Genomic DNA, 144,179 nt, shown 5'->3' with positions numbered 1-144,179 from the left:
AGCTGATAGTAAGTGGGTAACTCCGGTACATTGTCTCCCAAGAAAGGAGGTACGACTTTGCTTCCTAATGATAAGAATGAACTAATACCTCAAAGAATTATTATTGGATATAGAATGTGTATTGATTACAGGAAGCTGAACAAGGCAACTAGGAAGGACCACTACCCGCTGTCGTTCATCGACCAAATGCTTGAAAGGTTATCCAAAAACACTCACTTTTGCTATATTGATGGGTATTCTGGCTTCTCTCAAATTCATGTTAACACTGCCGATCAAGAGAAGACAACTTTTACTTGTCCCTTTTCTACTTATGCTTATAAACGTATGCCTTTTGGTTTATGTAATGCTCCTGCTACGTTTCAAAGGTGTATGTCTGCTATCTTTCATGGTTTTTGTGAGGAAATTGTGGAGGTCTTCATGGACGATTTCTCCGTCTATGGAACCTCTTTTGACCATTGTCTCCACAACCTTAATAAAGTTTTGCAGAGATGTGAGGAGACGAAGTTGGTACTCAAGTGGGAGAAGTGCCACTTCATGGTCAATGAGGGAATTGTTCTTGGCCACAAGATTTCTGAAAAGGGAATCGAGGTGGACAGGGCAAAGGTCGAAGAAATCGAGAGGATGCCTTATCCAAAGGACATCAGAGGTATTCGTAGTTTCCTCGGTCATGTCGGTTTCTATAGAAGATTTATTAAAGACTTTTCTAAGACTTCGAAACCCCTCACTAATCTTCTCCAGAAGGATATTCCTTTTGTGTTCGATGAAGATTGTAAGGAAGCCTTCGAAGTTCTTAAGAAAGCCTTGATAACCGCCCCTATAGTCCAACCACGTGATTGGAATTTTCCTTTTGAAATCATGTGTGATGCTACTGATTTTTCTATTGGAGCTGTGTTAGGACAAAGGGTTGATAAGAAATTGAATGTTATACATTATGCTAGCAAAACCCTTGATAGTGCTCAAAATAATTACGCTACTACTGAGAAAGAATTTTTAGCGGTAGTGTTTGCTTGTGATAAGTTTAAGCCTTACATTGTTGATTCTAAATTCATCATTCATACTGATCATGTTGCCATTAAGTATCTTATGGAAAAGAAGGATGCCAAACCAAGGCTTATCAAATGGGTCCTTCTTCTTCAAGAATTTGATTTGCAGATTGTTGATAGGAAGGGAGCAGACAACCGTGTAGCAAACAACCTTTCTAGGATGGAGGACATACCACGTGATCCTATTCCGGTCAACGATAGTTTTCCTGATGAACAGTTAGCTGTTTTGAAAGTACAATCTAATTCCGATCCATGGTATGCAGATTATGCTAACTTTATTGTTGGAAAGTTTTTGCCTCCAGGTTTAACATTCCAGCAGAGGAAGAAGTTCTTCCACGACTTGGGGTATTACTTTTGGGATGACCCACATCTTTTTAGAGAAGGTGCGGATGGGATCGTGAGGAGATGCATACCGGAGCATGAGCAGAAGGATATCTTGAGACAATGTCATAACAGTCCTTATGGAGGACATCATGCCAGCGAGAGGACCGCACACAAGGTTCTCCAGTCGGGTTTTTATTGGCATACTCTCTTTAAAGACGCTAGAAATTATGTTTTATCTTGCAATAAGTGTCAAAGAATTGGTAATATTAGTAGGAGAAATGAGATGCCTATGAATTATTCTCTAGTCATTGAGCCTTTTGATCGCTGGGGCTTTGATTTTATGGGTCCTTTTCCTCCTTCACACAAGTACACTCACATCTTACTGGTTGTTGATTATGTGGCCAAGTGGGTTGAAGCAATCCCCACTGGAAGTGTTGATCACAAGACATCTTTGAAAATGCTCAAGGATGTAATCTTCCCTAGGTTTGGTGTACCTAGGTACCTCATGACCGACGGAGGATCACATTTTACACATGATGCTTTTAGAAAAGCTCTAGCCAAATATGATTTCAATCATAGAATTGATTCACCTTACCACCCTCAAACAAGTTGGCAAGTTGAGCTCACAAATAGAGAGATCAAGTTGATCTTGCAAAAGACGGTGAAAAGTTCTAGAAATGACTAGTCCGAAAAGTTAGGAGATGCCTTGTGGGCGTATAGAACTGCTTACAAAAATCCCATGGGGATGTCTCCGTATAGGATGGTCTATGGCAAGGCATGCCATCTACCTTTAGAGTTAGAGCACAAAGCTTTCTGGTCTACTAGAGAGCTTAATGCTGATCCAAAGCTTGTTGGTGAAAAGCGTCTCATGAACTTGACTTCTCTAGATGAGTGGAGAAGTGAAGCTTACGAGAGTGCAAAAATGTTCAAAGTAAAGGTAAAGAAGTGGAATGACAAGAGAATTTTGAAATGTGAATTTAATGTTGGTGATAAAGTTTTGTTGTATAGATCTCGTGTCAGGTTTTCTCCAGGTAAATTACTTTCCAAGTGGGAAGGATCGTACCATATCGAAGAAGTCTACCGCTCCGGTGCAATCAAGATTAATAATTTTGAAGGCACAATACCACATGTTGTGAATGGGCAATGACTCAAGCATTACATGGCTGGAGACCCCATGTGACAGCCCGATGCCGACGTTCCAGAAGATACCCTTTCCTTTCCGTTTTCGTCGTGTGTCTGTTTTATTTTGTCGCATCATCATCGCATCATGCGCATCATCAGCATTGCATGGGCATCCCGTTGCCGCCCGTTTTCAAAACTTGCATCCGTTAGTAGTTGCCGGTTCTCGTCGTTGTTCGTTCCGAGCCTGACCGCACACGCACGCGCCCGCGGCACCGTCGAAACCCTATTTTTAAGGCGTGGATAATACTTTCTCCGATTGAGCTGGAATTTGTCGTACGGTATTATTTGTATATAGCCAGGCCGCCTGTCGAGTTTCGTCGTGATCGCAAACCGTCTGCTACCCGAACGGTCGTCCGTAGCGGCACCATATTCGGTCTACCGTCGGACGTTTGTCAGTGTTTTAGAAAGCGTTGCCGCGCCGCCCGTTCTCCCTCTCGTCTCCGGATATCCCCTCTACGCGGCCGCGTATCCATACCCGCGTTCGGAATCGTCCGAATCCGACCCCGCGGTTGGATCCGGAACGCGATTCTGGTTAACCGAGCCCCTCATTTCCCTATATATAGACCTCCTCCTTAATTTTAGGCAACCAACCCCTCTCCACCTCGGGATCCGTGCCATCCCGAAACCCTAGCCGCCCCACCTGCTCTCTCCTCCTACCTCCAGCCGTCGGGCCTGCCCGGGCCCGAACCAAGCCCGTCAAAGCCCATCTGGGCCTGACCCTGAGCTCCCTGGCATTCCTCTCATGGCAGCCTCGAGCTCCTCCCGAGCCCGTGCCCGAGCAGAGCCTCTTCCTGCCGAGGCAGCAGCCCCGCGCCTAACCCGCACCTCGTCCTGTTCCCCGACGCCGGCAGCAGCTCGCCGGAGCACCTCTACCAGCCGGAGTCGTCGCCCTTGGCCTCCCTATCTAGTTCAGCCCCGCCGCTTCCCCTTGGCCTCCCGAGCTCCCGTCGGTGCCCGACACGTGCGCCACGCGAGGCTTCGCCGCCAACCGCCGTCAAGTGCCCGTCGCCATGCCGCTGCGTCTCCCGCCGGCGTTCTGCTTCCCGATCCAGGCGGGATCGGGGACGAGGAGCTTCTTCCCTGGGCCGCATCGGGGGCAAGGCTGGTGCCTGGGCCGGCCTCCTCCTGCAGCGTGCCAGCACCCGAGGCCCATCGCCCAGCGCCGCCCAGGTGCGCCACGACCAACCCACCTCTCGCGCTGCCACCTCGTCGTCCTGGGCCACGACCCAGCTAGGTGAGCCCGCCGCCCTCTCTACTATATTCCGCCTGAGGCGTTGCTTAGTTGTGAAGCGCTTGCTCTGATCGGCCTGTTAGTAGTAGTTTAGGCCCGTAGCTTTTTTTTTTTAGGATTTCGGATCGTATTTAATTTCAAAAATATGACGATAGTAAAATGCCCGTAGATTTTATTTCGTAAGTCGGATCGAGGCGCATTTTATATGGTTTTGGCGTAGAATTTCGCGTAGAATAAGAATTTCCAACTTGCATAAGTGTTTGACATCGTTTAGCATGCCGTATGCCTAGAAACACGTGTTGTTCTATTATGTTTCCACCCCCGTATTTAATTTCCGTGCAAGTCCGGATTGCTAGAGTGCCGTGTTAGAAATGCCTATGTTTTAGGGACCATTTTTTCCATGCATTTTAGAGCGGTCATTTGTATTTTTGCGTGTAGGGAATTGTCTCTAGTTTATTTTCCCGTATATAGGTTATTTTCCCGCATTAATGTGTTGCAAACCCCACATATTCTATATGTTTCCGGGGTAGAAAAATCCATGTGATTTTTCTGTGCAATTAGTTTTAGCTTTTGAATAAGTTAGTTTGCGCGATATTTTGCCGTGGTGCCCTTTTGTTTATTTCGTAGGATTTATTCCGTGCTTCGTTTGACGGAGTGATCAACTAGGAAGTTGTTCTTGGATGTTTTGTCTAGCTCCTGGTATTTTTGGTTGCAATAGAAATGCATGTTTAGGTGTGTTTTGCTTGCTCTCAAGTTGCTAGAAATAGTGCTGTTTTGGACGAGCTGAAATATTTCTAAGTCTGGATTCTGTTTTATTTTGTTGTTGTCTTGTCTTGCTTGCATCTTGTGATCTGTAGCTCTTTTGAGGTTGGTCCAATGGAGTAAGTTGTAGCCCTTGTGTTTCTCTAGCTTGCTGTGAAGTTTCATGCCATTTGGAGTCCTGTAGCTGTAGGTTTTGCTTCTGTCAATATTGCTTCAGATCGAAAACTGCACTTTCATGAGGTGTAATTTTCACCAAGTCTGAAATAGTGTCTGGGAAGCCGTTTTGTGACTTCTTTCCCTAGTGTTCCTTGCTTCCATGCTAGTTGTTGTTAGTTGTTTGTAGTAGAGCGTCTTGCCCTCTTTCGTGCCATGCCTTGCTTGAGCATATCGGAGTTGTGTATCCGTAGTTGTGGGGCGTATAAAATGCTATGTGGCTGATTTTGGCAGATTGTAGTGATTTCTTGTTTTGCTCGTAGTTTTTGAACCGTAGCTCCGATTTGATCGTGTCCTACATGAAACTTGCTTAGAATCTCGTGTAGTTTCATTTTATCTTGCTGTTTTAAATGTTTTGAAGTGCTCGTGGCCGTCGTTGCACACATATTGCATTCATGCCATCATATCTTGCGGTGCTTGTATCTTTTGAACCGTAGCTCCGTTGGAGATGTTCTTTATGTATAGATTGCTTGTCTTGACGCGTAGAATCACGTGAACCTATTTGTTTTGATGTTTAACAACTAATTAAATGCATTAGTTCAGATCTGGACAGAATTGTAAATTAACACGTGAGGTCGTCTCGGAGGTGCTATATGTCATTTCCGACTTCATTTAAAATGCTTAGATAGGTAGATTAATTACGCTTCACCTCTTGCCATGTTTAGTCACATTTAATATTGCCGTGTATTTAATCGGGATATAACTAAATAAATTAACATGGAGTTTCGTCATTATGCAACTCGTTGCATATTGAACTTCACTTAATGTGTAGTGTTTGATTGTGTGGATTGTCATGCCGTGACTTGCCTGTTTTCAGCTGCATTTGTGTTGTGCATCGTGTGGTGAATATCGTGTGTTGATTTGTGTTTCTGGTCTGCTTCGTCTCGATATAGTTCCACAAACATGTCGGATGTGAGGACCCGTTCGACTACGTCGGTTCGTCTGCTTCACGGAGTCATTGTTCTTCCAAGCGGGATCTCAGGCAAGATGATCATTTCCCCAAATTCCATTACTATCATTGCCATGATAGTTTTATCGCTTCTATCGATTATGTCTCGTTGCCTACCACCTGTTAAATATCAGCCTCTCAACAATGCCATGAAAACCTTCAACCTGTTCAACCTAGCAAACCACTGATTGGCTATGTTACCGCTTGCTTAACCCTGTGTTAGCGTTGCTAGTTGCAGGTGTAGATGCTTCCATGCGAAAGCATGGGTTCCTTGTTAAATCACCATATTATATGTTATTTAATTTAATGCACCTATATACTTGGTAAAAGGTGGAAGGCTCGGCCTTTCTAGCCTGGTGTTTTGTTCCACCCTTGCCCCCTTAGTTTCGGCTATCGGTGTTATGTTCCATAAATGAGCGCTCCTAACACGATCGGGGTTGTTATGGGGACCCCCTTGATAATTCGTTTTAGATTAAAGCTGGTCTGGCAAGGCCCAACTTTGGTACTACATTTGCCTAATAACCTAATAATAATGCATAGGGACCCGCCGGCACCCGCGGACTATTTTAATCAACCCCCGGGCCAGTGCTCCTCATGAGTGTTGGCCCCACCTGAGCGATGTCCGACGCCCCTCTGGTCACCCGGAGGTTTAGCGATCCCGACGTCTAGCTCATCCGCCGTGTCCTGAGAACGAGGTACGCGACTCCTATCAGGATCATCGACACGTTGGTCGGCCTTGCTGGATTAGTTTTACCTTTGACGAGATATCTTGTGCATCGGGATTCCGGTGATGCTTTGGGTAATCTGAGAGTTGAGGTTTTCCACTAGGGAATCCGACGAGATCGCGAGCTTCGTGATCGAGGATTTCTATGCGGCTTGTGGTAATTTGTGATGGACTAGTTGGAGCACCCCTGCAGGGTTAAATCTTTCGGAAAGCCGTGTCCGCGGTTATGTGGCAGTGTGGAAGCTTTGTTTAACACTGGTTCTAGATAACTTGAAGTTAACTTAATTAAAACATGCCAACTGTGTGCGTAACCGTGACTGTCTCTTTCATGAGTTCTTTCTCCGATCGAGGACACGGTGGGGTTATGCCTGACGTAGGTAGGTGTTCAGGATCATTCATTTGATCATCAGTATTTCACGTCCGTTATGCGTAGATCTTCCCCCTCTTATTCTTGTACTCGTAAGTTTAGCCACCAAATATATGCTTAGCCGATGCTGCAACCTCGCCACTTAACCATATCTCACCCATTAAGCTTTGCTAGTCTTGATACCTTTGGAAATGAGATTGCTGAGTCCCCTGTGGCTCACAGATTACTACAACACCAGTTGCAGGTACAGGTAAAGGTTACTTGACGCGAGCGCGTTGATTGTTCATTTGGAGTTGCTTCTTCTTCTTCATCATCGATCTAGGATGGGTTCCAGGCCGGCAGCCTGGGATAGCAAGGATGGACGTCGTTCTTATTTTTCTCGTTTGTTTTCGTCCGTAGTCGGACCCTACTCTTACTCTTGATGATTATGTAATATACTGATGTGACTCTGATGTAGCTTGTGGCGAGTGTAAGCCAACTCTATATATATCTCTTCTCTTCAGTACATGTACTTGTGACGATATCCATTCTTGCGACACGACGAGATGCGCTTCTATCCCTGACGAGGCCCTCGTGCCAATTGAGGATAGGGTCGCATCTTGGGCGTGACAAGTTGGTATCAGAGCTGTACCGACCTAGGAGCCCCCTTGATTGATCAAACTTGGCCGACTCGAGTCTAGTAAAAATACTTTGAGTCTAGTTATATATCGGAGAGTAGGCTTCTTTTTTCTCCTCTTCTATGCTCTGGTGAGGAATCTTGATGTAATATATTACTCTACTCCTCTTCCCACTCAAAAATTTTTTAGGATCACGCGGATATTTTTCGAATCTATATGATGCCGATGTGATGGAGTTCTGTCTTGGTGCCTCCTGTCTGACTTGATTTTCTTCCGGGGAGTTGAGCTCCAGGGGATTCTCGAGCACATCGTCATCATTCAGATTTCTTAGTATCTCAGTACGAAGGATGTTCGTAATTGCTTCAATACTAGTAGTGGCGAGATAATCCCGATTTCCCCAGTACTGGTGCAGATTGTTCGGGAGTACTGCCATACTTTGTATCGTTGTGATCACGAGGGTCTGTTGTAGATGAAGGTCCGAGATTTTGGTTGTGTGTCGACGGATGTGATACAGGTGACAGGTTAGTATAGGAGTTGCGTGATTATTACTCCTTGTATCCGTGTACCAGATTGCATGACCAGATATTTCGGGAATTCATAGGTGGGAATTCAAGTAGTTGCTTATAGGACAATCTTCCAACAAATGCATGATGTTAGGTTGGGGTTCGACATCTAGTGGACTCGTTTCTTCACGGTCGACTTACAGCGGTACACGTTGTGTCTTAAAGAGTCCTTGTAGCTTGCTATGACTCGGGGACGCTTCGTATGTCGGGTGCACTAGCTTGCACTTGATGGCTACTGTAAAATCGAGCCCGTGCGATCCTGTCCACGAAAATATCGGACGAAATCTTTCTCATGAGTTTGTTCTGGCTTACTTCATAAGCCTCACCCTTTGTTTTGTTGGAATGTGGTATTTTGAGTTGCTTCGATGTCAAGTGGTGATTTCAGATCTTTCCTAAGAGGTGTTCTCATATTTTTATGTGAGAATGCAAATTCTTTTGTTCGTTCAATTATCATGTCAATTCTTGTCAACCGGATTCGTCATGTTAATTCTTTTCCAACCGGTGTGTTTCTCTTCAAGTGAATTCCATCCTCTCCTATTTTGCAAGATTGTTCTCTCATTTCATCCGGAGTTCGTCTCTTCTGTCCCAAGTCGTCTTTGTTTTTCCCCGCCCTCCCGCCCTTTTTATTTGGTGATTGGATTTCATCCAAGCGCATTCATTTCATTGTGCTTCCGCTATCTCTTCTTCCTTTCGTAGCCGGTGATTCATTGTGAAGATTCTCAGGAGATTCGTGTCATATTTGTTCGTTCTTGTCATCTTTTCCGGTGAATTTAATTTAATTATCCGTGTTCATTGTATCCTATTCATCCTTATAATTTTTCCCATGTGGGAAATTCTCATCAATCTTCTTATTGTCATTTCTCTCTATTCCATCCGGAGTGCTGAAGTTTTCTCAGAGGTTCTTATTTCCAATTCTTTTAATTATTTTGAGGTGCTATCCTCATCTAGTTTTCTTCATACCGGTGCAATATCTTCCGTTCTAGTAATCCTTTCAACGGTGGTTTCTTCGAGTGGGCCATAACCCACTGGTTCTTTCCCATGATCTTATCTGGCTCTTGTTATTTTCTGGAGATCTCTAAATCTTTTCAACTATGACGTAAGTATGAATTTCATCGGTCATATTCTTTCTCCAAGTTCAATTTGAATTTATTTTCGTCTTTGGATCAACCTTTCATTCCTCATTATTCCAGGGTGTCTCAGTTAATTCTTGGTGTTGTTTCTCGTCATCATTCTCAGCTTGCAAATTCGAAGGAGTGTTTCTCTCGAATCTTGGTCCATTCTCTTGCAGATTCATCATTTCATCTTCGTGGCATTATCTTATTTGCTCCAATCATGAGTAATCCCTTTCATGCTATCCGGTGCTTCTCTGAGTTGTTTTTATTTCTCGTCCTCCGAAGGCCATCATTTTAGAAGATTTTTCGTTCTTAGCTTTCAGCTTCCATCCTCAACTCTTCTCAATTGTTGTCTCTTCGTTCGTCTCTCGATTATCCGGTGCCTTGTTCAATTTCTCTCTCAGGTGGATCATGATCTCTTCATTCTCACGTGTCTCCATGCTTTCTTGGTATTCCCATTCAATTGTGAATTCTCACCGGTGTCTCCTTCAAGACTTCTTCTAGTGGTGCATATATATCTCTCTCCTCAAGTTTCTATCAAGAAGAATAAGGGGTATGCTAAATCCGTTGCTTGTCATCAATTAAACTTGATGAAGGACTAGTATCACATAATTCTTATTCTTGTTCATAGTAATCTGAATTCTTCTTCAGGAGTAGCTCTTGATATCAATCTCTTTTCTCAAGTGTTCTTATCTTTTCTTTTCCGGAGTTCCAAGTTCTTTTAAGTATCTCTTTGTGAGGCTTCATCTAAATCTTGGTCAGGTCATAATCTTATTCTTTTCTTCCTTGATATCTTTGCATCATTCTTTTGTATACGGTGGTCCGTCATGGTGGTTTTTCAAGGATGTGATTCATTCTCAAGTGTTCTTCAAGAATCTTATTGGAGAACCTCAAGTTTTCTTCTCTTGCATTTCTATGTGCAATTGTTCTTCCTGTGTTCTTTGAGGTGGTATTATAGCATTCTTGTTAGTGTAGGAGCCTCGAAGAGTTTTCCTTTCAAGAATGAGATAATTAAACCCACCAATTCAATGATCATGAGATATTTGTACCGATGATTTATTCATTGAGCTATCTTGGTTTGGATTTCACCTAAAGCTTTTCCTATGGATTGTTGCTATCATGGAGCTTGTCATTAATCCAAGTTCTCATTGTATCCTCTTGGTGTAAGAAGTTTTGATATCTTTGCTTTCAACAATCCTTGTTCTGTTAGTGGCTGGTTGTCACTTCATTAGTTTGAAAGGTTTCCATAAGCCCACTACTATCTTGTTCTTTTCGTTGTTTTTTTTCCAACAACTCGGTTCAATTCTTCTCGCAAGGGTGCTTGTCAAGTTCATTTGAGTTAGTAGTTGTCATTTTTCTCTTCATTCTCTCCTTCCGTATGAGCTAGTTCGTATTCTCTTGTTCCGGAGGCATTGTGATGTTGCTCTTTGGGTCAATCATGTTATCCTATCAAAATCCTGGTGTTTCCTTGCTCTATTTAGTTGTTTGTTATGAATATTGTCTATTTCTTTCATCTTATCGAATTTTTTGTCCCATTTTCCTACCGAAGTGTTGCCGAAATTTTCCGTGAATTCTTGCTTCTTTCTCATATCATTCCTCATCTCCTTACAACCTTCAAAGGTCGTTGGTTTCACTCGTTGGTCAAAGAAGCGACTAAGTTTTACCTCTTGTTCTTTCTCATCCTCTCCCCCTTTCATTCTTGGATCTCGGGGCGAGATCCTCTTGTAGTGTAGGAGAGTTGTGACAGCCCGATGCCGACGTTCCAGAAGATTCCCTTTCCTTTCCGTTTTCGTCGTGTGTCTGTTTTATTTTGTCGCATCATCATCGCATCATGCGCATCATCAACATTGCATTGGCATCCCGTTGCCGCCCGTTTTCAAAACTTGCATCTGTTAGTAGTTGTCGGTTCTCGTCGTTGTTCGTTCCGAGCCTGACCACACACGCACGCGCCCGCGGCACCGTCGTAACCCTATTTTTAAGGCGTGGATAATACTTTCTCCGATTGAGCTGGAATTTGTCGTGCAGTATTATTTGTATATAGCCAGGCCGTCTGTCGAGTTTCGTCGTGATCGCAGAGCGTCTGCTACCCGAACTGTCGTCCGTAGCGGCACCGTATTCGGTCTACCGTCGAACGTCTGTCAGTGTTTTAGAAAGCGTTGCCGCGCCGCCCGTTCTCCCTCTCGTCTCCGGATATCCCCTCTACGCGGCCGTGTACCCATACCGGCGTTCGGAATCGTCCGAATCCGACCCCACGGTTGGATCCGGAACGCGATTCTGGTTAACCGAGCCCCTCATTTCCCTATATATAGACCTCCTCCTTAATTTTAGGCAACCGACCCCTCTCCACCTCGGGATCCGCGCCATCCCGAAACCCTAGCCGCCCCCACCTACTCTCTCCTCCCACCTCCAGCCGTCGGGCCCGCCCGGACCCGAACCAAGCCCATCAAAGCCCATCTGGGCCCGACCCTGAGCTCCCTGGCATTCCTCCCATGGCAGCCTCGAGCTCCTCCCGAGCCCGTGCCCGAGCAGAGCCTCTTCCTGCCGAGGCAGCAGCCCCGCGCCTAACCCGCACCTCGTCATGTTCCCCGACGCCGGCAGCAGCTCGCCGGAGCACCTCTGCCGGCCGGAGTCGTCGCCCTCGGCCTCCCTATCCAGTTCAGCCGCCGCCCTCGAACCGTGGCCAGATCCGCCGCTTCCCCTTGGCCTCCCGAGCTCCCGCCGGTGCCCGACGCGTGCGCCACACGAGGCTTCGCTGCCAGCCGCCGTCAAGTGCCCGTCGCCATGCCGCTGCGTCTCCCGCCGGCGTTCTGCTTCCCGATCCAGGCGGGATCGAGGACGAGGACCTTCTTCCCTGGGCCGCATCGGGGGCAAGGCTGGTGCCTAGGCCGGCCTCCTCCTGCAGCGTGCCAGCACCCGAGGCCCATCGCCCAGCGCCGCCCAGGTGCGCCACGACCAGCCCACCTCTCGCGCTGCCACCTCGTCGTCCTGGGCCACGGCCCAGCTAGGTGAGCCCGCCGCCCTCTCTACTATATTCCGCCTGAGGCGTTGCTTAGTTGTGAAGCGCTTGCTCTGATCGGCCTGTTAGTAGTAGTTTAGGCCCGTAGCTATTTTTTTTTAGGATTTCGGATCGTATTCAATTTCAGAAATATGACGATAGTAAAATGCCCGTAGATTTTATTTCGCAAGTCGGATCGAGGCACATTTTATATGGTTTTGGCGTAGAATTTCGCATAGAATAAGATTTTCCAACTTGCATAAGTGTTTGACATCGTTTAGCATGCCGTATGCCTAGAAACACATGTTGTTCTATTATGTTTCCGCCCCGTATTTAATTTCCGTGCAAGTCCGGATTGCTAGAGTGCTGTGTTAGAAATGCCTATGTTTTAGGCACCATTTTTTCCATGCATTTTAGAGCGGTCATTTGTATTTTTGCGTGTAGGGAATTGCCTCTGTATATAGGTTATTTTCCCGCATTAATGTGTGGCTTTATATCGTGTTGCAAACCCCACATATTCTATATGTTTCCGGGGTAGAAAAATCCATGTGATTTTTCTGTGCAATTATTTTTAGCTTTTGAGTAAGTTAGTTTGCGCGATATTTTGCCGTGGTGCCCTTTTGTTTATTTCGTAGGATTTATTCCGTGCTTCGTTTGACGGAGTGGTCAACTAGGAAGTTGTTCTTGGATGTTTTGTCTAGCTCCTGGTATTTTTGGTTGCAATAGAAATGCATGTTTAGGTGCGTTTTGCTTGCTCTCAAGTTGCTAGAAATAGTGTTGTTTTGGACGAACTGAATTATTTCTAAGTCTGAATTCTGTTTTATTTTGTTGCTGTCTTGTCTTGCTTGCATCTTGTGATCTGTAGCTCTTTTGAGGTTGGTCCAATGGAGTAAGTTGTAGCCCTTGTGTTTTTCTAGCTTGCTGTGAAGTTTCATGCCATTTGGAGTCCTGTAGCTGTAGGTTTTCTTTCTGTCAATATTGCTTCAGATCGAAAACTGCACTTTCATGAGGTGTAATTTTCACTAAGTCTGCAATAGTGTGTGGGAAGCCGTTTTGTGACATCCTTCCCTAGTGTTCCTTGCTGCCATGCTAGTTGTTGTTAGTTGTTTGTAGTGGAGAGTATTGTCCTCTTTCGTGCCATGCCTTGCTTGAGCATATCGGAGTTGTGTATCCGTAGTTGTGGGGCGTAGAAAATGCTAGGCTGATTTTGGCACATTGTAGTGATTTCTTGTTTTGCTCGTAGTTTTTGAACCGTCGCTCCGATTTGATCGTGTCCTACATGAAACTTGCTTAGAATCTCGTGTAGTTTCATTTTCTCTTGCTGTTTTAAATGTTTTGAAGTGCTCGTGACCGTCGTTGCACACATATTGCATTCATGCCATCATATCTTGCGGTGCTTGTATCTTTTGAACCGTAGCTCCGTTGGAGATGTTCTTTATGTCTAGATTGCTTGTCTTGACGCGTAGAATCACGTGACCCTATTTGTTTGGCTGTTTAACAACTAATTAAATGCATTAGTTCAGATCTGGACAGAATTGTAAATTAACATGTGAGGTCGTCTCGGAGGTGCTATATGTCATTTCCGACCTCATTTAAAATGCTTAGATAGGTAGATTAATTACGCTTCACCTCTTGCCATGTTTAGTCACATTTAATATTGTCGTGTATTTAATCGGGATATAACTAAATAAATTAACGTGGAGTTTCGTCATTATGCAACTCGTTGCATATTGAACTTCACTTAATGTGTAGTGTTTGATTGTGTGGATTGTCATGCCGTGACTTGCCTGTTTTCAGCTGCTCATGCATCATTTGTGTTGTGCATCGTGTGGTGAATATCGTGTGTTCATTTGTGTTTCCGGTCTGCTTCGTCTCGATAGAGTTCCGCAAACGTGTCGGATGTGAGGACCCGTTCGACTACGTCGGTTCGTCTGCTTCACGGAGTCATTGTTCTTCCAAGCGGGATCTCAGGCAAGATGATCATTTCCCCAGATACCATTACTATCATTGCCATGCTAGTTTTATCGCTTCTATCGATTATGTCTCGTTGCCTACCACCTGTTAAATATCAGCCTCTCAAGAATGCCATGAAAACCTTCAACCTGTTCAACCTAGCAAACCACTGATTGGCTATGTTACCGCTTGCTTAACCCTGTGTTAGCGTTGCTAGTTGCAGGTGTAGATGCTTCCATGCGAAAGCATGGGTTCCTTGTTAAATCACCATATTATATGTTATTTAATTTAATGCACCTATATACTTGGTAAAAGGTGGAAGGCTCGGCCTTTCTAGCCTGGTGTTTTGTTCCACCCTTGCCGCCTTAGTTTCGGCTACCGGTGTTATGTTCCATAAATGAGCGCTCCTAACACGATCGGGGTTGTTATGGGGACCCCCTTGATAATTCGTTTTAGATTAAAGCTGGTCTGGCAAGGCCCAACTTTGGTACTACATTTTCCTAATAACCTAATAATAATGCATAGGGACCCGCCGGCACCCGCGGACTATTTTAATCAACCCCCGGGCCAGTGCTCCTCATGAGTGTTGGCCCCACCTGAGCGATGTCCGGCGCCCCTCTGGTCACCCGGAGGTTTAGCGATCCCGACGTCTAGCTCATCCGCCGTGTCCTGAGAACGAGGTACGCGACTCCTATCAGGATCGTCGACACGTCGGGCGGCCTTGCTGGATTAGTTTTACCTTTGACGAGATATCTTATGCATCGGGATTCCGGTGATGCTTTGGGTAATCTGAGAGTTGAGGTTTTCCACTAGGGAATCCGACGAGATCGCGAGCTTCGTGATCGAGGATTTCTATGCGGCTTGTGGTAATTTGTGATGGACTAGTTGGAGCACCCCTGCAGGGTTAAATCTTTCGGAAAGCCGTGTCCGCGGTTATGTGGCAGTGTGGAAGCTTTGTTTAACACTGGTTCTAGATAACTTGAAGTTAACTTAATTAAAACATGCCAACTGTGTGCGTAACCGTGACTGTCTCTTTCATGAGTTCTTTCTCCGATCAAGGACACGGTGGGGTTATGCCTGATGTAGGTAGGTGCCCAGGATCATTCATTTGATCGTCAGTAGTTCACGTCCGTTATGCGTAGATCTTCCCCCTCTTATTCTTGTACTCGTAAGTTTAGCCACCAAATATATGCTTAGCCGCTGCTGCAACCTCGCCACTTAACCATACCTCACCCATTAAGCTTTGCTATTCTTGATACCTTTGGAAATGAGATTGCTGAGTCCCCTTTGGCTCACAGATTACTACAACACCAGTTGCAGGTACAGGTAAAGGTTACTTGACGCGAGCGCGTTGATTGTTCATTTGGAGTTGCTTCTTCTTCTTCTTCATCGATCTAGGATGGGTTCCAGGCCGGCAGCCTGGGATAGCAAGGATGGACGTCGTTCTTATTTTTCTCGTTTGTTTTCGTCCGTAGTCGGACCCTACTCTTACTCTTGATGATTATGTAATGTACTGATGTGACTCTGATGTAGCTTGTGGTGAGTGTAAGCCAACTCTATATATATCTCTTCTCTTCAGTACATGTACTTGTGACGATATCCATTCTTGCGACACGACGAGATGCGCTTCTATCCCTGATGAGGCCCTCGTGCCAAATTGAGGATAGGGTCGCATCTTGGGCGTGACACCCCATCAATGTAGAGGTGGATGCGATACAGGTAGCCACTCATGAAGAACATATTGCAACACTGTGTCAAACACCGACAGAAGCAGAATAAGAATAGGTACGAAATACGGTAAGGAAACTTTGCGAACATCAATAAAAGTTCTATATTATGTGTTTTTGCCAAATTAGGAAAATTTCGAGCCGGAGAGGAGCTCCAGGTGCTCCAGGCGACCTGGTGGCGCGGGCTACCTCCTGGCCGCGCCAGCAGGCCGTCTGGACCACCCGGAGTCCGTCTCCGGCCCCACTTTAGCTTGTTACCTTCCTTTTGATGCAGAAATTTTTGCTATATATTTTCTGGATCGTCCCGGCTTTGTATCTTGCGATTCCGTGCGTTTTCTTTTCCATCTGTTTGTGCCAGGAGAACTTTCAGCAAACCTAGGTGCCATGGCTTCCCCAAAATCCCCCAAGGACAAGTTCTTCGTCAACGTCATCAACCCTTGCCTCGCAGAGGTAAAGAGACACCCTCAAACACTTTGGGTGGAGGATGGTGTCCTCCACAAAGAAGATCTGAAGGGACCTGTCAAGGAGGGGAGCACCGAGGCCAGGATGGGAGAGGTGGAGCAAGAAGTCTTCAGGTACAAGTTGATGATCGAGTGTGGTGTCGAGGCCAACTTCGATACCATCGCCGAGTTGAAGAAGCAACATGAAAAGGATATGAAGGAAGTGCGATCAATCATATCTGAATTGGAAACCAAAGTGTTCGAGCTTCAAGGGCACATTTATGACCTTCAAAACCAGAACTGTGAGTATGGCCTAAAGTTTTTGCGCATAGGCTTATCTGCTGAAAGCAGGATCCTAGAGACTGAAGAATCCTGTCTGGAGGGAGGACCTTTGCCATGGAAGCTTTTCGCTAAAGATTACCGATGGAACAAGAACAAGGATGAAGAGTGAAATCTTCATGGGTAATGGCATTCCCTTAGCTTGTTCCAAGCTTGGGGGAGTGCCCGGTATCTTTATTTTTATTTTTATCTTTATCTTTTATCTTTTATGGTCAAGTTTAGTGTCGTATCATGTCTAGGGAAGTTATCTTATGAAATAGGTGTTTGCATTGAGGTCTATCACTCCTTTGTGGAGAGTCTTGTATCCATGAGTGTGCAGTTGTCTATGATGGAATATTAATGAGAAGTCTATTGGTTTCTTTGCTGCACCTGGTATTCTCTTTATGCAATCAACCTTATATGTTGATTCTTATGGGAGTATTGATCTTATATATCAGTTATGGCTTCGAAAACTTTATTTAATCTTGGAAAAATAGCATTGGTCATAACAACAAGCATGCATTTTTCTAGTAGCGACATAGCCAAAACCTTTATGTTCTTATGCTTGAAGTGTTATGCTCACAAGGAAGACAACTTGATGTTTCATGCCAATTCTTTATGTTAAACCTTATATTGTTTTGCATCCAAGTCAACATCATTTGTCTGCTCTCAAAATCCTTCGCTAGCGAACCCTTGTACTAAGCGGGAATACTGCTTGTGCAACCATACCTTGAAACCTCAACTTTCCCAAGAGTCCACCATACCTTCCCTTTATGTGGTATTTCACCGCCACTACTAAAGTATATTACTCATGTGCTATCTTTAAACCTTCAAATATTACTCCATGTTTTGTGCCTCTGTTTTAGCTCATGAGGAAGTAGTAGATAATTCATGATCTTCTCATACTGGACAAGTTTTATCCTGGGTTTGCATGTTTAATCTGTGAACCCCTAATACAAAGAGGGATTGGCATGAGTGCGCCCAGCTCGTAAAAGATAATAACAACAAACAAAACCTCCTTCACGCTTTGTTAATGAGAAATCAGAAAATTTTGGTAGTGATAAACAAAGGAGACTAAGGGGATGTGATCGTCCCCACTTTGGGAGTCGCTCCTCAAAACTTGTCCAGCATGAGAAGTATTGGGCTATCTGCTAGCATTCGTTGACAAATTATGCACCTCTCAAAATCTTTTTTTACAATCATGTTGATTTCAAAATCTCTAAAAGCTCTAGCACATGAGTTTTCCCTACTTCCCTCCGCGAAGGGCTAATCTTTTACTTTTATGTTGAGTCAGTAAACCTACTTCTTTCTATCCTTTAAAAGAGCAGACACTTTATGTTGACAAAGATGCAAGCATTTATATTGTTTCATTGAGAATTGCCCTATCGCAACTTTGTTGACATTATCCTTAAGATGAGTAAGTTGTTTGTTAAGCCTAGCTAAAGCAAACATCTTCCTTTGTGTTAGCATTTTCACTTCTTGACTAATAACATGTTCTTTCAAAAAGCTTCAATTGATCTCATCAAAATATAAGAGGAAGAGCAAAAGTTAAAATTTATTAGTTGTTCTTTGACCAAGGGCATGTTTGCCATGGTTTGATGAGTCTCATTAGCCCTACTTTTGATTGTAATTGATATTACTCTTTCATATGGGCCTTATGAGTTGAGATTGTTGTTGAGGATGGTTGAGTTTAGTAGCGAAATTATGATGCTTCTTGTTCGTATTCTTATTTATCGACACTTCACTCTCTAAAACTTGTGGACAGGTTTACCGAGCTCAGTATTCGCTTGGGGACAAGCGAGGTCTAAGCTTGGGGGACTTAATACATCCAAAATGCATCACTAGTTTGTATCATAATTTGTCTCTGTTCATTTATATATTTCACAATATAATGATGTACTTAGAATTTTTTGGCTTATTTTACACAGTTTACAACTTTCCGATGCCGAAACAGCACACGCACGATTCAGCGGACAAAATTGATTGAAGAGTTACTATATGAGAACATCTCCAACTGCGCTGTAATTTACGGGGGAGGATTTTTCAAACAGATCACAAAGACAAGCCGAAGAAGGGCCGGATGGGGCCACAGGGCACCCAGGCGACCTGCTGGCACGGGTCACCCCTAGGCCGCGCCCAGAGGCCGCCTGGGTGGTGCGTCCCTCCTCCGGTGCTCTCCTTTGGCCTATATGACCCACGTGACCTAAAAGTTACGGGGACAGAAGTTTTTCCGGAGTTCCGCCGCCGCTCCGGGGAGGAAACCTACAAAGAAGAAAAGACCTTTCCGGCGGGCAGATTCCGCTGGGGAGAACTCCTCCCGGAATGGGAGATCGTCCTCATTGTCATCACCATCGTCACGAGCATCATCGAGATCATCATCACCATCATCATCATCTCTAGCACCATCTCCATCTTCACCCCATCTCACTTTACCATTGCAATCGGAGTTGTACCTTGCACTATTCATCCCCTCTACTCTACCGGTGTTGATTACTCTTTTGTGGTGAATGCTATTGATTTTTGTTGGAGAATTATTGTTATGAATAGATTGTTCATCATATTTTCATCACCTCTGATCATGATCTCTTTTATGTCTTGTGAGTAGTTACTTTAGTTCTTGAGGACATGGGAGAAGTCTAGTTGTTGCTAGTAGTCATGTGATGTTGAAGTAATATGTGTTGATTGATATTTAAGTTATGGTGTTATTCTTCTAGTGGTGTTATGTGAACGTCGACTACATAACACTTTGCCTTTTTAAGGACCTAGGGGAATGCATCATGTATAAAGAATGCTTATGGTGGGTTGCCGGAGTGACAGAAACCTGAACCCTAGTTCGCATACTTTTGCACGAGGAGTATTGGACCCTAAAGCTTATTGTTATGGTTAGGCTTTGCCTTAATTTCTCTCTTGTATTTGCGGATGCTTGCAAGAGGGATAAATTATAAGAGTGTAATTGTCTTAGCCTAGACGATGCACTAGTTAAGATCCACCCACATAACACTTATCAATACAAAACATAAGTACTAGATAGAATATGGCAAAAGCACTTGACTATCTCTCCCGTGTGTCCTCAGGAACGCCTTAGTCTTTATAAGTTTAGTCCCTCGGCTTATCCTTTGTGTTCAAAAGGATTGGGCCACTTGCTGCACCTCGGCACCATTTACTTTCCTTGCATTTATTTCCTTGTTGCTTATACTAGAAAACCCAGGAAAAGTTACCTTTCAGTACTTGCAGTTATTCCTTGCTCAAGATCGCTTGTCAATACCTTCTGCTCCTCGTTGGGTTTGACACTCTTACTTATCAAAAAGGCTACGATAGATCCCCTACACTTGTGGGTCATCAATCGTCATCGAGCTGCACGTGTGTTGAACGCGGAGGTGCCGTCTGTTCGACGCTAGATCGTGATTGGATCGCGGGTCGGCTTGCGATTTGGATCGCGAAGACGTTAGACTACATCAACCGCGTTTCTTAACGCTTACCGCTTAGTGATCTACAAGGGTATGTGGATCCGATCTCTCCTCTAGTATATGATCATCACCATGGATAGATCTTATGTGAACGTAGGAAACTTTTTATTTCCCATGCAACGTTCCTCAATAGGATCGGAGTCTACACGCCCGGCAGATTAGTCAGGCGGATCCGCTCCAGGATATATACCCACAAACTTCCCAAGCAGATTTTCCCACGCATGCGCGCCCTCAGCTACGTGGGATATGCCCGACCGTGCGGCCGCAAGCGGCTCCACGCTCGGCATGCGATAGCCCGCAACTGGCGGCGGTGCAGCCACCGCTCCGCACAACTCTCGTGCGCCTATGTGTCCACCTCCGGCTGGATCCATAGGCGCTCGCTTCTCGGTCCAACCGGTCTGCCACAAGCGGCGCGCCCCGTGCAGGCCGACCAAACGCGGGGCCCACAACTGACGCAAGGGGGTCGATGATCCCCACCAGACAAAATCTTCTACGGCTTCTCGTCACATCGTCGATTCCCCCGCAACCATAAAAGATCCGGCACCAGAAATCGTTGTAGCTGCTCTCGAAACTGATGATGCTTCTGCATCTACCTCGGGATCTTCGCCTGCAGTAACTCATGTTGCTGCCACAGGATCTTCTTTGTCCCGAGTGCAAGCTACATCGTACAAGACTACAACAAGGGGTAATACAACATGTCAATTACAAACATGTAACAAAATATGGGATGATTTGTTCCACAAGTGAACCCGGTGAACCATATACGCTTGAAGAAGCACTTGGTGATGGAAATTGGAAGCAAGTTATGCAAGAAGAATACATGGCTATGAAGAGAAATAAAACATGCCATTTGGTTTCTCCACTGCAAGGGGAAAATCTCATTGGTTGGAAGGGGGTATTCAGGATCAAAAGAAAATCTGATGGAACCATCGATCGCTACAAAGGGAGACTTGTGGCAAAATGTTTTAAACAACGGTATGGTATAGAGTATGAGGACACTTTTAGTCCTATTGTAAAAGCTTCCACCATCCATCTTGTTTTGTTTATTATTGATTTGAGGGGCTAGAGTTTCAGACAGCTAAATGTATAGAACGTGTTTCTTCATGGTGTTCTAGAAGAGGAAATGTACATGAAACAACTGTTGGGGAACGTCGCATGGGAAACAAAAAATTTCCTACGCGCACGAAGACCTATCAAGGTGATGTCCATCTACGAGAGGGGATATGTGATCTACGTACCCTTGTAGACCGTACAGCAGAAGCGTTAGTGAACGCGGTTGCTGTACTGGAACGTCCTCACGTCCCTCGATCCGCCCCGCGAACCGTCCCGCGATCAGTCCCACGATCTAGTGCCGAACGGACGGCACCTCCGCGTTCAGCACACGTACAGCTCGACGATGATCTCGGCCTTCTTGATCCAGCAAGAGAGACCGAGAGGTAGAAGAGTTCTCCGGCAGCGTGACGGCGCTCCGGAGGTTGGTGATGATCTTGTCTCGGCAGGGCTCCGCCCGAGCTCCGCAGAAACGCGATCTAGAGGTAAAACCGTGGAGATATGTGGTCGGGCTGCCGTGGCAAAGTTGTCTCAAATCAGCCCTAAAACCTCCGTATATATAGGGGGAAGAGGGGGAGCCTTGCCATGGGGTCCAAGGACCCCTAAGGGCTTCGGCCGAGCCAAGGGGGGCAGCCCTCCCCTTCCAAACCGAGTCCAACTAGGTTTGGAAGGAGGAGTCCTTCCCCCTTTTCCCACCTCCTTTTTTTTCTTTTCTCTTTGATTTTCTTCCCATGGCGCATAGGGCCTTCTTGGGCTGTCCCACCAGCCCACTAAGGGCTGGTACGCCACCCCTAAGGCCTATGGGTTCCCCGGGGTGGGTTGCCCCCCACCCCCCGGTGAACACCCGGAACCCATTCGTCATTCCCGGTACATTCCCGGTAACTCCGAAAACCTTCCGGTAATCAAATGAGGTCATCCTATATATCAATCTTCGTTTCCGGACCATTCTGGAAACCCTCGTGACGTCCGTGATCTCATCCGGGACTCCGAACAACATTCGGTAACCAACCATATAACTCAAATACGCATAAAACAACGCCGAACCTTAAGTGTGCAGACCATGCGGGTTTGAGAACTATGTAGACATGACCCGAGAGACTCCTCGGTCAATACCCAATAGCGGGACCTGGATGCCCATATTGGATCCTACATATTCTACGAAGATCTTATCGTTTGAACCTCAGTGCCAAGGATTCATATAATCCCGTAGGTCATTCCCTTTGTCCTTTGGTATGTTACTTGCCAGAGATTCGATCGTCAGTATCCGCATACCTATTTCAATCTCGTTTACCAGCAAGTCTCTTTACTCGTTCCGTAATACAAGATCCCGCAACTTACACTAAGTCACATTGCTTGCAAGGCTTGTGTGTGATGTTGTATTACCGAGTGGGCCCCGAGATACCTATCCGTCACACGGAGTGACAAATCCCAGTCTCGATCCATACTAACTCAACGAACACCTTCGGAGATACCTGTAGAGCATCTTTATAGTCACCCAGTTACGTTGCGACGTTTGATACACAGAAAGTATTCCTCCGGTGTCAGTGAGTTATATGATCTCATGGTCATAGGAACAAATACTTGACACGCAGAAAACAGTAGCAACAAAATGACACGATCAACATGCTACGTCTATTAGTTTGGGTCTAGTCCATCACGCGATTCTCCTAATGACGTGATCCAGTTATCAAGCAACAACACCTTGTTCATAATCAGAAGACACTAACTATCTTTGATCAACTGGCTAGCCAACTAGAGGCTTGCTAGGGACAGTGTTTTGTCTATGTATCCACACATGTATATAAGTCTTCATTCAATACAATTATAGCATGGGTAATAAATGATTATCTTGATACAGGAATTATAATAATAACTATATTTATTATTGCCTCTAGGGCATAATTCCAACAGTCTCCCACTTGCACTAGAGTCAATAATCTAGCCCTCACATCATCATGTGAATTACATTGTAATAAATCTAACACCCATACAGTTCTGGTGTTGATCATGCTTTGCCCGTGGAAGAGGTTTAGTCAGCGGGTCTGCTACATTCAGATCCGTGTGCACTTTGCATATATTTACGTCCTCCCCTTCGACGTAGTCGCGGATGAAGTTGAAGCGTCGTTTGATGTGTCTGGACTTCTTGTGAAACCGTGGTTCCTTTGCTAAGGCAATGGCACCCGTGTTGTCACAGAACAAGGTTATTGGATTCAGTGCGCTTGGCACCACTCCAAGATCCGTCATGAATTGTTTCATCCAGGCACCCTCCTTAGCCGCCTCCGAGGCAGCCATGTACTCCGCTTCACATGTAGAATCTGCTACGACGCTTTGCTTGGAACTACACCAGCTTACCGCACCCCCATTAAGAATAAATACGTATCAGGTCTGCGACTTAGAGTCATCCGAATCTGTGTCAAAGCTTGCATCGACGTAACCCTTTACGGCGAGCTCTTCATCACCTCCATACACGAGAAACATCTCCTTAGTCCTTTTCAGGTACTTCAGGATATTCTTGACCGCCGTCCAGTGATCCACTCCTGGATTACTCTGGAACCTACCTGCCATACTTATGGCCAGGCTAACATCCGGTCTAGTGCACAGCATTGCATACATGATAGAACCTATGGCTGAAGCATAGGGGACGGTGCTCATATGCTCTCTATCCTCATCAGTTGTTGGGCACTGAGTCTTACTCAATCTCGTACCTTGTAAAACTGGCAAGAACCCTTTCTTGGACTGTTCCATTTTGAACCTCTTCAAAACTTTATCAAGGTATGTGCTTTGTGAAAGTCCTATCACGCGTTTTGATCTATCCCTGTAGATTTTAATGCCTAGAATGTAAGCAGCTTCTCCTAGGTCCTTCATAGAGAAACTTTTATTCAAGTAATCCTTTATGCTCTCCAAAAACTCTACGTTGTTTCCAATCAGCAATATGTCATCCACATATAATATTAGAAACGCCACAGAGCTCCCACTCACTTTCTTGTAAATACAAGATTCTCCAACCACTTGTATAAACCCAAATGCTTTGATCACCTCATCAAAGCGTTTGTTCCAACTCCGAGATGCTTGCACCAGTCCATAAATGGATCGCTGGAGTTTGCACACCTTCTTAGCATTCTTAGGATCGACAAAACCTTCGGGTTGCATCATATACAACTCTTCCTTAAGGAAACCGTTAAGGAACGCCGTTTTGACATCCATCTGCCAGATTTCATAATCGAAAAATGCAGCTATTGCTAACATGATTCTGACGGACTTAAGCATCGCTACGGGTGCGAATGTCTCATCGTAGTCAACTCCTTGAACTTGTGAAAAACCCTTTGCCACAAGTCGAGCTTTATAAACGGTCACATTGCCGTCAGCGTCCGTCTTCCTCTTAAAGATTCATTTGTTCTGAATAGCCTTGCGGCCCTCAGGTAGTATTTCCAAAGTCCACACTTTGTTCTCATACATGGATCCTATCTCGGACTTCATGGCTTCTAGCCATTTGTTGGAATCTGGGCCCACCATTGCTTCTTCATAATTTGCAGGTTCATTGTTGTCTAACAACATGATTGACAAGACGGGATTACCGTACCACTCTGGAGCAGCACGTGGTCTCGTCGACCTGCGTGGTTCGACAGAAACTTGAACCGGACTTCCATGATCATCATCATTAACTTCCTCCTCAACCGGTGTCACAACGACAGAGGTTTCCCCTTGCCCTGCGCCACCATCCAGAGGGATGAGTGGTTCGACAACCTCATCAAGTTCTATCTTCCTCCCACTCAATTCTCTCGAGAGAAACTCCTTCTCGAGAAAAGCTCCGTTTTTAGCAACAAACACTTTGCCCTCGGATTTGAGATAGAAGGTGTACCCAACTGTCTCTTTTGGGTAACCTATGAAGATGCACTTTTCCGCTTTGGGTTCCAGCTTTTCAGGCTGAAGCTTTTTGACATAAGCATCACATCCCCAAACTTTAAGAAATGACAACTTTGGCCTTTTGCCATACCACAGTTCGTATGGTGTCGTCTCAACGGATTTTGATGGTGCCCTATTTAAAGTGAATGCAGCTGGTTCTAATGCATAACCCCAAAACGATAACGGCAAATCGGTAAGAGACATCATAGATCGCACCATCTCTAATAAAGTACGATTACGACGTTCAGACACACCATTACGCTGTGGTGTTCCAGGCGGTGTCAACTGTGAAACAATTCCACATTGTCTTAAGTGAGCACCAAACTCGAAACTCAGATATTCACCCCCACGATCGGACCGTAGGAACTTGATCTTCTTGTTACGATGATTTTCAACTTCACTCTGAAATAGCTTGAACTTTTCAAATGTTTCAGACTTGTGCTTCATTAAGTAGACATAACCATATCTACTCAAATCGTCAGTGAAGGTGAGAAATAACGATATCCGTCGCATGCCTCCACGCTCATCGGACCACACACATCGGTATGTATGATTTCCAACAAGTCACTTGCATGCTCCATTGTTCCGGAGAATGGAGTTTTAGTCATCTTGCCCATGAGACATGGTTCGCACGTGTCAAGTGAATCAAAGTCAAGTGACTCCAAAAGTCCATCAGCATGGAGTTTCTTCATGCGCTTTACACCAATATGACCTAAGCGGCAGTGCCACAAAATATGGCGCTATCATTGTTAACTCTAACTCTTTTGGTCTCAATGTTATGTATGTGTGTATCACTATCAAGATTCAATATGAACAATCCTCTCACATTGGGTGCATGACCATAAAAGATGTTACTCATAGAAATAGAACAACCATTATTCTCTGACTTAAAAGAGTAACCGTCTCGCAATAAACAAGATCCAGATATAATGTTCATGCTCAACGCACGCACTAAATAACAATGATTCAAGTTCATAACTAATCCTGATGGTAACTGAAGTGAAACTGTGCCGACGGTGATTGCATCAACCTTGGAACCATTTCCTACGCGCATCGTCGCTTCATCTTTCGCCAGCCTTCGTCTATTCCGCAGTTCCTGTTTCGAGTTGCAAATATGAGCAACAGAACCGGTATCGAATACCCAGGCACTACTACGAGAGCCGGTTAAGTACACATCAATAACATGTATATCAAATATACCTGATTTTTCTTTGGCCGCCTTCTTATCAGCCAGATACTTGGGGCAATTGCGCTTCCAGTGACCCATACCCTTGCAATAGTAACACTCTGTTTCAGGCTTAGGTCCAGCTTTAGGTTTCTTCGTCGGATTGGCAACAGGCTTGCCGCTCTTCTTTGAATTACCCTTCTTGCCTTTGTCGTTTCTCTTGAAACCAGTGGTTTTATTCACCATCAACACTTGATGCTCTTTACGGAGTTCAGACTCTGCGACTTTCAGCATCGCAAACAACTCGCCGGGAGACTTGTTCATCCCTTGCATGTTGTAGTTCAACACAAAGCCTTTATAGCTTGGCGGCAGTGATTGAAGGATTCTATCAGTGATAGCTTCTTGCGGGAGTTCAATCCCCAGCTCAGCTAGACGGTTTGAGTATCCAGACATTTTGAGCACATGTTCACTGACAGACGAGTTCTCCTCCATCTTGCAAGCATAGAATTTATCGGAGGTCTCATACCTCTCGATCCGAGCGTTCTTCTGAAAGATAAACTTCAACTCCTCGAACATCTCAAATGCTCCATGACGCTCAAAGCGACGTTGCAGTCCCGGTTCTAAGCCATACAAGACTGCACATTGAACTACTGAGTAGTCCTCCTGACGTGCTAACCAAGCGTTCTTAACATCCTGATCAGCCGTAGCGGGTGGTTCATCTCCTAGCGCAGCATTAAGGACATAATCCTTCTTCCCAGCTTGTAAGATTAGCTTAAGATTACGAGCCCAGTCTACAAAGTTGCTTCCATCATCTTTCAACTTAGCTTTCTCTAGGAACGTATTAAAATTCAGGGTGACTGTCGCGTGAGCCATGATCTACAACACAAATATATTCAAAGTGGACTTAGACTATGTTCAAGATAATTAGAGTTTAACTTAATCAAATTACTCGCTAAACTCCCACTCAAAATGTACATCTCTCTAGTCATTTGAGTGGTTCATGATCCACTTACACTAGCTCAAGTCCGATCATCACGTGAGTTGAGTATAGTTTCAGTGGTAAGCATCCCTATGCTAATCATATGATCTATATGATTCATGATCGACCTTTCGGTCTCATGTGTTCCGAGGCCATGTCTGCACATGCTAGGCTCGTCAAGCTTAACCCGAGTGTTCCGCGTGCGCAACTATTTTGCACCCGTTGTATGTGAACGTTGAGTCTATCACACCCGATCATCACGTGGTGTCTCGAAACGACGAACTGTAGCAATGGTGCACAGTCGGGGAGAACACAATTTCGTCTTGAAATTTTAGTGAGAGATCACCTCATAATGCTACCTTCGTTCTAAGCAAAATAAGGTGCATAAAAGGATTAACATCACATGCAATTCATAAGTGACATGATATGGCCATCATCACGTGCTCCTTGATCTCCATCACCAAAGCACCGGCACGATCTTCTTTGTCACTGGCGCCACACCATGATCTCCATCAATGTGTCGCCATCGGGGTTGTCGTGCTACTCATGCTATTACTACTAAAGCTACATCCTAGCAAAATAGTAAACGCATCTGCAAGCACAAACGTTAGTATAAAGACAACCCTATGGCTCCTGCCGGTTGCCGTACCATCGACGTGCAAGTCGATATTATCTATTACAACATGATCATCTCATACATCCAATATATCACATCACATCGTTGGCCATATCATATCACAACCATACCCTGCAAAAACAAGTTTGACGTCCTCTAATTTTGTTGTTGCATGTTTTACGTGGTGACCATGGGTATCTAGTAGGATCGCATCTTACTTACGCAAACACCACAACGGAGATATATGAGTTGCTATTTAACCTCATCCAAGGACCTCCTTGGTCAAATCCGATTCAACTAAAGTTGGAGAAACTGACACTTGCCAGTCATCTTTGAGCAACGGGGTTACTCGTAGCGATGAAACCAGTCTCTCGTAAGCGTACGAGTAATGTCGGTCCAAGCCGCTTCAATCCAATAATACCGCGGAATCAAGAAAAGACTAAGGAGGGCAGCAAAACGCACATCACCGCCCACAAAAACTTTTGTGTTCTACTCGAGAAGACATCTACGCATGAACCTAGCTCATGATGCCACTGTTGGGGAACGTCGCATGGGAAACAAAAATTTTCCTCATGATGCCAGAGATTCGATCGTCAGTATCCGCATACCTATTTCAATCTCGTTTACCGGCAAGTCTCTTTACTCGTTCCGTAATACAAGATCCCGCAACTTACACTAAGTCACATTGCTTGCAAGGCTTGTGTGTGATGTTGTATTACCGAGTGGGCCCCGAGATACCTCTCCGTCACACGGAGTGACAAATCCCAGTCTCGATCCATACTAACTCAACGAACACCTTCGGAGATACCTGTAGAGCATCTTTATAGTCACCCAGTTACGTTGCGACGTTTGATACACAGAAAGTATTCCTCCGGTGTCAGTGAGTTATATGATCTCATGGTCATAGGAACAAATACTTGACACGCAGAAAACAGTAGCAACAAAATGACACGATCAACATGCTACGTCTATTAGTTTGGGTCTAGTCCATCACATGATTCTCCTAATGACGTGATCCAGTTATCAAGCAACAACACCTTGTTCATAATCAGAAGACACTAACTATCTTTGATCAACTGGCTAGCCAACTAGAGGCTTGCTAGGGACAGTGTTTTATCTATGTATCCACACATGTATATAAGTCTTCATTCAATACAATTATAGCATGGATAATAAATGATTATCTTGATACAGGAATTATAATAATAACTATATTTATTATTACCTCTAGGGCATAATTCCAACAACAACCTCCTGCGTTTGAGAAAAAAAATGCACCCTCTCATGTGTGCAAACTTGATAAAGCATTATATAGGTTGAAGCAAGCACCTAGGGCATCGTACTCATGTCTCAGTCAAAAAATGCAAACAGTTGGTTTTGTTCCTTCTAAGTATGACACCTCATTGTTCATTTAGAACAAATGCAACACCCACATATTTGTTCTCATATATGTTGATGACATAATTGTTACAAGCTCATCTGATGAGGCCATCACATGACTTTTGAAGGATCTCAGTGCAAAGTTTGCTAACAAGGATCTTGGAGAATAACATTATTTCCTAGGTATAGAAGTGAAGAAACATGAGGATGGACTTCATCTCTCTGAGGAAAAATATGCAACAAATGTGCTGAAAAAGGCTGGCTTGCAAGGTTGTAAACCCTCATCCACTCCATTATCTAGTTCTGAAAAATTGTCTCTTACGGAGGGAAACCTTTGAGCCAGGATGACAACACAAAATACAGAAGTATCGTAGGTGCACTTCAATATTTGACACTTACAAGACCTGGTATTTCCTTTGTTGTTAACAAACTCTGTCAGTTTCTTCATGCACCCACCACGGTTCACTGGACTGCTGCAAAATGCACAACCGGATTCTGATTGGGTAGGATGTCACGGTGATAGGCGTTCAACTGATGGTTTTCCAGTGTTTTTTTGGCCCTTACTTAATTTTGTGGTGTCCAAGAAAACAAGCTACTATCTTCGGATCCAGTACAGAGGCAGAATATAAAGCATTAGCAAATGCTAGAGCTGAGATTATATGGGTACAATCCATGTTGAAAGAAGTTGGTGTAAGAAGTATCCAAGCTTCATGTTTATGGTGTGATAACTTGGGTGCTACATATTTTTCTGCTAATCCAGTGTTTCATGCCAGGACAAAACACATTGAAATTGATTTCCACTTTGTCAGAGAACGACGTTCAGAAATAACTTGATATTCGTTCTGTGCATTCCAAGGATCAAATTGCAGATGGATTCACGAAGCTCCTTCCCACAAAATCCCCCCCCCCCCCCCCCCGGGGAAACTACCTACATGAAGCTTTGAAGACTTCAAACATAATCTCAACTTGATGAAGTTATGATTAAAGGAGGGTGTCAAACACATATCTGTTTGTTCGGTTGTGTCACGATGGACAGACCCTGAGGCGCGCACGTACACGAATAGAAGAGCTAGGTTGTTAAATGAATATCTCTTATCTTGCAACCTCTCTTATCTCTTCTCCCTCAAGATATAATTCTCCTGGAAAATCTCCAACAACTATGTATGCACTGTTGACAGGGAGGTACAAAATCTCCAACAACTATGTATGCACTGCTGACAGGGAGGTACGCCCCTGCTACCTATAACATGCAACGCGTCCCCTCACATCGAGGGTAAGACGCTTCCGCCTAGTCGCACAATATTCAACCCAAATGTAGGGTGGATATGAAGAGGCCAGGGCACGGCCACACGCATCCGCCTGACAGGCCCGGCCTACCATCGACCCCATAGCTACCCCCACAAAGAAACCCAATCTGAGCTCCTCGCTCTGAACACTAGCTCATTCTCTCTCGTTCCGTCCTCTCATTTCCCTCTCCGACGACAAATCCCATCCACTCCGATGTCCAGCTTCGGCAGCGGCTCCGGCTCCGACCTCGACTCGGTGAGGAGCTGGCCCTCCGCATTGCGCTGGAGCGGTCAAAGGTGGAGACTGTCGACAACTCCGGAGTTGGAGCATCGCTGCAGCTCCCCCACTGGCGAAGCGCAGACACTCCCAGCCAGCGCACAACTCCGCCATGACAGCGCAGTCCGGGACGCCGCCGCGCTGTCTCCTTCCACCGTCGACCGCTCCTCCACGTGGGCAGTGGTGGGTGTTTGTGCCCGCGCCGTTGGCCCGAACGCGCCTCCGGAGGCGCGTGCAGCGTGCCGTGAGAGGCAGCGGGCATGGGAGAGGGACTCGACTGAGCAGTCTGGCCGCCACCGCGGGATGTAGGTGGAGCCTGGCGAGGAGTAGCGACTCCTCGCATGGGTCTACACCGGTCCCTCGCGATGACGGAGACGGATGCTCATCGCCTCCGACAGAAGAACGTGAAGACACTCCGACTTGCTATTGAGCAGTCGGAGCACGAGGAGAAGGAGGCAAAGAAGGACAAGGCCCGTCTTGCCAAGTTGAAGCGGGAGCAAGACATGACGGTCCATCAGATGAAGGGCCTCATCGTCATCTCTAACTCCGACGACGACAACGACAGTTGCACCTCCACCTCGGAGGACCAAGACCCTCCCCTAGCCGCAGACGCCTAGAGTTGTGCCGGCAACCGGAAGGGCGAAGGTCCGACGAGGAATTGGTGATGCCCCCCCCCCCCCCCCCCTCTATGTTTATATTGTTTTAGTTGTAGTCGTTTTAGAACTTGCCAGTGAAGAATTAAGATGATCTTTTAGATGTTGCAAAGTTCGTTTGAAACCTATCTTGTGTTTGTTTGTGGTCGTTTTTTGTTATCTGATGTTTGATCACGTAAAGTAGCTCAATGATGTTCGATTTTTGTTTGAGGTTCTTTTGTCCGATTTTTGGTTCAGGTTGATGATGAGGTGTGGGCTGTCCCCCAGCCGGCTATATCATTTGCGAGCAGGTTACAGTGCAGCGACAGTACGCACGCACGCACGGCCGGCCAGGTGAGTCCTGTTCCTAAATACAGTATATAAGTCTTCCTATGAATTACAGTATGAATTACATATAAATATATGTAAAAATATTTTAAAATATAGATTCACTCATTATGTTTTGTATGTACTGTACTTTATAATGGAATCTCTAGACAGATTCATATTTTGATTCTCTGGGCGAGAAAGGGAAGACAGCAGGTTGTCCTTTATGTTATTGTGGGAGAAGATATGATAAGATTCTACTAATTCGCATGGATTTGCCTCGTGTGTAGGGGAAAGAGAAATTGGCAAGAGTTGACAATGTTATCCGACATGGCAGCGTTTTAAACGGGGCCCCGGATCATCATCATCACCAAGCTAATTAGGGCTCATCCTCACCAAGCTTATAATTAGGGCACGACAGCCTCAGCCTACTACTAGTGCAGTGCTTGTGCTGCCCAGGGAAGATTCTTGTCTTCCGGCAAACCCACCCCCGACCCCAGCTACCTTCCAGACCCTCTCTCAGCTTTAAGCTTTAGCTGATTCTCCCCCCGTTTCCTGAATATAATTTTTTTTCTAGAGATTTACGGAGCAAAATAAAAAATATATATACTCTGAAAGACGTCTATATACATTCGAATGTAGTCTTCCAAATCTCTAAAAGACTCTTATTTAGAAATGTAGTCTTTCAAATCTCTAAAAGACTCTTATTTAGAAATGTAGTCTTTCAAATCTCTAAAAGACTCTTATTTAGAAACGAAGGGAGTACTATCTAGTACTCTGATCTAAACGCTCTTATATTTATTTACAGAGAGAGTAGATCAGTACAGATATTATGTCAAGGAAACCTTGAAGAAAGACCAGCTGCACAACCAAGGTACATCGAGCACAGCCAAGGCAACTCAGGTACCAGCTGCGCAGAACCGATCGAGGAGTATTATCTATACTATCTTTGCTGCTGCTGTTACCAGTTGGAGACTCCACCAGCTACTAGTACTAGTACTACTACATTAAGGATTCAGTTTCAGGGGCTGCAAGATCTGTCGCTTGACAGCCTACACGCAGCTCGCTCCAACACCACCGATCTGACACACTTGGAAACATGTCGCTAAAGGCTCTCGCTCAGCCATGCTTGCGACGAGAAACTGTTATAGCAGCGGTAATGCTCATCAACGACACACTGTGCTTCTTGAACAAGACATATATTTTCGGAGGATTTCTTAAAGAACCCATGATGACGTCTGTGGTGATCACAACAACACATACTAGCCGAAGCATTTCGCACCGCAGCAAGCCAGCAACAAAATCAGTTTGGGTGCTAAACAAATTAACACTTTCAAACAACACAGGGATGAAATGACATATGGTTGTGCTTTTATTAGCAGAGACTCGCGTCGAGACATGCAACACAATTCCTCAGACGCTTTCAGCATTGAATTCAATGGGAAGGTGATGATGACGACGACGCCTGCATGGAAGAAAAGAGAATGGATTAACCCTTATGTTTCTCCCAAAAACCACACCCAAACAAAACAACACATCAGCATATCCCGGACATAATCAACAGTGTGGTATAAGCAGCGCATAGAGGTCACAGAGAATACCGGGTCTTCATTATGAGGAAGGAAATGGGGAGCATGCCTAAATTATACTCTGATACTCCCTCCGTTCCAAAATATAAGACATTTTAGAGATTTCACTAAAAGACTACATACGGAACAAAATGAGTGAATCTACATTCTAAAATATGTCTATGTGCATCCGTATGTAGTTCATAGTGCAATCTCTAAAAGGTCTTATATTTAGGAACGGAGGGAGTACATGTTACAGTGATCTCATTAGATCAACTGTCTATGAACTACCAAGAGGAAGTATAACCACCAGTACTTCAACTAGCAAGAGAAATGACACCGCACGCTTCTGTCAAAACTGTTGGCAGCTCTAACTGATTTCTGACACACATAAACATAGTATGCCATTGAAATGATTATGCAGCAGGGTTTACAAAAATGATTATGCAACTCAGGACACATGATAAATGTACTTTCCTATGTTGTGACTCCCTATCAAGAAGTGTCTAAACTTGATAAGATTGAAGATGATAAGATATGCAGCAACCAGCATTTCTCTAATCTTGCAATGTTTCTGCTAGTATGGTTCTCACATTATCAATAGTAAAACTGCTCAAAATAACAATAGAAAGCAATTCATAGCAAGGAAAAAAGAAGAGTCAGGCCAAGATGACAAACAGGTTGTTAACAAGAAACTTTATAAAACTTATGCACACAAACAAAGTGGAGATGTGGCCTGAAGCTAATACCTCATGCTCATGTGCATGTCCATGACCATGAGAGTGATCATCATGGCCATCCCAAGGATGACGCATACCCTGAAACATTGATATCATTTAACATGTTTGCAAGGGAATCAAGAGGATGTGTAGAGTGGAAGTAGCAAAACCGAAATATAATAGAGTAATACCAAGAGCACAGCGCCGTCCTGCTTAGCCCTGTAGAAAATCCAAAACCTGTAGAGTGTAACCTTGGGTTATGATCATGACAATACAGCAAAAGCGTGCTATTAGAATAACTTGCTCTAAGTATACATGTACTGATACTCATGCAGTTATGCTTCCATGAGATACAGCCAACCTCGACATTTTAATCTAGTACATCGATGCTATTATGCTAATGCGGTCATCGTAAACTATGCAGGCAGAATATGAACATGGTGGCGAAAGACTTAACTAGAGAGAAAATAATAAAAAAAAGACCCAGCAGGTTGAAGAAGGAAAGCTGAGTGGAACGGAAGACTTGTCATGCTTCACTGTGGCATGTGTTTTTATTTCTGAAGCCATGGCATTCTGATTACCAGATAATATTTACCCCGGTTATGATGCTGATAACAATCGCTGGGTCAGTTAACCATCAATGGTTCCTGTATACTCCCTCCATCCCAAAATAAGTGACTCAACTTTGCACTAACTTTAGTACAAAGTTGAGTCATTTTTGAGTCGCTTATTTTAGGATGGAGGGAGTAGTTGATTGATTGGCATGATGTAGGTTCCAGATGTCTTGGGTAAAGAAGATGCAAAGGTTATAAAGATGTGCTCCTAACAGCAGACGGCCCTTTCCCTTTACATGAGGTGGAAAAGAACTAAAGAAATTAAAGTACCAGCTTACTAGAAGTTAACACTCAGCATTAGATCTTCATACTGACACATTACCCTGAACATGGACACATGATACCCTCTTGTTTGCTAACCAGGTTAGATGGCCAACCTCCCGGTTTGTTAACCTGGGTAGATGATCAACTCACTTGTTTCTAACCTGGGTGGATAATCACCCTCTTGTTGTCAGGTCGGAAACTGAAAAAAATGACACACTCCACAGATACTGCAGCTGAAGGTGAGAGCTTTCTTTTTGGTCTTTCGCCAAGAAAAGCACAGCAAATGCATACCTAGAGTAATAAGATAAAGCCTAAATTTGAATAACCCCCTGTCAAACTCGCTAGTACATTTACTAGAGGTAATCACTACACCGAGGATGCAGCAGCTAGTAAATCGCATGGTTCAAACAGAGCAAGATAAGATAAACAATATGTTTCAACCATCCTAGATCCACAAATCGGGAACTTACTATGGTAGTTGCAACTAGAATCGGTGCCTACGCGAGAGAACAAAAGAATAGCCATTTAACCCCTGCTTGTAACCAGTGAGTAAACAAAGCAAGCAGTCAACACGAACTGTCCCCAGTTCAATTTATCCTGACCTAGAATAATCCCCACGCAGACAACGGACCCCATTTGAGGAAAGCACAGAGAGTAGTCGGCAAGCAACATTAGATCATCATAGTTCATACTGAAGACATAAACCTGGGATGACAACCTCTTGCTTATCCTTCTCTACTTGTCTGGTTTTAAGTAAGGCTGGAAACTGATAAAAGTGACATACTCCACAGTTACTATTTTTTGAAGATGAGAGCTTCTTCTTATTCTGTTATCACGAATAGCAGAGCAAAATCGACTGAAGGTGGTTGCAGCTGCATAACTACATTTTAACAACCCACTATAAATCACTAGTACATTTACTACAATCTTTCCTGGTGGTCAACAAATCACATGGCCAAACAGAACCAGGTCATATAAACAGTATGCCTATATGACCATCTCTCGGCCTAGATCCCCAAATGAGGAGTCATCGCCGTAATAGGAGAAGCCAATTTCTCTTCATATGAGGTGGCAAAGATATGACAGTACCGAAGGCATTACCCTGAAGGTCTGAACCTGGCGACATGATTACCCTATTGTTTGGTAGCTTGGGTTGATGATCACCCTGTTATTCTAAGGTTGGAAATTGATAAAAAGGACACACTCCAAATTTACTACGTTGAAGGTGAGAGCTTTCTTTCAGTCTTGGGTGCGTGGAAGTTAGCTATCCACGTTCCAGAGCCATGACTTGGTTTCGAGATCTTATGGGTTTCAACTCTAGCCTACCCCAACTTGTTTGGGACTGAAAGGCTTGGTTGTTGTTGTTGTTGTTGTTGTTGTTTGTTGTTGAAGGTGAGAGCTTTCTTTCAGTCTTTGTCAAGAATAGTACAGCAAATGCAAGTGGAGGTGGTTACCTTCCTAGTGTAAGAACCTAAAGGCCTAAATTCATACAACTCCCTATGAAACTTCCTAGTACATTTACTACAATCACCACTGCCTGACAACACAGCAGCGAGCAAATCACATGGTCCGAACAAAAACGGATCGGATAATCAGTATGCGTCTAAGTGTCTTCCACTCTAGAGCCCCAAAAAGGGTGTTTGCCACCCCGTGTCAGACTCCATACAATAAGAACCATAAAGCTTAAATGATCAAACCCATATCGAGCACATTATAAAACCTACAACAAGGACTCAGCAGCTGGTAAGTGGCATGATGAAAAGTCCAAACAGAACCAGATCGAATAAGCAACATGGTTCACCCACACTAGACACACAAATAGGGCAGTTGCTAAAGAAATTGCGACTAGAAACGTCGTCAACATGAGAGGTCAAGAGAATCACCATTTACTGCCTACCCATAACCAGCAAGCAAACCAAAAATAGTTAGCAACTTAGCACGAACTGTTCCAAGTCCAATCCAATCCAATCCAATCCAATCTATCCTAACCTAGAATAATTCCAACAGCGAGGACAAATCCCATCCGAGTTAAGACATAACCCTGGGATGATAATCCTCTTTTTTGCTCATTCTTCTCTACTTCCCTGGTTTTAAAGTAAGGCTGGAAACTGATAAGCGTGACTCACTTCACAGTCACTACACCTGAGGATGAGAGCTTCTTCTCATTATGTTACCGATGAATAACAGCATGAAAAAGCAACTGAAGGTGGTTGCGGTTGCATAGATTTGAACATTTGAACAACTCCCTATGAATAAAGCTCTGATGCATTGACTACAATCACCGCCGAGCCGAGCCTACAACGCAGCCTGCGAATCGATGGCGCAAACGAAAAGGACCGAATCGGACAGCCAGCATGTCTCTGAGCGAGTGTTCCCCGCTCCAGATCCCCAAATCGGGCGTTTGCTACGGGCACTGCGTCGCCGGCGTGCGTACCAAGAGGAACGGAGTACATTTCACCCCCTGCGCATGGTCTGCGAGCAGGCAGAAACGGCCGGCACGACGCGTTCCCGATCGAATCTACCACGACCTAACCTAGAGGGATCCCCGGCGCGGAGGGCGGATCCCGCCCGTATCCCCGTTCCAGCCAGATCAACCGGGGAAAGCGGGCGCCGGAGCGGCGGGAGGAGGTCAGACGGACTCGGGGGAGGCGGAAGAGAGGGGAGAGGGGAGGGGAGGGGAGGGGGATCGGGCGGGTGATTACCACATGACGGCGCAGAGGCCCTTGCCGGCGACCGTGTGCCAGCGCTTGTTGTGGGGGATGGTGTAGCCCTTGTAGGTCGTGCCTCCGCCGCCGCCCATCGCCGCCGTCCGCTCAAGTTCTCCCTCTCCTAGGTCCGGTGTCGCGTCGTCTGGGTCCCCTCTGCGCCTCTCTCTGTGTGGGTGCGCGCGTGGTGGCCGGCGGGTGGGGGGTGGGGGGATGGATCTGGCTCACTGCCGCAGTCCGTGTTAGGCCGGAAAGAGAGAGTGAGAAGAAGGAAGGGCCAGATGCTTGGAGGCCCACGCAAACCCCTACAAAAACAGGAAACTAGGCCCAAGCGTTTGCTGCTGGATTTTACGCGCTGGCACAGCGAAAACGTTCGCAATCAGGGACAATATAATAAATAAATATCCACATTCATATGTGTGTGTATTCTTTTAGAACCGTCCTCTTTGCATCTGTACCGTAATATATGTCGCTGAAGTAGCTAAAGTTCAGCTACTCCAGCGACATATATTACGGTACAGAGGGAGTATTCATCTTGGCGGATCACATCTTATTGTAGAATGTCAATCAGAAACTCAGGGATTACAAAGAGAGAAATAAAGTCTGACTCTAAACCTAGATGAGCAGGAACATTTGCTTCTCGTCCCGTCCATCTCAGAACAAAACCCTCAAAATGTTGCAGATAAGTACGCATCTCCGATATAATATGGATGCTGCTACGGATCCGTCGCCTCGCGAGCCGTTCAACCTGGTGTTATGCCTTATCATTGCAACACCGAACATGTTGCAGGAAATTTCTGCAACACGGGTTATGTTACAGAAATTTTTACAATACATATGAAGTTGTATTTTCAAAAAACTTATACATATTGGAGGACGGGCTCTGTGGAGGACTTTATTTCAAAAGATACAAAATGTTATTTTTATGTTTCAAAAAAAACCGAAAACAAATATGTGAAAACTTATAAATATTCACAGTGGACCTGTAAAATTTCGTTCAAAAAAATATTTTTTACAAGCTGCACAAAAATAACAAAATTCCGGCCCAACAAAAAAAAGGGCCTATTACATTTTTGTATTTGTTTTTTACGTATACGACACGTATAAAAGTATATTGTTACAAAACTTTTCTTAAACATGTTATACACGTAATTCTATTTGTATAAATTTTTTCAGATTTTTAAGCTTTGAAAAAATGATGTTTTCAAACATGCTCCATGGATCCCGTCCGCTATTCGGCATTTCCGCATGCGTGTAGCCCTCCCCCATGGCAATTCGGCATTTCCGCATGCGTGTAGCCCTCCCCCATGGCAAGTACCAGCCACATTCGTATGTATGAAAACATTTTATTTTTCTTTTTAGCAATTTTCTTATGGTTTTCATCGATTTTCCTTGGGTTTTATAGGGTTTGTCTGTTCTTCTTTTCTTCTACTGGTTTTCTTTATACCCCATCCGACCCTAAATACTTGTCGCAGAATTAAATTTAATAGGTTTTCATAGGTCTATTTATTTTTTTCCTTTAGTGTGTTTTCTTTATGATTTTCACCGGTCTTCTTTTGCATTTGGTTTTTGTTTTTTTTTTATCTTTTTTGCTAAATTTAACACGTGTCTTTTTTTATAATTTGCATTATTAATTTTTGGTATGTAGCAGGAATTTTTTTTATAGACGGCTCATATTTTCCAAATACATGATTTGTTTTTCAAATATATGTTTTGTTATATAACTTTCTCATACATATTCCTACGTTTCTTATCTACATGTGTGAATATATGCATTTACATTTTTTGAATACATTATAAATTTCTACATTTTTTGTATACATGTGAAAAAAATGTATTTACATTTTCCAAATACATGATTAATTTTTTTCCACACATATTCTACATTTTTCGTATACATGTGAAAGAAGATGCATTTACATTCTTCAGATACATGCTTAAATTTTTAAATATAAGTTCTAATGTCTAGCTTCAAACGGGCCTCAAAAGTCTGGGTTGACCGACACCACTCATATATAGCCCAAATGTGAAGTGGATGTGGGAAGGCCCCGACGCGTCCGTCACGTGAGACTAATGATTGGGTCCCACACGGAGTCGCCCGAAAATCACAATAGTTTGACAGGGGTCTCCTCCGATGGGGTTGTGAACGTCGCACGGCATCGCTCCGGTTTGTCACCCGAGGCAAAAGTCTGGTTATTTAAGTCGAATGTCGTTTCTTGAACCCTAGCCACATCCACCTCCTCCCTCTCCGTGCCGCCAGCCCGAGCCTATCCACTTCTTTTCCCGCTTCGCTGCTCTTCTCACGTCGTTTGGCTTCGCCATGGCCCGACGAAAGAACATGATGTATGTTATGCTCATGTCGGAGCACCCGGTTCCACATTGAGGAGGAGATTTGGACGAGGCGCACCGCCCGCATCATAGTCGGCTTGCCTTCGGACTCGTAGGAGCCAAAGGAGGAGGAGGAGGAGCAATAGACAATTCCGACAGAGGTGGCAGATCCGAAGGAGGACGAGGCGGACTAGCCGGAGGACTAGCTGGCGCCGGTTGCGGGCTTTGGCATGGAGGACGCCGTGATGGAGTTCATGGTTGCCTATGTGACGGAGATGGCAGAGTAGCATGCCATCATATAGTCCATCCAGAATGAGGCCTATGATGAGGCCAACCAACTGTTCATCTAATAGGAACGGGCGGCGACTGATGCGCTTTTCACCAAACTTGAAGTGAAGGCAGAGGACGAGCGGAACAGCCACACATGTCGGAGTTGAAGTCGCCGCCCATGTATCCGAAGCCGGGCATGGAGATAGCGAACATCTCTCACGAGTATTAGCGTAGTATAGGTTGATCTACGTAGGAATTCCTTGTGTATGCTTTGTATGGATTTAAGGTTTCAAAATTCAAATATGAGGCATTCAAATGCAGAGGAGTAACTTTGAGGCGTGACTAATCAATGACTGCGAATTCGCGCAGAAGCGTCCTCGCACGTTTGAGATTCAGGATTTGGTGTCCACGATTGTAGATGCTCTTTTTTGAAACAGAGGCAAATATTGTGCTAAGTTGAATAAGAATGGAGAATGTGAGTCTCCTTTCCGCACCCCTTTGGCACTTTGGAAGTATGGACCCACACTGTTATTCAGTTTGATATTGATCGTACCATTGTGTAAGATCTGCTTAATCCAGCCACACCAGGGTTTATTGAAGCCTCTCAACTTATGGCACTCCAAAAGGAATTCCTAGTTGACCTTGTCATAGGCTTTCTCAAAGTCAAGCTTCAACACTATGTCAACTTTTTTTTAACATGAAGTTAAGTATCTCATGCAAGCCCAGGATCCCATCCATGATGTTTCTACCCTTGATAAAGGTGTTCTGTGTCGGACCGATGAAGGTATCAGAGACAACAGCCGCACTTCGGTCCAATACTTTACTTATAAGTTTGGAAGGGCACCTAAGGATGGGCCTGAACTGTTGAATTTTCTCTGCTACCGAGACTTTGGGCAGCAGTGAAATCACCCCATAGTTGAGGCATTGAACATCAAGATTTCCATTATGGAAGTGGTGGAACAAGGTCATAATGTCATCCTTTATTATCTCCCAACAGTTTTGATAAAATTCAACATGAATATTATCAGGACCAAGGGCTTTATTAGTAGCCATGTCAAATAGGGCCTCTTTCACTTCTAACTCCGTGAACTCTCGACAGAGGATTAGGTTATCAGCCTCACTCAACCTCTCTTCCTCTGACATATTGCCAGGGGAGAAGAATTTAATATAGTACAGTATACTCCCTCCGTTCCTAAATATAAGTCTTTTTAGAGGTTCCACTAGTGGACTACATACGGATGTATATAGACATAGTTTAAAGTGTAGATTCACTCATTTTGTTTCGTATGTAGACTCTTAGTAAAATCTCTTAAAAGACTTATATTTAGGAACGGAGGGAGTAAAAGCCTGGAGCTCAAACATTGCGTTCTACACTTTACTTTTGTTTTGTATCTCTGAAACAGGAGTGAAAAGAAATCAGCTCATCCACCGCTAACTAAACAGGGCGAAACTAGCTCTTCTTTGGTTTCCCTGGGTCCAAGTTGGGGCAAAACCTGTTCTTTTCCCGAAAAAAGTCTATCGTGCTTTCGTGCAACGCCCCCACTGCTGGAATAGGCGGTTGTCATTTTAAAGTAAACGCCCCGCCCTCTTTCTTTGCCCGCCGGCCGCCTAGCTCGTTATTCTTTAAGATCTGGATAGAGTCTCGCTTCGGGGCGGGGGAAGCATGGATTCGATAGATCTATCGAACTTAGCCCAATCTCAATCAGCTCATGCAACCAACCTACTCGCCCCGTCTCTATATATAAGTCATTTTAAATTTCACTATATATATATATTAAAATATATATTCATTTATTTTGCTAATCTCTTAATGGAATTTCTAAAAACATATATTTAGAAATGAAGGGAGTACAATAATGCTCTCCTACTATGCCAAAGAGGAAGAGGACGAGCAGCCAAAACAGTAGCACTGTCATGTGATTCCAAGACCAAAACACAGCCATGTACGTACATGTTCTTCTCTGCATTAGTCCCTTCCCTCCACACGTGAAGCTACGCTCCAACCTCCTCTGTTTAGAGCGGGACATAGCTGTTTTGTCCTAACCGGAGAGCTCGTCGTCGACCATGCGCACACGTGCATGCATGTCGTACGTTGCGATGTACACGTCTCTCCAGAGTGTACGTGCAGCATCGACCGATATTCCGGCGGCCGGCCGGTGCAGATGTGCATGTGCGGCGTCGCCGTTGGCGTGCAGGCCGGCTAGCTCCGATGGACCATCGGCCGCTCGATCATCCGTGGATGCAAGGGAGCGCGTCATCTGAGTTGCTTGTCGTGGTCACCCTCGTCCATGCCGGAGCAGGAGACGCCGCCACAGGTGTTTGCGGCGACGTCGGTGACGCGCAGGCCGGTGTCGTAGACCGCGCCGGGCTGCCACTCAGCGGGGAGCACCGCCCGGTCGGCGCGCAGCCACTTGCCGCCGGAGCCCGCGGTCACCACGAGGCGGAGCCGCAGCGGACCAGCCGGCAGGCGCGACGTGCGCCACACCGACGGCGACACCTCGCGCCGGGTCATGTACTGCCACGACGTCGGCGACGGCGCGGCCTCGTTGCTAGTGCCACTGGCAGTGTCGTTGACCGCCTGCGCGACCTCGACGGCGGCGATGTCGGTCTGGCCGCCCTGGTAGAGGAACCGGAGGGCGAGGTGTCCCCTCTCCCTGCTGCTCGTCTCCTCTACTTTAACCGCCAGGTTCTTGCTCTTGTACACGCAGGGAATCCTCCTAAGTTCGACGTCCACGGAGCTCGCGAGCTGACCACCATCGTCGTGAGCCGTAGTCATGGCGGCGAAGGCGTCCTTGGTGAGCACGAACTGGCCACTGCCACCGGCTGTCCTGTTCGCTTCCGCCACGTCGGAGACAACGACGACTTTGACGCCGTCCTTCGCGCACGCGCTCCGGGTCCGGCCCCTGCACCTCAGCTGGTAGCAGGCGCCGCATGCCCGGCCGCCGCGGAAGAAGCCGGTGCTGACAGCGGCAATGTGGAACCCCCCTTCGGCCGCCGCCGCCGGGTCACCGTACCCGCACGCTGCGTCCGTGAGGACGCCGGCATCGGAAGGGAGGACGGAGGCGGTGGACCGGCGCGGGCACCAGCCGCAGCGGTACGCGGACGCCGAGGAGCCATGAGCGCGCGCGGCCGGCGCCGTGGCCAGCAGCACAAGGATCATGGCTGCCAGGGCAGGGAGGAGGATCGCAAGCAGCTGCGGCGCGGCGGCCATGATCGCAAGCAAGCAGTGCTGTGCTGCTGAGCTTTGAGAGGATAAGTAAGTTTTTAAATGGACGAAGTTTACAGCGCTTGAAAACGGACGAAGTCACCATGAACGGGTCGCCATTGACGGATGGAAGGAGGTAAACCCGAGCTAGAGCTAGAGCTAGCTAGTGCGCGCGCGAGACTTCTTGCACAGGATCGAGACTAATGCGCGCCCATTGTGTGTGTCTGATGAGGACATAATCAGGTACGACGATAGACGGGTCGACGGACGTGTCAGTGCCGGCCTGTCGCTGTACGGGAGCGAGCTGTATCATTGCAAGCCCCTCAAAAAAAAAAACTTTTGTCCCGTGCAACGCGCTTTGCATCTGCCGGCCGTGTTGGTTCCGGCCGTGATCATGGAGTAACTGCGTACGTTGCTCTCGATCGGCATTGTATTTTACTCTCTCCGTTCCTAAATATAGGGTGTATAGTTTTTGGCACGGAAATTAAAGAACGCATATGGAGGGGACCTGACTAACTCACATTAAAAAATGTAGGAGCTTGCGTGATATAAGGAAATGTAATCAAATCCCTAACACAAATATCCTAATGTAATCAAACGCGGTACACCTTATATTTCGTTTAAAAGAAATCTATACACCTTATATCAAGGAACGGAGGGAGTATTTTCTTTCAAAAATGGGCGCTTTGTTAGTTAAAGGATCACACCGGTCTATAAGTAACTAAGATGAACACAATCAAACATTGTCCTTTTACATATATATCTCTCCCTAATGATAGAGCAACTATTGCTTCTGTCGTATGTCGTCGATCATTTTGCATAAAAGCACCTTCAGTTTTAGATAACAAACCCATGATGCAAATCGAACCGGTACGAAGGGGATAACGTAGCCGCAGCTGTGATCTGCCTCGCCCTTGCGGCGCTCCGCCCCACTCCCCGCGAGCCGCCAGCCGTCGGCCACCGCCCGCCTCCCACCTGCTGCTCCGCCTGCCTCCCGCCTGCTGCTCAACCCACCTCTTGCCATGCCCCGCGTGTTGCCGACCGCCTTTGCGGCAAACATTGTGAAAATCAATCCAACAGTTATCTAAAATAAAAATTGCATTTTTTGTAAGATATTAAACTTTTGCGATTGTGGACATTCCAGTGTGGATTGCAGTATACTTCAACTCTGCATCACCATACAACATATTAAGCTTACGAATAAATGAGATTAAACATACTTGATAGTTGATACTCATGCTACTAAATGTATAATCTTGTCTGTACTTCAATCTCCATCACCATCAATTGTAACCGTTGCCTGCTACTTATGCGGCCTAATTCAAAATAGATTAATCAAAAGGGATGTTTGTCCCTGCTTGTGTAGAGGTACTAAATAGATGCAACTTTAGAGTTCATGACACGAAATCAGCCACCTGAGAGCACAAAGCAGCAAATTCTATCTCACTTCTGCCTACAGTTCAAGACAGAAGGCTAACCAGCAGACCATGCTAAATGGTCTCCCAAACGGAAATCTGTTCTAGTATAGAATACACCTTATTCTTCCAAATCATGCCATGGGTCAACCTCTTTCATGGAGTATCCGACAGTTAATCCGTCTAAACAGCAAACATCTGTTTATGCCAATGTACAGAGCTGAAGCTACCGGGAAATATAATAAAGTGAATCAATCAGATCGAAGAACAATGTTAGTACTCTAGGACAGGGCATGTAAGCATGATGAACCAATCAATGGGAAATTAGTTGTCTCTCAATTAAGAATTCCACAATGGCTGGGTGTAGTTCCATTGTTCATATTATGTAATGTGGTTTCACAAAATCGTGTGCAGATTTGAGATCACATCATAAATTTTTGGATGAATTTAAGCTGGTGCTTATCAACTTGATTGTACCCTTGAAATACTTGGCAACCTGTATAGCGAAGCATTGCCTTAGACATTGTTTTTTTATTCTTAATTAACCTAGTCTCTCTAGCTTGTGGATAGACTAAGTAAACACAAAAAATGAATCAATGAATGACAAAATTAATTAAAGATCAAGAAGCAACACATTAAGGTTCAGTTTGTGTTTGCTTCATTAACTTACGTTTCCAGAAAAACAAATAGCATGATTCCGATTCTCCTTGCGGCCTCAGTATGCAATATCTCATAGAGAACCGGCACCCGGAGTTCCGGCGACGTGTGGAGCAACGTCGTATTACAGATCGTCTTCCGATGAAGTGGGTGGAGGCGACATTGGACAGTTGCGGCACAACAATCTTGTTTTACAAACCAAGAATATGGCAACGATGGTGCTGCTCGAGGGTAGCTGGAGAGGAAGACCTCCAGCGCCCACTTAGTGGATGCAGATGGGGGAGGAACACATCAACAAGCAGCAAGAAATTGAAATCGCGTCCCAGCGGCTCACCTTGTACTGCATGCTGGCCTCGTCCTCGTCCTCGTCCTCCGCTGCTGGTGCCTCGTCGTGCTCATCGTCCTCGGGGAACGCGAGTAGGGTCTCCGGGCTGGCGACGCCCACGCTCCTATCGTCATCGGCTGCAATCTTCTCGGGCAACACCGACCCCACGAGGGGATCTCCACCCGCGCCTGCTACAACTTTTGCTGCTGGCGGTGGCGGTGGCGGCGGTTTGCAGACCTCATGATGGACGGCGCCACCTTCATTCTCTCTCCATCCAGCATCCCATCTCCTTCCTCCTGTGATCCCTTTCCTTTCCTGCTCGTCTCTCTCCTCTCTCACAGGTACCCGACACCATGCCGCGTCCGCCAGCCGTCGTGCTCCAAGCTTCGGCCGCCTTCCTTCCAGATCCACCCCCTGGGCACCACTTCCACCCGGATCCAGTGAGATCCGGCAGGTGCTCGGCGACCGGGCCATTGCAAGGTCGTGGGATGGGACGGGGCAAGAGGTGGGAGGCAGGAGGCGGTCGGCGACACGCGGGGCATGGCAAGAGGTGGGCGGAGCAGCAGGTGGGAGGCAGGCGGTGGCCGACGGGGAGCGGGGCGGAGCGCCACAAGGACGAGGCAGATCACGGTTGCGTTTTCCCCTTCGTACCTGTTCGATTTGCATCGCAAGTTTATTATTTAAAACTATAGGGGCTTTTATGCAAAATGACCGACGACGTACGACAGAAGCAATAGCTGCTTTATTATTAGGGAGCGAGTACTCCCTGTGTCCGGAATTACTTGTCACAAAAATGGATAGAAATAAATTTATCTAGAAATAAGACACATCTAGATACATCCTTTCCCAGGACAAGTATTTTTTGACTGAGAGAGTACCATATAAGTATCAAGCATAGTTAATCTCAGTTACTTGGATGCTTAATACTCCCTCCTTCCCAATATCTTAGGCGTCTAAGTTTATCCATTCTTTTTTGGATATAATGCTGTTGTAGGCAAACTAGATGCATATTTCTTTTGGAAAGAAGGACAGGCGCACTAGATAAATGAGAGATGGTCAGGTGGCATAGGTGACAATGTCTTTGTATTATCATCCTAATAAAACGTGGTTTTGCTTATTTATTGTATCTTATTTCACAAATATTTGCAATGGTTAAGATAGTGCATAGTGCCAATGTCGTACCTCATCTATTCTATCTGTGTTGCATCTTCTCTTTATTTTGAATAGATAGGTTTATTTTGATTTACCAACCAACAGTTAACTTTGACTATTTCTGGATTTTGATTGCTATCTATGGAGATCACGTGCCGTTCATGTATTGGAATTGATGCAACATTTTATTTCTAATAGTTTATTTTATCTGGCAGCTCCAATGATTCATCTCCCTCTGCAGAGTTGAGTTCAGCAAGAGTAATAGAACCAAACAACCATCTGTTTAAATTCCTAACAAAAATACTATAAAAATATCTGTAGAAAATCTTAATACAGTAAAAATAGCTTTAAATGTCCACAGTTTACATATGTCCACACTATCTTTATTACAAAAAAATATGTTCTCATGTTTTATAAAAACTTAAAAAATACGTCAAATAAGTTTTTACTAAAACAACGTCCATCTGGAAATGTACAACAGAAAAACAAAACATTCTTTTCATTAAAACATCTGTTCAAAAAATGATATTTTTCTTCAAAAAAGTTCGTTTTTAGAGAAATATTCTTAAAAATTGTTCCAAATTTTGTGAAAATTTTATATTTTATTAAAGACAAGGAATTTACCAAGTTTAATCTTATTACAGATGTTTATTAAAACTGAATATGAAAAATAGTGCACAATGACACATGAACCACATTGTACCTTTTTTCGTCCAGTGGCGAGTGCAACGCAAGATATAAAGAAACATGATGAGTCCGTATGACGCCTAAAACAAAGGGGGTCAATCCTAAAATCATTTTAACGTCCATGTTGGATAAAAATATCCCTAACCGTAGCTTTCAATCGTGTACACATCTCCATAAACATGTCTTGATTCTTCACACGTTGTAGATAAAATCATAAACGAAGAGTCTCGATACATCTATGGATATCCTGCATAAGAGCAAGTCTAGTAGAACCCTCAAACCCTTAAATTCTGGAAAATAACCGCTTTTTTACAGTTTTCGTCGACAAAACGACGTAGACTAGAACCCTTAAACCCTTAAACCCGTAAAAGAATTTAAAGGTCGAACCTGCAAACCGAATCCCAGCCTGTAGAAGTGAGGGTTGGGAGGGCAAACCCAATCCCAACCCGCACTCGTGTTCCTCTCCAGCGCGGGAGGGAAAACCGCCCGTCCCTAGCTCCTCCCGCCGCCATGGATCCCCCGGCCGCCGCCTCGCCCCCGCCCGCCGCCGCGCCAGCCGCCCCACCCGCCCGGGCCGCCGCCGCGCCGGCCCCGCCCGCCCAGGCCGCCGCCGCGCCAGCCCCGCCCGCCCCCGCCCCCGCCCCACACGCCCCGGCCACCGTGGCCGACGTGGTGGCGGCGACCCACATCGGGGCCAAGCGGCGGCGGGCGGGCCTCGCAGCGCCTCCTCCCGCCCCGACCGCTGTCGCGCCCGCCCCGGCCACCACGGCTGCCCCGACCACCGTCCAGCCCGCCCTCGCGAAGAAGAGCCGGCCGAAGGTCTCCTCGCGTGGGCCGCGAGGGGCTTCCTCGAAGGCCGCCGGCGCATCCCCGAAGCGGAAGAAGGTCACGGCGCGGAAGAAGCCCGCGCCCCCGGTCGTCGCCGTCGCCAAACCTCCTCCCGCCGCGCACGAGGTGTTCGAGGAAATGGCAAACCCAACCTCGTTCATGGACCTCCTTCAAGACGCGGAGGTGGACCTCAGGGCTCCGCCTCTAGAACCGTTTGGTGAGGAGGTTGGAGAAGATGAGGAGGATGAAGGGGATGACGAGGAGGAGGTGGCCGAGATAGGGGAGGAGGCATTCACCGCCGCTTCCCGCCCACACGCGCGGTCAACAAACTACACCGAAGCGAAAGATATCCTCTTGGTTCGTGCTTGGGCATCTGTGGGGATGGATGCAACCACCGGCACCGATCAAACCGGTAAAAGGTATTGGCACAGGATCGAGGACAACTATTGTAGGATCAAGCCGAAGAATTGTGGGTTCCTCTCTCGCAATTACCGGTCGCTTCAAGGCCGGTGGGATTTGATGAAGCCCGCTTGTGCTCGTTGGAGTGCGGCCATGGACCAAGTGAGGGATGCACCACCTAGTGGAACCGTGGAGAGTGACTATGTGAGTACATATATCTTCACTATTTTCATTATGTGTGTGTACTATGTGGGTTCTTATGTGATTATGTGTGCTTGATAGGAGACAATTGCCGGCATGAGGTACAAGGAGATGGCCGCTTCCAAAGGCAAGCCATTCCCATTTAAGCATGCTTGGGCAATTCTTCAAACCTTTGACAAGTGGAAGTTGAGGGATCAAGAGACCGCACCCAAGAAGTCGGCAATGCTTAGGATGGATGATAGTGAAGATGAGGAGAAGGAGAGGAACTTGGGAAAGCCCGAGGGAACCAAGAAGGGCAAGCAAAGGGTGAAGATGGAAGGAGAGGCATCAAGCCTAAGGGAGAAGATGGAGCAAATGATGAAGGCAAGAGAGGAATTGACTAGGAAGACATTGGAGACCAATATTCTTATCACCGAGAAGAAGAAAGAGGTCAAGCTTGCACAAGTTGAAGCGAAACGTGAAGAAGCAAAGCGCAAGGCCGACTTGGAGGAGAGGATGATCAAGGTGAAAGAGGCAAAGGTATGGAAAGAACTCATGGTGGAAGAGAAGGAGCACATGATGATGTCGAAGAAGGACATGGATGAAGAACAATTGCAATGGTGGAAGGACTACAAGGAGGACATCGCAGAGAGGAAGAGGATATTCCGTGGCGCGTCCTCTACTTTTCGAGGTGACACTCCGATGAGTGGTGGTGGCGATGGCGGTGTGGATGACTCCAATGGAGGTGCTTGATGGACGTGCAAGTGGTCTAGGAAATGGCGCCAAGTGCAACTTTTTGGTGATGGTGCCGATGAGAGGGAGAAGATGATGATTGTGTGATGTAAAAACTATTAAACCATGCATCAATGATCTTTATTTCCGTGTTTGTTTGAAGGTTTATTATGTTTGTCTTGTGAAAATTATGCAATGCCAAATGACAGTTTTAAGGTTTGGGGTTGGGGCAAAGACTACAACCCTCAAACCCAACCCTTATAACAGAATATTCCATTATAAGGGTTGGGTTTGAGGGTTCTAGTCTTTGCCCCTGTTTTTCAACCCTTAAAAGTGTCAAAAATGTGCAATTCTCAACCCTTAAAACTGGTTTTTGTTTTAAGGGTTTGAGGGTTCTACTAGACTTGCTCTAAGAGAAGTACTTTTATCGTTAAAAACCTTATCGTTTCTACATAACCAACACAACCAAATAACAACGAGCGCTCCCATCTTGAAAAGAGTTCTAAACCCATGATCAATCCCATCTAATCAATTACCAAATACATTAACAACACTACAAGGAGGATACAAGCCAGAAACTATTTGGATGATTGATCATGTGGACGGGCCAATTTGCACTAGAAGAATAAATATTTTATTGTCTCATCATATGGCAAAAGACACATTGCGGACTTTCATGCCAATTCCTTGTAATAAGGTTATCTTTCATAAGAATGACTCCACAACAAAGACAACATGCAAAGATTTTATTCTTAAAAGGTATCTTCATCTTTCAGATCTTCTAGTTATTATCCACTCGCACATCAGACTGGATTAACGCTCTATGCATAGACTCCACACGGAGAATTTTCCATTCTCGTGTAGGTTCCATCGGAATACATCGGACCCATTTGACAAATGCACTATGGACAAGTGCTGGAGCAGGACGTTCCATGATTGGAGTCTAGGTCCAATTAAATCCCTTCTAAACGTCACATTTGGCAGAAATTATTCCAATACCATGGCGATAGTACGTATCATCTTGATGAAGCACAATGTTGTATAGAGCCGGATATTATTCCTGATGTGTGGCATTTCCTAGACAGTTATCCTTCCAGGATTCTAATTTTTGAGTCATCCTTAATCGAGAAGGATCCATAGAAGAAGAAATGTTTCTTCGTAGCCATTAACCCCGTCCAAAATTGAGAATCTCCAGTCTTCGAGTATACTTGGGATACTGCCTAAGAACCTACATATTTCCTCTTGAGGAGGGTTTGCCATACACCGTCTTCTGTCAGTAATATAAACAACCATTTGGCAAAGAAGGCCCTATTATTAACCTCAAGGTCATGAATGCCCAACCCTTCTTGGTCTTCGTGATGGCAAACCACACTCTATTTAGCCAATCGATATTTGTTTCCCTCGGCATCTTCTTGCTAAAAGAATCTTGATTGAAAATAATTCAATCTTTTTATCTCCTTTCGGGAACTCCAAGAAGGGAATCATATATAATACTCCCTCCGTAAGCTAATATAAGAGCATTTAAATCACTAAAATAGTGATCTAAATGCTCTTATATTAGTTTAGAGAGGGAGTACCATATTACTTAGTACTGTATTTATGAGGATCAATCTTCCGTCCAAAGACAACAGTTTACCTTTCGAACTACTAAATGTTTTTTGTAATCTCTCCTTGACGTATTTCCATTCAGTATTTATAAGTGTCCTATAATGTATCAGTATCCCTAAATATGTGATCAAAAACTGACCCAACCCGCATCCAATCGGGTCGGCGTTTAGGTAAGCCTCGTCGTGAGCCTCGCAAAAGCAAACCAATCCAGTTTAATGAAAATTGGTTTTAAGACATGAGAGTTGCTGGAATGTTGATCGGCATTGTATCCTTGCATGACAACAATTCATACGCTTAATTGATACTCCATGATCACGGGGTACTATCATGATGAGCACAAATTATAACACGATTACCAACTTATGTGTTTCAGCCCACTTTTGACCGACAGGAAATGGCCGACACAAAAATGGAAGCCATGCAAGTAGCTATCACGTCATCAGGCACCAGCGAAGGCGAGGTCAAGGGTTAAGGCAATCTCCAGCTCCTACTCTAAAATCGGATAGGGTATCCTCTCGAGAATCGTCCAACCCCATCCTGAACATTTGTCGTGGTCCAGCTAATTTAAAATTCAAACGCATAGCGCTCGATCACAACAAAAAAATAGGTTGATATTCATGGAATTACATGCCTGATCACAAAAGTATCCAAGCCCACTAGTCCTTGCAAAAAATATGATATTTTTCTCATGTCGGATAGGTTATCTGAACCTCCATGCTTAGTCCACCGCCCACTCCTTCTCCCTAATCGCCTCCTTCTCAACCGTTTCCAGCTCGGCTTCCAAGTGCTTCAACATCCTAACATGGACGATTTGCACTTTCATCTTTATCCAAATCTTCCATCTTCAAGGTTAGCATCTTTGAATCCTCCTAAGGGATCACATTCTCAATCTTCTTCTCTTCGAGGATGGTCTTATTTTATTCGAGTTTGACCTTCTGCTCGGTCGCCACTATGAGCATGTTAAACCTTTCGGCCTTTGTTTCTTCCTTGATGTCAATGCGCTTGACGCATGTATCCTTCTTCTTCCTCAAGATGCCATCAAAACTTTCTGTCATGTTGGTCGCCACCCCATCTCTCTTCTACTTTTTCTCTTACCACTTCTTCTACTGAAACCCTCTTCTAACCTTCTTGGATGGTGATACGTCTCCGTCGTATCTGCTTTTTCGAACTCTTTTCTCCTTGTTTTGGACTCTAATTTGCATGATTTGAATGGAACTAACCCGGACTGACGCAGTTTTCAGCAGAATTGCCATGGTGTTGTTTTTGTGCAGAAATAAAAGTTCTCGGAATGTACTGAAAATTTATGAAGAATTTTTCTGGAATAAATGAAAAATACCTGCGCAAAGATCCACCGGAGGAGGTGTGCCAGTGGGTCACAAGCCCACAGGCCGCGGCCACCCCCCTGGCCGCGCCGGGAGGGCTTGTGGGGCCCACGTGGCACCACCGCCTCTAAACTCAGCTTTATATCTTCCGTCTCGTCCGGAAAAAAATAGAGAGAAGGATTCATCGCGTTTTACGATACGGAGGCACCGCCACCTCCTGTTCTTCATCTGGAGGGCAGATCTGGAGTCCGTTTGGGCTCCGGAGAGGGGAAATCGTCGCCATCGTCATCATCAACATTCCTCCATCGACAATTTGATGATGCTCTTCATCGTTCGTGAGTAATCTCATCGTAGGCTTGCTGGACGGTGATGAGTTGGATGAGATCTATCATGTAATCGAATTAGTTTTGACGGGGATTGATCCCTAGTATCCACTATGTTCTGAGATTGATGTTGCTACTACTTTGCCATGCTTAATGCTTGTCACTAGGGCCCGAGTACCATGATTTCATATCTGAACCTATTATGTTGTCACCAATATATGTGTGTTTTAGATCCTATCTTGCAAGTTGTAGTCACCTACTATGTGTTATGACCCGGCAACCCCGGAGTGACAATAGCCGGAACCATTCCCGGAGATGACCATGGTATGAGGAGTTCATGCATTCACCAAGTGTTAATGCGTTGGTCCGGTTTTTTATTAAAAGGAGAACCTTAATATCCCGTAGTTTTCATTAGGACCCCGCTGCCACGGGAGGGATGTACAATAGATATAATGCAAGTTCTTTTCCCTAAGCATGTATGACTATATACGGAATACATGCCTACATTAGATTGACGAACGAGAGTTATTACTTATCTCTCCGTGTTATAGCTGTTACATGATGAATCACATCCGTCATACTCATCCATCACCGATCCACTGCCTACGAGTCTTTTACTACTGGTCCTTACTACTATTACTCTGCTGCTACTGGTTACTGTTGTTCCTTGCTACTGCTGTCACTACTGCTGTTCCTTACTACTGTTGTCATTACTGCTGTTACTTTGATGTTACTTGTTGCAAGACTTTTCCATAGCCATTGCCAGGGAAGAATAGTTCCATGTCCACGTGCTATTTACTAGCGCCATTGATACAACAAGTTAGGAATAGTCTGCCGTCAACAGATCTTTTCCCAACACCGTTGCTATCATACCACTTTGCTACTGATACTTTGCTTGCAAACACTAATCTTTCAGGTGTGGTTGAATCTGACAAACTCGGCTGCTAATACTTGAGAATATTCTTTCGCTTTCCCTTGTATCGAATAAATAAATTTGGGTTGAATACTCTACCCTCAAAAACTGTTGCGATCCCCTACACTTGTGGGTTATCAGGTGACTCTTTTGTTGGATAGGCTGGATCAGCCATTTTTTCCGCAATGCCGATACTGGCGGTCTTGACGATGTTGCCTACGTGTAAATTCCACTAGGATTGTGCATTCAACTTCAATCAACAATGCGAGACAACAGATTCCCCTTCTCCCCCTTCAAGAACAAGTTGCATGCACGGAAAGGCTACAAAGTAAAACATTGTCATCAAGTTGCATATCCGGACAACAAGTTCTATATCAGGCCAAATGACCAAGATATCGAGCATATCTGGCCAACAAGTTGCGTATCCGGTCAAATGACCATCACATAGAAAAACTTACTTGTTCGATGATTTATGCACCTTTTGGTCATCAACCCATTTGTTGTTTCAAACGGCCACAATACATGCACACAACCTTTTGGACGATGCACCATCAATGGTTGAGAGACTTCATCCCATGGCTGCGGATGAGTTCATCGTGGTAGGACTCAAAATCCTTGTGCTCATAGAACCAAATATGAATATTGGCCCAAAATGTTGCTCCCTTTTGCTCTGTGCGATGTATCGAATCGATGCTAGTGGCCAACCACAAATTGCACAACAACTTATCCTGTCGCGTGTTGAAGCTTTCTCTTGTACCATTCTTCTTTGGATCACCCTTAAATTTAGGATCAAGGTCGTCATTGTCGTCCTGCTTTTGCTCTCCCTTGTATGAATCCGGTTGGCCGGTGTACGTGCCGCACTGGGTGTAGGTGTCACACTGTGTGTACGTTTTCGGCTGTTGGGCATGCACCTCTGACTTTGAGTTATCCACTTGTCCGTCCTCATACAAGCCTTCATCTTCCTCTTCGTCGTGGATCATATCCATCATCTCCTTGTCCGCGTTGTCATACGTCGACCGACACAATTGTGACATGCCGGCGAACAAAGACGGGCATTGAGCTACTCCATTCCTGACATCCGTGACCGGGCAAGTTGATGGTGAGGTGGATTCTCGACTCTCATCGGTGGTTTTCGAAGACCATGTGCTAGTTGGTGGTGACGTGGGTTCCTAGTGGGCTAAACGGGGTAGCCCAGTTTCTTTGTCCCACGTCATGGGTGCCCACAGGTGATTAAATGGGCTAGGCTGAGGCAGCCCACTTGTGCCCACTCCAACCTACAACGTGATTTGTTCCGCACAACATTTGTACTACTTCCTCCTATCCATATTACTTGTCACTCAAATAGATGTATCAAGTAAAAAATATATCTAGATATATCCATTTGAACGACAATAATATGGATTGGATGGAGTAGTATATTCAGTTCGAACTTTTAAATATATATCCACTTATTTATTTATTTTTAGGAGGAAAAATGCATCCAGTTAGAACAACTGGTATGTGAATTAAGAACTTATCTAGTGAAATTAATTAACTAGATGATACCTCGCGCATTGCCGCAATAATAGTTTTAATATATTTCAATGAGATTTGGTTGTGTGGAATATCAATATTTAGATTAACACGTAAAGTAAAATGAAAAATACATATACAATTTATTATATTTAATTATGTATAGTTGTAAAATGTTTGCTGAATATAAGTACCATAACATAACAAAAAATATTTTCTTATGCATGGTTGCATGTGGATGGCGGCTCTTTTCACATACATGGTTTCATGTTGAGATGAACCTTATCTCATTAATAAGTGTATGATAATATGGCACACTTGCAAGTTAAGATAAATAAATTAGGGAGGCTGGCTTAAATTAATCAAAACTGGAAGAAGATCAACGTATACATGATTGGCCGACGTGCGTGCCTCCCATGGATAAGCTTGCATATATGTACGCACTCGTGCCATGTGCTAACTAAAAATCGGCTTGCACGGTCACGATATATACTATATATAACTACTCTTATAGCTTGCACAAGGCAGCTGGAGATCAGAAGCAGATCGATCTCCGTGATTATCAGCAGGCAATGGGTATACAGAATATATGGTGCATCACCTTTAATTTATTTGATAATAACGACGTGCCCCTGGCTGGCAGATACAATATACGGTCACTGAATATTCGTATTTAAATAGCGAGTATGTACGTAGTTGTAGTCTAATCCATGATCACACAAATAAATGATTAGCAGTTAGTAGCTGGAGTATCGATTTTGCTAAAATATATTTAGATGTGAGATAAATATTATATACATCTAAATTGTATATCGTTGATCTTGGTGGCTTGGAGTCTTGTCGTTGACCATGTGTCTGCGCGGCCTCGGGGCCGGTGTGAAATTCGGAGCGACGGCTCCGGAGATTTCCTTTGCGTTTAGTGTTGCCTTTGGTTGTTTGGACGGCAAAGTCATCGACTCGGTTGGATCGTGGCCTCAGGGCCAGTGTGGATGTTGGAGCAACGAATTCGGAGATGGTTGTAGGGTGTCGGCTTTGGTTGCTCGGGTGACGAAGCGAACAGCTCGTCCGGAGCGCGATCTTGAGGTCGGCATGTGTTCTGGTTGGTTGTAAGTCGGAGCGGTGGCTCTGAAAAAAGGTTGTAGGGTGTCAATTTCGGTTGCTCGGGCGACGGAGTTGGCGGGTCATTAGATGCACGACCTCGGAGGTCGGTGTGTGGGTCATTTTTGTATCGATTTTCGGCCAGTTTTCCTTATAAATTGACCAATTCTTCTTCTTCTATATGAAAAGGTAGAGCTCATGCTGGTTCCTTAAAAAAAATAAAAAGAAAAAAAACAGTCTTGTTGTATGGAAAAAGGGAAAAGAAAAAAGGTTTTATTGTAGAAAAAAAGATGATAGAGAAAGAAAAAAGAAAAACGATATTGTTGTAAGGAAAAGACCGGTAATAAGAAAGAGAAATTAAAAAAACAGGTTTTATTGTAAGGAGAAAAGAGTAAGAAAAAGGAAAAAGAGATTTACTCCACTGGTTAGCTACGCCAGTGAACGCTCTTCTTCCTCGGCAGACATGATACGTCAAGATTAGCTAGGATAATCTTAACTCATGCCTACTTCGTCGGAGACACCTCAGCAAACCCGATCGACCAACCACCCAGCATAGTTGGTCCGCGAATGCCTCCTCAGCATACGTGTGGACTAAATTAACTTTCTTTTTCTTTTTTTTGAAAAAACTACGTCGAGCCGAGCGCTCCAGGAGCCGTCGTCTTCAGCCCACAGGCTCAGTCAACCAACTCCGATTCGGACACCCCGTGCAGTGTAGGTGCTGGTTGACGTAGACTGCGCTTACGCTGCAGTATAAATTTTACACCTACATAACCAATGACAATGCATCGCATAGTGCCTTACGCTAGCTGAACTATGCTCTTATACTAATCTATGTAGTACGAACCTAGCTTGGACATAATCTTACGCTCAACTATGCTCTTACAACATTCGTCGTTTGTTAGACTATCCTTGTTTCCTCGTGCTAAATCCCATTAACACATGTTCACATGTATTAATTTGCTCAACTATTTTACCTACCTTCTACTGATAATTAGACTAGTATCTAAAATAGATTAATATACAACAAGCTTTTCCCAAGTGGTTACCATGTACTACTCGGTCGATCGGCCTTCTCGCAGTTCCAGTGGCGGAGGCCCCCGGTATGCATACATGAAACTAATGGTGTCTAGGTCAATCCGTGTCATTACAATTAGTGGTGACCCAAACACGAAGAAATGACCGCAACTTTGGCATCAAGGCCCAATATAAGGCCATAACGTCTGAGGAGTTATCTAAACTAAAAGTAAAGATTTTTCATTTTACTTGCTTTTTGGCTAACTGTATGTATATACTTTTCTTGATATATTGTGTGAGAGATATTGATATTTAATCTAAAATATGTGTTTGCATGAGCATGCATCTGTTATCACCGTTCTTTTCCTGGTCGACCATGTTTAATGGAAATTTTGATGACCCCCGAATGTTTTTGATATTCTTGAAAAGACATATTTTTAAAAATTTAGAATTTCATTTATTATTAAAAGGTGTCATTTCCCATTTTGAAATTTTACACTTTTTATCATCGAAATAACTTCTTAAAAGAAAAATAGACTGGATATGTTAGTGTCGTCTCATACCCACAACCTATTGATATAAACAGGCAGAACAGACCGCTAAGAGACGAAGTTTGTCAAACATTGGATTAAAAAAAATCTACACTAAAATATTATGAATTCAAAATTTGTTTGAAGTTTTGAACAACAAATATACCGAAATTTTTCGGATTTTCCAGGAACTCGTCTGTTCGGTCGCTCCCTGAAAAAAAGCAAAACTGAGAGAAAAAACTTATTCAAACATCCATGCAATGCATATTTTGTACAGGCCCCCAAATGAGGAGGGGAGCTGTATCAATGAGAGTGTCAGGGGATAACCGCCGGATAGGCTTAAGGAGAAAACTCAACATTTTGAAACATCGGGTGGCTAACTTGCCTCGGTCCTATCGCTCCGGCTGGCTCCCCTAGTCTGGTTAGCTCCTAATTGTTGGCTTTTCGCCCTCAGGTTCGAACACACGACCACCCTGCAGTTCGACTAGTCGTGTACGTGCAACTCGGCTCAACGTATACGAACTAGTTGTAGCACTCGATATCTCACCGGCGCTTAGGCAAACATCGGGACCAGAACACACGCATGCGAACGCAGCAACACAAAGATGGCCAGAGGCACGCGTCGTGCCTCGTAATAATCTCTTTATTGTTTTTCTCGTTTTTCTGGTGTACAACTCGATAGCCTGCCACTGCTTATATAGACGTAGCCAGGCAGCCACACCCGAAACATCAATATCCTAAACCGGCTAGTACATGGACATCATTGTCCAACTCCAACTCGGTTAACACATCACCGTATCAAACTTTCCTAGTTTGACTACTCCAAACACAACACGACTTAGTACTTTCATCTTAACTCACACGAAGCACACTTTCCCAAACTAATTACACGGCAACGTTGATCACACTACTAATCCTAACCGGACTCAACGAAGCTAGTTCAAGTTTGGATTATTCTACATTCACCCCCTAATTCAAACTTTCGACTTGTTGACTTGAAACCAACATATCACCTGGATTACCAGCCCACGCCGTCACATCTTAGCGTGCTACATGCAGACTAAACACATAGCCTCTCATGCAGGAACTCAACTTAACTGGTGCGCATCCATCTTCACGTTGGCCTTCGTCTTCCCGCCGAGACACATTAACGACTCAAGACACAAACAAAAAACTAAAGACACGACTCTTTTTTTTGTTTTTTTTCCCGCCGCAGCTTCTTCATCAAAGCAACCCTGGGCCGTCATCCACGTCAACTTTAGCTAGTTGCAGAATCTCGTGCTCCTTCTTTGCCTCCTTCCGCGGATTAGGACACTCTCGAGAATAGTGTCCATAGTCCTGACAATTGTAGCAACGAACTTTAGATTTGTCGAACTTCCGGTACTTCTGCTTATCTTTCTCCTTATTGCGCGAGAACATCAACTGCTCCTCTTCTTGGTCACGTTCCCGTCCTTTCAATGTCAACTCATAGGTCTTTAGCTGCCCGATCACCTCCATCACCGACATCTTCGTCACATCGCCCCACTGCTCGATGGTGCCAACGATCGGTAAAAACTTGTCGGGAACGGCTCGTAGTAATTTCTCCACAACCGCGATGTCTTCCATCTTTGATCCGAGAGCTCACATCTCATTAACCAGGGAGGTTAGTTTTAACGCAAATTCACCAACCCCTTCTGACGCCTTTATGCTCATCCTCTCGAACTCCCTCCTTAGAGCTTGAACACGTGCTTTCTTGACACGATCATCTCCAGCATGCATCTCCTTGAGCGCTTGCCAAGCTTCCTTTTCCGTCTCTTTCTCCGATATGGACATGAAAACAACATCAGACACACCTTGGGCTATGATGGCGAAAGCCTCTTGGTCCTTTGTCTCTTCGACCGCGCCTTCACCATCCACTGCTGCCCAAACTCCACGCGCACGCATGAAGATCTTCATCTTCGCAGCCCACACCCCATAATTGTCACCATCAAGCATGGGGTACTGGATGGTCACACCACCACCACTCGCCTTCAAAGTCGACATGATCCTCTTCTTCGATTTTCCGTCGTCCGTGACACAACTTGACGGCGACGACAACTCCACCGTGACGCAACTTGACGGCGAAGCCTCCACACCTTGCTCTAGATACCAATTGTTGGCTTTTTGCCCTCAGGTTCGAACACACGTTCACCCTGCAGCTCGACTAGTCGTGTACGTGCAACTCGGCTCAACGTATACGAACTAGTTGTAGCACTCGATACCAATTGGCCAACAGCGGGCTGCATGCTACACCCGGCCGGCTGATGGTTGCAGGCTACTCCCGGCCAGCTGCGGGCTGCATGCTCGACCCGACTAGCTAGAAGACTGTCCGGCTGGAGCCTTGCCGGCTCCAGGCTGCTCCTGGCTGACTGCGGGCTGCAGGCTACACCCGATCAGTTGAAAGACTGTCCGGTTGGAGACTGTTCGGCTGGAGCCTTGCGTGTTGCAGGCTGCTCCTGGCCGACTGCGGGCTGCATGCTGCTCCCGGCCTTCGTGCAGTTCTAGAGGGGAAGGCCTCCGGTATGCATACATGAAACTAATGATGTCTAAGCGAAACTGTGTAATTACAATTAGCGGTGACCCAAACACGAGGACATGACCACAAATTTTGGCCATCAAGGCCCAATATGAGGCCATAGCGTCCCAGGAGTTATTTGAACTAAAAGCAAAGATTTTTTATTTTACTTGCTTTTTTTGCTAACTATATGGATATAGTTTTCTTGATATATTGTATCAGAGATATTGATATTTAATCTAAAATATGTGTTTGCATGAGGGTGCATCTCTTATCACCGTTCTTTTCCTCGTCGATTGTTTGATGGAAATTTTGATAACACCCAAATGTTTTTGATATTCTTGAAAATAAATATTTTTTAGAATTTAGAATTTCATATATTATTAAAAAGGTATCATCTCCTATTTTGAAAGTTTACACTTTTAGCATTGAAATAACTTCTTAAAAGAAAAATAGACTAGATATGTTAGTGCCGTATCATACCCGCAACCTATTGATATAGACATGCAGAGCAGACCGCTAAGAGACGAAGTTTGTCAAACATTGAATTAAACAAAATATATTTGTACCCTAAAATATTTTGAATTCAAAATTTGTTTGAAGTTTTGAACAACAAATATACCAAAAAAATTAAGATTTTCCGGGAACGGATCTTTTCGGTCGCTCCCGAAAAAGCAAAACTGAGAGAAAAAAACTTGTTCAGACATCCATGCAATGCATATTTTGCACAGGACCCCAAATAAGGGGGGGGGGGGGCTGTATCAATTAGAGTGTGGGGGGGGGGGGGGGGTTAACCCCCGGGTAGGCTCAAGGAGTCAACTCAACATTTTAAAACATCGGGGTGGCTAACTTCCCCGGGTCCTGTCGCTCCGGCTACGGGGTGCAGGCTGGACCCGACCGACTAGAAGCATGTCTGGCTGGAGCCTTGCCAGCTGGAGCCTCGCCGGAGAGTGGCGGCTCGGGTCGGGGAATCGGGTTCGCCCTCGGCTGGCGACCTGGCGAATCAGGCCGGGCCACATGACTAGTAGGCCGGCTGGGTGTGAAATCCCAGGGTAGGCCTAGTCACCTTGTAAGTCCGCCACTATTCGCACTCGTTCCATGTGCTAACTAAAAATCGTGTGGCACAATATACTACTCCCTCAGTCTTAAAATAATTGTCTCAACTTTATACTAACTTTAACATTAAATTATATTAAGCTTGAGACACTTATTTTAAGATGAAGGAACTATATATAAATACTCTAACAGCTTGCACAAGGCAGCTGGATATCCGAAGCAGATCGACCTCGTGATTATCAGCAGGCAATGGGTATACAGAATATATGATGCATATCTTTAATTTGTTTGAGAATAACGACGCGCCCTGGCTGGCAGATACAATATAGGAACCGACTATGCAGCGGCGCCGCACCTTGGCGCTCTCGTGCGACGGCTGTTGTAGAAATACACAGCGCTGGTAAAGCAAAATAAAAAGGAGATGATTCATTAGTACTATTAAACAAAGTAGGGAAATTCTATTTAGAAGCGCCGCATGATGAACATTCCGTACAGCGGCTTGCATCAAAAACTTTTATCTCTTAAACCGTTAATTCGATCGATGATTCGTTTTCGTTGTTGACTTTGTTTCGATAAAAGCTTCAAAACTAGATCCCATGTCGACATGTTTTGACAACTTTTTTTTTTGCTCGTACTTACCACATTTGCTGTACTTACTTGTCTGATAAAAAATAACTTAATCGCCAAATTTTTTGGAAACTGCGTATAAATATGACATCTAGACATAATCAAAATGGCAAGCACAAACAATTTTTTAGGCAATTACGCGCAAAAATATAACAACTCAACATATTTAAAATCGGTGACCATAAAAAATCTTTTTTGATCATCGTTTATAAATATGATAACTTGACATAGTTAAACTAACAAAGACACAAAATAGTTTTTTAACAAAGTTGTATGTAAATATGACAAGTTTGCATATTTAAATTGACAAACACAACCTATGACAATGCTTTTATATCATGTATAATGAAAACTGTTACATGGTTTTGTACGGAAAAACATTAAAAGTGTCAATTAAGTTATTTTTTCAGGCAAGTAAGTGGTTAATAATATGGCAAATGGAGTCAAAAAATGTGGCAAGTATGGATGAAAAATAATAATTGACGGAACATGTCGACATGGGATCTAGTTTCGAAGAACTCGTCGAGAGAAAGTCAATGGTGAAAGCGGATCATCGATTGAATTAACGGTTTTGTAGATAAAACTTTTGAAATTTCAAAATCAAAAGGAATCTTGGTGACATCATTGCATGCATGTAGCAGTTTTCATTATACATAATGATATCATTGCACGCATGCATGCATGAGAGAGATATGTAATGGGTGATTAACAGGAGGTTAATTTTTGCATTGGAATGTGATTAAGTGAGCCGCCGCACGGTAAGACGGAGGTGCGACGCCGCTCCCTAGCGTTGTCCAACTAAGTATTGTCATCATTGAAAAAATAAGCTAAGTACTGTAATAATGCGGTTAGTTCCCTCTCTTTCTCCTCTGCATGAATGGAATAAAATCAACAAAATTTCCATTAATGTTTCAAATTCAAAAACTTTTATCTACAAAACCGTTAATTCAATCGATGACCCGTTTTCATCATTGACTTCGTCGCGACGAGTTCTTCGAAACTAGATCCCATGTCGACATGTTTCGTCAACTTTTTTTTTCCATTCATAATTGCCACATTTTTTTGACCCACTTGCCAAAGAAAAATAACTTGATTGACACATTTTAATGTTGTTTCGTACAACGCCTTGTAGCAGTTTTCATTATACATGATATAAAAGCATGTCATTGGTTGTGTTTGTCAATTTAAATATGCCAACTTTTCATGTTTACATATAACTTTGTCAGGAAACTATTTTGTGTGCTTGTTAGTTTAACTATGTCGGGTTGTCATATTTACAAACGATGACCAAAAAGATTTCTTGTGGTCACTAGCTTTAAATCTGTTGAGTTGTCATATTTTTTTACGCGTAATCACCTAATTTTTTTTGTGCTTGTCATTTGATTATGTCGAGATGTCATATTTATACGTAATTTTCAAAATTTTGACGATTAAGTTATTTTTTATCAGACAAGTAAGTACTTACTAATATGACAAGTAAGTGCAACAAATGTGGTAAGTACGAAAAAGAAAAAAAGATTATCGAAAGATGTCAACATGTGATCTAGTTTCGAAGATTTCGTCGAAACAAAGTCAACGACGAAAACGAATCATCGATCGAATTAATGGTTTAAGAGATAAAATTTTTGAATTCCGGTCATCTAAAACAAATTAATGACATTTGTATGCATGCATGCATGCATGAAGGAAGGAAGGACAACCCACGCCGCCCCATGCAATGGCCACGGTGCGGCGCTTTTAAATAGAATTTTCATGCAATATGCGATCATTGAATATTCGTATTTAAATAGCGAGTCCGTATGTAGCTGTAGTCTAATCCGTGATCCCACAAACAAACGATTAGCAGTTAGTAGCTGGCGTATATATGGATGGCCGTACATAGGTTCAGTACGTGCGAATTTTTACTGTGGTGATTGACATGAACTCACCTATCACCTATCTGGGGGTGGCTAGCAACAAGAGGAAAAGGCTCCTCCCGCGATGCTCCCGGAGCGTAGAGCGTCCACAAGGCCAACCCTAGGGTAGCCACCGGCCCCCCTTCCGCACTCCCTCCTCTTCGGCGAAGCCCGTCCGGCGGTGGCGACGGCATGGCTTCTCGTATCCGCACACGAATGATGCAGCGTCGACCGGATGCCTTGGGTCGGATGCGACATTTGGTGCTGGGAGCGGCAGCTCGGTGGCGCTTGTTAGAGCATATATATCCATATGTGGTTTTGGTAATTGATGACAATTTCTATGGACTAATGGTTGCCTTAAGTTATATTTATAGGATTTATTCATAGGCACTTCTTGAAGTCCATCTGTTGGGTTCAAGGAGTTTATATGATGACCAAGGTGGTATTCAAGGTATTATCCAAAGAATGGTCATAGAGACACAAGGTTGATCCAGATCTCAAACAGAGAGTAAATCAAGATGATCAACATACAAAGCGTACAAGATGTACCGAGAGGGATCAAGTGATCCCATGGTATGGTAAGCATTGTCCATTACGTGTTTGTGTACTAATCCATGGTCTTCGTGATAGTTCTATGTGGGGGTTAGGTGTGTTTTCATGGGTTTGCGTCAAAGAGAAGATCTCATACAACCCATGAAGTATAACGTCAAGTTGTGATTGTCATCAAGATTGCGATGTGCAAGTTCAAGTGGATCAGTACGAAGATATCATGCTTGAAGCTTGCCGTCCATTGTGGTGGCAATGGACTTGTGAAGATATGCTCAAGAGTGGCTCACCCATAGTGAGTATGGGGGAGCAATCAACTAGTCTTCATCAAACCAACGCAATCAAGAAAGATGGTTCATCTTGAGGAAGCCAAGATCATCATCATCTAGCTCAAGAGGACGAGGTGCAAGGTATAGGTTTGCCCTTGATAGGTTTTCCGTTTAGGATATATTGTTGTACTATTAAGGGGGGCTCTCAAGTGAGTAGCTTGATCGTATCGTTCGTTGAGAGCTCAAACCATTTGCATCCTTGCATCATACTTCTTGGTTCTTGTTTGGTGTTTCTCTTTGTGAGTTTTAGAGCTTATGGTCATCTTCGTGACAAGCTCGAGTTCATCGAAAACGGAGTCCATATGCATCTACTATGATGTTTTCGATGTTCGAGTTTTTGCCGGTTCTTCCTTCATAGATGACTCACATCTCTATATCATTGGCATTTTCATATCTGCTGTTTGGATAGGTCTTGTCGTCCTGAATCCAACAAGCTTGGGTTTGCTCGATTCGGAGCTCGTATGCGAAAGTTATGGCTGTTTCAGTGGCGAGCGGTAGTACCGCTAGAGTTGGCGGTAGTACCGCTGGCCCTAGCGGTAGTACCGCTAGAGCTGGCGGTAGTACCGCCCCTGGCCAGCGGTAGTACCGCTCCAAGTTTTTAGTACCGTCATCTTTGCGGTTGTACTGCGTCGGACCTTTTTGCGAAGACTTTCTGGCGGTGGTAGTGCCTTTGCACTACCAGGGGCCCAGCGGTAGTACCACTGGAGTGCCAGCGGTAGTACCGCTGCAGCCAGCGGTAGTACCGCTAGCTGGCGGTAGTACCGCCCCTGGTCAGCGGTAGTACCGCTGGAGTGCCAGCGGTAGTACCGCCCCTGGTCAGCGGTAGTACCGCTGGGCTCGGGCTGTAAGTGGGGGTAACGGTCTGATTCCTTCCCCCACTATATAAAGGGGGTCTTCTTCCCCCTTGGCCTTATCTATCCATTGAGCTCTTGTTCTACCTTCATTGTTGACATTCTTAGAGCTTGCTTACTCTCAATCCCTCCAATGATTCTTGCTTGTTCTTGAGGGAAAAGAGAGAGGAGATCTAGATCCACATCTCCACCAATCACTTTCTCCTCTATGTGAGGGGAACCCCTTGGATCTTGATCTTGGAGTTCTTTGTGAGCTCCTTGTTCTTTCTCTCATATTTCTCCATAGCTTTCGTTGTTGTGGAGGGATTTGAGTGTGAGGGACTTAACCACTTCGTGTGTTCTTGCCATTGCATTGGTCGCATCAGTTTGAGTTCTCCACGGCGATACGTGGAAGTGAAGGTTGAGAAGCTTATTACCTTTGGTACTTAGTACCCTAGATATTGTTCTTCGTGGATGCTTTGGCGTCCTAGAAGCTTGGTGGAGTCTCGGAGCTCAATCATTGTGGTGTGAAGCTCCGGGCAAGCGTCGGGGTCTCCAATTAGGTTGTGGAGATTGCCCCGAGCAATTTGTACGGGTATCGGTAACCGCCCCCAAGGGTTGCCACGTGTACGGGTTCGGTGACCGCCCCAAGGTTTGCCATTTGTACGGGTTCGGTGACCGTCCTCAAGGGTCCCATAGTGGAATCACGGCATCTTGCATTGTGCGAGGGCGTGAGGAGATTACGGTGGCCTTAGTGGCATCTTGGGGAGCATTGTGCCTCCACACCGCTCTAACGGAGATTAGCATCCGCAAGGGTGTGAACTTCGGGATACATCATCGTCTCCCCGTGCCTCGGTTATCTCTTACCCGAACCCTTTACTTATGCACTTTACTTTGTGATAGACATATTATTTATTGTAATATATCTTGCTATCACTTAGTTGTTTATCTTGCTTAGCATAAGTTGTTGGTGCACATAGGTGAGCCTAGTTGTTTGTAGGTTTTGTGCTTGACATATTAAACGTTAGTTTTATTCCGCATTTGTTCAAGCCTAAACCTTAATTATTTTAAAGCGCCTATTCACCCCCCTCTAGGCGACATCCACGTCCTTTCAGCGCTCCGCCATGGGCCGGCGACAGTGGTGTGATGGTGATGCGACGAGCGGACGGAAGGTGGTGCGGGCTGGAGGTATTTTGTTATATTCGTGCTTTCTTTCGTAAACCATGCAACAACCGCAGTACACCATCATCTTATGACGATCTCCTAAATCAGGTGGTAATTCCTTGTTTTTTATAGCTTGGTAGCAATGCACGGGCATTATGCTAGTGTGATATAAAAAATGTAGATGAGACATGGTGTTACCTTGTTTTCCTACTTTTGGTGGCCGAGCGAGGAAACAGTATAGGAGGAGAGGTCGTTCGATCTAAAGTGGGCCGGGAAAAGATTTCGTGTGGGTCGAACCCATCATAGGTGAGCCCAACTCGTCTGTATGGACGAGCTCTCCTTAGCATAGCTGAGGGCCTTTTTTACATCAGTTGGACTATGCTGAGAAGAGCCCATACACTCTGCCAAACACCCAAAAGTGGGTTGAAGAAAAAACTTTTACCTTCATGCACCCTCCATGCAGACTACCAAACACGTCGTAAGATTGGGTTATTGTGGTTGCTCCCCTCAAAGATGGTGACTGAGCTGCATGTCGTTGTACGAAAGCGAGCTGCACGCATGCATCCGCCCGCCGTGTTTACTCCGGCCGCATGCCCAACTTGCTTGCTGCTTTTTCATATCTCGCCGTTAATTTCTCATGACAAAATGTAAAATAAAAACGACACAACATAAATATAATATATTTAATATTGGTCTTAGTCTTAGTGTTAGACTTAGAGGGTGTTTGTTTTCAGGGACTTATTGGTTTAGGGACTTAAAAAAGTCCCTATAAGTCCCATCTAAACCAAACAGTAGGGACTTATAGGAACTTATAGTGGTCATTTGGGACTTATCAAAAAAGACTCTCAGGAAGGAACTTATTGGGACTTATCGATCGGCCCGCACCTACCCCGCATCGCCCCGCACCTACCCCGCCTCGCTCGATCCCCGCCTCCTCGCCTCGCTCGTTCCCCGCCTCGCTCCAATCGCCGCCGCCATGGCCGATGATGAGGAGGACCGGATCCCCTTCTTTTCTCAGTTCCCCTCACATCAACAGGCAACCCAAGGCTCATTCGCCGACGGAAATCTCGGAAGGGGAATGGGTTTCTTGGATCTCAACAGCAACGTCGACGTCTTTCCGGAGTTGGGCTCGTACCAGCAACTCCTCTTCGACCAGTCGGCCGGTCATGGTCTTCCTCCGGTTGGACCTGGTCGTTTCCAGGAGTACCTATCATTTCCAGGAGTACCGTGATGGCACAATGCCTAGAGGAAAAAAGGAGCACTTCAATTTCACCCATTCTTCACTTAGAAATGTCATCGAGAGGTGTTTTGGAGTCTTGAAGAACAAGTGGAGGATTTTGTTTCACTTGCCTAGTTATCCACAACAGAAACAAAGCAAAATCATTGTGGCTTGCATTGCACTGCACAATTTTATTAGACAAAGTCAACTCGTCGATATAGATTTCGACTTGTGTGATCAAGATGAAAATTATGTACCATTGTCTATGCCAATGACTACAACAAATGATTCAACAAATGAGATGGACAATGCTGCTATGAATCAATTCAGAGCTTGGGTCGCTGATGGGTTGTGGTCCTTGAAAGAACAATGATATGAACAAGTGTTCTTCGCTTATGTAATTTCTGTTATCTCAGTTGTTATGTACTCTCTCTTATTTTGGTTCTTATGAACAAATGTTAATTTGTTTGTATGAACAAGTGTTATTTCGGTTGTCACTATTTTGTAATTCGTTTGTATCAACAAAAGTTATGTGAACAAGTGTTTTATTATTAATGATAACATGGATTTATAAGTCCCTCTAAACAATCAGCTAAAGACTCGGGACTTAAAAGTTGGGACTTAAAAAGTCCTGTCACTCATGAAAGCCTTAGTCGGTAATTGATAAATCAGCAATAATGCTCTCATACTGTGCCAAAGAGGAAGACGACGAGCAGCGAAAACGGCAACTCTGTCATGTAATTCCAAGACCCAAACAGTTCTTCTCTGCATTAGTCCCTTCCCTTCCCTCCACACGTGAAGCTACGCGCCAACCTCCTCTGTTTAGAGCGGGACATGGCGGTCTTGTCCTAACCGAAGAGCTCGTCGTCGACCATGCGCACACATGCATGCATGTACTACGTCTCTGTTTGTACAGTGTACATGCAGCAATGGCGTCAATCGACATTCCGGCGGCCGCCCGGTGCGTGCGTGGCGTCGCCGTGGTCGTGCAGGTTGGCTCCCATGGACCATCGACCGGTCACTGGTTCATCCCTGGATGCATGCAAGGGGAGCGTGTCATCTGAGTTGCTCGTCGTCGTCGCCCTCGTGCATGGCGGAGCAGGAGGCGCCCCCGCAGGTGTTTGCGGCGACGTCGGTGATGCGCAGGCCGGTGTCGTAGACCGCGCCGGGCTGCCACTCGGCGGGGAGCACCACGCCGTCGGTGCGCAGCCACTTGCCGCCGGAGCCCGCGGTGACCACGAGCCGGAGCCGCAGTGGACCGACCGGCACCCGCGGCGTGCGCCACACCGACGGGGACACCTCGCGCCGGGTCATGTACTGCCACGACGTCTGCGACGGCGCGGCCTCGTTGCTAGTGCCACTGGCAGTGTTGTTGACCGCCTGGGCGAGCTCGACGGCGGCGATGTCGGTCTGGCCGCCCTGGTAGAGGAAGCGGAGGGCGAGGTGGCCCCTCTCCCTGCTGCTCGTCTCCTCTACTTTAACCGCCAGGTTCTTGCTCTTGTACGCGCAGGGTATCCTCCTGAAGTCCACGTCGACGGCCGCGTCCGTGCTCGCCGCTGGCGTGGTCATGGCGGCGAAGGCGTCCTTGGTGAGCAGGAAACGGCCTGCTCTTCTTGTCACGTTCGTCTCCGCCGCGTCGGCGACGACGACGACCTTGACGCCGCCCTCCGAGCACGGGCTCCGTCCCCGGCACCTGAGCTGGTAGCATGCGCCGCAGGCCCGACCTTTGTTAAAGAAGCCAGCGCTGACGGCGGCAATGTGGAAGCCCCCGTCGGCGGCCGCCGCCGTCGGACCACCATACCCGCACGCGGCGCCGGTGAGGACTCCGACGTCGGGAGGGAGGATGGACGCGGTGGAGCGGCGCGGGCACCAGCCGCAACGGTAAGAGCCATGAGCGCGCGTGGGAGGCGCCGAGGCCAGCAACAGGGTGAGGACGGCGGCCACGGCAGGGAAGAGTGTCGGGAGCAGCTGCGGCGCGGCGGCCATGATCGACGGTGGAGGTAGATGGAAGGATAGCCTGGCCTGCGGATCACCGATGGATAAGGCAGTTGGGATTGGAGAGGACGGTGGGTGCGCGGTGATTTAAGCAGAGCGAGCGGCATGGCACGGGCACGGGCACGGGGACGTGGGGAGCACCATCAAGACTCAAGAGAATAACCAACCGAAAACGACGGCACGCACCGGAAGGAAGAAATGGTTGTGAACTGGGTGGCTAGTTGGCTAGTGCGCGCGAGAGACTTTGGGCACACGATCGAGTCGAGAGTCGAGAGTCGAGACTCATGGGCGTCGATCTTGTCCGATCAGGACATACATGCAGGTACGACGATAGAGGGGTCGCTCTAGGAAAGCGATCTGCATGCGTCCTGGGCAACGAGCGCTGCCAGCCTACAAGGCCGTGTCGATGCCGTCCGTGATCTTGGAGTGACTGCGTGCGTTACTCTCAAATTCAAATCTCAATCGTGACCGAGCTCGCGACGGCAATAATTTCCATGTGACGGCTACTCATGCACTAGATTAATATACTAGATGCACTCAGATTAATATACTAGTAGCACATGGAATTTAACGGCTAAACATGCACATATTGATATCCCAAGTGAGTCGAATGACGGCATCGTTCTTCCATATCGCTCTACCTCGTTGGAGGCGTTGCCTTAAAGGTCACTGGCCTCTTAATTCTGTGCTTTTTCGGAGCTGGACACACGACATGGGGTCGACAGGTGCCCGACTAGCGATGTGGTCTGCGCGACTTCATGTGTGGTTACGATGGCGGCTTTGGGCGGAGTAGGTATGCTGTTGAGTCTTGGGAGTCGGTTTCATCCAACGTGTTTGAGGGGTTGCTGGGACTCACTTTGTCTTCCTGGTGTCGGAGCTGCTCGCGAGGCGGGCGATCGGTTGTGGCGCTAGCTCTGCTTAGACTCAGTGCTTTTCTCCTACAATGCTCGTCGACAGAGTCAAAGCTGCCTCGTAGTTGGCGCGTGCGGTTGACTATTTGACAGTGGCCGACTTGGGTGTCGGAGTTCGCTTGCGGTGAGGGCTATATTGATGGTCATCGATGGTGGAGTCGGAGTCGCCCTTGGATAGGTGTGACGGGATGACACCGGATTACAGCCTCAACGGTGTTCTCTCCTCGACGACGTGTGTGCGTTCTTATACGGGTTGTCAGGTCGCCCTATGTGTCATGTGTGGACGTGTTCTAACGGTTTTCGTCTGATTGTCCTAACGGAACAATTCTTTTCTTCTTTATCAATGAGATAAGGAAAAGATTTTGCCTCCGTTTTAAAAATATATAAATTGATGAATATTCCTGCTGAAAAATAAAAAATGTGATAGCTTGTATGTAAAGGATGTCTTTCAGAAAGCATCCGTTGGAAAAGAGATGTCTTTTCAATACGCCTCTTCATCATGTATATAACCGGATCTTTCACATTGTAATAATGAAACTAATGAATCATCTAAACCCTTCGTTTGTCTATTTTGTTTTCGCTCTACAACTATTTCTACAATGTCAATTTATTTCGTAGTGAAGCCCCAATCCTAGACTTTCCGGTGACAATGTGACCCAAAGACGAATTCTCCGAGGCCTTAAAAGTTGAAGTGTGTGCTGTGGGGGCGAAGAAGGTACGGCTTAAATAGATGTGGAGCGTACGTGGAGCCGTGCACATAGTGAGACTGCCATCAAGGAATATTCGAACTGGCCATGTATATATCTCGCCCGTCGTGAATCATGGCCGGCCAGGCCATGCCGTACGTGGAGCGAGCAGAGATTAAACAAGAAGAGGCGCTATGAGAATCAAATATCTTCACATTTCAAACTAATAAACTAACTCCTGTGAGTAGTGGGAATGAGCTTGCATATATATATGTATGCACTCGAGCATGGAACTGAAAACCTCCTACTAGCCAGCGCAGGGCCAGGACAATAATAATTCGCACAAGGGAGCTGGAGATCACAACAGAGACAAAACCGATCTCCATGATCTGGCCTGCTTATCTTCAAGGCTGTCTTCGACAGCATGTATGCCAATATACATATACATCTACGAGTTCTCCAGGATGCATGCCAGTATATTTATTCATCTTTGTCTCAGGATTATAGTAATAGTACGTATCAATCCGGAGAGATGGGCCAACATACTTAAATTAGCAAGCTGGCTGTTGTAATAAACTGCAAGTGTGCGCCCGTAGTTGCTGACTGCTGGCATGTAATTACACAAATAAATCTTTAGCATTTCACTACAAATCGACGTTAGAGTTTTTAGCATGTCAGATCAAATGTCTGACATGCATATATATGGTAATTCATGTTGTCTTGAAGATGGCAATGTTCTTTAAGAAGCATGGAAAACCGTGTTCAGGTTTTTGCCAGGACTTGCTATGCTTGCTAAAAAAGGATTCTCATACTCACAACAACATAATTTATCATAAAACGTTTGATTTACCATGGCTAACGTCAGATTTTAACATTTCCCAACATTTAATTGGCTACTATGGATATGAATGGTCACATATTTCCGGAGTGCGCTAAGTCGACCCATAAGTCTTTGTCGTCGATCTTACATGTTTTTCTCATGCATACTCGAAGGAATTGTTTATTTTTTCACGAGGGAACGGTGCATAAGAACCTAGTACTGCATTGAATTAAAGCGCTAGGACAATACATCTTACACCAGGAGGAGTAAGGTCTCAATAGGAACAAAAAATTACAAAAAAAATGTTCACAATTATAACAAAACTCTTCATCTAGTGTAAAATTTTTTGTAGTAGAGGTTGTTTTTATAACTTAGGAAATATTAATCTTGCCGGATCTTAGTGTTTAATGACGATACTTGCTGTCAACTAAGATTTAACTAACTATGAATCGACTGAAAATTGGCAAATCTGTCTTTTTAGGGGTGTCAAATCTATTAAAGGTATTTATATTGTTGTTATTAACACCACAAAGTTGGGATATGTATCTCTAAATCCCACAGAGAAGCCAGTGGAAGAAGAATCAACAATGGCCGCGAAGTATCTTTTGGACTTGGACCTGCCATATGATGAGACAATGGCCGCGAAGAATCAACAAGTTGCCGAATGCCATAGCTCACCCACCCACTAATGTAGTGCATGCATGAACACATTGACAATGATCTCAAGCGTGTGTATGTATAGCCCACTAATATGCACTAGCTACTTGCTAGTGTGGTCAATGGCCGCCCGTCATGTTGGAACCGCAATCATGGAGCACCCACCATTTCCTCCGGCGGAGCTTCGGCCGATGACGGCGATGAAGAGGTCCAGGTTGGAATATCTCAAGGGCATCATCGTAAATATCCCTTTCTTTGGAGGACCTTTTCGCTGCTATGCCTCTTTCTCCACTTCTCTTCACTTTTCCCGTTTTCAGCGTCTGCCGGCGTCGTGCCGTCGAGTGAACGCGCCGTCGATGTACATGCAGCTGTGCAGTGTACATGCAGCAGCAGCAGCATAAATGCATCGTCGACCTTCCCGGCGGCAGGCCGCTGGCGTGCAGGCCGGATCCAGCAAGGATGGAAGCGCGCATCTGCGTGTCAACTGGCCTCCTCCTAGTCCTCTTCGTCGTCGTTCCCGGAGGCGGAGGCACAGCTGCATGTACGCGCGGCGACGTCGGTGACGCGAAGCCCTGTGTCGTAGACCGCGCCGGGCTGCATCTCCGCGGGGAGCACCGCCCGATCGGCGCGCAGCCACTTGCCACCGGAGCCCGCGGTGACCACGAGCCGGAGCTGCAGCGGACCGGCCGGCGCGCGCGATGTGCGCCACACCCCTGACGACCCCTCGCGCCGCGTCATGTACTTCCAGTTCGTCGGCGACGGTGCGGCGGCGCTCTGGGCGGCATCAGGAGCCGCCGCCTTCGCCACCTCGACGGCGACTATGTCGGTCTGCCCACCCTGGTAGAGGAAGCGGAGGGCGAGGTGACCCTTGTCCCTGTTGCTCATCTCCTCCACCCTCACCGCCAGGTTCTTGCTCTTGTACGCGCAAGGTATCCTCCTGAAGTCGACGTCGACGGCCGTGTCCACCAAGCTCCCGAGCTGACCACTGTGACCAGCAGTAGTCAAGGCGGCGAAGGCGTCCTTGCTGAGCACGAACTGTCCGCCACCGACGCTGCCGGCAGCTGTCCTGTTCACCTCGCGCACGTCGGCAACGACGACGACCTTGGCGCCGGCATCCGAGCACGCTCTCCGGTCCCTGCATCTCAGCTGGTAGCACGCGCCGCAGGCCCGGCCGCCGCGGAAGAATCCAGCGCTGACGGCCGCAATGTGGAACCCCTCGTCGGCAGCGAGCTCCGCCCGGTCACCGTATCCGCACGCGGCGCCAGTGATGACGCCGGCATCAGGACGGAGGAGGTAGGCGGTGGAGCGGCCCGTGCACCACCCGCACCGGTAGGACGGCGAGGGCGCCGCAGAAGCGCGCGCGGGCAGCGAATGGCTGATGGCGGCGGCCACCGCGAGGACGAGGGCGAGGAGAAGGCGCGCCATGGCTGGTCGATCAATTAGTTAGTGAGTGATCAAGATTGCGTGCATGCGATGCGAGGTGCAGTTGGATGGATGGATAACGCGGCTGAGATGGGGAGGTGTGTGTGTGTGGCTGAAGGCTCTCTTTTAAGCTAGCGATGGAGAGGCATGGAGACGGACCTACGTGGGGAGCATGAAGAAGATCATGTCCAAGCAAAGGATTAGTAACTGGCTACTGGTTGGAGGGGATCACGAGAGGATTTCATGTGCCGTAGGTCGTGTCTGCCTGATTCGGACGTGCACCATGGATGGACCAATGTGTTCATGGCTGTCCTTGTACGAAAGCTACGCTGCAGCTGCAACGCGAGAAGCATTCGTACGTTTCGCCGGGCCGGCCGGCGTGCGCGTCGAGTTCACGATCTCGCTCTATACGAGAGGGGCTGCATGTCAATCATGGCATATATATTCCAGCTCCCGTGATTAGAAGCTAAACCCAAAGCGGAGCAAGCATGGCATTGCCAATCATGCACATACGTCTTGTTGCGCGCCATGTGACTGGTGGTGGTCACCTACAGGCACACCGCACACGGGCTGCCAATTGAGTTGCGGGTGGATGCACCGTGGTGGAAGAAGAGCAGCGGGCATGAAGGGATCGACCCACCGGCCAGGGCGACGGCGACGGCCACTAGCTAGTCAAATCTTTATTTATCGCGGAGACGCCTCAGCCGATGTTGTAAAATAGTGCGTGCGTAAATAAAAGTTAGAGCACGTGTTAAAAGGCCCTATCACACGCTGTAAATTTGGGATGCCGGACCATGCACGCTTCATAAATCGTGTTTCTCGGCTGTTGAAGATGCTCTTAGGCCCTTGTATGTTCTTTGTACCCATCTAGGTCTCGTGGCTCGCTCACGGCTCACGAGACGACTCCAGTCACCGCGGCAAGGAGCATCCGTCAGGCACTCCTTCCCTCGCCGTTGTCGCCGGTGGCCTCCTAGCAGACCCGTGGTGGTAGTGCGGCCGCCCTTTTGTTCTCCTGCTCCCCTCTTTAGTTGATAATGCGGTGACTCCTAGCCTTCAAGCGTCGATGTTTCTATTTGCCTCGATCTGGCGATCCAAACGCTTGTGGCGGCGCTCCGGTAGATCGGCCGCTTCAGTGGGCTCCTGCTACTATGCCTCGGGTCAGGCCAGGGGTCCCGCCCTCGTATGGTTTGGCCACAACCCGTTCGTAAGATCTGACGCCGGTCAGGTCTTGTTGGCATCCAGATTGGTACGGTACGACCAGTGCATCACGACAGATGCTTCGAGGCGCTAATCTGGAGGGCGGCGACGGTGCCTGCGTCGGCTTCTCCAGCTGTAGGATCGTGCAATGGTTTGTCCCTAGCGCTCTTCTTCTGCCAAGTCGTCTTTCTGTCAGATGTCGACCTCTTGGATCTGGCCTTTGATGAGTTACGGTCTTTCTATCGTAGATATATATGGATTGGTCTGTGTGTGTATCTTGGATGTTTTTGGACATTTTGTTGATATAGAGGCTAGGTGTAATTAATATCTTTGCAGTATTAATATATTTATTTTATAAAAAAAATAGGCTATTCTCGATTTGCATTGACGCGGTGGACGTAACCAGCTTCTTCGTATAATTGGGAACAAGTTAGGTTACTTTGTTTGTTTTCAAGTTCCAAAGTCCAGACATGCGCGGAGAAAAACTGCCGGCGAACTCACGTTACACAGCCATGAAGGGCAAGGATGGCCATGACCATGACATTGTCCTACTAGTGGATAGTACATTACTCAGGAATAATGGAGTCGGAGTACATAACCTGATCAACACGTACGTGTGCATGCATGCACATGATTCTCTCCATTAATAAGGAACAGTCCCAATACAAAGTGCACAGTGGAGCACGTACATATTTGTCCAGACATTATCATTATTTTGAGAACGACGGTTATCTGTACATTGTCTGAATTTGTAATTGGGTTAAGTTGATTTTGGGGAAGGAAAAGGTTGGGTAGGACACATCTAGATGTGATATAGTAATTGCATATTTAAATGACTAAATCAAGTAAAAAGGAAAAAAAATACCCACACAAATCTACATGTAAGATCATTGATATAGGACTTAAATACATGTGGATGTGTTTTAGCATAACAGTTATTCTTTCATCTCAACGATGGTAAGTTAATTGTGGTATTTATGTGGTATTGTATATATATGCATGGAGAGGGGACACATGCTAAGATTGGAATAAGACACCGTGTTACTTCAAACTTTAGCTAAAACAATTGTCATGAGAAAGATCTTGAAAGTGGAAGGAAGGAGATTTCTGGCACGAAGGGAGCGCGCATGCATGCGGCCACATGATTGTATCATGATGTAGAAAATAATTTTGTGATTAGAGCGTAATTACTCCATGCATTCAGATTTTGATACAAGTTTTGGCAGAGAGTGCATACCCCACCCATCCCACCTTCCACGTTTCTCCTTTGAATAGTAAATTTGAATTGATCATATCTCAATCGGCAGGCTACTTTATATTTCATTTGGATATTAGTATTATTTGTGACAAGGGCTTTGAAAAATCCCACTTCTGTATATGTTTTGACAATTAGAAAAACTCCAGCAAGGTTGAACTACTAAAACTTGATAGAACAAATGACAAATTCAGCATGTTTTAAAGACTAAAACTTAAATCATAAACCCTAAGCCCTAACCCATAACCTATAAGCCCCAAGCCCTAAACTCCTAAAAGCAACTGAAACTTTGTAAATCTTGATGCAACTTTGTAAAATTGTAAAAAGGTGTTGAAATCTATTCAAAATTGGTCTTGTTTGAAATTACCTCGTACAAGGAACACAAACGTGTAAACAAAACTTAATCTAGACATTTGGTTCAAAAGATACAATACATCTTAATTTTGAGATAAAATAAAAAAGGATGTGAGATAGGATGTGTGACTCATATAACTCTCCCAACAGCTGGCATGCATAGACCCGGTGCAACGATAAAGGGGTAATGCAATAAACCATGCACCAATCTTGAAACAAATGGGTGGCCGCATGGATGCGTGCCACTACAAATTTTGGCAAGTTCAAACATAAGGAATTAATCAATCAAAGTTGGAAATGACAGCTCAAATAGAATCCATGTGCAATTAGAAACTAGTACTAATTCAATAATAATTTCCAGGCATGCAGCTGTAGAACAAAATCTCATTGGTTTTGACTAGGTCATGGCTGAAATGGGTTGCAATTGAAGCCATAATTAATTCGAGTTTGGGATCTATTTGAGAATAAACATCACGCTGGCAGTTGATACTGCTTCTCCGGATTTGATCTCTGCTTCATATTTTATCCATTATAATAATTAAAGGAATGCTGCAAGCTACGAATATTTACATTTTTTTCAAATACTCACTTTTGTGATTTTTTTTTTTAGTATTCTAAAAGTTGATAAGGTCCAACAATGTTTTGAGTATCTTGTGAATATTCGTTCAAACATAATATCCGTTCAAACTACGAATATTTGTGAGTATTCTGGATTTTATCAAAAAAAATCCTACAAATATTTGTGAGTAGTTCAAACATAATATGTGAGTATCGTGAATATTCCAAGAAATTGCTTCCGGTGCAATCATCATTTGAAGCAGTTTGATGACGACCATATCATCATTTGAAGCAGTTTGATAAAGATGATGGTCTAAATTTTTCCTAAGAATTTCGTTCCATGAAGAAGAAATATCAAACCCAAAGTACACAAAGGTATGTGTCAGTAATAGTTGCACTTGTTAGAGCAATGCAAGGATGCGCAACACAACATAAGAGACATGCAACATGACAACATTGCATATCGCAAGATGGGCTCTCCATTTGAAGATCGACATCAACAATTCTCAATTTTACATAAACACTTGTTTTGTCAATGCCTGTCCGTCATGTTGGAACCGCAATCATGGAGCACAGACCATTTCCTCCGACGGAGCTTCGGCGATGACGGCGATGAAGAGGAGGTCCAGGTTGGAATATCTCAAGGGCATCATTGTAAATATCCCTTTCTTTTGAGGACATTTTTGTTGTTATGCATGTTTATCCAATTCTCTTCACTTTCCGTTGTATCTATTAGAGCATCTCCAACAGCCGCCCAACGCGCGGCGTGTTAAAAATGCGTTTGCAGCGTGCCGATCGTCTGTTTTGGCGCGACAGAGAGCGCTGGCTCCAACGGTCGTTGTAAACTTTAGCGCGTGCGCGTAGCTCTAGCAGGCGCGCTAAAATGCAGCACGCGTAGCTCCAGCAGGCGCGCTAAAATGCAGCGCGCGCGAGCAACCTGCGCTTGTCATATGTTGCATTTTGGACACGACATGAATTTCAAACATCAAAACAAAGACATGACATGATTTAAATCACACAAACAAGTTGATGATGACATAAAAAGTTCATGCCCACAAGTTCAAATTCATGCCTACAACATCATCCAACCAAGTTCATGACACAAAAATTCACACCAACGAATGGTCCATCAACAATCAAGCCTCGTCCTCGTCTTCATCTTCCTCTTCCTCTTCCTCCGATTCATCATCCAAAGACGATTCTTCCTCCTCCTCTTCATTGTCACGTGCGGTGTTGGCAAGATCTTCAACGTCATCATGCGAAGGTGTATGAGGCACACCGAAAGACATTCCGTCCATGCCGCCCGGAGGTGCTCCCAAGCCTCCCATGAGAGACGCAAAATTCATGCCTCCCATGCCGCCCTTGCCGCCCGAAGGTGCTCCGAAGCCACCCATGCCTTCCATGGTCTTCATGGTAGCTCCAAAGCCAGCCATGGCACCCATGTCGCCCATGGTAGCTCTAAAGCCACCGATGCCTCCCATGCCGCCAATGCCACCGCCACCCATGCCGTCAATGCCACCGCCACCCATGCCATCGACGGCTTAGAGGATACCTTGTTCTTCTTCGCGGAAACCTTCCCTTCTTCGGCCGCGCCATATTTGGGAGCTTCGAGAGGGGCCACGAGGCTTCACGGCGGGCGCCGACGCGACGCCACCCGCCGCCGAGGTCATCTGTGACGGCATGAAAATGCCTCGCGCGATACAGGTGCTTCGAGGAGCACCGGCGGAGGCGAACCCAAAGCTCCCCGGGCTAGGGTTTGCAGCGGCGGCAGAGGGGTCCATCGGATCAATTCGCCGGCGGCGACGCCGGCCGGGGCGATTAGCAATGATGGGAGCGCGCGTCTGCGTGTCAACTGGACTCCTATTCCTCTTCGTCGTTGTCTCCGGAGGCGGAGAAGCAGCTGCATGTACGCGCGGCGACGTCGGTGACCCGCAGCCCTGTGTCGTAGACCGCACCGGGCTGCCACTCCGCGGGGAGCACCGCCCCGTCGGCGCGAAGCCACTTGCCGCCGGAGCCCGCGGTGACTACGAGCCGGAGCTGCAGCGGGCCGGCCGGCGCGCGCGGCGTGCGCCACACGCCAGGCGACCCCTCGCGCCGCGTCATGTACTGCCAGTTCGTTGGCGACGGTGCGGCGGTGCTCTCGGCGGCATCAGGAGCCGGCGCCTTCGCCACCTCGACGGCGACTATGTCGGTCTGGCCGCCCTGGTAGAGGAAGCTGACGGCTAGGTGGCCCTTGTCCCTGCAGCTCGACTCCTCCACCCTCACCGCGAGGTTCTTGCTCTTGTACGCGCAAGGTATCCTCCTGAAGTCGACGTCGACGGCCGTGTGACCCGTGTCCACCAAGCTCGCGAGCTGACCATCGACACGAGAAGCAGTCAAGGCGGTGAAGGCGTCCCTAGTGAGCTGAAACTGGCCGCCGCCTGTCCTGTTCGCGTCCGTCGCCACGTCGGCGACGATGACCTTGACGCCGCCCTGCGCGCACGCGCTCCGGTCCCTGCATCTCAGCTGGTAGCAGGCCCCGCAGGCCCGTCCGCCGCGGAAGAATCCAGAGCTGACGGCCGCAATGTGGAACCCCGCTTCGGCGGCGTTCTCAACAGCATCCGGGCCTCCGTACCCGCACGCAGCACCGGTGAGAGCGCCGGCGTCCGGAGGGAGGAGGGAGGCGGTGGAGCCGCGCGGGCACCAGCCGCAGAGGTAGGACGAGGACGGCGAGGGAGCAGCAGAAGCGCGCGCGGGCAGTGATTGGGCGATGGCGGCGGCCACCGCGTGGACGAGGACGAGGAGAAGGCGAGCCATGGCTGGTCGCTCGACACGATGGAGCCTAGAGAGAGCAAGATTAGTTAGTCAGTGCGCAGAGAATCCCCGTACCGTTTAGATGTATGGATGGTGGATAACGCAGCTGAGATTGGATTGGGGTTCAGATGAGGAGGTGTGTGTTCTCTTTAAGCTAGCGATGGAGCGGCATGGCATGGAGACCTACACCTACACCTACGTGGGGCGCATGAAGAAGAAGATCATATGGAAGCAAAGGATCTTTTCAACTCCACATGCGCGCCAAAAATAGTCCGAGTCTTAAACTGATTAGTAAGTGGCTACCAGTTGGAGGGGATCAGGAGAGGATTGCATGTGTCTACAAGTACCTAAATAATTCTTCCCAACAACAATCTTTCCAACAACAATTATTTTGGTAGAGAGGGAGAAACAAATGAAATCAAGTTAGGTTACTTCGTTGTTTTCAAGTTCAAAAAACCCACACAACCCCGCAGAAAAACTGCCGGCGAACTCACCTTATACATGCATAGCCATGAAGGGAAGGATAGCCATGACCATGACATTGTCCACTAGTGGATGCATTACTCTGGAATAATGGAGCCGGAGTACATAACCTCATCAACACGTACGTGTGCATGCATGCACAGGATTTCTCTCCATTAATTATAAGGAACAGTTTCAATACAAAGTGCACAGTGGAGCATGTACTTATTATACATTATCATTATTTTGAGAACGACGCCTATATGTAATTTGTCTGAATTTGCAATTGAGCTAAGTTCATTTCGTGGGAGAAACTGGATTTGATGAAAAATTATCCATCATTATACCATTGGCAAGTGGATATCCTTTTCGTTTTCTTGCTACGTCATCCAATCTGATAGATCATTTTAATTAAATTTATCATTTTTTATTTTGAAGTTGGAGCTATTTGAAAGTCAAACATGATAAACTGCTCTCTGGTCGAGCTGCAACTTATATATGAAACTACTCCAACATGAAGTTGATGAAGTGGAAGTGATTTTGGTGAAGCGTAGTAGTGCCAAACATTCACTCGTCCCTAGTTTATATTGTTATTGGTTCCTTCATGGCATCGACGGTCAGTTAATCATCATATCTATGTGTTACTATCTATGTTTTAAATAGCCGGCTATAACCCCGTTCTAACCTTGCTATAGCCTTTTCAGTAGAGTGCCGCTAAATGGTATCATGTGTAAATATGTTGCTATAGGCCGTTATAGCTCCGCTATAGCTGATTTAGAGGCTCGTCGTTATTTGTCATAGCCCGCTATTCAAAACATTCTTACTATGCATACATGCATGCAGATGAGACACACGATGATGGTTGGAATAAGACACCAATCGCTTCATGAGAAAGATCTTGCAATTTGAAACATAAGGAACTAATCAATCAAAGTTGGAAGTGGCCGGATCAACAGGAATCCATGTGCCAACTAGAAACTAGTAGTACAACAATAATTTTCAGGCATGCAGCTGGGGAACAAAATCTCCCCAGTTTTGGCGACGTTGTCGATGAAACTGTTTGCCATCACAACCATAATCAATTCCAGTATGGCACCTATTTGAGAATAATACAACTCCAGCTGTATTGATACTTCTCTTGGGGGATTTGGTCCTAGCTTCATATTATATCCATTAATATTCAAAGCAGCAATTAGGCTGAAATGAACTAATTAATTAAAGAAATGCTCCAACACATGAATATTCGTAGTACTACTAAAGTGCAAGTGTCTACAAGTACCTAAATAATTCTTCCCAACAACAATCTTTCCAACAACAATTATTTTGGTACAGAGGGAGAAACAAATGAAATCAAGTTAGGTTGCTTCCTTGTTTTCAAGTTCAAAAAACCCACACAACCCCGCAGAAAACTGCCGGCGAACTCACCTTATTCGAAGTAAACTTTCAGGTGACTGAGATTTAGGGCCTTTCTGGGACTGTTCCGCTCTATAAAATTCCGTTATAACGGGTTAGCTCCAGGTAATATCGCTCTGCAGAAAAATAAATAGAATATAGCGTACAAGTCCTTGTTTATTGTGAAGCTCCTTAGGGATGCTCCAAAAACCCTAGAAACTGAACTTAATGAAAAAATTATCCATCATTACCATCAGCAAGTGGATATCCCCTTCGTTTTCTTTCTCACGTCATCCAATCAAATAAATAATTTTAATTAAATTTATCATTTTTTAAGTTGAAGCTATTTGGAAGTCAAACATGATAAACTGCTCTTTGGTGAAGCTGCAACTTCTATATGAAACTACTTCAACATGGATTTGATGAAGTGGAAGTGATTTTGGTGAAGCGGAGTAGTGCCAAACATTCCCTCGTCCCTAGTTTAGATTGTTATTTGTTCCTTCATGACATCGATGGTCAGTTAATTATCATATCTATGTGTTACTATCACAGTTTTAAATAGACGGCTATAGCCCCATTATTACCTTGCTAGCCTTATCTGTAGGGTGCCGCTAAATGGTATCATGTATAAATATGTCGCTATAGACCGCTATAGCTCCGCTATAACTGATTTAGAGGCTCGCCACTATTTGCCATAGCTTGCTATTCAAAACATTCTTACTATGCACACATGCATGCAGATGAGACACATGATGATGGTTGGAATAAGACACCGATCGCTTCATGAGAAAGACCTTGCAATTTGAAACATAAGGAACTAATCAATCAAAGTTGGAAGTGGCCGGATCAACAGGAATCCATGTGCCAACTAGAAACTAGTAAGAGCAAGTACAATAGTAGAGCCGGCTGTCGGCTGTAAGCTCATGCCATGTCATCTATAGCCCATCTTATAGCTAACATGTACAATAGTTGGTTAGAAGAGTGTACTACTTATTTATTATATGACCCACCATTCATTCTCACAAAGTGCCTAGGAGCACGTGCTAGAGCTGGCTCTTAATTAAGAGCCCGCTTACCTTCTCTCTCCTCCAACTAAGCAAAAATATACTATTTTATTTCTTATAGCCAGCTGACTCAGCTCTATTGTACTTGCTCTAATACAACAATAATTTTCAGGCATGCAGCTGGGGAACAAAATCTCCCCAGTTTTGGCGACGTTGTCGATGAAACTGTTTGCCATCACAACCATAATCAATTCCAGTATGGCACCTATTTGAGAATAATACAACTCCAGCTATATTGATACTTCTCTTGGGGGATTTGGTCCTAGCTTCATATTCTATCCATTAATATTCAAAGCAGCAATTAGGCTGAAATGAACTAATTAATTAAAGAAATGCTCCAACACATGAATATTCGTAGTACTACTAAAGTGCAAGTGTACACATTTGTTGGATTGGATTGGATCCATGATACACCGCAGGGATGCAAACACATAGATTGATTAGTAGCCACGCACATATATAGTTGTGGTTCCTTGTGATGACTAGCCCGATCTCTTAGGATGGTCGTAATGGGAATATCATAACTAGTATCATGCATGTCAACTAGGCAATTTTGATAAGATGTCATAAAATTAAATGAAGAAAGAGAAGGTTGAATATTATATCATGATACCGTATCATAATAAATGATATACTACTATGTTCACGTATGATAATAAATAGAGTATTATAAATACTCCCTGCATAAATTAATATAAAAACGTTTAGATCACTATTTTAGTTATCTAAACACTCTTATATTAGTTTACAAAGGAAGTATTAACATATGATATTATGCATTTGTAAGGTAGTATCATACACCGGTAATATATGCATGATACTAGTATATGATACTTTCCACTAGCATGCACGAGCACACAATGGCTGTGATCTCCAAGTCAAGTGTTATGGCCACTAATATGCACTAGCTAGCCGGTTTCTAGTGTGTTGGTCAATGGCTGCCACGATGGATCAGAATCAGGGCGCACGCACCGTTCACATATACCATATGAAATCACATATACTCCTTCGTTTCATAATAAGTGCCATGGTTCTAGTTCGAATACTGAAACTATTACATTTATTTTGAAAAGGAGGGAGTATATTGTATACATCCATATGTATGTGCTGATAAATAGATATGATCTGCAACTCTAAGTACGACGTGCCTGCCATGATGATGGCGTTGTCCATACCTAACCCTCCTAAGGGCAGTTGGAGAACTAATCTCTGTGATTGATTATAACAAATCATCATATCAAGCAGTTTGATAACGACCGAATCATCAGTTGAAGCACTTTGATAACGGCGACTGTTTAAATTTGTCCCAAGAGATTTGGTCCCTGAATAAGAATATTAATTGCACAAAAGGGTGTCAGCAATAGTTGCACATGTTGGACCAATGCAGGGCTGCGCAGCACTACACATCACGCACACAGCATGGCAATCGTTGTATATCACAAGAGGGCCCCTCCATTTTAACTAGGGCATCGACAATTCACTAGTAGAAAACAGGGTGTTGGTTCTAGTCGGATCGGAGCAATAGTTCCGGTCGCGTTACGAACCGGGACTAATGATAGCATTAGTCTCGGTTCGAGTGGTGGGGACGTCGGACGGGGCTCGGCGGGCATCAGTCCCGGTTCGGATGGGACATTTAGTCCCGGTTAGAGACACCACCTGAGACTAAAAGGGACGCGACAGGTCCCACGCCCTTTAGTTCCACTTGGTGTCTCCAACCGGGACTAAATGTCATCTTCAGCCCCGGTTAACCGGGACTCAAAGTTTTCATATATATATACCCTCGCTCCTGCCTCACCTCTCCTCTGTTTTTTTCTTCAGAGAAAGTGGGAGGTGTGTGCTAGTTTGTTTTCCTTTCACGGAACATTATTCAAATCAAAGACTCTATATCTATAAATCAATTCAAAATTCTGTGAGATAATATAACATATTTCCCGATGATTCTGATGTTACGCTATTAATAAGTAACCAATTGTTGATGCTATGTACATTCAGTATAAATTCAAAATTCGGTGAGATGATATGTCATATTTATGCATGATTCTGATATTTATCTTTTACAAGATCAAATTGGGGTGATAGATGCACATTGTTGGAATTTCGTTTCTATGACATGAACCTGTCAATTTGTCCATGATTTCTTATGCTCATGTTGCACAATAGTTCTTCATAGCTATACAATAATAAAATACTGTAGCTCTTCGGGTATGAACTATTTGTAGTTCACATCGCCTTTTCTTGATTGTGTTCGGCAAAGATTTATTTGTCCATGTTGTAAAGACGTTTCGGCATACTTGTTCTTTAATGAATTGTTGGAATAAATTGATGATCAGCCTTATGGATGTTTTCCTCCAATTGAAAGCACTGGCCTAAAATCTAAAATCCTAAGCTTGCGCGTGCATGAATATATTATTGTACATTTTTATCTAAGTTCCGGCCGCTCAAAGGTAACCCATTGCCCATTGGAATATTTTACTATTCTTTTACATGCACGACTAGTCAAAATCTAGTGAATCCTTCTACCAAGTGGAGGTATGCGCGCTCATGGAACTAATTATTTTGTGCATTCTATACAAAGCCTACCCCTTCTCATTTGTCATGACACTTTAATTGGTGGGTGCATGTAATTTGGTTTTTCGGTTGACCTAACAAACCGAACCGACATATTTCGATTGATATGGTTCGGTGTATGATGGGTGCATCTAATTTTGTGTACTTATTTCAATGGCAATTTCTTCAGAACCGAAATTAAAAAAAACCCGAATAAACTGAATCGTATTAACCATATAAATTGAACGCCCAACCCTAGCTGCGGGCGCCCCTTACCTTGCAGGGCGCTGAAAGCGTGCAATAGGCTTGTCATCCTGGGCCCGGCCCATTTAGTTTTTTCTTTTTCTTTATAAGCTTCAAACAATGGTGGTGGCATGCATTTGGGAAGACTTGAACTTGAGAACTTCTACATTCAATATTTTCTTACTTCGTGTTCACTTATGTCTTTTTCTACTTTTTGTGCCAGATGTAACGGCTATGTTTTTTTTTTCTGGTTCTTTTCTCTTTGGAAGTTTTATCTGCAAATTGTTTCCTTTTTTTCTTAATTCCCAAAATTCTATTCATATTAGAGAACTTTTTCACTTGTTGCGAACTTTTTTTTTGAAAATTCGAGACTTTTTTCCAACATGTGTGAACTTTTTTATAAAATTCATGAACTTTTTAAAACCGTAAACTTTTGCCAAAATATGGTAAGATTTTGTAGAATTCATGAACATTTGTTTAAAAATTGGCGAACTTTTTTCGAATTCTTATTTTTTGTGCAACCCATGAAATTGTTTTAAAAGCGATAAGTTGTTTTAAAAATGTTTGAAGTTTTTTACAGTGATGAATTTTTTTCAAATTCGTGAACTTTTTTTTACAAAAATTGATGAAAATTTTCAGATCTACTGAACATAAAAAAAATTATGATTGTTTCTAAAATTAGTGAAATTTCTGAATTTGAGATTTGTTATTGAAAATCAGTTAACTATTGTCAAAAAAATAGTTTTTCAATCGTGTGAACTTTTTCTTCAAGCCGTGACCTGTTTACAAGTTCAGATACTTTTTTGTCAAAATCACGATTTTGGTTTTGAACTCGTGAACTTTTTTGAATATTTGGAAACTGATTTTTGAACTCAGAAAATTTCCAAACTTCGTCGACTATTGTCTGCAAATAAATGGTCAAATGTCTCACAGTCAAGGGCAGACTAGTGGCCTTGTCAACCGACCCTGCGAGCAACGTTTTCGTTTGCTTGGCCAGCCCAAAGCGCTCGAGCGTGGGTGCCAGTTTTGCTAAAGGCACTGACGTATACGCTTTATATGGAGTAGCGTCATACAAACCAGCGCATACACTCCTCCAGCATGGGCCTGGCCATTTATTTTCTTCTTACTTTTTTAACCCTCAAAAAATAGGTACAAGAAGTAACTAGGCACAACAAATGAGTTGTCCCAATTGCTTTGTGCACAACAAAGAAAAAAAGAAAAAAAGGAATAAAACCAAAGAGCAAAAAAAGCCAAAGAAAAGAAAAAACAAGAAACTAGAAGAAGATGCTCAACAAGAAAAATAAAGAGAAGTAACAAGATGCAACAAGTGAGTTGGCCATGTCGTTACAACATGTGGAAGTGAAACAGTAGGTTGGGAGTTCAAATCTATTTTTTGATCTTTAAAAAAGAAAAAGGAAATGGGCCAGGCCTAGGATGGAGGGTTGTGATGCGTGTCTCATACGAAGGTAATTACCCGTGCAAACTGCGGCACGAACAGAATACTTCCGCTACGAGCTAATTGTAGAAACCCATCATATTATGGGCTAGGTTTGCAGAAAAACACGAGTTTACATGTTTGCAACAAAAACTACTGATTCCTGGCCTCTTTTTTTTTGCAAAAACACTAATTGGCAGCTTGGGACCATTTGATGATAATTATGATATGTGGGTCTTGCAAAAGTTGACATGGTGTAACTGTTCGTAGTTGATGCCGTTAGGCGACCTTAGACGACGCTACACCGGAGGTCGTCTCCTTTATTTTCCCCTCCCGCTCTCTCCTGCGTCTTCATTATTTTACCTCTGGCTCTCTCCTCCCTCTTGGATATGGCAATGGCGGCGACAACAACGCAGTAGGCTTTGGTGGCAGCGGACACCATAGCCCACCAGAGGGGGTCTACGAGAGCTCGAACCCGACTTATCAGGTGCACACCAGGACACCGCAGTCATCGGCCGAGTATGTAGCGGCGTCAGCTTAGGCCGGGTTGTCAATGCAACTCTAATGGGAAGCCATCGGGGAGTCGACATTCGGTGGAGTTGAGTAAGTTACCTATCCAAAACCCTAGCCTTATGCTCTCATGCATTTTGTCAATTCTAGAGTTAGTGTTCTGGTAAATTGAGGGGAAATAAACAATTTCTTGATTTGAATTTGGTAATTGCACTATTGCACATTTTAGTTTGATTATAAATAAATTAGGAATTGATTTTTTTAATTTACAGAAAAACCCCTATTTGTAAAGGCAGATTTCTGTTTATTTAACTTGATTTATCAAACAGTAAGTTATTCTTATGTTGTAGGTTGTTTTTAAAAGCAAAATATATTATAAACTCTACGTTGTTTATAAATAGGAATTGATTTTTTTAATTTACAGAAAACCCCCTATTTGTAAAGGCAGATTTCTGTTTATTTAACTTGATTTATCAAACAGTAAGTTATTCTTATGTTGTAGGTTGTTTTTAAAAGCAAAATATATTGTAAACTCTATGTTGTTTATAAATAGGAATTGAATTTGTTATGTAGAGAATATCCCCTGCTTTTTGAAGCAAGAATGTTCTGTTTATTTTATTTAATTTATTAAACACTAAGTTATTGTTGTATTGTGGGTGTTTTCCAAAGGCAATGTATATTGTACAGCCTAGGTTGTCAAAAAATAAATTAGGAATTAATTTTTTAATTCATAGAAATTTCCTTATTTTCTAAAGGTAGTGATTTTGTTATTTAACTTGATTTAACAAACAGTAAGTTATTGTTACATAGTAGGTTATTTTTTAAATGATGTATATTGTAAATAAATTAAGAATTGAAGTTGTTTAAATAATATCCCCTGTTTTTTAAATGCAGTGTTCTGTTTATTAAACTATTTGTATTTCTGTCTTTGTTTATAGTTCAGATGATGGTGTTTGGGAAGTTAGACTACGTTTCCTTGGCAACATAACTTCGAGAGGACCATGTGCATTTCACACATTACATATCATAATCTGATAGCACTTACAGAGACAGAAGGATATGGTTATAAGGACTATATGTATTTTGTGAGGCATGCTGGTGTGTGGATAACATGATCGGAACAGATAATTAGTGGTGATGACAAGGTGGATGAAATGCTTGACCATATTGCCAAGAAAGATAAGAAGAAAGTTAACCTGACATTCATCAGGGACAAAGACCCAAGACCTGCATATCTAAATAAAGGTTATCTCTATGAGCAGCAGCTTCCTCTCATTGATTTTGGAGAGCCTGCTGTGTATGAGATCAATAATGATGGAGTTATGTTCAGATCACCATCCAAAAATTCAGAAGGAGCAAAACAAGTTCAGCGGGCAAAGGCACTGCAGTTCTACTCCACACAGCAGAGCTCAAATCATGTTATAGAGACTGACTGCCTGAGCATGCCATGGAGCAAGAACATCATCTTGAGCAAGACCATGTGGCTACGGGAATTGAGGAGAAGGGGTTATGGATGTATTGAATGATTTCCTCACGCAATATCTCCATCACATGAGCTTCTGTTTCGTCTTTCTGAGTTGGGTTGCAAGTTGCAACGATATGACCGTAGACAGTCGGTTGTGTTCCGGGGATCAATTCGATCGCGTGATCAAACTCTCTCGGTGGCGGGAATCCTTTTGGGTCCTCAAACAAGTCTTGAAATTCAGTAATCAATCCCTGAACTGCCTCTGGTAACGCTGTCGCTGATGATTCCACCTCTGGTTTGATCTCTACAAAAAGAAACACATGGGAAATTTGTGTTGTGGCCTGTAACAGATTTAGTTGAACAGAGGAGATGGCAGAGCAGTTGGCTTCAGATCAAGCAATGCCTTGCAGGTATACTGGTTTCCCCTTGGCCTTGGGTTGAAAGGCCATACGTTTTTCAGTCCAGTTAACTTTCATCGGTCCTCGCGACTCCAGCAAAAACTATTTTCTTTGATACTTCACCAAACCAAATGGACTACTTAAGCAAGTAAACAAATTTGTTTGCCTGCATTTAAGAAAAAAAATCGAAACCCAGCTACGGATGTGCAAGCGATTCCAACTGAAGGTAGTTGAGCCTATAGTTGCGCCGAGGTGAATTCAAAATCTCAGTCTTTTCAACATTCGCATTCAACAAAATATAACTTGGAAATAAATTCTTCGCAACACATCACTAATCTATTACAGGTACTCAGGTTCTGGATAGGAAATAGTACATCTTACAAAGGAAATCACCACTTGTCTATTTCCTGATATCAGCACAAAAAGGAGTCATCTTCAAGTAAACAAAATATTACTCCCTCCATCTCATAATATAAGAACGTTTTTCAAACTAAACCGGTAATATAAGGACATTTTTCAAGCAGTTTTAGCTTGAAAAACGTTCTTATATTATGAGACGGAGGGAGTATAACTGACAGTGCACATGTATAGGCCCACAACTGGATGTGAGGCTGCAAAGATAAGAGTAAAATAGACAGACCCTTCAAAGCAAAAAGGGAATCCTCTGGGCACCTTGCAATTGCTTCTCAGCTTGACCTCAAATTCATGGATGCAACTTTACAGCCTACTGATTTATTCTACCAAACAATATTATGCATTCTACGGAACAAAAAGCTCATTCATTTGTCCTGTCGAATTGCAACGCGGGAAAAAGTACATAATATGCACATTGTAGCAGAAACGTTCCATCATTCATCACAGGACATCATTAGTATTAGTATTAGGTGGCCCGGAGCATGAAACACAAGTTACAAGATACGTGCATGCAGTGAACTGCCCAAGTGTCATACTACCGCTGCCATCATGTTTTACAACTAGAATCTTTTTCTCCAAAAACAGAAGGGACTTCAGGGAGTCTGGAAAGAGGTCAAGACATCGCAGCTTCTGATGGAGTGGCACCACATAGGCAGATGCCTGACAAATCAAGCACTGATTCATTAGAAACCTCTGTTACCGATTAAGCAGTAATAGAAATATGATGACAAATAATTATGACTCAGAGATAGCCCAAGGAGCAAACTCTAAGCAAGTATCTTTGTTTGTTGTCCCATTCTTAACTAGAAGATGCATATTACAGAAAACACTATTATGTTCAAAGTCCCAAACATAGTCGCTATTACACATATATGCTGCCAACGAATTGAAAAATAGATGCCTTTGACGATTGGATATAAACATACCAGCAAAGTAGCGTTCTTCGGCTTCTTTATCCCGAGGACGAAGGTTGAGCGGAAGCAAAAAGATCCACAGGTTCGGTAAAGTAGCTCAACTCGGATTCACTGAGGTCATCGCCACAAGTCTGATAGCATTTCATCGAATTTGGCACGCACGCATATGCAAAATCTACTGTCCTTTTAGGTTCTGTGAGCACCAGAAGAAGGGTGTATTATGTTGCTCATACTGACCTCACACATTGAGCATCGTCCTATTACAAAAATAGATAAAATGATGATTGAGAAGTAATAAGAGGACAGCAGAAAGACTTCATGCATTGAAACTGATTTTTTTTAAAGAAGATAAATATTGTGCCGGATCCTGATGGCACACAGTTCAATTTTACAAAGAATTTTGGCCATGGCTCAGAGGTTTGGTAGGTTTTACAGAAATGTTGGATGATTTGCAAGCTAATTCCATTGATATGGGCTGAATTAATTTGGAGTGATCATTTTCTTGCTAAAACTCAGGGATGCAAGTGTGATTAGGCATTACGGGCCCATTTGCCGTTTGAATGTGATCTTCAAGCTGATAACTAAGTTGCTGACCAGAAAGCTGACATTGGTTGCTGCTAAGGTGATTGCCTCTGCTCAAACAGCATTTGTGCAAGGTGTAGTGGTGGATCATGAGGGGGTACATTCCTATAGGAAAACAGGGCAGGCAGGGGTGGTTCTAAAGCTAGATTTCAAGAAGTCTTATAAGATGGTGCATTGGTCTTTCTTGATTGAAGTGTTGACCAAGAAAGTTTTTGATGCTAAGTGGAATGTAGGATAATCTGGAAAAATTATGCTCTCATTTTAATGGAGAAAATGGCCAACATTTCAGAGTTTACAAGGGGCTTACGCAGGGTGATCAATTGTCCCCACAGTTGTTTAACTTGCAGGTGATCAAATTGTTGCCAAAAGATCTAGACGCTTGCAAGGGCTGGTGCCTGATCTGGTACAGATGGGTTAACGCATCTGCAAAAAGATATAGATGGGGGGGCACATAACTTGAGCTTCAGACATTCTTTTTTGGGAACGCTGAACTGGAAGACTCGCAAGAGCTGTGTACAAAAGTGAAGTTAGTTCAGCTTTCACAGGATAGGGATGTGGTCAGTTGGGCGCTGGATAAAAGAGGTATTTTTCCCATCAATTCCTTGTATGATGCACTATCTTTCCCCGGGGTACACGACTCACCGATTATGAACTTGTTAAATTCGAGAATGCCCCAGAAGTTCAAAATTTTGCTTCGATGTGTGCACAGGGACACATCCGAGCTACTGACAAATTAAACAGGAAGGGTTGGCCAGTAGAAACAGATTGCAGGTTATGTGGGGGTTTAGCTAGAGACAATGAATCATTTGTTGGTTTATGAATGTTTTTAGGCAGCAGGGGCTGGCCTGAGTAAACTGGTGTTCTCCGGTTGATGATGCATCAGACATGTGAACGCTTCAAAAAAGAAAGAATGCACTTACCAGGAAACGGATTGTTGGCATCATAATATGGAAGCGGGCAGCAAAACGAACCACCATCAGATTCTTTGCTTTGAGATGTTGGCTTCAGAATCTGAGCGAAAAACAGTACGCGTGGCGCCAAGGCCTGTGGAGCCGCCAAGAAATTGAGGTGATAGCAATGTGAATAGAACAATCTGGTATGCTCGTCAACGCCACAAATCATCTCCACCTTATATAATGGTTCCTACACACAGAGTAGACGATGACACGCAAACGTGATGAGCAACAATAGTGCTGCAAGTACAAGGGTCTAAAATGAGAAGGGGCGGCTTACCGATGGATGTTGAATGGCGTAGAGTCGAAGGAGTTCCCCAAGCTCTCCACGAAGAAAAAGTTGCTTCTGCTCCAAGTTGTGTCTGGTAGGTGCAATCTCTGGTAACCCTGGCATAGAAGTATTTTGTGGAGCAATCCCATAAAATGATGATGGTAATATGTTTTGGCACACTAGGTGCAAATTTGTGACGAAGGCATCGGAGAGAGGATTTCCTGCATCTTTAAAGATATAGTCCAGGTAGGACGCGGTAGCAGGGTCAAACAGGAAGCCAAGACTGGACATATGGTGCTCTTCCAGTGGGTGGCTTGCAGCCTTGCTAGCATGATGTAATATGCGGACACTTTTTTGTGGTGATTGCCACATCACTGGCATGATAGACAAATCACACCGTATTGAACGAAGATACTGCACAGCCTTGTGCTCTGAAAAATCTTTAGCAACACGAACAGCCGCAATAAGGCCATTGAGTGATCTAATCTCTAGACGGCGCAAAGCAGTGGCGCCTAGGATATCAGGCTGAATTTTAGAGCCGTTGTGTCGTGGAGGAGCAATGACGTCATACCAAACAGCATGGATGATGATGTTGGAGACAGGATCCAATAGGCCATAGCAGTGCCCTGCCGCCATTATAGCACGGAGAAACCTTTGGGCATAAGAGTTGGGCAGCTTGGCGAGAGCTTTGACATAAAAGGCATGTATGATGTCGAGGAGACATTTTTATTGAGTGAATGTGTTGGCACGTGGGGGCTGCGTCAGCAACCTCCATAGGAGTGTGTTGGGTGAAACCCTGCATGAGCCCAATGGAGGATCTGATCTTGCTGAGTACATACTTGGATGAACGCAAGTTGCCAAGATTGAAAGCTTCCCGGCGCTGGAAGGTAACTGTTGCTGCCATGGTGTCTGCTCCGTCGTTGAGGTTGAAACGGCAACCAAAGCCAGAGTCCGTTGGGCTGCTTGGAGTGCGAGGCAATGTGAGGTGCAGGTCAGTCGGAACCACAAGGTGCTGGTAGTGCAGAACCTTTATGAAGGTTTCCACGTCATCGACACTTAAGCAGCGCCCTTCCTCCAGTGTTGCCAGCAAGGATCTCATGGCCTCCGTGGGCTGCCCCTGGAATAGCAGCAAGAGATCATCAGGCATTGGGTGATCGACCGTGGGCTGCCCCTGGAATAGCAGCAAGAGATCATCAGGCATTGGGTGATCGACCGTGGGCTGCCCCTGGAATAGCAGCAAGAGATCATCAGGCATTGAGTGATCGACCGTGGGCTGCCCCTGGAATAGCAGCAAGAGATCATCAGGCATTGGGTGATCGACCTTGATTGCTGCAATGCGGAGGCCAAGCTTGGCCCTGTCACGGAAGAGATTAGAGTGGCAGACTGCAATGTGGTCTTCTTGCATGATGGTGGTTGACTGTGTCAATTCGATCTCCGCAATGCAGATGGCGACAACCAAATCACCGCCGGAGAGGTGTATGTAGAATCTGGCCTGCTCCTCGGAGATATAGCGAAAATAAACCCGCAAGAATGCGAGGATGGCACAATATGAGTCAAAGGCAATCCCTGACCAAGTGCTGCGGATATGAGGGTTGACAGGTGTTGGCGGGAGCTGGTCCTTGGATGGCGAGTAGATTCAGAGTGTTGAGGATGATGTTGGAGACGGGGTCGAGAATGCCGATGCAATGGCCGCCGAGGTAAGCACACTCAGCTTGGTCCGGCATGGCGTCCACCGGGAGCCGACGGAACGCCTCGAGATAGGCCTCCTCGATGGGCTTGTCGGTGGCTTGTTTCAGCATGGACCGGACAAGTTCCAGCCCCTTATCGCCATGGGAGCAGGATGGCCACACCCGCTGGTCGTACTCATCGATCCGGGTACCCAGCCGCCGGCGGAGCACGAAACCCAACCTCTCGACTGTAGGCCAGCGCGTCATCTCCGTCTCGCGGTCGCGTATTATCTGGAGTTGGTCGTCGCCGTCCAACAGCGCCAACTGCTGCAGCCCAAGGGGCTCCATCTAGCCGCCGGCAGGCTCGGTTCGACGGCGAGGGTCGCGGAACTGCAATCCCGGGGAGGAAAGGGTGGTGGTGGTTGAGGATGTGCTCGGCAGCCCCAGGGGCTCCATCTCGCCGGCGGCGGGATCGGTTTGAGGGCTAGGGTTACGGGATTGAAATCCCGGAGAGGAAAGAGGAGTTGCGGGATTGAAGCGCTCGAGAGGAAAGGGAAAGGGGAGTGTGGTGGGTGGGGAATTTGGCCAAATTTTTGTTATCTATCTTTACCTACTAATAAAGCACGGATAGCTTCTGTCGTACGTCGGGCTGTTTTGCAAAAAAGTCCTTCTGTTTTCGGCTATTCAATCCGCGGTCCCTTTTTAAGTGGTATCTAAGAAAACGTTTCAGTTTTGCAAATTAACCCCTGCCTTTTGCGTGAATCCCACCCGCACTCCTTTGTTCTATCTTCTCCAGTAGGCATCGCGCAGATGGATGAGGCCGTCGCCGCCGGCAGGACGCTCAACCAGGAGCAGAAGGAGGTGATGCGCTCCAAGCCCACCCTCGCCGCCGTCATCGACGAGCTCGAGCGCCTCCGCGCCCCGCTCGCCGTCGCCGTCGCCGAGGAGGTATTCGTCTCCGTCCCCCCCGTCCCCGCCCCCGCCCCGTCCGCCTCCGGCTCCGATTCGTCCGTCCAGGACCTCCTGGCGCTCGTCTACTTCGGCGCCCTCTTCGACGTCAAGCCGCAGAGCGACTTCATCGCCACCATGGCCGCGCGCGAGCACGAGCGGAGCAGCTGCATCACCTACGACTGCGTCGGGGACGACACCGTGGACCTGCTCGTGGAGGGCGACCTCGACGTCGTGTCCGCTGTGGCCGCCCTCGCCGCGGCTCGCCCTGCTTCCGCGGTCGGCGTCTCCCACCGCGACGCGCTCCAGGCCTGTGCACACCATGCCCGCTTATGGCTCGCCCGTGCCGACGAGCCCATCCACCCTGGCTCCTCTGTTACTTGTGAGTGTTGTTGATGTAGTAGTAGATTTGTTGCTTGGTTTGGTTGGAAGTGATTGCTGACTGAAACCTGTGCCTTTTGGGTGTAGATGCTGCGGTGAGGGCTAAGCTGGACAGGATCATGGCATCAGACTACTACACAGCAGCTGCAGTTGGAGGCTATGGAGCTGAAGGTGTGCAGGCACAGGAGAGTATGGCTGCCTCACCAGAGGCATCAGCAGTGGAGGAGAGCGGCGCCGGCGAGGCGCCCAAGGTGAGGCCATTCCCGCTGAAGTTGTGAAGGAGGGAATAAGAGATCTCTCGGATCCCAACTTCTTTTCTTCTGCAGTTGCTGTGAGTTCTCTTCCACGAATTATTGGTGCCTTCAGTTAGGGGCAGATAATGTTAGAGTTAAATACAGAGGAAAGGAAGATAGGATGCAATTAAAAGGAATAACACATGATTTTAGGTGCACAACACACAAAGAAACTTGAATAACAAATATCTGAGAACACCACTATCTGTTAATGAATAGTTGTAACTGATAATATTTAGCACTGTAACTTGTGATTTTAATAAAAAGTACATATTTCATAATATCGGCGAAAATATGCGGCATCCCCCAGAACTCCTGGATTTGTAAAATTTACCATTGAAAAGAACTCTTCCAAATCATTCTGCAGAGGAAAATGAATATATCGAAATTCAAAACAATGGTTCCAGCTACAATATGGGAAAGAACGGGAAAGCAAAAACCTACCTGCATTGGGGTACCTGATAACAGGATACGCCGTGTACAAGGAAGGGCCGCGAGTGACTGATGCATCAAGTGTTTTGGTGAGTTCAGGCAGAGCAAAATCGGAGATGAACTTAATTGCAAACTACTCATGTATGTATGAAAGGCAACTAAATTGGCAAACTGATATACCTTGTTTGTTAGTGTCTGAATATTTTTTAACCTGTGAGCCTCATCACATATGAGAAGGTCACAGCTTCCTGGTATTTCAAATTTTGACGAATGCATGCGAAAGGTCTCGTAAGATATGATGAGTACCTGTTTACAATCCAAACATATAAGTTCACCAGACATTGTCATGAACACACAATTCTGATTGCAATTAGTAAGCATGCTAATAGAAAATAGCAGAAAAGAGAAGAGTTTGAGTAAAAGAAAACCTGAAGATGGCTCAAGGGCTTTAAGAAACTTCCTATTCCAAAAAGAACATCAGCACGTGTGCTTTCACACAGGGCAAGCAGGTGCACTTTTCCTTTTAACCATTTACTTATCTCAGATTCCCAGTTGCTAACTAGGCTTGTGGGGGTTACAATGACAACCCTTTTAACCATTGGCTTACCCTCAAAGCCTTGAGCGAGAAGGGTATATAGTAAAGTTAACGACTGTAAAGTCTTCCCCAACAAAGAAGCGTCAGAAGTAGCTTTATGTAACAGCAAGTCAGTGACTAAATAAAAGGATTGAAAGACAAGCATTAGTAAAGTTATCGACTGTAAAGTCTTCCCCTATCTGGAAAATACAAAGAAGCGTCAGAAGTGGCTTTATGTAATAGCAAGTCAGTGACTAAATAAAAGGATTGAAAGACAGAAGCATTATGTATTTACATCAAAGTATAAAAATGGACAAGAGGGAGGGCATGAATTGTTCCAGCTTATTACCCCATGTCATCAACTAAAATGCATCCAGCGATTCCATCATCACTTAGCAACCCAGAGACACAATCAAACATAAACTAAACTCCTTCCCTGCATTACAACACAATCATGTGATTTACTTTCTTCATCTCAAAGATTCAGAAGAAATCAGCATTTTTAGTTATTGTTTGCACCTGCTTAGCCTAAAAATGAACCTATAGTGCAATATGTGGTATCTATATGTGAATGTCTACAACTTACAAAGAGTACATGTTCTGCACAAAGTTAATGCTGATTATAATTATCATGGGGATACCATAAAATAGAGGGTTCACTTCAAACAATTAAGCATGTAGAAAATGAATATAGGAAAAACATTAACAGGATAATATATTACCTTTGTTGAGGATGAAGGTAACGTAAAAGCAGATGATCAACTTCAATTGCAGTAAAATTGTTATTCTCTTTGTCACATTCCTCGGGTTGCCACAAAATTAATTGCTCTATGCCAGGTGGAAGAGGCTCTTTCTCTGAGGAATCATCACTAGCAATGGTAGGCAGCTGCTGAAGATTGTTTGGAACTGCAAATGGTTGTACTGAACCCCACGGGACAAATCTTTTACGGGCTGAAAGGCGCCGAGCAAGAAGCTCACTATTTTCACTGTATCCATTTCCACACGGAGGTTTGAATGGTTTTCGAGCTATCGCTGCCGCATCAGAAACTGAAAGGATACATGGAATAAGTGGCTGCCTTCTGACAACCAGGTTTCTTCAAACAAGAGAGTGCATTTGTGATGCTATAGTCGATTAAACCAAAATAAATTTCAGTGTGTGCAAGGCAATCTAAGAGAAAATGACTTGTAACTGAGAAAAAGGCTTAGAGTGAACATTAGCGATACATCACATAGTGCAAGATTGTTCCACCTGACCATACTTTCTCTGACCAATACAGTAAGATTTCAGGATTCCTTCATGTCCTATCATACAAGGTACTCACTGTCATATCTCCATGCTTAAAATCCTGACAGAGAGATGACTAGAGTATCCACACTATAGAGCACTCTGTTACACATAGCTACCTACTGTTTACTTGGTGTGCACAATGAGTTATTGACTACCATCCAATCTGTCCACATATGAAAAGAGTTACAAGATGGAATACAGAAGGTTAAATATCTCTGTCCATATTTGCCAGCTTCATGTGATCTCCTCCAAGTCATTCATCCATATGCATACTCACCAGCCACCATACTTACGTGAATGGCAATATTCAGCTTGAAGCCGTTACGAAAACAACGTATGAATGTATATAGACATACATTATAATATAGATTCACTCATTTTGCTTTGTATGTAGTCCCTTATTAGAATTTCTAAAAAGACTTATATTTAAAAACGGAGGGAGTAGTTGTTATAATGGTTTGTCGTATGTTTAGATATCTACTTGCACTTCAATGGCGGTGCAAAGTTCAACTACATGTTGACGAAGGACATAAGGGGGGAGGATTCAAATACAAAATTCTTGATCCGAAAATCAACAATCTAACCCGGTGCAACGCACGGGCATTTTTACCAGTACTACTAATAAAAGATCCAACGTAAACTTCCCTACGTCCACACATGAAGTACACACACAACAACGAACAACGATCTGGACCACACGATTAGGAAAGAATAAGAAAACTAGCGCGTATCCACCATCAGGCCAGGACCACAGTGTGCATTTAGCAATTACATTATGGCTGACCGTGCTCCACCTCCAAGTATACAGAGATAATCGATATTGTACCAGGATGGAAACAAAACAAAGGAGCCAATCAAGTGCACAAAAATAGGAGGAATAAACGGCCGACGCCGTGGCCTGCAACATCGCCGTGGCCTCCGCCTCCAGGTCCCCCTCCCCGTTTGGCTCCTCCCCCACGCCGTTCGCCTCCCCCTCCCCCTCCCCGTCCGCCTCCTCCTCTCACTCCCCTGGCCTGAAGCTTCTCCATCGCCAACTGGCCAAGGACCAGGGCGGTCCGGGTCGGACTCCCCCTCCCCGTTCGCGTCCTCCTTCCCCTTCCTCGTCGGCCTCCTCCTCCCCCTCCCCGTCCGCCTCCTCCTCCTCCCCCTCCGCTGGCCTGCTGCGTCGCCATCGCCAACAGACCAAGGATCAGGCTGTAGATACAAAAAGAAAGCTCAGTTGCACAGTTATATGTGAACTATAGAGTTTACAATTTAACATCAGGTAATGTATTATATGTTTAGCAGACATCATACATGTATTATATGTATTATATGTTTCTTATTTTGTAATCCTGAAATAATAGTTTATTAGTAGTGGATGGATTCATCCCCCCCTATCATCTCTTCGTAAGTACATTTTTTTCTATATCAATCAAATTATTGATATTGCAAAATGATTAAACAGATTAAAGCACTGTATGAAAGGCTAATTCACCTGGTTGTGATGAATCTTCCCGCAAGCATCATCGAGCAAAACGATTGAAGGTTAATTATCCCTATCCTGTCCAAGCCGATGAAACATAGTTTCCAAAAGGAACAACAGCCTGCTGCCAATGGGCTTCATGCATCTTCTCAAACACTGCTGTATGAAACTAGGAATACCAAGAATTGCATGTATTATCCAATTTGTTCTTATGAATAGTCAAACATCGGAATCATCGAGAAATATGTTATGATGCTCACCTACAGATTTCCTTCAACATTGTGAGTTACACTAATATGAGAAGAATGCATGTGACCAAAAACATCATGTGTCCACTTTCAATTGAAATCTGTTTTCAATGAACGAACAAAAATGCAAGTGCTAAATTATCTGGAATGATGCAAAGTTACAGGCGACAATTCAGCAAAGCTTAACTGTTAATCCAGCACAACAAATAAGTTTGATGTTTGGAAATAATTTTCAGAAGTTTTGAAACAACTAAAATATTTAGAATATGTTTAGCAGACATCATACATGTATTATATGTATTATATGTTTCTTATTTTCTAATCCTGAAATAATAGTTTATTAGTAGTATAGATGAACAGTGCTTAAATACTCTCAATGAACACGAACATGGAGTGGATGGATTCCCCCCCCCCTATCATCTCTTCCTAAGTACATTTGTTTTTATATCAATCAAATTATTGATAATGCAAAGCAGGAGCTAGATGTGCTCTTTGGCTCCTTTTTTCCCCTTTGTCTTTCTACTCATAGGGTATGCTTTCCAATGGGAAGGGGCGCATACCAAGTGGTTCATATACCTGAATATGAGTCTGTTCTTCTAACCTCTAGGGAAAAAGCTCCTTATCTTAAACACCAAGGTATGTAGCTCAGCTTCTCGGGTTCCATGCATAAGGAGTTCTTGGTGTTTATGTATTACTCTAAAAGGTTCATATTTCACAGTCTAGGTTGTGCCAAAAGAATGTTTGATACTAAACAGATTAAAGCACTGTATCAAAGCCTAATTCACCTGGTTGCGATGAATCTTCCCGCAAGCATCATCGAGCAAAACGATTGAAGGTTAATTATCCCTATCCTGTCCAAGCCGATGAAACAGAGTTTCCAAAGGAACAACAGCCTGCTGCCAATGGGCTTCATGCATCTTCTCAAACACTGCTGTATGAAACTAGGAATACCAAGAATTGCATGTATTATCCAATTTGTTCTTATGAATAGTCAAACGTCGGAATCATCGAGAAATATGTTATGATGCTCACCTATAGATTTCCTTCAACATTGTGAGTTACACTAATATGAGAAGAATGCATGTGACCAAAAACATCATGTGTCCACTGGCAATTGAAATCTGTTTGCAATGAACGAAAAAAATGCAAGTGCTGAATTATCTGGAATGATGCAAAGTTACAGGCAACAATTCAGCAAAGCTTAACTGTTAATCCAGCACAACAAATAAGTTTGATGTTTGGAAATAATTTTCAGAAGTTTTGAAACAACTAAAATATTTAGAATATGTTTAGCAGACATCATACCTGTATTATATGTATTATATGTTTCTTATTTTCTAATCCTGAAATAATAGTTTATTAGTAATATAGATGAACAGTGCTTAAATACTCTCAATGAACACGAACATGGAGTGGATGGATCCCCCCCATCATCTCTTCCTAAGTACATTTGTTTCTATATCAATCAAATTATTGATAATGCAAAGCAGGAGCTAGATGTGCTCTTTGGCTCCTTTTTTCCCCTTTGTCTTTCTACTCATAGGGTATGCTTTCCAATGGGAAGGGGCGCATACCAAGTGGTTAATATACCTGAATATGAGTCCGTTCTTCTAACCTCTAGGGAAAAAGCTCCTTATCTTAAACACCAAGGTATGTAGCTCAGCTTCTCGGGTTCCATGCATAAGGAGTTCTTGGTGTTTATGTATTACTCTAAAAGGTTCATATTTCACAGTCTAGGTTGTGCCAAAAGAATGTTTGATACTAAACAGATTAAAACACTGTATCAAAGCCTAATTCACCTGGTTGTGATGAATCTTCCCGCAAGCATCATCGAGCAAAACGATTGAAGGTTAATTATCCCTATCCTCTCCAAGGCAATGAAACAGAGTTTCCAAAGGAACAACAACCTGCTGCCAATGGGCTTCATGCATCTTCTCAAACACTACTGTATGAAACTAGGAATTCCAAGAATTGCATGTATTATCCAATTTGTTCTTATGAATAGTCAAACATCGGAATCATCGAGAAATATGTTATGATGCTCACCTACATATTTCCTTCAACATTATTATGAGTTACACTAATATGAGAAGCATGCATGTGACCAAAAACATCATGTGCCCACTGGCAATTGAAATCTGTTTGCAATGAACGAAAAAAATGCAAGTGCTAAATTATCTGGAATGATGCAAAGTTACAGGCGACAATTCAGCAAATCTTAACTGTTAATCCAACACAAAATATTTAGAATATGTTATTTCTCATTTCCAACAAATTTTTAGGTTTATTTAAAATACCAAAAGGTTTGATACAAAGTGGCTCACCCCTGCTTTGGTTGTATAAACAATGAAAACTGTGCAAATGACTGCTATTTGACTCAAAATTTAATGACAGGGATATTCATTTGAAGGCTAAGATATGTCTGATTCCAACGGTGCGGGGGCACGCACTCCATTTCGAGATATCAGTAACAACCAAAATTCGGGTAACTATCAACAACCTTTCCTAACTTATAATAATGTTATTTTTGTTTATGTCCCAACTTGCAATGTGTATTTATGCAGACCCTAAAGAATTAAAGAGGCAGAGAAACAGAGAGTACTATGCACGCAATAAAGATGACATTCTTAAGAGACGTCGTGAGGCCCGTGATAAGAAAGTTGCTTCAACAGCAGTGCTTACTGATCAGCAAAATCAAACAAATACGTCCGTGCCTATGTCTGTAGGTAAGAAATAGGTCGTATTGCATTAATATGTGTTGTTCATACCTATGATGAGATGTAATGCACCAAACTAACACTAAGGTGCCATAGATATGGACACGGTTGAGCTGAAGGGGCAAATGGTTGGCGAACATTGTTCGCACAATGTGGATGGTGCATGGAGTAGAGAACTTCAAGCTGAACAAGAAAATGAAACACAAACCCAGTTGTCCATGCCCATTGGTAATGATGCTCAAAACAGTAGATACAACCTTATGTGTTCATACTAATTACCTTTCTATGCAGACCCAAAGGAGTTGAGGAGGCAAAGGGACAGGGAGCGATATGCACGAAACAGGGATGAGATATTAAAACGCCAACGCATATCCCGTGAAAAGAGAAAGACTGCAAGTCAACTCCTGAACGATGATAGCACTGTGTCACTCACACCAACTACAAGTCAAACCGGTGTCACCGAACTACAAAGGCTGACATGTGATTTTACAGGTTTGTGGGTTAGCATGTAATATGATTGTGTGTTCTTGGCTCATCTAACATGACCAAACCAATGTTTACTGCACTGTTGCTGAAATTTTATCTCAGGCTTATCAAGTATGCAAAATTCATCTCATGCACGCGTCCCGGATAACCCAGAGATTAATTTAACAAACGAGGAGGATTCCAATTGGTTGCATAGGAATGATGTGTATCAGAGGCGACAACGAAATGGTTGCTCAGAAATCGCTATTGATGTGCCTCTAGGCCGGCTAATTCAACCAACTAGCAGCATCATCAGAGATATTTCAGAAGGTATATTTAACTGGCTTTGTTATGTGGGTCATGACATTTTGGGTTTCGATTAGATCGTGGCTGTGATCATTCCTGGATGAAAAATTATTTTGCATGCAGGGCATCTCACCCAAAATTCAGTTGTTCATGCACCCCAGTTGAGCATACTACATGGTATAAATTCCACAATCGAATATGCGGGTTAGTTGAGTGATATAATCATTTTGTATGTGCCCAACATGTTTTCTTTTGGCATAAATCTGGGTTCTGTACCGTATGTTCAGGTATACAACCTTCAAACGGATCCAATCAACCTGTAAATAGCCCATGTAATGATGTGAGAAGACATGCTGAACCGGCTTCGCATGGTACTGAAAACACTAATAACTTGTAATGGGATATTGCGACGTTCATATGGTATAATGATCGTGTGATTTTCTACCAGGCGAGGACGAGGATGATGATCCATATGGAATTTTTGAGCCCGTTGTTGAACATACCAGTTTACAAGGTAAAACACATACTTACGTTCACGTATATAGTTCGCCAACCATAAGTTAAGAACTACTGTCTGACCAATATATACCCTGCTAAACTGCTTGGAACCACTGCAATGTGGAGAACGTGCATACCATGAGCCTGATGAAGAAGCTAGAATTTATATGGGTCAAGGTGTGTCCATTGTGTATTTTGTTTTCATTGTTTAGCACCCTCAAGTGCAAATTTTATAAGTGTTTACTGATGATGTGATGCTTGTGTCTACCGTTGTAGATGTTGCTTTCGAGTCGTTCCAAGATGGACGTCATATCACACGAGCAGCACCCGTAGCAAGTACAAATGAATTAATATACCGGAACCTACCTATAAAGCATCACGTCCGAAGAAAGGTTGCGGATTGTCGACACTGTGGGGCATTGCGGTTTCCATTTGAGGGCCCAGCATTTTGTTGCAGAAAAGAAAAAGTCGGATTATTTACTCCAGATGTTCCAGAAGAATTGAGACGGTTATTCACAAGTCAAGATGATGAGGACGCTAAATATTTCAGAGAGCATATTCGGTATTTCAACTCGCACTTCTCATTCACAAGTCTAGGAGTCACCCTTGATCGTCGAGTAAGCACTGCGGCAGGAAGTGGCGTATATACATCCCGTGCATGTGGTGGGTTGTACCACGCTCTTGACAATCTGGTGCCGGGTGATAATGGCCCTCGGCATTTGCAGCTATATATTTATGATACAGATCAAAACTTGGTTCACAGGGCTAATAGGTCTCCAGATCTTAATATAGACCTCATACGAAAGATTCTGACAATACTAGGGCATAACCCGTATGCACAAACTTTCAGAAGGCTTGGGTCGGTTCCAAATCTAGATGAGTACAAAATCTCACTAAACACGGATATCAAGTTGGATCAGCGAAGGTATAATGCGCCAACGACCTGCCAAGTGGCAGCCATATGGTTTGAAGGCAGTGACCCACAAAATTGCTTCGACAGGAGTGTAGTCGTCCATGCGAAAAAAGGAAACCGGCCACTATATATTAGAGCATACTATGGGTGCTACGACCCATTGTCATATCCACTATTCTTCCCATGTGGAGAGACTGGTTGGAATCGTTGCATTCCTTATATTACACAACAGGATGACGCGACCCATGAGGCCACGTCCCATGCTTTACCTTGAGGTATGATTCATCATTGCTAAATATCCAATTTGTATGTTGTCGACCATTATAGGTAAAACCACCATACTGATATTTATGTTCGGTATCTTAAGATGATGAGGAGAACCCAGATGAGGATTTTGCTGACAATTAAGGAGATGTAACACAATCCAGGAAATTTGTTACTGCAAGGTAATGCTATTGCTTCAAGCTACAAGTCAGGAGAAAGCTTTTTAACATAGTCTTCTTCGGGGGGCGACTTTTCCAACAATGGGCTGTTGACATGTATATTAAGATCGAGACTATGCGGCTTGACTGGTACTCAAAGCCGGAAAATCAAAAGGTCATCCGCGCTGACCTGTACCAGGTAATGTGCTTGTGTTTATTGTAATACATCATAATATAACTATGTGGTGGATAACACATGCTTTGAGTATAACCTGGTATGCTATTACAGGGTCTTGTTGACACCGTCGTTGCCGGTGAGTCACGCGGTGATCGAATTGGCAAAAGAATCGTGCTTCCACGGACATTTCCTGGTGGTGATCGTGACATGTAGCGGAGGTTCTTGGATGCTATGGCAATAGTGCAGCGGTCGGGTAAACCCGATTATTTTATCACGATGACTTGCAATCCATATTGGCAGGAGATGACCGAGGAATTGTTGCCTGGACAAATGCCGCAGGACCGCCCAGACCTGGTTGCAAGAGTATATAGTGCAAAACAGCATTGTTGCCTGGACAAATGCCGCAGGACCGCCCAAACCTGGTTGCAAGAGTATATAGTGCAAAACAGCGAGATATGATGGACTTACTAACTAAGGGGAAGCATTTCGGAGAAGTCGCTGCCTATGTACATGTCACCGAGTTTCAAAAGCGAGGTCTCCCGCATGACCATGTACTTCTAATCATGAAAGAAAAAAGCAAGTTATCGACTCCAGATGACTATGACCGGGTGATATGTGCAGAGATACCCGACAAACAGAAACACCCAATTCTACATGATCTGGTTGTCAAACACATGTTGCACGGACCATGTGGTGAGTTGAAAAAAAGTTGCCCATGCATGGTTGATGGACAATGTCGGTTCCATTACCCCCGAGAGTTTTGCGATGCCACACAACAAGGGAAAGACTCATATCCCATCTACAGGAGGAGGGACGATGGGCAGCGAATTAGGATCCGAGGAGCAGATTTGGACAATAGGTGGGTGGTCCCTTACAACCCTTCTCTGCTTATGCGATACAACTGCCACATTAATGTAGAAGCATGCTCCAGCATCAAGGCAGTCAAGTACTTGTTCAAGTACATCTATAAAGGGCATGATCGTACATCCTTTGCATGCGAGCAAGATATCATCAATGATGGTGGAATCATCAATGAAATCCGACAATATAGGGATGCACGCTATGTATCTCCTCCAGAGGCTATATTCAGGATTTTTCGTTTTAAACTGTTTGGTGTAAGTCCAGCTGTGCTTCAACTCCAGCTTCATTTGCCAAATATGCATACAGTTGCATTTAAAGCTTGTGAAAATCTGGAAGATGTTGTAGAACGACCGTCTTCTTCCAAGACCATGCTTACAGAATACTTTGAGATGAACCGGAAGTTTCAATGTCTGAGGATTACCGTCGTAATCAATCCAATGATGCAGCACCTGAGCAGATGGTCCTCAGAGATATTAGGGATATGTTGCAATCCATGGGGAAGGATATTGCAGGATATGGACTTCCGGAATTGCTTGACACTGATGGTTGTGATGACGGTGAGTACAAAGAGGTAACAGAGGAGAGGGAAATCAACGTGGACAAAGAGCACCTAGATTTATTTAGCAGTTTGAACAATGAGCACCTTGCTGGTTACAATGACATAATGGATCATGTGATGAAACAAGAAAGCCAGATATTCTTTGTTGACGGTCCAGGAGGCACTGGGAAGACATACTTATACAAGGCATTGCTTGCTAAGGTGCGTTCAATGGGCCAGATAGCGATCGCAACTGCTACATCAGGGATAGCGGCGTCGATAATGCCCGGAGGACGGACTGCACACTCCAGGTTCAAAATTCCAATCAAGCTCACCAACAACACCATGTGTAGTTTCACTAAGCAGAGTGGTACAGCGGAGTTGCTTAAACAGGCGTCATTGATTATCTGGGACGAGGTTGCTATGACAAAACGTCAAGCAGTTGAGACGCTTGATAGATCGCTTCAGGATATAATGGGATGTCGTTTGCCGTTTGGTGGGAAGGTTGTAGTCTTTGGTGGGGATTTCAGGCAGGTCCTTCCTGTTGTGACATGTGGGACAAGAGCACAAATCACAGATGCTACACTTCTAAGATCCTATCTGTGGGAAAAGATCCGCAAGATACGCCTCACACGCAATATGCGGGCACAAGCTGATCCTTGGTTCTCCGAATACCTCCTGAGGATCGACAATGGTACAGAAGAGACAATTGGTGATGACTATGTGCGTCTCCCTAACGACATTGTGGTTGCCTATACCGAGGATGAGACAACTATGAACAAGCTCATCGAAGATGTCTTCCCATCGTTGCATGCCAATGCTAAATCGAGAGAGTACATGAGCACACGTGCTATTCTTTCGACCAAGAACGATCATGTCGATGCCCTGAATGAGAAGATGATCTCAAGGTTTCCAGGCGAAGAAAAGATATACCATAGTTTCGACTCCATCGAGGATGACATGCAGAATAATTACACGATTGATTTTCTAAACTCGATCACACCAAATGGCTTGCCCCCGCATGTATTGAGATTAAAGGTCAATTGTCTGGTCATTCTGCTACGGAACCTCGACCCATATAATGGCCTATGCAATGGAACACGGCTTATGATTAGAGCCTTCCAGGATAATGCAATCGACGCAGAGATTGTCGGTGGTCAGCATGCTGGAAAGAGGGTGTTCATACCTAGGATCCCTATGTCGCCCTCGGAGGACATATCACTTCCTTTCAAACTAAAAAGAAAACAGTTCCCCATCCGCCTGAGTTTTGCAATGACGATTAACAAGGCGCAGGGTCAAACGACCCCGAACGTCGGTATTTACCTTCTCAAGCCAGTATTCTCACATGGTCAGCTATATGTTGCATTGTCAAGGGGGGTGTCGAGGGAGACGACACGCATTTTGGCCAAGCCAAACAAGGAGGTTGATAAATCTGGGAAAAGCACCAAGAACATTGTCTATAGAGATGTTTTGAGAGATGAGGGAGGTGTGTTATTCCATTATGTATTTGCACACATGAATATGTTAATTTATCTGAAAGTACTCCTACATTTAACGCTAATTGTTTTTCATTTACAGGCTAAACTAATGACAACAAGTAGCGGATGAGGGGGTAACACAGGAGTATCTTCTTCCATGCAGCAAAAGGTAAGAGCCTTTATGTGCTTCTGTATGTCATCCCCCTTTTATATAAATGTGTGCTACTGTTTTGGACTGTTGTGCAACTATTTGTGCTAAATGAGCTAAGGGTATGCTAAATGAGCTAAACATTTTGGTTCAACAAGTATATTATGATCCTAAATATGTACTATTTCGCAGTATATGTAAGCATGCACATCTTCCACATATTCTTTGTCAAATTTTATAATAATATTTTATAATCAGTTTGTATGTCTTATTATAATCCGAACGACAATTTTTGTGACAGTTACTTTTTTAGCTATGTGAGTGCAGTATAGTTAATCCTCTGAAACCAGTAAACTATAGCTGCTTGCTCTGTTTTCAGGCAAACGGCGGCCCAGACAACGGTGGGGATCAGGCGCAGGGGCAGGGGAGCTGGACCAGGAGCTGGAGGAGACGAGCACGTTGATCCTTATATAGAATTTCTCAACATATACCAATCATATTGATAATTCGGAGATGTGAACGCAGTCATGTGAGATACAGCCCTATGCATATGTATCTGACAGTCCAGTCTAACCTTATCAACCTTCAGCGTTGATGAATTTGGGATACTATCAGGACTCCTCAGTATGCTAATGTAGGATGTACTCCTGTCACATTTGAGTTGCTGCTGATAGAAAATTGATAGAAGAACTTGTTTGTTTATAAAACTGTCAATTGGACAGATTATTGGCTCATTGTTTGGAGTGCAACTAATATATCTTTTCTTTGTTAACTCATTGTTTTGACCAACAGCATGCGTTCGAATCTGGTAAATATGGAGGCATGGCAAGCATATTCTTGTTACATGGCAGCACTTACTTTTCATCTGCTGTAGCAGCAATATTATGCTGCTGTAGCAGCAATATTAGACACGATCAGCAAGAATAATAATAAAATATAGCAACGAAACTCACGTTGATGGTTTCGTTGTGCTCGAACAACCGAAATTACTTCCGTGATATCTCACGAATATGAACTATCTGCCAAGACAAAATGATACAAGGATTATATTTCGATACAGAAAAAGATAACTTTTTTCTATATAAAAATGTATAACAATGAGCACATAAAAAATCGAAGAAACTATCCGATGAGCCAAAACAAATATTAGTATACTAAAGTGTATTAAGAAAAAATTCCATCAATTATATATGTCTGGGATATATATAAAAAGGAAAAACGATATGCATGGGGTATAATAAAAGATATAGATCCACGATCCCTAAAATTTTGGATCTCCCTCCCTAGAATCCTGCAGTCCATGATCTCCTTCCCACAACGCGGCAGTCCACGATCTCATTGACCCTCATCTGTCCTCATCGCCCTTCCACTCTCCTGGACCTCCCCTCTTCGCCCTCATCTCTCCTCCACCTCTCTTGCACTCTCCTGGTCCTTGCCCCCGCTGCCCGTGCTGTCTCGAGTAGACATCAGCCCCTCCCGGTTAGCTGCCCTAAATCTGCTGTCCAAGCCGTCGTCGCACCGGTGGCGGCTTCACGGGCAGACCTCGGCACATCCCCGTGCGCTGCCCTATCTCCGGTGGTGGCTTTAGAAACTTAGCAGAGCCGGGAGCGCGAGGCGGATGAGGATCTGATGGGAGGAGCTCGCCGACGAGAGGATATCAGCCTATAATTAAATAATTTTAATTGTAGTAACAAATTTTGACAGAAGTTGAAACTTGAAGTTCTTTTTTTGGGGGGACAAAGGTAGCAAGCCGCTGCTGCACTATATTATATGCGAGGAAATTATTACAGAGTATTGGGTCAAGAGTTCATTACCTGGGAAATGAATACACAGGAGCAGCTACAAGAATCGATTTAGGGTTCATTACGGCCTCCAGGATAGCAGGCTTGCACCTCTCAGGTCTGCAGATAGCTGCCGCCTGCCATAGACTTGCATGTTACAGAAGATTCGAACATTGCTGCCGTCTGCACATCTTGTCCTTTGACTCTCGAGCTATCCCATCTTGCTATTCGACTTCAATGTGCAAAAACAAGAAGTGTATTGCTATCAAGTTCATCTGTGCTATTCGACTTTCAAGGGCTAAAAAATTAGAACCCATGAAATTTACATATGCCAAGTTGATCACCTAAGCATTGGGTTAACACAGTGGTGCTACTTTTCTTTTTCGTCCAAAATGGAACCATCATGTCTTGAGTTTCCTATAAACAATAGTAGAATGCATAAGAATTCTACTACTAATTAACAACACACATAGTATGACGACGAAGCTTCAGAAACTTAGCAGAGCCGGGAGCGCGAGGCGGATGAGGATCTGATGGGAGGAGCTCGCCGACGAGAGGATAAGGTTTCGGTGGGGAGAGGGCTGTGGTGTGCACTAAGAGGAGAGGATAAGGTTTGGGTGGGGGAGTCCTGTGGTGTGCACTGAGAGGAGAGGAGACGATAGGGTGGGGAGAGGCTTGGGAACCTCCCGCGGTTCGTGCGCACGGAGGGGGACGCCGGGCTGGCCTGCTCCGGCTGCGACGGCGGCTTCCTGGTGCAGATGGACGCGCCGCCGCCGCGCAGGGCCGTTGCGCCCGCCATCCTTCATCCGACGCCGCGCCGCCGCGGACGCGCCCGCCGAGGTCCCGCCACGCCACCAGCGCCACCTGCACCTTCGAGCTCTTCTACAACGACGGCGCCGGATCCGGCCTCCGCCCGCTGCCCGAGAGCATGTCCAGGGAGGAGATGAGGTGGGACAGTGCACAGGCGACGGAGCGGACGCGGAGCAGCTCCGGCAGCGCGAGGCGGATGAGGATCTGATGGGAGGAGCTCGCCGACGAGAGGATAAGGTTCCGGTGGGGAGAGGAGTGTGCTGTGCACTGAGAGGAGAGGATAAGGTTTGGGTGGGGAGAGTGATGTGGTGTGCACTGAGAGGAGAGGAGACGATAGGGTGGGGAGAGGGGGAGTGGGTGAGACTGTGTGGGGGGATCGGGGGGGTTGTGAGTTTTTTTTTCACGAAATTGTTAGGTTTTTTTATAACGAGAGTGCGTGTCGTTTTTTTATACCGGAAGTATGTTCTTAATTTCCTTTTTTTTATCTTTTTCTGTGTCTACAATGTTTATTTGTACATTGTAGTGCATAAAAATATATATTTAGTGATCAAAATGTCCATATGCGATTATTCGTGCGTTGCACGTGCATGCTTACTAGTAACCTTTAGGCAAAGAAAACGGGGGGTGATCTACGCCGGCGCGCCGGTCCAGATTTTCAGTCGGCCGCGCGCGGGCCGCCGGATCCACCAACCCCGCGTCGTCCGCACCGTTGGATCCGCATGCAACATTTTTTTTCCTATGCAGCAAAATTTCGATGCCATGCAACAATTTTTTCAACGGTTGCAATAAAAAATAAAATTTGTAGCAAAAAAAAATATCTACGTGATCGTAGCAAAAAAACGAAGCTGATGGTACGTGGTGGCAAAAGTCAAACGCCGGTTGTAACAAAAATTTACGTGACGTGTATGCAACTTTTTAGTGAACGGTTGCAGCAAAACATGATGCCGGTTGTAGCAAAAATTAACACGGTTGTAGCAAAAAGTAAAAAACATCGATTGTAACAAAAAAATCCGATGAACTAGAGTTGCAACCAAACTTATATGCAGCTTTTTTACTGAGACAAAATATAGTAAAAAAAACGCTTGCAGCAAAAATGACGCAGGTTGCAACATATTTAGACGATTTTTTTTGCATCCATTGACCAGAGAAGCGCGCGGATGGGAAAAATGTTGCAAGGGCCCGCGCGCGCCAGGGGGTGACCGGCGCGCGGGTGGGAAACGATTCCCAAAGAAAATACAGATCTGACCTTCGTTTCAAACAAATTTTTAATTTGACCTTTTTACGTGACGCCAACGTCCCTGGCGTCTGGGTTGCACTGCAGACGCCAGGGACCCTGGCGTCTGGTGGTGGCCCGCTCGATCTGCCCAGACGCCAAGGTCCCTGACGTCTTCCCCATACCCACACGCCAGTTTGGCTCGGGTAAGTTAAGTAACTCCCTGGCCTGAGCCACCCACCCACCCATCTTCTTCCTTCACCCCCAGCCGCCAGAACTCATCTCTCTCTCGCCCCCTCTTCCCCTCACACCCTCCCCCCCCTTGATCTACTTCCTCCTCCACCAAAATCATTAGATTGGATCCCCAAAGCTTCGTTCAGGTAATCTCCCCCAATCCCTCCATTTTTTTGAACATCTTATTTTGAATATTAGGTTATGTTTGATTAGTTAATTTTGTTTTAGTATTAGAGATTGTTTTGTAGTTGTTAGATGATGTAGTTCTTATATGTTAGATTAGGTTAGGTTATATTATGTATTAGTCTATTAGATGATGTATTAGGTTAGGTGATATAGTTTTGTAGGCATGTATTAGATTAGGTTAGGTTATATTATCTATTAGATGATGTATTAGGTTAGGTTAGATGTTTGATGATGTATTAGATTAGGAATTGTTTTGTAGTTGTTAGATGATGTAGTTCTTATAGAAGAGTTTGAAATATATGATAGGCGAGTCTTTTTCTTTTCCTTCATTTTATGTTTGTTTTAAGTAGGTGTTGTTGAAGAGGACATTTAGCTATTCCTAGCAGATTTGTAGGTTTCATGAGTTGTTCCTAGAAGATTTGTAGGTTTCCTGAGTTACGTTTATTTTTTATGTTTTTATTTTTTTAAGCGAACATTCAATTATTATGTACGTAACCTTTTTATTTTTTTTGTATCTTGAAAAGGATGGCTTGCCCAGTTTGCCATGCATACTGCAAGAACAGCACCACAGAGAGATGGGAAGTTTATGTCAACAATGACGCTGAGACCTTCATAGTAATGTTTTATCATTTTCTTTGACATGCTTCTTAATGTCTCTATATGTTTTTTTCTTCTCCAGTTTTTGCTAAACTTTTTTGTATTTGCCATGTTGTTTGTATTTGTCTTTTTCTTGTAGAACATACCATGCACTATAAGGGATAGTCTAAGCACGTAGCTGGAAGGTTCTTCAATTTCAAAGCACATGGGCATAGGTATGTATTGGATGTGTACAAAGGGCACAAGACCACAGTGATGGGCAGCAATGATTGGGTGAAGTTTGTCGCGGACTTTAATCTTGGGGTCAGTGCATTAGTTGTTTTTGACACATCTAAGCGGACGGCAGAGGCGTACGTGGCCCATCTTGGTTTTGCACATCTTGCAAATGATGGGGACCCAGGTGAGGATATTGTTGCAAACGAGGACGAAGTAGGTGAAGGTGCTGGTGTAGAGGTTTTCAACATTGAGTCGGATGAGGAGGTGTTAAATGATGACCATGAGAAAGCAGATGCTCGAGAACTTGTGTACACACATGGGTGTGTGCTGAGTGACGCTGAAGGATCATTGTTGGATGTGGTTCTTACCAACAATGACGGGTATATTGGATCTTCTTTAATTCATCGCTTGACAACCACAAACATAAGCAAGAAGACCATGGTAACTGTCATGTACCCTTTACTATTATTTGTTCGTTGTGGCTTCTTCTTTTCTAACATGTTTTTTCTTTTTCTTGTGTCTATCATTATTATGTAGAAAATCCCAAGGAAAGTGGTTGAACAAGTGAACTTGCCACCAGTGGGTGTAGCTGGCATTTGCATTGGAGCTGGAGAATGCATGAATGTTGCATACCATACTGATTGTGATGGACGGATGGTTTTCACCAATCAATGGGGTGTATTTGCAACCCAGACCAACCTTCAAGAAGGCGATGCCATTGTTTTCAGCTTCAAACCCAGCAATGGCGGTGACATGAACATTATATGTTCAAGAAGGCGATGCCATTGTTTTCAGCTTCAAACCCAGCAATGCCGGTGACATGAACATTATATGTGTTGTGCACATTCTGAGGATGCCAACAGAGTAAAAAATGGCAATAGTGCGAGGATAAGCAACATGTTTAAAGGGCACATGATACCTAGCAATAGTCAATATTTCATCAACTTACAACCTAATTACATAACTGAACAAAAACCATCACAACACATGAAGCTTCCATTTTGTTCCAACTTGAAGTAAGCTTCTTCCAAATTCATAGTTGGAGATGTTCTACATATGGACGTCAACACCACCATTGGATCCGTCCTTAGAAGCTGCTAGTCATCCACAGACCTGCACATGCAACCATATTACAAGAGCACAAATAAACAAATGATAGTCATTTCAGTCATCCATTTCTAGAAATTCTTGTTAAGCAATAACTGCAAACAATTGGGAAGTAAGCATGCAAAAAACCAATAGCATGTTTCCATAATACCACATAATAGAAACAAGATAGCAGGGGCTCCTTTGGAGAGAAGATAAGGTTATGATCTGGGGCCTTCCCTTCCCTCCCCCCCCCTTGGAGAGAAGAGAAGGTTCTCGATCTCGGGCCCTCCACTCCCTTGGTAGAGAAGGTGAGGGGCGCCGGAGAGGGTGGAGAGGCAACCAGCGACGGGGTTGCGGTTCGGAGTCGCCAGCGGAGCTGCTGGAAAGAAGGAGAGGCTGGGGGTAGAAGGGGCGTGACTGGGGTAGAGGAGGTCACCGGCGAGACTGCAAGGGAGAGGCTCGAGAAGAGGAGATCGGCGGCGGGGGGTTCGCGGTTGGGTACGGGGACGGGGGGGGGGGGGGAGGTGGTGGCAGCGAGGAGATGAGGACGAGGGAGGAGGAGTGGGATGGGAGGAGCTAGGGTTTGGGTATTTGGTTGCGGGTGGGGATTCCTTTTTCATTTTTTTTCTTTTCTATAGATAGATGGTTGGATGGATGGATGGACGCCACGTCTCCGTGTGACAACTAATTCCACCAATGAGAATAGCACATGTAATTGTGTTTTTTCTTTTGTTTTTCTTCTAATTTTCACATAAAAATAAAAAATGATCTTTTATTCTAGACACGGGTGCATATTGTAATGACAAACAATTTTTCAAAGGGAGTTTTCATTTTCTTTGCATGAAAATTTTGTTTTTCATTTTTTGAGTGCCCAAAATGAGTTTTTTTGTGAAGGACCTATCATATATTTGTTGCAAAATTGGATCAAAACAATTTTCTAAAATACTAGGTCATATTTAATGTGCAATTGAACAAATTGTTGTGTGCCAAATGCTTTCGATCCACCTCTAGTGAAAAAGACAAATTTCCACTGATTCAGCTCGAAGCGGGTCAAATTTGAACTGTAACTGCATTATTATTTGTTTTTTATTTTTTCAAAAACTCAGTTCTAAGTACATAAGTATATTTAATCATAGAAACACCAAAGTTTTCCAAGTTTCAACCACTAGCTAGGTACAGTCATGCGTGTCGTTTTGATCACATTTTGAAATGGATATGAAAAAATCAAAACTTCATTATTTTAATTTTATTTTAGTTTTAGTTCATTCTGTTAATACTATAAGCGTAATATCAATGCCACGAGAATACAACTAGTATATGTTTATTCCTGCATATTATAATAAAGGGCAATTTTTGTGTAAGTTATGTGCAAATTTTGTCATTATTGTTTTGAGTTTTTCTTTCAATTTATTACTACTTTAGGGGTAATATCAATGCTACTAGTTTCACAACATAGTTTTATTCCTTCATATTATAACAAAGTGGGACGTGGAGTATCTGCTCCCGAGCTCATATGAGCTCGGGTGAACAGTAAAATTGAAATTTTTAAAAAAAATGTTCAAAATATTCTGAATTTTTTTTGAGACCAACATTGTCAAAAGTTCTAAGTGCATGCAAAAAATTGGCATGAACAAACATTTCTACAAGGCGTGGCAAAATAAACAAAATGGATACTCCGAAAATGCACATTTTCGAACATTTTCAGAGTATCCATTTTCTTTATTTTGCCACGCCTTGTAGAAATGTTTGTTCATGCCAAATTTTTACATGCACTTAGAACTTTTGACAATGTTGGTCAAAAAAAAATTCAAAATTTTTTAAACATTTTTCGAATTTTTCGATTGTACTGTTCACCCGAGCTCAAATGAGCTCGGGAGCAGAAAGTGCCTTTCGAACAAAGTGCCCTTTTTGTGTGAAGTATGTGCAAATTTTGTCATTCTTTATTTAGTGTTTATTCATTTTCTTTAATCTTTCATGGTAATACCAATGCCGCTAGTGCATTGCTTCTTAGAAAATTCTTTTTCCCAAAAGTTCCACATTATTTGTGTATTGGTTCATATTAAAGCAAAATTGTGTGCAAATTGTGTGTAATTTTTGTCACTATTTGTTTTAGTTTTTAGTTTTTCATTTCTTCTTCTTCTTAAAGGGCAATATACATTCCAGTAATGCATTCTTTCTTAGAAAATTTACCGAGCTGTTGCTGATTCAAGTTAACTGAAATAGAATTTTGGAGGGTAGGCTTCAACCTATTGAAGCCTCCCTACTAGAATCGCCACTGGGCGCGACTATGAGCTAACTAGTATGGAATCTAACTCCACTAAGAGCATGGTTAATAGTACAATCAATTGTTGGCTATATAATATTGTCATGTCATATATAGTCATCATTTATAACCACTCATACAATAAGATTAGTTTTAAGGTTGACTATAAAAATACTATTTTTCTTCATCTTCTCTTTGTCTCTTTCTTCATATTTAGTATATCTACCTAAAAGCACCCTTATAGTTAGGTTTATGCATGAGATCCCATTTCCTTCACTTTTTCATGTCTCTCTTTTTCACATAGGCAAAATTGGCATGTAAGCAGGCTATAAGCCTCTATTGTACTTACTCTAAATCAACGCATGCGCTAATGACGCAGGCTGTAAGCTGGTTATATGATGTAGCCATGTTGTGTATAGTCATCACTTATAGCCAAACATACAATAAGATTAGCTTTAAGAGTACGTACTACTTTTCTTCATCTTCTCTCTATCTCTTTGTTCATATTTAGTATATCTACATAGGAGCACACATGTAGCTAGACTTTTGCATGAGAGTCCACTCCCTTCATTTTTTCATGTCTCTCTTCTTTACATAGGCAAAAGTGCCATGTAAACAGGCTATAAGCCCTCTATTGTACTTACTCTAAACCAGCGCATGCACTAATGATGCATGAGAATAGGAGCACACATGTAGCTAGATTTTTGCATATGAGAGCCCATTCCCTTCACTTTTTCATGTCTCTCTTCTTTATATAGGCATAATTGCCATGTAAACAGGCTATAAGCCTTCTATTGTACTTACTCTAAACCAGCGCATGCACTAATGATGCATGAGAATAGGAGTAGCAGTTACGGATTGGAGCTACATGAGCTATTCACATGGGAGTAACATATCGGGGTGACGTGCTCCAATACAATTGATCAACTTGGAATTTGCAAAGGAAATTGACTGCTAGAACTTTTTGGCCAGTTGACTAGCCGAAAAAAATTAAGTCAAATTGCACGTAGCCTCTCCCTACAAAATTACATTTATAGAAAGTTTGAAATATATTTAAATCCTTGGGGTGCCAAAATCTTCTTCCTCCTCCATTCACCGGCGGTATGTTGTGAGTAAAGCTCATTGCTGCATCTAGGCCTTATTCCCAGTTTAGCAAACCTGTTGAAGCACATGAGTTTGTAAAAGTAACAACTAGAAATTTATCGATTTAGAACAAAAGATGTCGCAATCAATGTAGTAAATCACTGCCCGGAGAAGAAAGCGTCACATAGATCCTTAATAACACCCCGGCACGTCCAGACGAAACCAGAGGACCTAAACAAGAAACTGCACCATCCGCTCCGCAGGACACCGTCGCCTAGACAAACCTATAGAAAAAAACCAACACGACAAACCAGATCCGGAGACACACCATCCTCCACACGCCTTCCAACAATGTGAAGATGCATCATCTCGAACGAGGATGAGGCAAGGAGAGCTTATTACATGCCAGCAACGGGCCCATCGCCTCACAATCGACGACTAGGGACCGAAACATAAACTAAAACCTTTCCCTACCACAGTTGGTCCGAAACAATGGGGTCCCTGCCTCCTTCCATCATCAAAGCGACTAGGGGACGGAGATGGGGGCCGTAATCTCGCCGAGGAGGAGGTAGGTCTATGCCGCCACCATAGCTCCTAGGGTTCCACGGGAGGGAAGACGAAAAAACCGTTGCAGACATATTTTCTGGGTTCTGCGACCACTAATTGTGTATACTCTAAACGACATCATCACATATGCCATGAAAATGGTTCCACTTTTCAAAAGAAAATTGTTCATTGGAGACTGTGTAAGGTTGAAAAGGGATCCACTTTTACATGATATTACCTGTTAATCCGGTGTCGCCTTCAACTAATCTTCTTTGATCTGCTGGTATTCTATGTCTGTATACTGAGCTAGACGCACAATCCAGAGTATATTCACAAATCACATACACGACGTGCCTGCCATAATGATACATAACCTAGTCTATGTGCTAAAACCTGGCATAATGATAGTTTTCCAAAGGCAGCTGGTTAGAACAAATCTCCATGATTATGACCCACAGGGGCGGGCCGACAAAATCTAAGGCTCTATGCAAAACTAAAAAATGAGGCCCTATATCACTAAAAAAATGAGCTAACTAGCAATTACATGAACCAGACTAATGTTTTTCTTGATGAATCAACTATGTATCATTAAAACATAAGATAAAAAAGCGAATAAAAATAAATTTAAAGTTATAAAGTAGAATATATCAATAAAAAGTAAAATATAAATTTGAAGTTATAAAGTAAAATAAATTTGAAGTTATAAAGTAGAATATAAAAAAGACGACTATGAAATTTGAGACATGAAGCTACAAGGGCAAAAGTGGTAGCCCCTGAATCCGGTTGATCCAATGAGGCAAAGTCGACGAGACAATCCTGTTTTCTATAGCAAAGTAGAAGCGACTGTTGTTGCGGTCTCCAGATCGAGAGACGAGATGTTCCAAATGGACTTTTGTAGCGATCCCTTTTTTTAGACCGGCGGTAGCATTTGCACATTATCGATCGAGTTCTATAATTTTTTTAGAGAAAAATCGATTAAGCACCAACGCTCGTGCGTTCGATGGCCTCAACTTAGGTCCAGATACAGCGTGTAGGATTTTTTTTTCTTTTAAAAATACTACAACATCTATATATAAATTTGGGGGCCCCCAAAATTGTGGGCCCTATGCGGGCCGCACATTTTGTACCACTAGTGGCCCGGCCTTAATGACTCACCACCTTTGAAACAACGCATAGAGATTATACTTAACTATACTTGTCAATGATCATGGCATCTTTGTTTGAAAATATCTGATGCCTGAATGCTCCAAATAGCAAGACTATTCAATGGCTGATACGCAGTCCTACAAATGATTGGCCAGCAGCAATGGACAGTTTTTTTTTTTTTTGAAGCTAGCAGCCATAGACAGTTGGTTGCACACTCTTCTTCTTTCTTAATCTTATTCTAAGGAGTTGCAAATTGCAAGCATTGGCTCTCCAGGGCACGAGCATAGCATCTAGTTGGGCATTAATTCAGTTTCATTCACAGACCAATAACTTTAGGATGGTTTAGTATTTATCCTAACAAATTTGATTCCTCCGATAAGAAAAGAAAACAGATACCATATCGGCAACAACTTGGTACATGCTGCACGAATGCAGGATACAAGAGACACACGACATGGCAACAGTTAATATACTCTACTCCCTCCAATCCAAAAGTGTCACAGTTTTGAACTGGGGTTAGTTCAAAACTGCGACACTTATTATGGATCAGAGGTAGTATATCATAAGATGGGCACTCCATTTCAGCCAGGGCATCAGCACAACATTTCAGTCCAGAACCCTCCCCTCCATTTCAATCTCGGTGACCGTAACACTACATGCAGAAACTAGGATATGTGAGGATTAGTGATCAGTTTCATCTCAGACCAGCAGCTCGCGAGCATCACAAGTGCATAAAAGAGGTTCCTCAAAATTAGGCCTGGGCAAGGATCAGTTTCGCGGACAGGAACTACGATAGCATCCTGGACCGTTTTCAAAAGGATTGGTTGCTATATATGTTTATCTAAACTTTCATCAAAAGGTTCATCAGCTGGTTAACTCGCCCTGTCGACACGCTACTCCTTGCTGAAGTCTGCCTTGTAGTTGGCACTGGACTCCAGCTTCTTCACGTCCGTGAGCTTCCTCACCCCCTGAGAACAGCCGTTGCAGAAAATGAGTAACGACGATGGAGGCCACATGTTATATTCTGTGATGAAGGCGATGGCAAAACACTGAACGTACCTTGATAAAGTCTTCGTTGATGGCGTAGTCACGCTCTGCTCGGATCGCCGCCATGCCAGCTTCTGTGCAGACGTTGCGCATGTCGGCGGCGTTGAATCCCTGAAGGGCAACGAAGGAGTTCAGAAGAGAAGCTCTGAATCTGGCAATCAGAGCCTTTGCATAAGTGACGCGAATGACTTGCCTCTGCTAGCTTGGCAGCAGCTTCGTAGTCGATTTCGCCATGCTTGGCCATTGCAGCTGCATGGATCTTGAGGATTTCCTGCCTCGCTTGTTCGTTAGGAAGAGGGATTTCAATCTTGCGATCCATACGCCCTGGACGTAAGAGAGCAGGGTCTAGAACATCCGGACGGTTCGTTGCCATGATTATCTTCACCTGAAGGTAACCAACCAGGAACAAAAATATGTTTAGACCAAAAATACATCATCCGGAGGCACAAACAACAAGGAAATGCATGTCTTGGAATATGTACAAAGAGGGTAAGTTTATGCAAGCAAAGAGTACAACAGCAATTACTTTCCTGAGAAGTTCAGCATATTTTGAGCTAGGAAGATAACTGACCACATGCACAAAGGTTCAGATTTCAAACATGTTAAATAACTAAACATACATCCAGAAACCGATATAATCAATGGGAACATTCTAACATGACAGCCATACTTGCCTACATGGCTACACGTCTGGATGGAACATCAACATTCAACAATACTCATCGTGGGCACTCACTAAGTCATGAAGTCCAGCAAAAGAGATATATACCTTTCCAAGTTCATCAAACCCATCTAACTGGTTTAGCAGTTCCATGAGCGTCCTCTGGATCTCACGATCAGCACTTGTGCCCTCACTGAATCTTCTTCCCCCAAGTGCGTCAATTTCATCCATGAAGATGATGCACGGCTGGACACAAAAATGGAACAGCAGCAAAAGTTATGAGTGATTAGTAACTAAGCTGGGATGACTGTAATGAAAACTAAATGTAGGGCATTCTTTATTTATACTACTCGCTCTGATCCATAATAAGTGTCGTTGTCTTAGTTTAATTGAACTAAAACCACGAGTGTCGTTGTCTTAGTTCAATTGAACTAAAACCACGAGTGTCGTTGTCTTAGTTCAATTGAACTAAAACCACGACACTTATTATGAATCAGAGGGAGTACATTTCTGTGGTAATGTTTTGTATCCGTACTGTTAAAATCTAATATGGAAAAAAGTGCAACTCTAATCCAGTGTCTAGTTATGTACCATGTAAAATCCATAACTACTATATGTGTTTATACTCTATAGTTGATAAAACGAAACTAGAGAAAATCAAGGAAAAAACCAGGACAGAATATGCTCTGGAGTTCTGAACATGCATGTAGGTTAGTAAAACATAGAAGGTTTTCAGTTAAAAACGAGAAGATGTTGAGTAGGGCTTACCTCGTGATTACGTGCATACGCAAACATTTCCCTTATTATCCGAGCACTTTCACCAATAAACTTAGCAATGACAGCACTTGAGACAACCTATTGCATACAGTAGAGATTAGTATAATAAGAACATAAAGATATATAGATAGCGGGAGAAAAACAGTTGAAGGTCAGTATATGTATGTGACACCTTCATAAAGTTGGCATCTATGTTACTTGCAACAGCCCTAGCCAGCAGTGTCTTCCCAGTTCCAGGTGGGCCGTAGAGGAGCACTCCCTGAAGCCAAGTGGTTGTTAAGCAATATTTAACTCTATTTTAATAGCCTGCGCGGTTGAGACAATCGGAACAAACGAATGCAAGTGTATGCGTTGCTGAATTTACCTTGGGTGGCGTAATACCAACTCGGAGAAACAGTTCAGGGTTCATGAGCGGAAGTTCGATGGTCTCCCTAATTTCCCTGATCTGGTCAGATAGCCCTCCAACAGCAGAGAAGCTGACATTCCCTGGATCCTCATGAAGCATGTTGAACACTAAAGGGTCCACCTGAAAGGAAGTAGAATTTCAAATCACGTCCTCAACACATAACATCCACTTGATTCTGGATTGCAACCAATGGAGAAACAGAGGACACAAGGTAATAAATGGGACAGGCAAAGTAACTGGTGTTTCGAAACACGAATGATACTGAAACACAGTTATACCTCACGCGGAAGTACGCGCACGATTGTAAGCGTGCTTAGGTCAAGACACACACGCGTGCCTGTTTTCAACTTCTCCTTGTTCAACTTATTGCGACAGTTGACTAGGTATCGAGGACCACTCCTAAGCTTGACAATAACTGCAAGTCAAGGAACATGACTTGTCAGCAAGGAGGAAAAGGTCGATCAGACACTAAACAGAGAGATCTCGATGGCAGAAAAAGAGGAGGCGGGTCTGAAAGCTGCGGTCCACACTCACAGCGCTCGCCGCCAACCGGGCGCAGCACCTCCCCCACAATCTGTCCAGCGCACTGAAACGCCTTGACATGCCCATCGGTTATCTCACGCTCCTTCTTAGCCTTCTTCAGGTTCTCTTCCCCTGCAATCGGAGAGTGTGTCAAACACCGTAAACACAACAGAGGATTCCAATGGATCTCCAGCAAGCAGATTGCACAACAGCAACTAGATGCTCAAGAGGGGAAAATCAGAGATCAAATTAACAGGAGACTGAACGAATTGTGCTTGCTCGGGGTCATCCATTTCCGCACGAACCAGCGAGAAATGGCCACTACTTGCATCAAGTACAGAGCATTGCATCGAACAAAATGAAGGGGAAGTACTCTTGTTAATCCCAATCAGCAATCATCTTTTCCGAGCAAATTGGGCGTAGAAATGCTACTGCCAGCATCGCAGCACTGAAATCTGAAAATGGTACTTGTAATTCCAACCATCAATCAGCAGAGCAGCTAGCACAATCGTATTCGCAGTAGCCCTACTGTTATTTGTTTTCGGTAAAAAAATAGCCAACTGTGGTAAATACGCGATCAGCGCCAAGGAAGGAGGCGAGGGTTTAGCGGCGTAAAACCCCGAAAGCAAGGCGCCATCGCGGCGGAAGGAGCGAGCCCGCAGCAGGGGCGAAGGCGGCGCGCGGACTTCCCGCGCTCCGGTCGGCGCCTCGAGCCAGGCCGTACGGGCGGCTGGGTCGCTAGGTCTGGTCTGCGCGGCGGGGGCGGGCGGACGGGCGGGCATTGCGGCGGCGGAGGTACCTGCTCGCACGAGGGAGTAGTGCTCCCGGAAGGCGAGGAGGCTGGCGCGGTACTTGGCGACGGCGGTGGCGCGGCGGGCGGCGTCGGCGATCGCGGCCATGGTCCGTCCGTCGCGGCGGGCGGAGCGCGAGCGAGGGAGTGGGTGTGGGGTGGACTCGGTTGGACCCGACCAGCTCGCCCACCTTCTTCTGCGGGGTCGACGCGGGCCGCGGATGGGTTCCGACTGGGCCTGGCCCTCGTGGTTCCCACGAGGTACTATAAATTACCGAAATCATCAATGGGAGGAGTATTCTTTTTAAAAATCACTCTCACCTCCTCAGGTTTTGACAAATGTCATATTGTATGTGTGTCATTTATCATAACTGGAGATTTTTTTCATAGATCCGTATTTCTAAAATGTTTTATCATTTAAATTATGCGTTTAAATCTTAAACTGTTTTTACCGTTGGATTTCTCGCGTTGATCCGTATTTTCAAAACGTTTTATCTTTTAAACCGTGCCTTTCGGAAAAATAAAAACCGCGTCTCTCACCATTTTCGAGAGGCATGACCGGGCCTCTCGCAAAAGCAAGACCGTGCATCTCGGGAAGCAAAATCGTGCCTCCCGGGGAGCAAAACCGTGCTTCTCGCAAAAAAAGGCAGAAAATGTGTTTTTTCGTTTTCGAGAGGCGCCTCTCGTGGAAGCAAAATCATGACTCTCGCGGAAGTAAAACGGTTCCTCTCACAAAAAAAACCCAGAAAACATGTTTTTTCGTCCAAATTTTGTTCATCGAAAAGCTAAGAAAGACACGTGAAAAATGGAAACACCAAAAAAATCTGAAAAAATCAATCTAAAAGCCGAAAACGCGTACGAAAAAATAAAAAATAAAATCCAAAAAAAATGCTCAGAGCGCGGCACGTGACGGCGGCTGAGAACATGCCAAGTGACAGCGCGCGGAAATGATCGTTAGGAGACTACCGAAGGAGTGCTCGGGAACTAGTTGTTACCATAAATTCCTTCCACCGCCAATTCTTTTTAATTTTTCCAACTCTAAATATTTTGTAGCCCAATAGCCAACGAACGAACGTTAGCTCGGAGCAATAGCAATTGCGAATGATTTTGATGGCAATTTGTGTCAGCTGAGCATGGCAATTTTAGTTAGCAAGAATGGCAGCTCAATTTTAGTGTTTCTCGCCAGAAAATTGTCATTCTTGCCATACCAGCGACAACTAAAGCTACTATAAAAACATTCTCAATTGCCTCCCCTGTTACTATACTAACATACCTTGTTCGTTCCCCACAAAAGACAACACTCTTGGGCGTCGGACAGTGAGCTGCTCATTCAGCCTCTAAGAGCATCTCCTTTGTTATTCCTAAAATAAATTTGTGTGTAGAGAAAGTTGGAATTAAAGCGTGCTCCAACAGCTTTCCTATTCCCATTTTTATGATCACTAAGAAATCACCTCATCTTCTCCTATAGCTACCCATTTCCTTTGCTAAACAAAAGATATCTCTTGCAACAATTTTGAACTCCCAAGGCTTGTCTAAACAATTCCACGATGATTGTTGAAATAAATGACAACATTGTTGAAATTATGTTCAGGAGACTTTCCTGTTATCTCCGTAGTACTGCGTCGGCCCGTTTTTTAGCGCTCGCTCGCAGGGTTCGCTGCATCTTGCTTGCTTTTTCTTGTTTTCAATTCCATTTCCATTAATCTTCTGTTTTGTTTCTTCCTGTTTTCTTTTCCTTCGTTTTCATTGTTTTCTCATTTTATGATTGTATACACACTGGCAAACAGCTGCATTACTATCGTGACACCATTTTATTTTTCACGGAATAACTAGGTACGACAATACCTTCCATATAGAGATAAGGAATGTTTCTAGGGACGCAAACTTTTCTCCTATGCTACCTAATGAACAGTAAAATCAAAATAAATTATAAAAATTCTATTTTTTTATATATGTTTATATTAGTGTAGAAAGTGTGCTTGACAATTTTCATGCCATATGGGATATCAATGTTTCGTTGGTGAAGAATAATTAGTGTAACATTTGGAGGTAACATTTGACGTTCGTCTTTTTTTTTTTTTGCACTTGTCAAAATGCTTATGTTTTCCCCCTGAAATTTTGCATTTACCATTTGGGTGTGACAATTAACACATCTATTTTTTCATACAGAATTGACATTTGTAAAATCCATTTTTGGCTCGCAGGAGCATTCTCCCTAGAGCCAAAATAGATTTCCGTGTTTCTGGGAAGTATAAAGGAGCAAATGAGAAAAGCTAAACTGGGGTTCATTAATATACCTGTGTAAAATAAAGATGAGCATGGTTCTCACAAATAAACATTTTTCATGGCAACTTAATGTTTAACACATGTCATTCGCAAAACAAATTGCTTAACATAGATGAAGTTGTGGCTCCTGGATATAAGAATTAAATGATAAAACATGCACTAAAAATTTTAGGCTACATCCTCGCATAGCCGACTTTGTGGCATCCATGATTCCAGAGTAATGGTAGAATAAAGAAGATAGCTCGCACTCCAAACCATTACGGTAGTGTTGGTTGTTCCAGGCTAAGTTGTTACATGGGTTACCCCAATCGTCAAGTCAAGGCCGCAAAAATAACTAACAATCTATCATTAGTGAGAGATTTCACGTCAAAATCTAAATTAATGTGCCATCTGAGTTTGATCCCATCAATACTTCAACATCCTCCTACTAGCTTTGCCTAACTTAGTCGAAACTACAATCCTCGTGTGGATCCTAAGCCCGTGTAGAGCTACCTCTCCTCCTTCAATTGGGAAACATATCCTTCAACACCGACAAGTGGTGAGAAACTATGTCAATTTGGAATGAATTGCCAAGCAATTTGTTCCTGGATGTTGGCTGACTCCCCTTGTGTGGTCCCTTTGGAAAGTGATTAGGTATTCAACCTCATCTGGCTCCGAGGAGGCAACCTTGTTGTTTGCAACCCATACAAGGTTCCATTTTTTGCACTCATCCATGAAATATTTTTGAACACTTTGAGATGGTTGATTTCTTAAGCTTGCAAGAGCACACTGAATCCTTGCTATTTATTTCGCACTTGCCACACATGTCTACAAGGAATTGAGTTAACTTCTTAGATCCCTAGAAGGCCGCAACTTGATATAATGCAGAAAGGCCTCAAATATGGTCTTTGGAGGGACAAGCAAGAGAATTATATTCTCAATTGGAAAATTATGGATATATCCTTATTTTCTTGCAGTTGTGCACAAATGCTTAGAATCCACAAATTCTGGATCAATATCATGCAAGAATCTTGGTAGAAAAACCACACACACCTTTTCGAGCTACTGCCACATAAGAAAGGTGACTCAATAGTTTTTTGAGAAAGATGCCTTCCTCAACAAGCTATTTGGATACCTTTCTTGCATAATGGAAATGTGGCACTATGTCCAAAAGGTGTAGGGGATACAAGTTCAGTATTCTTATATGACATTGAACCAAAATATGTGTATTCTAAGAACTTGTGGGCAACTGCTAGAAAAAGAGGATACATCCATAATTTCCTAATTGAGAACATATTTCTTATCTCGCCTCTCCTTGGAAAGACCATATTTGTTGCCTTTACTCATTATATGAAGTGGTGGATTTATTGGGACTCAAGAATTGAACTTAATTCCTTGTAGATATGTATGGAAAATGCAAAAGAAATAGAAAGATGCTATTTTACTCTCGTAAGCTTAAGAAATCCACCATCTCGAAGTGTTCAAAAATATATCATGGATGAATGCGGAAAATGGAATGTAGTATGGGTTGGAAAGAACAAGGTTACCCCTTTGGAGTCACATGTGTCGAATACCTACTCGGTTTCCCAAGGGACCACAAAAGGGGAGTTAGTACGACATCCATGAACAAATCTCTTGGCAATTCATTCAAAGTTGACATAGTTGCTTATCAGTTGTCGATGTTAAAGGATGTTCTTCCGAGTGATGTTAATGTACTATGAATAGCACCATAGGTAAACCAAGTTGCAGAATCACTTGGAAAATACCTCACACATGAGAAGTAGCTCGAAATAATTTTTCTGATTGTGGCCTAAAAGAAAAATGGCTTGGTTGAAATAGAAATTGCAAACACACGTATAATAAATGAAATGAAATTGTCTGGTTCGAATATTACCATCCTCTTTAGCGCCTGTTTGGGACTACTCTGCTTCATAATAATCAGTTTCGCTCCACCAAATTCACTTTGGAGCAGTTTCATGGAGAAGTTACAACTCTTTCCAAGAAAATGTTTGGCTTCTATCTATCTCCAGCTTCAAGAACTGGAATTTGGTGGAAAGAATCTATTTTATTGGATGAGAGGGGATAAACGAAGGGGTATCCACTTACTGGTGGCAGTGGTGGTTAATTTCCTTCCAACTCTAGCTTCTACAATTTTTTGGAGCACCTCCTAAAGGGCTTCACAAAAAACATGGAGTTCTAGTCCAGATTTTTTTACGGAGTGGCATATCGTGGAGCTACCCTGTTTGGGGTGCGTTTTCTAGTGCGAAGCTGAATGTCATGGAGAGGAGCAGCCCAAACATGTCCTAAATGCCTTCATCACAATCTATTTTCGGAGCCCCATTAATACATATCCTTGAACCAACAAAGTGGATGTTGCTTCTCCAATGGCTTACTTAGAATCCTTCTAACAATAGCATGGAAAAATACCACATGATGATCATGATAATAAAAAGGTAATAACAACCCATGGGTAGCTTCTGTGACTAAAGAAGAAATTTTCTACCAACTACATGTTGTATCGGGTTGGATGAGCCATCATGATCCAAGTTCCTTATGGCGAGAGCCAACGAGGATTCAGTCACACCATGATTTCCCCAGTGAAGCTCATCATTATCGCTAATCAAGTATTGTGATATGAGTTAAGCATGAAAGCAAGTAAATAAAAAGAAGCAAACTACTAGCAAAGAAATTATAGAGAGGAAAAATAACACCATGGAAGAATTTATGTCGTGCCACAAGCCCCAAATCACAACAAGTTATCATAATCGGAATCTCTAGAGAAATCCACATAATCAATCAATCGTAAAGTCTATAACACATAAAAGGAAGAAGAAAATGTCCTCTTTTTTTCATTGAACAAAAATGAACACAAGGACTAGTAAACTGATCTCACAGTATAAGAATCAGACCAATGAGCAAACCAACCAATGCTACATGACATCTGGTGGTTGCTACATGGTAAAATTGGCACATGCTAAGGCCAGATCCAATTGTACAGTTTGACGCACATTGAGGAAAGGGGAAATATAAACTTTTTTATCAAACAAACCACCAAAATTAACATCTTGCGGAAAGCGAACCTTCGATGGATAGATACATCAAGGATGAAAAAACATGAGAAGGTCCTAATATGGAGATGGTGATTTACTTTGATTTGATTGTGTTGTAGAAAAAATATCTTTTTGAGTGTTTCGAGTCAATGGAAATTTTGCATGGTACAAAGAATTCTTAGGAAAAAATCCAATGAAAGGCATTCTTGACATAAAAATTATCAAGCATACCAGTTCTCCGTCCAAAATCTTTTGAATCAAGCGGCCCAAAGCTTTCCCACTCAAATAAAGGAGAGAAAACCTACCACCATTATTGATCTATGAAGACGCGGCCCTCTGACCCTTTGGATATCTCACTCCGTAGTGAAGGGGAATAGGAGGACGACATGAGCACAGGGAAGAGCCGTGGCAGGTCTGCGAAACAGAGTGTGATGACAACAACAATGGATGTGGAGTCAAGCATAATGCAGAGTGAAACTCACACTGATGAGGCAGTTGAGGAGGAGGAGGTGAGCACTGGAAAGAGTGGATGCGGAGGAGGAGAACATGATGGATCTCCTCTGCCCTTATATGCTTTAGACCTAGGAGCGTATGACAGGTAATTAAAGCCCTTGAATTGGAAAGATATCGACAAGAGAATAATTTGCTTATTATGGCGGAAGCTCACAATCTGGGAAGATTTTCTTCTTGTATCTTTCCAAATCGTCCAAATCATAAAATATCTTCCTCAAACACTAGTAGGCTTTAGAATATATCCCTAAATCATCGACTTTAGCTACCTGCCACATTTTTGTTCTTCAATAAATTGCATCTATGGTAATTGTAATCGTTGGTGTGTTATAAAACCGACCTCAAAGTCACAAAGGGCTCAAGTGATAATGCTCTTGCCACCGAACTTGAAGCTTTGGAGTGGAGCACACTTCCGTTTATCCTAGGGACGGACATTACCAAAGCTGCTACGATGATTTCAATCCCATCAGAAAATAGATCACGACATACTGTCATCATCCAGGAGACCCCGCCATGCCAAGATGAGGTAGAGAGGTAGTGGTAGAAGCTATTAAGAAAGGGTGTAATCGTGTTAGCCATCATTTGGCTTAGATGGGTAGATGTGACATAGAGATAGCCGTACTGTTTCTTAGCCAGGAAATAGAAAGAAAAAGAAAAAAAGAAGAATGCACCATGGAGAGAACGTAATGCAGCAATTGGCACACAAAAATACACTGGCCCACGTAAGAAAGACAACGCATGCTAAAAACAGCCCGTGCAAAAGAATGGCGCATTAAAATTGTGGTGACCTCTACTTCCTTTATCTCTTAATATCCCATTGATGTGAGATCTCTACCTAGCTCCCTCGCCATGCTCGTGGACTCTTCGCTATCATTGCCTGGATGCCGTTGCTAGAGCTCGTGCTCTGTCGAGTAGGTGGATGTGCTTCTCGGCTCTCCGGGAGGCGAGAGAGCCCTTTAATTCGATCATTACCACTCTACATGCTCGTGTTGGTCGAGGTCGGGCCTCGACTGAAGTAAGACCTCACTGTTGGCGTTGATTCTGGTCACCTCCCTGACCCCAGAATTGTCGCTCGACGCGGTCGAGTGCAAGAAACCTGTAGAGGCCATCCTCTTGCTCTGCGTGTCCGGTCTAGAGATTTCGAGCAAAGCTCGGGGACACAAAGCCCGAAAGCTATCGCGTCGCGAGGTTGAAGATAAGATTGGTCCCACGTGTAGATGAAAGAAAATGAGAGAGAAATAGGGGAATTCTCACAAACGTTGGTTATACATAAAATCCGACGGTCCGATCTACTACGAACCCCTTGTGTGCTTTAAAAGACCTTGGGCTTGAAGCTGAAGCAAGTTGCGTGGCTTGTTGTTGGGTCGAAGTCCTATAGCATCCCACTAACTTAGGAAAATTATATTTCTTCTTATTTTCAAAACTCCAAGAAATGATTTGGCCCCAAAACTGGTCCAAACCAACTCATAAAAAAGGGAAATTCGTAAAACAAAATATACTCATATAGAGCTTAGGAAACATTAATGCCAGCTCAATTCAATTTTCTAAAAGTTTACTTTATGCAATAAAGCGAATTTGGGCCTTAATAGTAGTTTCCTAACATTTATTATAGGGTTTGTTCAATTCGCAAAATAGTTTATGAATACCATATAATTTTTAAACATATCTCCAACTAATTTTTATATTGAAGAAGCCATTTTATCTCCCCTCATTTAATTTCTTGTCAACTAGAAAAAAAGTTTGAATATTTTAAAATAAAAATATTTGAATCTTGTTTGTGATACTTTGGTTCACACAAAAAGATATTTTTTGACGGTTTATAGACAATCCTATAATGCAATTGTAGTTCATTTTGAATTACTTTCGGTAAATGTTCAGAAACTAATTTGATACGTGGATTTTAGCGAAAAAATACTTTGAAACTCAAAATATTCTGTAGTAGGCCTCCAATGTGGTCTACTCTGCGTGAAAATTGCAAAGTCAAAACATCAATTTCATTTGTGGTACTTGATTCACACAAAAAGCTGCACTTGAAAAATGGAAGTTGGTACAAAAATGGAAAAATGGAAAACATGGAAACTGGCTTTTGAAAGTTTGTTTGGAGCTCCATGTTGTGTCAAATATGGCGATCTTACCTGAAGTAGGCCATGGATATGGCCATGAACTTGGTCATTTGACTTAAAAGGTATGAGTCCTCATGCATGCATGATAGTCCATTTTGCGAACACTTTTTTGAAACTCATCGTATTTCTTGTTCATTATTTTTACTCGTAACCGGTACACATAAAAGGACTCCATGAAGAAGGGTTTACTTTTTTGAATTGTTTTCCATTTTATTTTACTTTTTCAAAAACGGGGTCAACATTGTTAATTCATAGCAAAGGTGTTGAATCTTCGAACTATTTTGTTGATACTACATACAATCCTACTTTATTATCTAAAAATGTTTTTTTCCCAATTGTTTGGACTAAACTATAACAGACATGTAGTTCAATTTTGATTACTTTCTTTTATTGTTTAGAAATTTGTATAATCAATGAAATATAGCAAAAAGAACTTGAAATTTCAAAATATTTTGGTAAAAGTCCTCTAATTAACGTGGTCCACTTTGTGTGAAAATTTCATATGTGCACTTCTACATCTTATTTGTGATACTTGGTTCACAAAATACGCCCTCTTTTGGCACTTGAAAAATGGAAATTCGTATTTTATAACAAAAAATTGGAAACTCCTATTGGAATTCTTGTTGGCATATTAATACCCATGTTTGTGCCAAATATGGTCACCTTACCGTGAACTATGACATGTCTATGGCATGAACTTCATCGACCGGCTTCGAAGCACGAACCTTCATAGACGTTTGTCCATGTTGTGTACACTTTTGTCATTTGCTAGTTTATTATTTTTCCTGGCAACCCATAAACATTAAAGGACTCCATGCAAAATGATTTCATTTTTTAATCTTTTTGTCATTTGCTTCCATTTTCTTCCAAAATGGGGTCAACATTGTAGCTATGCCTATTGATAGCAAACATGCATGAACATGGCGTTAAATTAGAGAGTTCTTTTCTTGTGATCTTTTTTTCATATATAACTTATTTTAATTGGATCTATGGCTGTATTGCTATGAAATTTTGGAGTTTGTATCATTTTCTGAAATTCAATTAGACAGACACACACACGCACTAGCGGGATTTGCCAATGTCCATGTCAGCCATGCTCAACTAACGGTTGGAGCCACATGGATTAACACCTATCCTAATGAGTATATTTAAACTAACATACCTAGGGGATCCCATGTCATTGCATAATGATTTGCTAACTAAATCTAATTAATTTAATTAAGCCAACCAGGCCAACTCGTGAGAGTTTCAACCTGGGTCACCGAGATCCATGGCGGAAAACATCGGGTTTGTGATCCAGACATTTGTTTGACACTTTGGAACCATTGGAGAGATATGTGCATTCCGCGTCGAGCAGCAGTTAAGGGGCTGCCAGGGGCAGGGGGAGCCAGGATTTAGACTTGAGGGGGGCGAAGAACAATATGATCGCATAAAACATAGAGTATCAAATATTTCCCCTCTGTTCTTGTGCCCTAGTAAAATTTTATTAGAAAGTGCATATTTTATCTCAGCCATTTTTCTATGTCTTTGAATTGACGTCCAACTATCCTCATTGCACCTCTCACTCTTTTTCCGGGCTGGCATCTCTCACATACTAATCACATACTATAGTTGCTTCAACGTTACTTTTAGATTGAGAAACGCAAAAGGTCCTTTTCATTTTCTCCAAATAAGATGGTAAATCTTGAAGAATGAATCATATGCCAACTAATATGCACATTTATCTGAATGAGATATAAGAAAGTAAAAAGATAACTAAACGAGTGAATTAATCTATAGGCTTTAGCGCTATTAGCATATTATTAAGAAAACTAAACCAATATATTGTAATCTTTCTTCAAATGAAGTAGCTATTCGGTGTTGTTTGTTTTTCGATATGCCTTCTGATTTAGGACACAGATCAAGTATACGAAGTGGTGAACTTGAGGACACAACACGTGTGCAGAATCAATCGAGATAGAGCAGCCATGATTAAGAGCAACTCCAGAACCCTGAAGCTAGCAGTGTGCGTGTATCCTACAACTCGGCGATGGGTGTAGATTAGATGGACAACAGAGGCAGCTAGTCATAGCGAATGAAGTTAAAAAAAAACATCACGTCGACCAGCCGATCGATCCACCCACGTGCGGCGCTAGGTCATGGGCAACGAGGTCGGAAAACATGCGGAACCACGATGACCTAATTATGGGCTCGCTTAGTTGGGCTTTTGTGCATATAGGGAAGAAGCGTATAGTTGCTTGAATTGGGCCAGGCCTAAAACACTAGCAAATTCTGGATTATTTACGGCCATTAGTATAATCCCAATGACATTGGCTGTATTTAGGGATGAAAATGAAGCGGAAACAGACAAACTGAGTGCTAACACATTTGCTTTTATATTGTTTTGCAAAAATGGGAACGAATACGGAAACGTGTACTACCGGAAACAGATACAGAGCGAATACAAAATGGATACAGAAATAGAAGTGGGTGCTGACCGGAACTTTAAAACCCCTTGAATCATAGAGTAATACAGACAACAACAAAAAATTAATGAATTGCTAACATGTCTACAAAATAATTTAATTATGTTAGCAACATATCCTAGTATTGTATTAGTACATGACAATTGTGTATAGAGTCTAGCTGAGTACATATATGGTAGTATAAATTGGGCCTCAAATGATCCATTATGCTCATCGTGTCATTGTGTGTTATTTGGTGGTTGGACGACAAAGCAGCCGTAGGCCTATAGTAAAAATGGGAAATTTCATATTCACGGAATATATGTTCCACCGGAAAACACTCTTCATTTTTGTTTCCGTTTTCACATTAAAAAATCCATTTCCATTTCCCTTTTGCAAATTTCCATTTCCACTTTGATATTTCCTCTCCGTTTTCACGATTTCACTTTTCCTACGGAAAAGCGGAAAGTTTCCATTCCATTTTAATCCCTAGCTGTATTACATGATGTGATCTATTGTGGTCAACAATGAGTCCTACGCTGACCATGGCGGCTGCCGAGGAAAATCCACAAGAAAGGTGGCTAGAGGTCGCGAGCAAGCACACTAGGAGAGGGGAAGAAATAGGGGCTCAACACGACGACTCTCGAGTTGTCGGCGAGGCCGGGCGAGCTCATTCCCCGGTGAATCCGCGGCGGTGGTATTCGGTCGGAGGTGATGAAGATGGACGAGCTCCACCGATGCAAGGTTTCTTGGCTCGATTTCTTCGTGTGGATGATGAAGTCGAGGTGGCAGACCTCAGTTAAGCGAGAGGACAATGGTTGACGTGGAAACGGCCAGCGGCGGCTATGATGTGCTCTCGGGCAAGTGAGAGGAAGATGGGAAAAGCTAGCGGAGAAAGATGGCCAAGCACGAGATGCTCAGAGGCAAGCTTATCCCCTCTTCAACAGGGTGACCGGCAAGCTGGCAACGTGCACGCGGGCGCCATGAGAGCGACAACAGCACAGGGCCAACACTGCTTCAGGAAAGGATAAAGAACGGCTGAGGAAGAAATAAGATAAGGACACGCGTCAAGCATGTGAGTGGTGGTTGTTGTATAATGTTTTCCATCTTTACCTAATAATAAAGCAAATAGTGCTTCTGGTCGTTCGTGTTAAATTTGCCCCCAAACTTTGCTAGAATTACCCACATATGCCAGCGATAAGTGGAAAAAACGATTCGTTTCCCAATCTTTTGAAGTCGGTCATTACGTTTGATTCAATAGGCGTCGGTCCCTAAACTTATCACATGTGTGTGTTGGTCCAACTGTTGGGAGCTTGCATTTGCACCTTTGAGACGAAGGTTCGATTCCTCACTTTGCCTTTTTCCATCCACTTTTATGTATTTTGTGCCGGCAGGTGGCTGCCTGATGGGCCGGCCCAGCATGGCCTCCAACACTGTTTTTATCTACTTTTCTATCTCTGCTTTGTTTTTTCTCTTTTGACTTTATTTAGATATAGTCTGAATATTTAAAAAATACTCTGAATATTTTCATTACAAAAATCCTCTATATGCAAACTATGAAAAATCAATAATCATGCATTAAAGAAATGCCAAACTTGAATAGAAAAAAACTATTATACAAGAAAGTACAGTATGTATGAAAAATAATCTAACTTTTATTTATTTTTTGAAAAATATGGATCATGCAATTATTTTTATTTTAATGTGCATAGAAAATGTTTCTTATCTATAATAAAAATTTCTACCAAAATATACAATGTGTATGGAACAAAGTAGACATAACAAATATAAGTTTTCTAAAATGTTAATTATGTATTTGGAGAATGTCAAATGTGTATATAAAAATGTTTCTGATATATACAAAAAAATGTAAAATGTGTATAAAAAAGTAGATATCAAAACTAAATATGTTTTGGAAAATGTTAACCATGAAATTGGAAAATATTAAACGTGTATATAGAAAATGTTTCTGATGTATAAAAAATGTACAATGTTGCTGATGCAAGCTTATCGTATACCAATGGCTTAACTTTGATTTTCATATTGTTTTTGTATTTTTTTTTAAATTAGCAAAGATGCCCGTGCATTGCAACATAGAACATTTGGTATGCATGTTCTTACAAATTGATTGTTTTCGATGAAGCTGTCTAATATGTTTGCAAACAAATTAAAACTTCACTCGTACTATAAATGTAAACAAATATATCAGCAAGACAAAAATAATACGCTTATGCATATGCTATCATTAGTAAAATAGAACATACTTTGTTACTTCCATCATAATGCAAATATGGACATCACCGAGGAGGACCGACAACAAATGTGTAAAGAGATACCTGCGACTTCGTAGATATTTTTATTATTTAAATAAACTAGAAAAACCTTAAGTGCACTTCAAAAATCATCACATTTTTATGTTTTTGAGCAACACCGGTTATCATGTTGTTTCTCATGTGCCATTGTGCAAGATTTTAGGAGACTTACTTATATCTCAAGAGCGTGTATGTGAAGTGAATTTTTTTTATTCCGTTGCAACGCACGGACATGTTTGTTGTATATAACGCCTATATTATATGAGAAGAGTAATGCTATTTTTGTACGAAAATCTTACGCGCTAGTCTATTTAGTTGACGGTTATTCCCTTGTTTTTCTGTGTGCAGTTGTTGTTTCCCTTCGAGTACGTAGCTTTTACGTAAAAACTGTGCGTAGGGACAACATTCTTGCCATGACAACATGTTCACCCTTCCTCCAAGAAAAAAAAAGAAGGCAACAACTTCGTTAACAATCCTAATCCTAATCCACGTCAAAGAAAAAAGAATCCTAATCCTAATCCAATCCTATTAGTACGGCCGTTAATCCTATCTTCAGCAGCCTTCCGTGTGTATAAATAGAGAACCGAGGCCCGATCGATCCCACATCGCCTCATCACACCCTCGTCTCCTGATCCCGTTTCTAGCTCCTGCTCCTCGCTCGATTGTAGCTCCTTTTTCGTGGCCATGGCGGTGGATCTGACCCCGAGGCAGCCTACCAAGTCGTATGGCGGCGACGGCGGCGCCTACTACGAGTGGAGCCCGGCGGACCTGCCAATGCTCGGCGTAGCCTCCATCGGAGCAGCCAAACTGTCCCTCGCCGCCGGCGGCATGTCCCTCCCCAGCTACTCTGACTCTGCAAAGGTGGCCTACGTCCTCCAAGGTATGTTCATGCAACCGATCGATCTCGATCGCCGAACCCCATCTTCTCCCGTACCGAGTCCAACGGATCTAGATGCCAGTGTATTAATAGAATCAGTGCAGATCGAATCAATATGCTAACGTAGATTTTGGATCACAGCTCTCCTGAATTATCTCTGTCAATTACACGTTGTGATCAGCTCTGAAATCGCACTAGTTGTTTAGTTTCCTCAGTTTAACAAAAACACATACTAGTATTGCAGTTCTTTGCTGAATTGTTGATGGGTGCTGATCTATCTCTGTTGGTTACTGTCCGTAATTTAGGCCGATTTCTGCCGTAGATTGGAATTAAGGCGTCTCGTGAATTATCTCTATCGAATGCATCAGATCATACTTATTTGGAATCAATAATAACGGAACAAATATTATTGTATTTTTTACTGAGCTGTTCTAGCTAGTCATCGTTCATCTTAATCAAATCTTTCTAATGCATGTTGGTTTTCCTCTGATAGCACGTACTGTTCTTTTAGGAGAATTCAATCCTAATACTGATTAGTTCGATCCATGAATGATTGATAGGCAAGGGAACCTGCGGCATCGTCCTGCCCGAGGCCACCAAGGAGAAGGTGGTTGCCGTCAAGGAAGGCGACGCTCTGGCGCTCCCCTTCGGCGTGGTCACCTGGTGGCACAACACCCAGGAGTCTACCACGGAGCTCGTGGTCCTCTTCCTGGGCGACACCTCCAAGGGCCACAGGCCAGGCCAGTTCACCAACTTCCAGCTCACGGGCGCCAGCGGCATCTTCACCGGCTTCTCCACGGAGTTCGTTGGCCGCGCCTGGGACCTCAAGCAGGATGACGCCGCCAAGCTCGTCTCCAGCCAGCCGGCCTCCGGCATCGTCAAGCTTTCCGCTGGGCAGAAGCTCCCGGAGCCGGTGGCTGAGGACCGTAAGGACATGGCGCTCAACTGCCTCGAGGCCAAGCTCGATGTGGACATCCCCAAGGGCGGCCGCGTGGTGGTGCTCAACACGGCCAACCTGCCGCTGGTGAAGGAGGTCGGACTCGGCGCCGATCTCGTCAGGATCGACGCCCACTCCATGTGCTCCCCTGGCTTCTCGTGCGACTCGGCGTACCAGGTGACGTACATCGTGCGAGGCAGCGGGCGCGTGCAGGTTGTCGGACCAGACGGCAAGCGCGTCCTGGAGACCCGCATCGAGGGCGGAAGCCTCTTCATCGTGCCCCGTTTCCATGTCGTGTCCAAGATCGCCGATGCCTCCGGCATGGAGTGGTTCTCCATCATCACCACCCCCAAGTAAGGACTTACTGAAACCAAAACTTGCCATTGTACCTATCTTCTCCCACCTGAAAACTAATTCTAATGATACGCTTTGTGTGTGTTATTGCAGCCCTATCTTCTCCCACCTGGCAGGGAAGACATCGGTGTGGAAGGCGATCTCGCCGGAGGTGCTGGAGGCTTCGTTCAACACGACGCCGGAGATGGAGAAGCTCTTCCGGTCCAAGAGGCTTGACTCCGAGATCTTCTTCGCCCCCAACTAGGGACATTCATCTTTCATTGGCCGGTTGCCTTAGGCAGAACTAAATAAATTTAGTTAGGAGAGTGAATCTCTTTTGAGTGTCTGAGTCTGTCAGTTGAGCTGGTGGTGAATTTAATCGGTCACCTCTGCAAATCTGTCTTAGCAAAACAGAAAGTTACTGTCACGTCTACGTTGGTTAAATTGAGTGTGAGTGTTTGTTGCCGGCCGAGGTGGTCATGAACTGATGAATGAAATCGATTGTGAAATTTGGGGGAAGTTGTTTGCCTTCAGTGTTATATTTTTCCATAATTACTGCATCTGCTAGTGTTTCTCCTACTTTCTTGGTTGAAATTAAATTCTTTTTTACCTCCTCTTATTCTCAATTCTAGTGTTTTGAATCCGAGACTATTCTTGGAGAAAGGTAATATTTTCGTTTCCAAAAAACTTCATAGCCTTTCAATCAAAACAAGAAAGGTGTACTGATTTCTTGCCAACTTAAAGCCGGGCAAGTTTGGTGATTACTTTTTGAAAACGTTGCTTAAGGCCCTGTTTGGAACCACAATAGATTATAATAATCTGGATTATGAAGATAGATTATATAATCTGGTTTATAAAAATAATTCGGATGGACATGTTTGAAGGCCAAATTATATAAACTGTAATTCATGTTTTACATTGTACAATGACATGTGTGCCCTGTTTATAAAAATAGGACAGTGACGGTGGCAGTAGGTAATTATCTCCAAGTTTACAAGGATAATAGGTCATTAGTAATTCATAATCTGATTTTAGCTGGGGTAGAGTAGATTATGAGTTTTTAAAATCTACAATATAAACTGTCCCGTTTGAAAACATAACAGATTATAAAAACCAGATTATATAATCTGGATGGTTCCAAACAGGGCCTAAATCATGTTGTTTTGTTTCCTGGCTGATATCGGAACTGATTAATGCAGTGGATCGTTTCCTTAGGTCAATTCTTGCTCCCTTTGCATCTGTTCTTCATCTTGCAACCGCAACTTTTTTGCTTCAGGTGCAATTGTTTCTTCAACTTCTCAGCTTTTTTTTTCTGTGGGAAATTTCTTCAGGTCGTTTTTGTTAAAGAAATATATTTGCCTCTAGGAGATCTCTCCCCACATATTTATAGGTGGAAAATGGGAGAGGGGCCACACCAAGGAGGAGTCGTCCTGGTTTGGTCAAACCAAAGAGGGAAGGAATCCCCTCCTTGCCCAGTTAGTCCACCCCTACCATCCAATGGGGGTGACACGTCTTCAATATATCTGTAATTTTTGATTGTTTCGTGCTATTATATAAATCTTGTATGCTTTAGAGGCCATTTTATATAATTTTGAGAAATAACCCGTTAACCTAGTGCCCAGTGCGAGTTCCTGTTTTTTGTCTATTTTATGTTTTACATGAAAAAAATCCCAGATGAAGTCCAAAGGACGGTGAATTTTTCTGGACCAGAAGGGATGCTAGAAGCACCAGGAGGAGAATATATGCCATACGAGAGGGCCACAAGGTCAGGCGGCGCGCCCCCAAGGGGGTGTGCCATGTGAACTTCTGGGTTCCTCGTGGGTCCCTTTCTCCTAATTTAACTTCAATGGATTCTCTAAAATATCAAAACCACCAGAAGGAGACGAGAAACAATTTTTCCGCTGCTGCAAGCCTTTGTTTTTCCGCGATCCCATTTAAAGTCCTCCGTTGGTACTCTGCCGGAGGGGGAATCGATCAAGGAGGCTATCTTCATGAACCAAGATGCCTCCATGGTGATGCGTAAGTAGTATACCACAGACCTGCAATTCCATAATGATTAGCTAGATCTCTCTCTCCCTCTCTCACTTTGTTCTTCAATACAATGTTGTCTTCGAAGATCTATCCGACGTAATCCTCTTTTATGGTGTATTTATTGGATCCGATGAATTGTGTGTTTATTATCATATTATTCATTGAAAGTAATTTAGTCAAAGCTGAACTTTATTATGTGTGATTGTTATACTGATGTATGCTTTACGATCTGTGAGTTTTCTTTTGCCAAGTCGATGAGTAGATCATCGGAGGGAGTTATGCATAGTAGTAGTTTCAATCTGTTGGAATTATGCCCTAGAGGCAATAATAAATGTATAGTTATTATTATAATTCCTGTATCAAGATAATAGTTTATTATCCATGCTATAATTGTATTGAATGAAGACTCATTTACATGTGTGGATACATAGACAAAACACCGTCCCTAGCATGCCTCTAGTTGGCTAGCCAGTTGATCGATGATAGTCAGTGTCTTCTGATTATGAACAAGGTGTTGTTGCTTGATAACTGGATCACGTCATTAGGAGAATCACGTGATGGACTAGACCCAAACTAATAGACGTAGCATGTTGATCGTGTCATTTTGTTGCTACTGTTTTCTGCATGTCAAGTATTTATTCCTATGACCATGAGATCATATAACTCACTGACACCGGAGGAATGCTTTGTGTGTATCAAACGTTGCAACGTAACTGGGTGACTATAAAGATGCTCTACAGGTATCTCCGAAGGTATTAGTTGAGTTAGTATGGATCAAGACTGGGATTTGTCACTCCGTATGACGGAGAGGTATCTCGGGGCCCACTCGGTAATACAACATCACACACAAGCCTAGCAAGCAATGTAACTTAGTGTAAGTTGCGGGATCTTGTATTACAAAACGAGTAAAGAGACTTGCCGGTAAACGAGATTGAAATAGGTATGCGGATACTGACGATCGAATCTCGGGCAAGTAACATACCGAAGGACAAAGGGAATGACATACGGGATTATACGAATCCTTGGCACTGAGGTTCAAACGATAAGATCTTCGTGGAATATGTAGGATCCAATATGGGCATCCAGGTCCCGCTATTGGATATTGACCGAGGAGTCTCTCGGGTCATGTCTACATAGTTCTCGAACCCGCAGGGTCTGCACACTTAAGGTTCGACGTTGTTTTATGCGTATTTGAGTTATATGGTTGGTTACCGAATGTTGTTCGGAGTCTCGGATGAGATCACGGACGTCACGAGGGTTTCCGGAATGATCCGGAAACGAAGATTGATATATAGGATGACCTCATTTGATTACCGGAAGGTTTTCGGAGTTACCGGGAATGTACCGGGAATGACGAATGGTTTCCGGGAGTTCACCGGGGGGGGGGGGGGGCAACCCACCCCGGGGAAGCCCATAGGCTTTGGGGAGACACACCAGCCCTTAGTGGGCTGGTGGGACAGCCCCAAGGGGGCCTATGCGCCAAGAATAAGAAATCAAAGGAAAAGAAAAAAAAGAGGGAGGAAGTGGGAAGGGAGGGGGACTCCTCCCACCAAACCAAGTCCAACTCGGTTTTGGGGGGGGGGGGGAGTCCTCCCCCCCTTGGCTCGGCCGACCCCTTGAGGGTCCCTTGGACCCCAAGGCAAGGTCCCCCTCCCTCCTCCTATATATATGGAGCAATTAGGGCTGATTTGAGACGACTTTCTCACGGCTGCCCGACCACATACCTCCATAGTTTTTCCTCTAGATCGCGTTTCTGCGGAGCTCGGGCGGAGCCCTGCTGAGACAAGATCATCACCAACCTCCGGAGCGCCGTCACGCTGCCGGAGAACTCTTCTACCTCTCCGTCTCTCTTGCTGGATCAAGAAGGCCGAGATCATCGTCAAGCTGTACGTGTGCTGAACGCGGAGGTGCCGTCCGTTCGGTACTAGATCGTGGGACTGATCGCGGGATTGTTCGCGGGGCGGATCGAGGGACGTGAGGACGTTCCACTACATCAACCGCGTTCTCTAACGCTTCTGCTGTACGATCTACAAGGGTACGTAGATCGCTCATCCCCTCTCGTAGATGGACATCACCATGATAGGTCTTCGTGCGCGTAGGAAATTTTTTGTTTCCCTTGCGACGTTCCCCAACAGTGGCATCATGAGCTAGGTTCATGCGTAGATGTCTTCTCGAGTAGAACACAAAAGTTTTTGTGGGCGGTGATGTGCATTTTGCTGCCCTCCTTAGTCTTTTCTTGATTCCGCGGTATTGTTGGATTGAAGCGGCTTGGACCGACATTACTCGTACGCTTACGAGAGACTGGTTTCATCGTTACGAGTAACCCCCTTTGCTCAAAGATGTCTGGCAAGTGACGGTTTCTCCAACTTTAGTTGAATCGGATTTGACCGAGGAGGTCCTTGGATGAGGTTAAATAGGAACTCATATATCTCCGTTGTGGTGTTTGCGTAAGTAAGATGCGATCCTACTAGATACCCTTGGTCACCACCTAAAACATGCAACAACAAAATTAGAGGACGTCTAACTTGTTTTTGCAGGGTATGATTGTGATGTGATATGGCCAACGATGTGATGTGATATATTGGATGTATGAGATGATCATGTTGTAATAGAAATATCGACTTGCACGTCGATGGTACGGCA

At 44.1% G+C, this 144,179-nt stretch overlaps 9 protein-coding genes and 2 pseudogenes across 9 annotated transcripts; 3 read left to right on the top strand and 8 right to left on the bottom strand.

Annotated features, from left to right (window-relative positions):
- Positions 1-32,785: 32,785 nt before the first annotated feature.
- LOC123409880 (NADH dehydrogenase [ubiquinone] 1 beta subcomplex subunit 2) lies at positions 32,786-37,697 on the bottom strand. Its single transcript, XM_045102753.1, has 4 exons — positions 37,470-37,697; positions 34,081-34,126; positions 33,920-33,988; positions 32,786-33,067 (listed from the first exon to the last, which is right to left on the bottom strand). The coding sequence occupies exons 1-4, from the start codon at positions 37,565-37,567 to the stop codon at positions 33,038-33,040; spliced, it is 243 nt and encodes an 80-aa protein (XP_044958688.1). The 5' UTR covers positions 37,568-37,697; the 3' UTR covers positions 32,786-33,037.
- A 4,180-nt stretch (positions 37,698-41,877) lies between these two features.
- On the bottom strand, positions 41,878-43,738 carry LOC123410264 (expansin-like A4). The gene has a single exon (XM_045103173.1). It carries the CDS (start codon positions 43,279-43,281, stop codon positions 42,325-42,327), a length of 957 nt encoding a protein of 318 aa, XP_044959108.1. The 5' UTR covers positions 43,282-43,738; the 3' UTR covers positions 41,878-42,324.
- Positions 43,739-68,697: 24,959 nt separating this feature from the next.
- LOC123409745 (expansin-like A4) lies at positions 68,698-70,420 on the bottom strand. The gene has a single exon (XM_045102607.1). It carries the CDS (start codon positions 70,153-70,155, stop codon positions 69,226-69,228), a length of 930 nt encoding a protein of 309 aa, XP_044958542.1. The 5' UTR covers positions 70,156-70,420; the 3' UTR covers positions 68,698-69,225.
- A 2,749-nt stretch (positions 70,421-73,169) lies between these two features.
- On the bottom strand, positions 73,170-75,432 carry LOC123413059 (expansin-like A4). The gene has a single exon (XM_045106005.1). It carries the CDS (start codon positions 74,661-74,663, stop codon positions 73,734-73,736), a length of 930 nt encoding a protein of 309 aa, XP_044961940.1. The 5' UTR covers positions 74,664-75,432; the 3' UTR covers positions 73,170-73,733.
- A 3,568-nt stretch (positions 75,433-79,000) lies between these two features.
- LOC123413058 (expansin-like A4) lies at positions 79,001-81,268 on the bottom strand. Its single transcript, XM_045106004.1, has one exon. The coding sequence runs from the start codon at positions 80,818-80,820 to the stop codon at positions 79,885-79,887; it is 936 nt and encodes a 311-aa protein (XP_044961939.1). The 5' UTR covers positions 80,821-81,268; the 3' UTR covers positions 79,001-79,884.
- A 9,707-nt stretch (positions 81,269-90,975) lies between these two features.
- LOC123412030 lies at positions 90,976-95,706 on the bottom strand. Its single transcript, XM_045104990.1, has 4 exons — positions 93,477-95,706; positions 93,164-93,386; positions 91,674-91,918; positions 90,976-91,407 (listed from the first exon to the last, which is right to left on the bottom strand). The coding sequence occupies exons 1-3, from the start codon at positions 94,101-94,103 to the stop codon at positions 91,848-91,850; spliced, it is 921 nt and encodes a 306-aa protein (XP_044960925.1). The 5' UTR covers positions 94,104-95,706; the 3' UTR covers positions 90,976-91,407; positions 91,674-91,847.
- A 238-nt stretch (positions 95,707-95,944) lies between these two features.
- On the top strand, positions 95,945-99,015 carry LOC123409849. The gene is made up of 3 exons (XM_045102720.1): positions 95,945-96,464; positions 96,551-96,714; positions 98,600-99,015. Exons 1-3 carry the CDS (start codon positions 95,945-95,947, stop codon positions 98,633-98,635), a joined length of 720 nt encoding a protein of 239 aa, XP_044958655.1. The 3' UTR covers positions 98,636-99,015.
- A 22,040-nt stretch (positions 99,016-121,055) lies between these two features.
- LOC123412173 (26S proteasome regulatory subunit S10B homolog B-like) lies at positions 121,056-124,814 on the bottom strand. The gene is made up of 10 exons (XM_045105112.1): positions 124,664-124,814; positions 123,877-123,996; positions 123,621-123,757; positions 123,301-123,462; positions 123,109-123,195; positions 122,928-123,014; positions 122,268-122,405; positions 121,692-121,883; positions 121,511-121,609; positions 121,056-121,419 (listed from the first exon to the last, which is right to left on the bottom strand). The coding sequence occupies exons 1-10, from the start codon at positions 124,761-124,763 to the stop codon at positions 121,345-121,347; spliced, it is 1,197 nt and encodes a 398-aa protein (XP_044961047.1). The 5' UTR covers positions 124,764-124,814; the 3' UTR covers positions 121,056-121,344.
- Positions 124,815-127,043: 2,229 nt separating this feature from the next.
- Positions 127,044-127,994, bottom strand: LOC123409588 (annotated as a pseudogene).
- Positions 127,995-128,035: 41 nt separating this feature from the next.
- On the top strand, positions 128,036-128,640 carry LOC123409587 (annotated as a pseudogene).
- Positions 128,641-137,980: 9,340 nt separating this feature from the next.
- Positions 137,981-140,024, top strand: LOC123412174 (legumin A-like). The gene is made up of 3 exons (XM_045105113.1): positions 137,981-138,238; positions 138,796-139,525; positions 139,620-140,024. The coding sequence occupies exons 1-3, from the start codon at positions 138,043-138,045 to the stop codon at positions 139,768-139,770; spliced, it is 1,077 nt and encodes a 358-aa protein (XP_044961048.1). The 5' UTR covers positions 137,981-138,042; the 3' UTR covers positions 139,771-140,024.
- The last annotated feature ends 4,155 nt before the right edge of the window (positions 140,025-144,179 follow it).

Source organism: Hordeum vulgare, chromosome 7H, assembly GCF_904849725.1.
Source record: "Hordeum vulgare subsp. vulgare chromosome 7H, MorexV3_pseudomolecules_assembly, whole genome shotgun sequence".
NCBI lineage: Eukaryota > Viridiplantae > Streptophyta > Magnoliopsida > Poales > Poaceae > Hordeum > Hordeum vulgare.
Note: the sequence above shows the minus strand (reverse complement) of the source record. Positions and strands in the feature narration are given on the sequence as shown.

Bases quoted from the DNA above. Each gene is read 5' to 3' on its own strand.
- LOC123409849 (XM_045102720.1), top strand. From the start codon at position 95,945: ATGGATGAGGCCGTCGCCGCCGGCAGGACGCTCAACCAGGAGCAGAAG. The intron at 96,465-96,550 runs GTGAGTGTTGTT...TTTTGGGTGTAG, and splicing joins CCCTGGCTCCTCTGTTACTT to ATGCTGCGGTGAGGGCTAAG. The intron at 96,715-98,599 runs GTGAGGCCATTC...GCTCTATGCCAG, and splicing joins GCGCCGGCGAGGCGCCCAAG to GTGGAAGAGGCTCTTTCTCT.
- LOC123409880 (XM_045102753.1), bottom strand. From the start codon at position 37,567: ATGGGCGGCGGCGGAGGCACGACCTACAAGGGCTACACCATCCCCCAC. The intron at 33,989-34,080 runs GTATTACTCTAT...TCAATGTTTCAG, and splicing joins AGGACGGCGCTGTGCTCTTG to GGTATGCGTCATCCTTGGGA. The intron at 33,068-33,919 runs GTATTAGCTTCA...TCTTCCATGCAG, and splicing joins GACATGCACATGAGCATGAG to GCGTCGTCGTCATCATCACC.
- LOC123409745 (XM_045102607.1), bottom strand. From the start codon at position 70,155: ATGGCCGCCGCGCCGCAGCTGCTCCCGACACTCTTCCCTGCCGTGGCC.
- LOC123412030 (XM_045104990.1), bottom strand. From the start codon at position 94,103: ATGGCGGCAGGGCACTGCTATGGCCTATTGGATCCTGTCTCCAACATC. The intron at 93,387-93,476 runs GTAAGCCGCCCC...CTCTGTGTGTAG, and splicing joins ACGCCATTCAACATCCATCG to GAACCATTATATAAGGTGGA. The intron at 91,919-93,163 runs GTAAGTGCATTC...TTTTTGTAATAG, and splicing joins TGCCAACAATCCGTTTCCTG to GACGATGCTCAATGTGTGAG.
- LOC123413058 (XM_045106004.1), bottom strand. From the start codon at position 80,820: ATGGCTCGCCTTCTCCTCGTCCTCGTCCACGCGGTGGCCGCCGCCATC.
- LOC123410264 (XM_045103173.1), bottom strand. From the start codon at position 43,281: ATGGCCGCCGCGCCGCAGCTGCTTGCGATCCTCCTCCCTGCCCTGGCA.
- LOC123413059 (XM_045106005.1), bottom strand. From the start codon at position 74,663: ATGGCGCGCCTTCTCCTCGCCCTCGTCCTCGCGGTGGCCGCCGCCATC.
- LOC123412174 (XM_045105113.1), top strand. From the start codon at position 138,043: ATGGCGGTGGATCTGACCCCGAGGCAGCCTACCAAGTCGTATGGCGGC. The intron at 138,239-138,795 runs GTATGTTCATGC...AATGATTGATAG, and splicing joins GGTGGCCTACGTCCTCCAAG to GCAAGGGAACCTGCGGCATC. The intron at 139,526-139,619 runs GTAAGGACTTAC...GTGTTATTGCAG, and splicing joins TCCATCATCACCACCCCCAA to CCCTATCTTCTCCCACCTGG.
- LOC123412173 (XM_045105112.1), bottom strand. From the start codon at position 124,763: ATGGCCGCGATCGCCGACGCCGCCCGCCGCGCCACCGCCGTCGCCAAG. The intron at 123,015-123,108 runs GTGTCACATACA...TGTATGCAATAG, and splicing joins TAGATGCCAACTTTATGAAG to GTTGTCTCAAGTGCTGTCAT. The intron at 121,420-121,510 runs GTACGTTCAGTG...GGCTGTTCTCAG, and splicing joins TCAACGAAGACTTTATCAAG to GGGGTGAGGAAGCTCACGGA.